This window comes from Gobius niger, assembly GCF_951799975.1.
Source record: "Gobius niger genome assembly, chromosome: 15".
NCBI classification, from domain to species: domain Eukaryota; kingdom Metazoa; phylum Chordata; class Actinopteri; order Gobiiformes; family Gobiidae; genus Gobius; species Gobius niger.
In genome coordinates, this window is record NC_136866.1 from 13,446,084 (window position 1) to 13,590,262 (window position 144,179).

At 42.6% G+C, this 144,179-nt stretch overlaps 2 protein-coding genes across 5 annotated transcripts; both read left to right on the forward strand.

Annotated features, from left to right (window-relative positions):
• Positions 1 to 50,029: 50,029 nt before the first annotated feature.
• tfap2d (transcription factor AP-2 delta (activating enhancer binding protein 2 delta)) lies at positions 50,030 to 117,322 on the forward strand (the record flags this gene model as incomplete). Of its 3 annotated transcripts, none has more annotated exons than XM_079571982.1 (9): positions 50,030 to 50,550; positions 52,169 to 52,684; positions 56,200 to 56,260; positions 61,070 to 61,235; positions 62,630 to 62,748; positions 62,840 to 62,981; positions 63,073 to 63,186; positions 65,504 to 66,612; positions 117,278 to 117,322. In XM_079571982.1, 7 exons carry the CDS (start codon positions 52,202 to 52,204, stop codon positions 65,724 to 65,726), a joined length of 1,308 nt encoding a protein of 435 aa, XP_079428108.1. In that variant the 3' UTR covers positions 65,727 to 66,612; positions 117,278 to 117,322. The 3 variants fall into 3 exon arrangements, with proteins under 3 accessions (XP_079428108.1, XP_079428110.1, XP_079428109.1); XM_079571984.1 differs by lacking the exon at positions 50,030 to 50,550 and adding an exon at positions 51,631 to 51,669; XM_079571983.1 differs by lacking the exon at positions 50,030 to 50,550 and adding an exon at positions 51,940 to 52,067.
• On the forward strand, positions 75,259 to 85,535 carry tfap2b (transcription factor AP-2 beta). 2 transcript variants are annotated; one of them, XM_079572027.1, is made up of 7 exons: positions 75,259 to 75,336; positions 76,923 to 77,372; positions 78,823 to 78,874; positions 79,816 to 80,035; positions 80,354 to 80,472; positions 80,970 to 81,111; positions 84,573 to 85,535. In XM_079572027.1, the coding sequence occupies exons 1-7, from the start codon at positions 75,289 to 75,291 to the stop codon at positions 84,853 to 84,855; spliced, it is 1,314 nt and encodes a 437-aa protein (XP_079428153.1). In that variant the 5' UTR covers positions 75,259 to 75,288; the 3' UTR covers positions 84,856 to 85,535. The 2 variants fall into 2 exon arrangements, with proteins under 2 accessions (XP_079428153.1, XP_079428154.1); XM_079572028.1 differs by lacking the exon at positions 75,259 to 75,336 and adding an exon at positions 76,575 to 76,787.
• Positions 117,323 to 144,179: the final 26,857 nt, after the last annotated feature.

The following is a 144,179-nucleotide window of genomic DNA, read 5'->3' on the forward strand; positions in this document are numbered from 1 at the left end:
GTACACCATCACAGATTTTATTCATTCTTTTTTTTTTTTCTTTACACATCTTGTTGACTTGTTGAGGATATGTAGATGAGGACTTTCCAGTATTGATATAATTTAACGGCCAAGTATCTGTTCAAGTATGACCTGGAGCGAAAGCATCGAACCAGAATCAGGCGGGGCATATATTGAGCACATAATGACTTACAATTCAAAGTTGATTTCATAAAAGCCATTAATCTGAATTTATGTAATCGCTATGCGCTACTTAAAAGTCCTCTCCGAGCGGATGGTTGCCAGCCTCTTTAAGTGGACACGCTTTATTGAGGCTTGAAAAAAAAATGTGTTTCTTAATGTTCAAAAACGTGGAATCATGTATATGTAAGGAAAAGTTCCGTAAGGGGGCTGGGCTGAAGAGACCTGGAGCGGCCTCTTCAAAATAATGAAAATGAGTCTTTATTTTTACCTAATGGCATGCCAGCAAATCAGCAGCACTGTGATGAACTCATTTTGAGCGCAGATCTGCTCAGAATGGGTCAGGTCATAGAATGATGTGCCAGTTTCCAGTTCCCTGTACAACAAAATTCAATCACAATAAACTTCTGCTGTTGTCTTTTCTCCTCCCTCTCTCATTCGGCCCTATATCTCGCAATGCTTTCCTAATAACTCCACCGAAACACTTAGCAGTCAGACCAAATTCTGCGCTTCCCAGCCGGGTTAGCAATCCTATGCGCCACTCCCCATAATTTCCTCGCATTATGCTCCTGTTTGATCAACCTCATGATAATGCATTTGCTGTGATTCTTTACCCATATGTCGTATAGCCTCGGGTCTGGTTTGAATAAAAATCTGTTGCGCCATCATTTTTATTTTATTTTTCCCTGTCTGATTCAAAGCCATAAACACCCACGTCGCTGAAACACCTCCGTGTGAGCTCGCATAGCCTTTAGTGCCGTAATTATACACTTACTCCACGGGTTATTGCTCCGGTTTGACCACGGGCAGGCGCATTGATTTCCCTTCTCTGCGTACAGTGAAAAAGCTTAAGGGGACATATCGAATGATCCGTGCATCCTTCTTTATCCCCAAATCGAGATACTTATTTATTCAATGTTTTTTTTTTCTTCTTCTTCTTCTCTCTCTTCCATCCTGCCACCACCTCGAAACTCTCGGAGAATTAGCAAAGTGTGCGAGTGTGTGTGTGTGTGTGCGTTTGCTCTCCCTGGTGGTCGGGATGGTGAATATCTCGCGATGCGGTGGGTAAGTGTCCATGAGAATATGAAGTTGATTAGTCCTGGTTTTAATGGTGTGGTCGGCATAGCCCCGAGCCATGCAACAGGCCTATTGTGGGAGGTGGAGAGCGCTGGAAGAGGGGAGTGTGTGTGTGTGTGTATGTTAATGTGTCTAATTAAAAGCGGAGGGGATCATGCTTTGGCACTATGAGCTGTAGCAGGAGCAGACCGGCGGAGTTATAACCCCAGGCCATGGTCTATCTCTCTCTCTCTGAACCACACAGGAGACAGGCGCGCTTATAGTCGGCTAATGCACGGGGTTGGAGCCCGAGAAAGTTGTGATCCGGAGAGGTGCAGTGCACGCTCGTCAGGTAAAATACTAAGAGTAAAAAAAAAAAATGTTATGCCATTTTTTGCAACAACGTTCGGTTCTCTATTTCTTCCAGCAACTCTTGGTCGACAATTCTTATACACTCATTTTCAAAATCATCAAGAGGCATAAAAATGCTTCCGATACAGAGGTGATCGTGAAAATCAATGGGGTAAGAAGACAGAAAATACAATGGGAAATACTCCTAACCCCCGCCTTGACTGAGCACATTGTCTCCAGCTCGACTTGACCCAAATCTAAAAGCTTCTGAAAAAAAAAAATCGAAATGGCGACAAAAATGAGACGTAAATGAGGATGAAAACACAGCAAAATAAGCATCAAAAGAGTGACAAAAGTGCAACGCATAAAGTGACAAAAACCCAACTAAACGGGTGACATAACAGTGATGAAAAAACAAGAAAAAAGGGACAAAAAAAAGCAGCAAAAATGCAACGCAAGGAAAAATCTTAGATCTGTTTTGTAGGTCTTAGCTTTCAAATGAGGCGTTACACTATAGACTAAGTCAAGAAGCTTTTAGACTTAGAACTGAACTGGAGAACATTTGCTTGGTTATGGTGGGGGTTAAGGGTTTCAAAGGCAGATAACTTCCATTTCCTTTCTATTTATTTATTTACTTGAGAGGGACAGAGCAAGATCATGAACAAACATGTAAAAAATAGGTACGTAAACATTGATTGTCATGACAACTGAGCAAAAGTTTAAAGCTGGACAACTCATTCATCTGGGCATGAAAAGTAAGCAGAGTTTCAAATCAGTATGGTGACAAGTGTAAAATGCATTGCTACTTTTGAACTATTTTATTTGCCGATACTTGTGTAGCTACATAAGAAAAACAACTCAATCAATATTTTAGGTTCAAAGAATTAATATAAAGCTGCAGGCATTTAATTCTTTTGATTATCATCCTTTCTTGTTTTGATGATTTAGATGCCTCATATTCCATGAGATGTATGTTTAAGGAGTTATTACACAGTATAAGTTTGGAGAAAAAAAAAGCAAAGCATGATTTTACTCAATAGTGACAAGTTACCCTAACCCGAGTCGAACCGAACATTACGACTTGCTCCAACTTAAGTGTAACGACACCGCAGCGCCGGGAAGTTCTCCGCTCTGTCCTCCCCGTCTGCGCGCTGATGAACGGGACTCGGCTCTCTGTAAAACACATGACTTTTAGTTGGAGTTATTGTGGGCGCGTTGGAGGCAGATCGGCTGTGACACGTCCCCGTGAACGCGTGTGGGTTTGGAGACTTCCACATACAGTGAAGACGGGACAGGCGGGTGGGCCGGCGAGGGGGCGCGGGGCGGGTGGTGTCAGGGTGCCTGTAGTATGTCGCCCAAGGCTGTGACATTAGCACACTTCTGCTCCTCTTCAAACGAGCCGAATCGAAGTGACGCCTGGTGTGAAGGCTCCCGGTGAGCGCGTGGAGATGTGGGTAAGCAGCGGCGCGTACGGCGGAGCGGCGCGCCCGGCTGTGATCCGCTATTGGGCCGATGCGCAGTGACACAGCACAGACAGGAGACTGCATTAGCCCCGTGAATCACTTTGAGTGTCGATTACTGACATAAATATGAGGGGAGAGACGGGGCAGCAAGTTTTCTGCCATCCTATTACAGTATTTCAAATTAGAATAAGGCATTTTACTCATAAAAAAGGCCACATTTTCAGCGACAAAATCTATATTTGGTACGGACATAACAATAGCATTGGACAAACCATACAGTGTTTTTTTAGTGTTTAGCATCATGTTTTCGTTGCTTTATTACCACATGTTCTCCAAATTTTCATCCCGCTTTCATTGCTTTTTTGTCATGTTTTGTCCACATTGCGTATTTTTAGTGTCATGTACTGTAACTGTGATCAAGCCACAAAAATGTGACCAAAACATGTCAAAAAAAGCAACAAAAAACACAACAAAAACACAACAATCATGATGAGGAAGTTTTGTTGTTCCTACACTGGCCTTTAAGCTCCAGTCGAGAAGCTTTTAGATTTGGGTAAAAGTGGACTGGAGAAAATGCACTCGATTAAGGCAGGGGTCAAGGGGTTAAAGTGAAAAAAATCTATCAAAATGTAATTGAATTTCACCTTGTTTGTTTGCGGTTCAAAGCTCAGGCAAGAATTAGATATTTAAAATAGTGTTAGGTCCAAAAGACTGGAACATTTGGAGTCTGTAGAAGCAACTAAAGCTGAGATATTGTTAAAGGAACAGGCCACCGTTTTTACATACAGAGATATGTTCTTACCTGAGCTTAGACAAGTTGATACGTACCTGTCTGGTCTTTATACGTGCCCTCAGTCACGCAAAAACACCAAAGTTGTTGTTGGCATTTGGCCTCTCCCAGCATATTCCTTTAAAGAGTGGAATGAAACTCTAATTTTGAGGAAAAATGTATATGTTTATCGCTGCCGTTTTGTTGCCGCTGCTGTCTCCTAGAAAGGAAATGACCATATTTGGAACAGCGTCATCTCGGATGCTTTTCCGGCTGTCTGTAAATACCAAACATGTCAATATTTGTGAATGATCACGCGTGGGGAAAACTCGGAAGCGTTGCTCAACAAAACGTCTTGAAAAAGGCATCGTAAAGGGTGAGTTTAGTCTATTGTTTTACACTGACACTAAAACGAAGATGTTAAGAGAGAAGCACCTTTTTGAGTTAAATAAAGAAAATAAAAAAGAAAGACTGAAGATGAACTCAATGTGCTCATTTATTTTGAAGCATTAAAAGTCAGTAAACTTACTTGTGCTTTCACTCATTAGCTGATGTTCTTATTGTTCCGGACATACTGTATTAATGTCCTTTGTGCTTCCTCACACTCAGTGAACAATGCTCCTCCTGATTAAATCTACAAACATGTTCATTTCATACACCGCTGTTCTGATTAAAGATTAACGCTAAGTACAAGGCATTGAAACTTTGATACTCCCAAGCACAAAGTAAACACGTCGCCGTCATGTGATCTGTCCAAGGGAGTGAAAGGTGAGTGAAGGTAAAGGTGATGTGCGGTTCAACTCTGGGATCCTCTAGCGGTAACTGACTAACTCCTGCTTTAATCGTCTCTTCTGTTATTCCGTGCCTTACTTTTGCTGTGTTTGCACCATCCCGGCTTTATTAACACATTTCTCTGTAACCGCAAATGAAGAGCTTTCCATAGTGCTGAGATCAACTGTTCTCGATAAAGCAGAGGGCCCTTATGTTACCTTAATTTAACTATAAAAGTGTGGATAGTGGGAAACATCTCTATAATGACCAACACTCCTACTTTATAAAGGGTCTTTGCGTATCCTGCAAGCCTTCGATATGTAATTGCTGTTTCTACCACTGCACTTTGTTTGTTCCAGGCCTAAAATGTCCTTGATGATGCTTCTGAATTACATCTAAATTTCAAAAAATAAAAAAAATAAAAGTGTGCATTGCTCAATTTCATTACCTCCAAAATATGAAAACTGTGCACCAAAACACATTTGATGACACGAAAAAAGGTTCCTACTGTGTCAAAGTACCTCATGAATATCAGAAACGTCCCCTCGTTCCTTTAGTTAGGCCAGGAAAGGTTCAAATCTTAAGAAATTGCTGACAACATACCCTGTACTACCACTGCTTCTTACAGCAGCTATTCACACTACAATTACTACTACTACAATTAGGTTTGGGTGCAGTGGTCAAAGTACTGTCAATTGAGTAAAAGTATAGATACTATTGGTCACTAATAGTTTACCTTCTCGAATCTTAGTGTAAGTCAAAATAATCCACAAATTTATTTCCACCACTCGTCAGAATATATCTCTTAATCTCAATCTCACAGAGCTTTTCATATTGGCTAATCCACACTGTACTGCGGCTCTGTGGTCCAATTCTGTCCGATGTGTGTGCGGCCCCTCTTCTAAAGCGCCTTGTAATTTCACGCGTGGTCAGACAGTTGCATCTCGGCTCTAGCCTGGAGTGTAGCAGGAACTCCTTAACTGCTCAATGACTTTAGCTGGAGGCAAGGTCCGCCTATACACGCACACACCTTCGAAATTACCCCACTACTTGTTCTGTCCACTCACAGACACACACGCGCGCGCGTGCATACAGATGCGCGGGCGTTTGTTGCTGTAAGCGCTATGTAGCCGCTTTGTGCCGGAAGGGAAGATCACTGTTTTGTCTGTTTGATAAAGCTACAGCATCCATCTCCTTCAAAAGAGCGGCGCACGCTGATCTGATGTGCGGATGGATCGGGCGATTAAGCCGAGAGACCCAGCGGGCCATGGAGAGGGGAACACCTGTGCTGTGGCACGCTCCAAACCTGACACAGGAGCAGGAGGAACAACTTGATTAGACAAGTTCAGAAGAAGTCTTAGTAACTTGAAGATCATAGGGGTATTTATGGATTTTACTTGGCCGTTTTTTTAATTGGATAAGTTCATCTGTAAGTCAATTGTCAGGTGTGGATAGTTTCTCTCTTAACATATAAACTACCTAAATTGCATAAGGTTACGGTATACTACTAGAAATTAACTCTCTGCATTTGACCCATCTTTTCATGTTGCTGGGGCAACCTGTAGGAGCAGTGAGCAGCCGGTGTAGGCTGGCGCTCGGGGAGCCATCTCCAGATGTGGAGCCAGGTTAACCGTTAGAAACACCTGGCTGGAGAATTAACCGATCGTTTTTAATGGTAGGGGAAACTGGAGTACCTGGAAGAAACCTACACAGACACAGGGAGAACATGCAAACTCCAAACAGAAAGGCCCCGTCCAGGTGGGAATCGAACCTGGGACCATCTAGCTGTGAGGCACTAACTGCTGCACCACCGTGCCACTCAGAATAAGTTTAAGGTAACTCATTCTCACACAATGGCCCTCATTTATCAACATTGCGTACAAAACGGTGTACGTGTAGGTGTATTTGCGATATACGCCAGAGTGCGCGTGGCATTTATGAACCCGTGCTTTCCGCTCAGATCTTTCCGTACGCAAAAGGAGCTGATGGTAAATGTCACGGAGAAATCCCAGCGTCATTTGAATGAAACGCCCAAAAATATTCATAATCAGGAGGCCTCACCCACGGGTTTTACGGCACGCACGCACGAAACACGGCAAAAAAGGAACATTTCTCCAACCAGGAAATGATAAAGAATTGTTTTTAACACAACAAATATGATATTTTTGCGCATGAGAAAAAATAGAATCTATTAGAAACCCACAATAACCTTAAAGCCAATCCAAGATCACAGTTACTGAAAAGAAATAGGTTAATAATAAAAATTAAAAAAAAAGTTTATTAACGCTGTAGGCCTAAATAGCATATATAAAAAAGGGTATAAAATAAACCACAAAAAAATAAAAATAAAAAATAATGTGTAGTAAAAAGAAGAAAGCGTGGATGTAACGCTGCAGTCCGAGCAGACTCTGGACCATGAACTGAACCAGCGAAAAGCAGCTGTCAGCTCCGCGGACTCAGCGCTGGAGCCGGGGCAGAACTGCACGTCTTTAGGCCTGATCAGAGCTTTTCTCCGGGAGGGAACAGGTGCGCAGAGAGCTCACAGCCAACCGGAACCTAACGAACCAGTCCTTCGATCATCCCCCTGAGGAGAGGAGAGCGCGCGGTCAGCAGACCCTGCGCGCGCCACTCCCGGACCTTACGAACCCGTCCGGACCAAAGAAAGCTGTGGTGCTGTCGAAGGATTTATTTGACACCCGGGTTGCTCACGCCACGGAATAGGCTACGGTCAACAGACTTGACGCTCAAACCAGCCAGAACACGGAGCAGGGCCTCGCGAAGACCCAGGTGAGTCCCGGTGTCCCGACGGCAGCGGCATGTGAGGCGGGGCAGCCATCCACACAAAGTTTGCGCAGCAGCAGCAGTGTTTTTTGTTAAAAAAGAAAATATCCCCGCAGTCCAGGTTCTAGTGTCTCTGGTCCGGGCTGAGCCTCTGAGCTCGATCCGTGGCGTGGCGGAGCATGTCGATGCAGCGCAACATTGAATCAAGTCTGCCCATAAACATTAACGCTGTAGCCTTGTTTCAGGATGAAATCATCAATGTGGATTATATGCGGTGTGGCAATGCAATTCATGCTGCTAAAAAACTGTTTTCCAGCGCTGTTTAGTGTTTAGTTAAAATTGGTGTATCATGTACACCACCTCCTGACTTGGTGTAGGATCTGAGCGCACCGTACGCCAGGTGTACGCCAAAACAGGCGGTAATTTTTCGTACACCCCACATACGCTCTGATTTCACCGTACGCAAGTTTGATAAATGAGGGCCATTGGAAGCAAGGATGCCGTTCTGCCTTCTCCACTAATCACACCATCAGTCATACAGCCAAGTGTCTGGCCCAATGACACAAAAACAGCGATCATTGATTCATTACTTTTTCATCTCAAAAACTGGTCCTAATCTAATAATAATGATTGTATCAGTTGTAACAAGTTAATGCTTTAGGCTCTGGTCATTGCTGTACATTTTTCAAACCATGCAGAGTTCAAGAAGTGAATTCTTCTGCTGCAGATAATCATTATCAAAATGTTATATCAAATATCATATGGCTATATTCTGCATAAATGAGGCTGAAAAAACATTATTTTGTGCACCTCAGCATTGATATTTTATAATTAAAATAGTGAAACACTGGTCAGGTTTCTGAATTGGCCTGGTGTGCACTCTGCAGGCAGTAGTCTGTAAGACGCGTTATAGAACAAAGCAAAGCCAGCTTTCACTATCGTCTAACAAAACGTATGACTAGGCTGTAAAATTTGCCAAAACTATTCAGATATAGTCTCCCCATCTGCTCAGTAACAGCCTGTAAATCCTCCTCTGCACTTGTCACTTATGTTGATGTCATTCTGATGAACTGGAGATGATCCAGCTCTGTCAGCACCTGCTGCTGGAAACACCTAGCTCAAAAACACTTACCTTACCTACATTTTATATTGCACCCAATATTGCACCGGTGAAACTATTCTACCTAACGTGAATCCTAAAGTAAGTTTTTCTAGACGGCAAAATTGCAAACGATTCAATTTTGTAAGTTGTTCAATGTGTCAATGCCCAGGAAGTTTAGTGAACCATGAAGATTTAAAGGAGACATTATAATGTTCCCTTGTGAAAAACTCTCGTAATAGTAATCATGTGTCGTTCATGCAATTCTGAGTAATCCTGTTTACTTAAGTCATTTACGCTTTTACAGCTGAAGTGCTTCGATCTGTAGCTATTTCCTGGATTTTGTTGTGTCATAGATTGAAACCGGCCTCCACATTTTTTACAGCCGATAATTTGTCGCTGGATTTTTCACTGGACTGAGCTCAAAGTGCAGTCAAGCCTCTGATCCCGACCCCAATCTTAATTCAAATCTTGATCCCTACTCGCTACAACAACAACAACGATGGGAGGATTGTTTTTTTTAGCGCTCGCTTTGGTCTGCATCACCTTAAAAACAACGGCAAAGAAGGCACAAGATAAACAATGTGCCCAAACAGAGATAGTTTTCAAAAGTTGTTCATCAGTGCCAGTGTCGAGAATGACTGGAAGCTAACACTGGCTAATGCTAACGGTCGGCAGTCGTTGAAAATCAAAGACAAATCCAAAGTTCTGCCAAGCTGCACAATTCTAAAAGACTTCCCCCAAACATCTTCCCTTTGATTCTCCCCATGACATCCTCTGCGCCCCATTCATTAAGAGCGCCTGAACCCTGTCTTCTCTGGACCTCCAACTCTTAAGCTCTAATGGACTCTTCTTTAGGATATTAGACCGGTCAAGTGCGCTACACCGTGTCCTATCGATTCTCCACAAATTGCCGTGGCGATTTAACACCGAAGTCCAGATGCCTTCTCTCTCGCTCCTTCCCGTCTTCCTCCGTCTTCCTTTAAAGTGCATATTAACTTAACTCCTGGGCCTATAAGCTACAGTTCCTGTGCTTGACAAGCCGCGGTACATTGCGCTGGATATGGGGGCCCGCCGATAGCTTTAGCGTAGAGGAAGAGTATGGGGTCTGCGGATCTCCCAGGGATTTACTCTGTGCGATGCATGTGTGCGCCGCTAGCTTAAGACGGACTGTATATTAGACTTGAATGCTAAAAGTCTTGGGAGTTTGCACACCTTCCTCTTCTCTAAAAAGCAGCGGGCTAATGAGAGGGACGGAGAGAGAGAGAGGAGTGAGCCTGTCTAACCCATGGCGGCTGTGTATATTATTGACATGCGGGCCACGTGTGCATTTGTGGAGTAGTAGGCTGCTGGGTTAGAGGATAATTGCCAAACCGCTGGGACCTGAGCTCTGCACCGGCCTGTCAAAGCAGCCGTGACAAAACCCCCAATCAAGCCTGCAGCACAACCAGAGAGAGAGAGGGAGAGAGAGGGAGAGGGAGAGGAGGAGATGGAGCGATGGAGAGGTATAGAGACCAGGCTCATTTGACCGGTTTTTGAAATTATATCATTCACTTTCCCCGCATATTTCAAACCCCAACAAACGCCATCTGTATTCAGCGCCACACGTTGGTTTTTCAGAGCTACAAGTTTCTCCACCTGTTTCACCTGTCCGTGTATTTTACTCCCAGGGATTTGTATGTGCATCGAGACACGTCCTACTTATTATAGCCAAAGAAAAGCTTGGTCCACTGAAGCTAAAAAGGCACTCCAGTCCAGGACGCTGTCTATACGCAGGTCAGCGCAACCTCCGAAATGAAAGGACTGGCTGAAAGGTCACATGCAGGAGACTCATTCTCCTGCAAGAACAACGGCCAGGGCAATATTTAGCATCGACACCTCCCAGCAAGAAGGTCCGATTCCAAGGGGAATGTAAGGGACAGTGTAGAGTTTGGACAGCGTAAAATTAATCTGAGTCCCAGAGATGAATAATGACTTAAAAGTGCTTGAATTAATCCAATTTGAGCAATTCTTTAGCATATTTGGACGTAATAAAATAAGAATGGAACAAGCACACTTTTTTTCCCCGTCTCAATTCAAGAGTTGTTTGTGTTTCAGAACTACGAGTTAATAATGCATCTTCCATTGGCAATTACCTACTCAAAATCAGCCTAAATTCTCTTAACGTCATTTTTCCCAGTGCATGGTCTGCATTGGTTTCCTCTACCACTAAAAACATGTGCAATAGGGTCCACTCTGGAAAAAATAAATGAATCTGAATCTACGGGCGACTTTCTTGGCGCTGACATCATTGAATTACAAAGGTAAAAAAGGTTGTTAGCCACAAGATTGAAATCCCAATCCTACTCTGTAACGCCGTCCACCGCCTCTATTCTCTCTGAAATGACAATTTCCTCCTCTCTCTGTGTCCCAGTTGAATAATATTATGGGATGCACCACGCACACAGTGCAGAGCAGGTCCGAGAATGTCACCGGTCTCCAGGGATACCGCGGTTTGGCCCTGACATTGGAATTGTTCCCGAAGTGCTTCAGGGGAAACCCACAGAGAGAGAGAAAGACCGCGAGACCGGCGGACCAAGGAATAGGGATTGTGCGGACACTCGTTTATTGGGGCTTTTTAAAAAGTATAATTAATATCAGCACAACTTCAAACTTATGGTGATGTAAAGCTGTGTTTTGGGGGACTTCTAAAGACCCACTGGAACATTGTCCTGATGAGACATTTTTTAGGACTTTTGACCATTCAAAGAAAACATACAGTATGAACTTGGACAACTTTTTTATCATTATACAATACTGACATTATATAAATTACAATTTTGCATTTGAATATTCTCTCCCAAGTAGAAGACAGGCCTAATATAACATAAAATAATTGACTTTCCACAATTTTTCAAGGGATATAATATATAAAGCTGGAAAAAATACTATCCTTAATCAGAAAAGTTACTTGAAATCAAGTAAGATCTTGTGATAACCAATGGGACAAGCTGTTTTTTTCTTACTTCAGATTTTGTGCTGTGAGGTTTTTATTTTAAAATCTTCTGAGACTCGTCCAAACCTACTAATTCCTCCAGTAATACCACTGTTCAACTTTCATAATATTTCATCCATAATAATGTTCTGCAAATGTCAGGATGTGTAGTTCCGACGTCTTGCATGGACCCTTAGCTTTACCAAACTTTTGACTGGCGGAGTTAAAGCCAAAGTCATAATTTACGGCTAAAACGGTGATAGACTTCTCTCCACTGTACGACGTCTTCCCCGCACAAAACCCGGCTCGCTCGCTCCGCTCTCACACCGCCGCAAATGTCACTGCACATCTCCCGACCTGACAGAGACGGCTCGTCGTCACCGCTGACACATAAAACATCTGACATATGAAACGGTATGCAAATCCAGATAGCATTGTGCGCTAGCTCCACCGCGCTGCGCCTCCCTGTAGTAAATGACAAAGTACTCCTATGGTAATGTGAAGGATTGGTACTGTGTACTTGTGTGTACTTTTTGCAGTACAGGGGTGACCTTCCCCCCTCCCGGCCCATGGGAGCAGGGGCAGGATCCACGGTGAATGCAGAGCAGTGCACGGGGGGAATAAGCTGTCAGATGAAACACGTGGAGAGGTACTGAGAGAGAGAGAGAGAGAGACGCAGTACCAGTGTGTATCTGTACTCCCCAGTGTGTACTTATACTGCGCACTGTGTCACTACAGTCAGAGTGATTTAAGGGTGCTCTAACTCATGTGTACTGTACGCTCTGTGGCAGGCAATGAACAACAAGGTGACAGTTAAGCTGACCATTGTCAATGTCGTACACAGACGGTAAAAAAGTATGAAGTATGGAAGTATGAAGTATGAAGAGAGAGAAAAAGTGGAGGTGTTCTGTGTTGAGCTTGTTTGTTCTCCACGCCCTCCACTTTCTCCTTCCACTAAAAACATGAACGATGGGGTCCCTCTGAAACCACGACTGCCATGCAAATGACATTACATATCTCATTGCTTGTTGGTTAAAGTAAGCAAAATAAGAATAAAAAGAAAATAAAACAATATGAATGGACAGATAGATCTCATATTTTGTGCACATTTGGATAAATAAGTGTTATGAATGAAAATTTAGAAAGTCAAAATATTGAGTGATAACAGTAGTAGTGGCCAGTAATAACGGGATTTTTAAGTTACTGTTTTAAGTTAGTTTTGCAGAGTTTGCAAAACTTCATCACAACACTGTCATTTTGTTTTTCTGAACTTGAGTTTGGCCAATTAGTTTTAGCCCCATAATATAGATCAGTGGTCTATCAAATGCACACATATATTATTTTAATGCAATAATTTAATTTCTTTCTATTTCTTTTCTTTTCATTTCTTTTCATTGTATTTTTATTGTGTTTGGTGTTACTGTCAGTCGCATTGGGTTGTCTTGTGCATCAAATGTGCCATACAAATAAACTTGCCATCATTATTGACTAAACATTAAAACACTAGAGTGTAAAGCTGAGACCATAATCTAAACAACTCATTTCAAAAGACTCAGGTATAGAGTCAGGTAGTTTGTCCCGACGCACAAGTTGAGAAATATGTTTCCTTTTTTTCATTTTGATTATAGCATCATAGTAACTTGATTCATGCCGTCTTCTCCTTTCTGATCGAGGAAATGTTTAAATCATTGAAAGTGAGCATGTGGCTTGTACATCGTGCATTTTCACAACCAGAACTGCCAAGTACTGCCATGGTAACAAACATGGTCCTAAATTAAAATGTCTCCTCTACAGAAGCATAAACCCCAAAGCCCAGAGTCCAGTGTCTCATGTGAGTTTCCGGACAGTCTTTTCTGAATCCAGAGGAGTTCCAGTTGAAAGAAAAGACCCCTCTCTCTCTCTTTTTCTCTCTCCCGCTCCCTGGAGCTTACCACATCTCCATCTGCACCCTGCACTCCTGAACCTCCACACTCCCCCCCCCCCCTCCATCTCTTTTAGACAAAATGCGCCGAAGTTCAGTTTGACAAAGCCGTTTTATATGCCTGGTACACTCGCCCTCACTCCACTTCTGAAAGTCTGGCACATTCAGGCGCAGAGAGGCGAGGGGAGAGAGAGCAGATTAATGCGGCCGGGCTGGACTTTGAGAGCTCTCTGGTACAACTTTGCTGCATTGGTGTTGGCGTGTTCACAAAAGGACACGGCATCTACTGGGGGTGGCACAGTGGTTAGAAGAAAGTTGGAAAATATAGGAAGAATCGAACATTGGGATGCGAGTTTGTTTATTTTTTGTTTTGAATTAAAGGTATGTGTAGAAAGTGTGTGTCACATCTGAACCCCATTGAGAATCTTGGGCGTGTACTGGAGAAGGCACCGAGGTCACACTCTCCCATCATCAATTCAAGATCTGGGTGAAAAATTAATGTAACACAAGATCTTTTGCTGAAACGTATTGTAATCAAAGCTATAGGTGATCCAACCGAATATTAGAGCGTTTTTTGGGGGGTCAGGCAGAGAAATTGAATGTATTCTTCTGTAATGCATTTAGGTTTGGTCTTTTTTAGGTTCACACTCAGTTTAAACAAACATATTTGGTCCAGTGTCGGTCCATTTTAGAGCTGGTTCAGAGCTGGTTTGATCTTAGGAACTCGGATGGTCAAGTATTTTGTGAGGCAGTACTTTTGAGAACTACTGATGTATCTAACAACATCCACATATAAATACACAAATAATCAAATAAACAATTTTTATTTTATATTTGACGTAGAGTTCTTATTCGATGGCTGGCTTAACCTTTGCAAATGTATTTATTATTTTTTGGGCATGGGCAAATACAGTTTTTGAAATGTGGAAAAGCACATTTAAAGTTGTTGTCTGTAAATTTGAGTTTAGTTTATTTGAGCGTTTCACATTCGTGTCAGTTACAGAAGTTACACAGTAATGGAAGCTCAAAAGGAGGAGGCTGAAGCAAGGAAGCTTATGTGCGCCGACCCCTATATTCAACACTCTCAGTACTCGAGCATTTCACGTTTGTATTCCCATTGGGAACTGAACAAATAACAACTGCATCCAACAATTTAAATTACATCGATAAGGTTATCTTATTTGCAAATTCACAACCACGAGCGTGTAACTGTTTAAGAATTACATTTTCAACCATACAATCAGTAATATAAACCTTACAATTCTCAGCATTTGACATGGTAAGAGCTTGTAGCTACATTCCACACCAAACGTATATTGTCACAATATAAAATAATAGATTTCATATAATTGCTGCTTGAACCTACAATTAGATTTTTAGACAATGTTACATAATTATATTTTTCTAAAGTCACTCCGTTTGCTGATCTCAGACACTAGTGAGAATCCTTGGTGCATCACTTTGACCAATGAAATGAGCTTTCCTGTGAACCGGTCTATACAGCGGACGAGGAGTGGCTTTCAGGTTCAATCAGGAGGGGAAAGGAAGGAGGCTTGACTGTTGAAACATTTTTAAATCTCTCTCTCCTAATTTTTTAATCATTTTTTTTCCCTTTAGTTTGTTTATTGATGAAAATCCTTTCCTTGGGAGATTTCACAGCTTATATAAACCTACACTTTTGAGGAAGAGTGTGGTAGATGTGTTCTTATTTGTTTTAATTGTAAATATATCAACATTAATTAGGGTGGGAGGGAGGCGAAGAGCGGGGAGAGACATGCAGCAAATTGTCAATGCTTGGACTTAAACCTACAATGCTGGTGATAGAACAATGTAGGTAGAGCATTCTTACTATCAGATGCTTGTGATTTTATTCACATCTGGAGCCACAGCTGGGTATTGCTTAGGAAATATTTACAAAAACAAATCTTACAAACCCTATCTTTCATTTTGAAAAAGAAAAAAGAAAAATCAAAGCAGTGAAACCCCACAAAGTTACCTGTAAAACTTCTCCTAAAAATGCATAGTTGCTTGTAGAGAACAGCAGATTCCAAGTCTAACAATGATGATTTAATACAATGGGCCTCAAACCATCCTCGCTCAGACAAACATTTAAAAACCTGTTTGTCTAAGCAAATTTTGTCAGACAGAGTGACAAGTGCCAGGAGGAAGAAGGCGGATTGCACCAGACAGTTGCGGCTCGTCGCATGTTGCAAGTGTGGCGGTGGGGGTAGACTTTTAGAAACAGCCCTTTGGGAGCACGAACAACTGTTACTGTCATCACAACACAAATCACACGGCAGCAAAAATAAAATAAAAAGTTCGGGAAATTATGTTTGACAATTTATACATTTTCTGTGCAATTCTGAAGTCTGTTTTCCCTCTTTTTTTTTTTTTTTTTTTCATTCAGCGGGCCTTTCCGGACGCTTCTTCCTGTAATACATGAAGACAATGGGTATGTATTATGCACTTGACCGGACGTGCCGCGGAGAGGGCTCGATTTTTAACTACTTTGAGAAAAAAAGACTTTGCTGTGAGTTTTAGTTGAAACTGGGAAACAATACTGACCAACGCGATGAATAAAATACCTAAGAGTATCACTTGTATTTTAGAGTAAAAAAAATATAGTCCTGTGTGTCCAACTGAATTCTTCAAAAAGTATTTCAATATTTTGAGCAATGTGTAGTGCAAAGTGTACTATTATGTAACTCAGGCTGTGCACACAGTCATCTTTAGTTTGGGTATTCTCATCAGCTGTTGGCTTTACGTGGGCACATCTTATAGTGAGTTAAACAGGGCCGAGCTGATCCAATAGGTTGCAGTTACATGATATAAGAACTTTCTATAAAGCAAAACAGCTTTGACCAGAATTGTATGATAGAATTGTCTTTTTACAGTCACATGTTTTGATACGGGGTACCTCTATTATTACCGGACATAATCCTCATTAAACAATAATGGACTTCTGTCAGCACGAATGAACTAAGGTGAACTTTTTTATTGTTATTTTTTTTTACCTATAGTATTAAAGAGTAGCGTTATCACACAGGCTCAATGTTGTCAGCAAGTAAAAAGTACAAGTTTTAGGTACTTACTTACTTAAAGAGACTAGATGCAAGTTGGTCATTTTATGCTCACTTCTGCCACCTCAGGTCTTACGTGTAACTGCAGTCTCTATATTAAGCTTGTGCATGACGGCACTTCAGACCCTAAGTAACAACTTTTTGAGTGACAGTGCAGGATTTTAGAGGCAGTTGTGGTGAACAGGTCTGGGCTCATTCTACACATCAGGACATTGCTGGAACTTGTAGGGGGTGGAAAATACTTAGTTTAAACATTTTTAAACTCCATATAGTCCCTTTAAAGTGATAGTCTGGAAGTCTAAATGTTTTACAAATTTTATAAAATGTGCAAAATCAACCTGGTCTTGCATTTTGTAATAATAAATGTATATATTTTTTTGTAAAGTCCCTCCTTCCCAATTCTCGGCAACTTTTCAGAGATGAGCTTTTTCTGTGAACCAGCCTGTCAGGTACGATCAAGAGGGGAGTGGGAGGAGCTTGATTGTTTACTTTTGTTTATTTTTTGTTCCTGTTCTCCTCACTAAGAAGGTATTTCTGGTTAAAGAGGGGAGGAATTTGATTGTTTTCTTTAAAATGTATCTCTCCTCACTTTGCAAACTTACAGACTATCACTTTAAGTACAATTCATGATCAAAATCTTTCACTTTCTACTCCACCACATTTTGGAACTAGATTAAACTGGATTTTGAACGTCCATGACTGAAAAAAATTTGGTTCAAAATATACAGATTTTTTATTTTTTCGTTTGTTACTTTCTGTGAAGTCATAGCTTTAGGTCTCTGCCCATCTCCGATCAATCTGGAACATCATGAATCCAACCTATACAGCGATTGTGTGATCCGAACCACAAAGTATTCTGGGATAGGATCATATTCCTTTATAAATCAATGGAGACATTAAAATAAAATTAAAAAAATATTGTGCTATGAAGACATTAAAATAGTTATTCCTATCCTGTCCATAAATCTATGGACGTCACTAGTTGCTCACATCATACGGAGGAGCTTGGCCCTTTAGTATATTTGATCTTGTATATTATTTGCGTTCACATGACTCGCATTTTAAACGGCTCAGGCATAGATTAAAATGCTGGAGAAAAAAAAAACTTTCTGTTGGTAATCTTTCTGAATGCAAATGTTTTGGCCTGGTTTGAACAATAGCTTGGTTGTAATTATGTGGGAAAAGCTTGAAAGTCTCATCTAAGTACAAAACAACTTTGGTAAATTTTCACCCCCCAACCCCGGGCATGATCTTCAGTCATCGGATCAATTTGTAAACCCATTCTGTATGCAACAACGACTTTCCAAGCATGTGCTGGAGCATGTCTCCTCCACGTTCCCCACACAAGGAACAAGCTGTTCTCTAATAGCTTGAACCTGAAGAGATTTTAGCGCTCGCCCCACTCTTCCAGCTTCATGAGTCTATGGAAATATCATGAGCCGTGCGCGCTTGTGTCCCTCAGGTAAAACAGGGGCGAACACGGAGTGGAATCTGCGCCTACATCCTGAGATTGTTCCTGTTGATAAATTGATATCATTAAATATAAATGCCGGTTCATTCTCTGGCGCCGGCGGGTCTGCAACGCGGCTCCACGGCAAACGCTTTGAATCGGCGGCAGGAAATTTCCCCCCAAATCATCAAATCTGACAACAAAGGAAGCCTCAAATGGACGAGCTTAATGAGTTACTCACACACACACTCACGCACGCACAATTGATGTCTTTAAACCGTCTTTCGTATCCGTCTCTCTTTTGGTTATGATCAATCCACATCAAACGCCAGCTCATTTAAATATTCATATAAGGTTTTAGAAGATTGGTCGTCTCTCCTCTCCTTTTCCAGGTGTATTAATAATTCCGCCTGTCTCCAGCACCGCCGCGCGGAGTTGGACGTTTTTTCCCCCCCCTCTCCCTTCAGACAAACTTTCTAGAAGTTTCTATAAATTAATAAGAGTGTGTTCTCTGTGAAGCCTGGGCAGCTTTGAACCGCGGCGTATTGATCTTGCAGGTGAGGCGGTCGTGCCGGATCACCACTTCAAACAGAATGGCCGTGTTCCTGTGGAGGGAGAAGCCGCAGCCGAGCCCCGCCAAGGCCCGGCCCGGACCAGAACAATGACCGCTGTGAAGGGATGGAGGAGAGGGAGGGGCTTACAGGGGAGGGGGAAACAGGGTGGAGTTGATGAGTTTGTTTGCAAATATTTTCAGAGGTGTGAAATGTTGCAAAAAAAGGTAGATTGACTTTGCCTGTTGTTATGTATTCATCCTATTGATTCATACCTACCTAAATAATTGCCTTGTTTTTACAACAGAAAGTATTTACAAATACAAGTTGTGTGCTCTGACCAAAGTACTGAATCCAAAAAAATAAATGTCAATGATGACAATCAATGAACTTTAAGCACAAAGTATTACCAACTCTTGTGTGATAATATTTTTGGTTTCTACACTATATTCACTATATTGGAGCAGTGTATTGTCTTAAGTAGTTACTTATTTCTATTGTTGATATAAAGCCATATAATTTGGTAACAGTGTAAAAACATGTTATTTTAGGTATTGTTTCTGCTCTATATTTGGTCTTTGTCTAAAAACTATGAGCCTCAGCTCTACTTGTTTCTTATGGCGTCAGACAGAAGTGTGTTAGCAGAGTGTTAGCGCTGATTAGCGATTAGCCATCTTGACGCTGGCGGCGCCTGATCAGTATTTCCTGTGTGTGGGAGCTTTAGGGAACAAATCCCAACATTAACCCTGCTCTCATCTGCCTGGCAGAGCGCTAGCAGCAGCCTGCCAGCCATAGGCCCTACATCCAGCTACAACCGCCAGCTAAAGACACCACTTCTCCTCTGACACTGTTGTCTCTCCCAAATCAAAAGTACATTTGATCACGCCTCTGTCTAATGTTGTGCTGCACATCAAGGCTGATGGGCTGTGACATGCCACAGTTAATAACAAGTCTAAAGTTTGCGTCGATGCCTGACAAACTGACATTTAGGTGGTACCCCTGGAGGAGGAGGGGGAGACTCTCGCACTATAAAAAGCCTGGTCCCTTGAAGAGCACTAAGTGGAGCAAAATGTTACTTTAAAGACAGAATGAGGCTCTCCACAGACTCGGCTCACAGAACGAGTTCCACTCAACTCTCACTAAATGTCAGCCAGTGTTCAGACAGCACTGACCTCAGCACTGAGGGCTAGCTCGTTAGCGCTCATGCTAATGATCTGATCTACAGAAGTGCAGAGATACCCTTCTCTGGAGGACTCCACAAGTTACTTCACAAAACACATACGGAAGGGCAGGAGATAATTAGCCCCTTACCTCAGTGTTCAGGAATTATCGCTGAAATAGAGTGAAAATGAATTCCTGTGCAAGCTATTTCTTCAACATGTGATACTTTATGGGCTTAAAATCAATTTGTGCATTATGAATAAGCAACAATGCGATGTTTCCAAATAAAAAAGTCATAGCCTCCTTTTCAGGCAATAATTCAGTTTCATCAGACTGCAGATTTTAAAATGTAAATAGGCACACAACAAACAATACGCAACAATAACTAGGCCGTAGTCGCAACCACCATGACCCATAACTAACCATCAAATTCATCAGTATCAAATGTCTCTAAATCAAAAAACTTCTCCACTCTCTTTTCCATTGATCCCCAAAACTGAAAGCCAGGTAAGCGTCGCCGAACATGTGACAGCTTGACGCCTTATTGGGAGTGACACGTGTCAATCAGCGGCTGAAGTCCCGCCCACTGCGATCCGCCCGAGCAGATCCAATCCAGCCAGGCGCGCGCTCCTGTCAGCCACTCATAACTCAGTCCTTTTCATGTCTTCTTTTTTCCCTGTTTGCGTGTGAACTAGAAAGGAGGGGTGTACTCCAGTAAGGCTCGGGACACACCAATGAGCCCTTATATATATATATTTCTTTCTCTATCTTCATCCAAGCAAGCCCCTGTGTTGTCTGCCAGGAGGGCAACTTCAAACAGACTCTAGCTGTGGGCATTGGGAACCCAGAGACCAGAAAGAGAGAAGGCAGGAGGGAGAGAGAGTCTGCGGAGCTCGGAGCAGTGGGTTTGAGGTGAGCCCGGGGAGCCGGGGTCTGCAGGTCCAAAGAGGCACAAACCAGAAGGTGGTCTCGGCCCGCCTGGTGCACCCGCGGATCCATGAAAACACAATGAGCCTGGTACATAGATACAGGCTCCACTTTTTAGACGGTTGAGCAGGTGAAGAAGTAGGAAGAAAAAGGTGGGTTTTGTAGATGCAGCTAAAACTAGCTAGTGAGTAAATGTGTAATTGAGTTTGGACATAAGGACTCTACCTCTATGGCATGACCTAAAGAAACTATGTAAGAATATTCAAATTCAATTCTTCTGTGTTTTGTATGATCTCATTGTGTATGTGCTTAAGTTCTCATGCATTGCTTTACTATATTATGTTATCATTTGGTATCAATTAGGGACCCTACCTAACATACCAGAATCAGCATCTCTGTTAGTTGGGCTCAACAACAAAGTACTTACTCTGAGCAGAATTAAAGGTGCATATGACTGGTCTTACTTTCAAGGTTCATTTGGTCAGACACAAGGATTAGAGATGTTGAAATCTTTACCTTTACATATTTCATCCGCCATCTGCAGGCCGTCATCAGAAGTATCACCGACCTGCAGATGTTTGCTGCAACATGTAAAGGTAAAGATTTCAACATCTCTAATCCTGGTGTCTGACCAAATGAACCTTGAAAGCTATATTAGTTAAACAAGTAGAGCTTTACTAAGCTTGCATATGACTGGCTTTCATATTTTATATTTAAACCTCAGTTTGATGGGATATTGCAAGTGGCAAGTATCATAGTTTCACAAACACGTGAAGGGACAATGTTATGATTTAGAAAGAGGGACAATTCCAAAGTCCAAGTGGACTTTGGAATTTGGAATTGGATAAGGGTTGCCAACTATTGGAAAATAAAATCAGGAACTGGCACGTAGCAGGCCGAGATGAAATGATTGAACAATAAATGTTACATTAAAATATATTTAAAAACAACAACAACAAAAAATTCTAAAGAAGTACAGCTATAGTTTCAAGAGTTTACTGGTGTGGCGTCAGGGCTCACCGTCACCCTGTGACCCAAATAGGAATATTTCTTTCAAACCATAAAACGCTTTTCAGTTTAAATATTGTACTTTTCCATACGCGTTTTTGCGGATAAATCGATGAAGCTGAAATCATGATAAAAAATATAAATTTTAATAGGGAAGGCAGCGTAGTGTATTATGGAGAATAAATATTGAAAAAGGGATCTCGACTTTTGGGTTGAGAACCAACTTTCAAAAGATTTCACGGCGCTTATAAATAGTATGGTATGGTACATTATAAGGGCCAACCCGCAATACAATTCTGGAATGTGTAGTTTACCAAGTTATTAGTGCGCCTCCTGCTATATATTGTATTATTTAGAGTCCTGTAGTGTTTACGGGGCAAGTATATATTAATCTGGTTGATGTAATCTTTTAGACCTTGTAAATGATCAGATTCAACATTTGTGAATCGTATTTAGGGATTTAGGGACACCTGCACGTTCAAGCACCTCAATATGTAAGGTTGAGATGTCACCTGCCAGCGGGCCCGGCGTGTTACCTGATTAGTGTATCTTCCTAACGGGCCCTTTTTGACGGCGGTAAACACTGGTTGTCTCCCCTTGCGGCTGTGATTGGACGCTCCTCGGCGGGTGGGCGGGCTCACAGCGGGGGCAGTGGAGGGGGCAGGGGCAGAACAAGGGGCTGCTGCTGTTTGCTGGGAGGCAGAGAGCGGTCCGTGTCTCTCATGTGTCCGTCAAAGCTCCTCCTCTGAGCTGTCAATCACGATGACGGACGGGTGCAGCTGGAGCAGGGCTGGAGCGCTTCATCTGGGAAAGAAGAAAAAGATCTTGATATTTATCGCGCTGCATCGATGAAGGGTTTTGAGCCAGATTGGATGACAACATAAACTGTGGATTTTAAGTCTAGTTTAAATTTACATGGTTGCCTTCAATCAACATAAAACAATAAGCCCACAATATAAATGTAATAAATAGCCCTGTACTCAATCTTTGCCATTTTCAAACCATGACAGTTGGGATTGTGATCAATAAAAATGTGACGCAAATAATAATAATAATAATAATCATCATCAACCTTTATTGCAGACTCGAGGTCGAGGTAATAATAATAAAAAAACAAAATGAGATACAGTACCGTTAAAGTCAACATTTTTGAGTGTACACTAGAAGTATAGTGTCAAAGAGGTTAACTCAAGTAAGAATACTGTCACATCAAAATAATACAAAAATAGTATGGGAAAAAACACTAATTTCACGCTGGAATTTTGGACTTAAGTATCTGACCTTTTTTTCGAATCTGTTTTTATTATTGTATTTTGATTTTGTGGATACTGACATCAATGGAAATGACATTGCCTGGTCAAACGATCATTTAGCCTAACAGTCTGGACCCTTGTGCACAAAAAACATTTGCCACAGGAAATGAAACAAGAAGAAAACCCTCTTATTATACAACCAATAAGTTCAAACTTCAATGCAGCTCATCTTAAAAAGCAGTTTCTAAGTCCCGCACGTGACGAAGCCTATTAATCGTAAAGTTTATCAAACTGCAGCTTGCCTGCCTGACTTACAAGTGAAAACATTTGTGGCCTCTATTATTTTAACTTTCCCGTTTGAGGCCTGTGCTGACAATGACACTCGTGTCTTTATCATGCTGGTGCTGAGATTCCTTTGTTTACCATCTGGCCTGCCACCGACTAATGATCCTGCAATTAGTGCGGAGCGAGTGTGGATGAGTATTCTAATGAGGACAGACAACAGAAGTCTGCAGCTCAGAGCCAGGAGAGAGGGAGTGAGGGGCACAGCTTCAGAGAGCGCGGAGAGAGGGGCGAGGCGAGGGGGGTCGGCCCGGTGCAGCCAACGCCTCAGGCGTTGTGCCGGGGTCAGGCCCCCCCAGACCCACACTGCGGTCCCCGGGCCCCGCGAGGCCCCGCACCAGCCCAGTGTGTGTGAGGGAGGGGCACACAATTAAAATAGTAAGGCTGCAGTGTTAGAAGTGAGGCCACCTGATACCTACACACCTCTGCCCCCCTTGGTACACCCAACACCCCTCAAAAATCACCATCACTGACGGGCTGCGGCTTTGAACACATCCACTCATATTCAGTTATGTAACGCTTCATTTCACTCAGCTATTGGCTGTTTTCGACTGATGTCACTCGTCCCGAAAAGGACAAGTGCCTGGTAATCATGGTCTCATAGTGAGGGTCGGCATACTGTACCAAAAGGCCCGGGACCGGATTGTTTTGTTTACAGACGATGACAGATCGAACGCATACATTTCAAATCTCTATCTGTGATCCAAGCATTTGCTCACATGTTTCTAACGTAACCAATTCTTCACATGGATCAGTTTATGAACATTCTTCAGATCACAATTAATAAAAAATACTTTAAAATGATAGTGCACTGAAATCACACAAAAAAAAACCTGACGTCTTTCGCTGGTTACATTATGAAATGTCACTGCACTGTCAGCACAATAGTCAACATGCTCGTCCCATTTCTGCACTGTATCAAGAGATGGGGAATCCATTTAGATGACATTACTCTACTCACTGGTTTACTTCTTCTTGAGTAACGTAACTTTGATGGGAAACACTGACACTTGAGTAAAAGCTTGTGGCACTTTTTTGTCATTGTAATTTAAAAACTGACAAAAGCGTCAAACGTAATGACATTTTAAGGATTTTCACATTCATGTACACAAATTGTATTTTCTCAACGCACTTTTTCTACTTTTCTACTTCACTCAAGTAACTATCTCAATCAATGCTTTCACTTGTACTTGAACAGGATAGTTTTATAGTAACTGTACTCTTTTTGGTTACCCATCTCTGAGCGTATTGACACACACCACCCAAGCATGAATCCCAAGAAATCAGTCCAAATCTTTGACTGGAGTAGTGGTTCTCATATTCATACCAAGTATCACTTAGATCATTTGGCTTTGCGAGTATCACCAGGTCTATGACAGGGCTTTACTTTAACTCGGAGGCATCACACATACGATTAGACAAACCAGCAATGATAATGATGTCTGCTGATTTTCCACTTGAGTGCTTGTTTAATAGGATTACAATTGAATTAGTGCCAGAGCAGTCAACAAGAAATAAATTGTACAAAGAGGTCAACTGGACAAACGGAAAAGACAAAACCCCAGACTTACATTAAAACCAATGTAGAAAAACTATGGCCCCATCATGGGCTATAATAATCTGGGGAAGGTTTAAAGGTGATGCGAACTGTTGAATTATAGCCCCATGTCTGTCAATGTCAAAATGAAATCTGTTGAGACTCATGAATGAAACACATTCAAAAGTCAACTAATTGAATTTACTTTGTTAGATCAAATGTATACTCATATCTGGACCAGAGGTGGTCAGTAACAGGTAGAAGTAAATTTACTTTAAAGTACAGTACTTAATAAGAGTTTTTGAGGATCTGTTCTTTACTTGAATAGTTTTTGTGTTGAAACCATTTTACTTTTCCTTCACAATATTTGAAAGATAAATATTATTTTGTAATAATTGTTTTGTCCATTTTAAAAGCCTAATAAATCCCACTCCAGAACAGTAGATGGCGCTGTGTACATGAACTGTCAAATGCCTTGTCAACAATGATGAAGGTTTGTATAACCCAGGTAATTGGGTAGAGCCAAAATGGCAGAGACAGACCAGGAGCAGAAAATTGTCTGGGTTACATTTGTCCCTATTGTGTCAAGCCACAAAGCCACTTTTCATAACACTGAGTGTAATGAACCGACTTGTACTTACTTCTATGAATATCATAAGTTTTGTCTACACAGCAAATATTTCAGTACTTTCATTTCAGTAATAATTTGACTGAACAATTATTACTTGTATTATAGTAATATTGGACCACTTAAAATGTAACAGTACTTTTTCTTACAGGACTTAAAATGTAAGTTAGATGAGCCAATTTCACTATTAGATTTTTTTTTGTATAACTCTCATTTGTCCAGAGGTTTTCCATCGTATTCATGTTTTTAAAAGATCAATCGCCGCTGGGCTGAACCTGAGATGAAGTGGCTTCTCAAATAAGAGGTTGGATGTCATCAATTTTCACTCCAGATTATATATTTTTGGCAACTAAGTTTTTATAATTATTACCTGTGAATCTAAGTATATAAATATATATTATGGCTTGAGTCAATGAATATTTTGTTTTTGATAATATTTCTATGCCCATGTTACAGTGACTGAATGTGCATCTGCTGTAGCTTGTAGGCTATCCCTGTCTCTGATGTGAATCACATATATGATTTTTTGGTTTGTGTTGAGGGAATTTTCATACTGTAGTCGCATAATTAGCAGTAGCATTAGCATCCCTTACATGTACACGCTGCTGTATTATACCTGAGGAGGCCGCCTGTTGAAAATGCTGCCCAGATCTGTCAATCTCTCTCGCTGCTCACCTCTCCCTTATGCACCGCTCCCTTCCGTAGAGCCTTTTCACCATTTGCCATCAAATGTAGCTAATTGTCAGAGAAGCAATTATCCCTTTCTGTAAATGTGAGCTGTTTTGTTTTTTTGCAGTTACGGAGCATTCAATCAAATCTCTTTTCTCAATTGGCTTTAAGATATTACACAGTATTGCACATTGATGTTCTGGAAGTTGATGATGACAAAAGTTAAGATGGAGGCTATTATTCTGTGGGTGAGGCTCGGGAAATATCACCAGCTCTTATCCGTGAAGATGTTGCTACTTTACAGTTTTTGCCAAAAATTTAACATTTCAATATTACACCAAATGCTATAAAACTATGAAGTGAAAAACTATCAGTTCATTTGTACTGACAGAGAAGACACTCAATGTTTTGGTTTCTTGTGGTTAAAGCAGTACTAAGTAACTTGTTAACCATAATAAATACTTTCCGTAGTCCCTCTGGGGGTAATACAAGTGTTAATGATATTAGGGGGGTCTTTCATCTCCCCCTGGTGTCTCTGGCCAGAAAACCACAATTGCAACTTTGCTGCCTACAGGTCGGAGGCCCCAATACACAGTAATAGAATCACGAAGAAGACGCTAACAGGCTAACGGGCTAAGCTAACGGCTGGATAGCGCCACTTAAACAGTATTTGTGTAATTGGATGTACTATATCCCTCTCTGCCTTTGTCTTTTCTGTCAGCGTAATATTTACTCTCACGGACAATTAATGAGTAAAAAAACGCAACATGCTGCAACAGTGGCGCTTATGGCCTCTAGGGTATAAGTAACTTAGTACTGCTTTAAGACCATAAACTAGGACAAATCTGCCTTTTGAATGGCCTAGAACAGCAGTATTGCAGATTAACTTTACCTGCCCTTGCCTTTGTTTTGAATTGTTAATTGTAAGTTGCTATATCAATGGTCCCAATGTCACATCACTTGAATCCGCCCTTTAGAATGGGGTGACCTGTAGATGCACTCGTCTCAAAGTCGTCGGTTTGCTGATTTGCTGTAATTAATTGCTTCTTGTGCGGGTCAAGTGGCTTGGTGGCGTTCCGGTCGTCTTGTACTTGGAGGCAGTCATTTGTGCACCTGTCTCCGAGCGGAGCATCTGCCAACTGCGCCCCCGGACCACTATTGATCCCATCAGATCACGCACAGACACACACGCTCAGCCGCCAAACGCGAAATCCGGATCTGCTAATTACATTTTACCAGAGCCACCGACCTTGAATGTGACACAAATTGGTATTTAGGTACAATATAGCCACGAAATGACATGTCCCACTCGGTTACACAGCTACGATTCTGTCTCTATGTGACGTTTCGAAGTGTGTTTTCATTGTAATGGTTGAAAGGTGAATTCCAGATACAGAAAGTTAAGAAGAAGCAGTAGGAACTTCCCATCTCCAAAAATGCCCACACTGTGACTACGCTCAAGCAAAAATCTAGTCAGTCTGTAAAAAACACAAATCGCAAAAGTGTCACAGTGAACATGGGTGGGAGGAGGTTCACTTACCCAAGAACTAAACGCTTTTGTTCAGCGCTCGACAATGGCTGTTGTTCAAGAGGTCAAAGGTGGAGAGAGGCCACTTCCAACCCGCCCTCTACTTCCTGTGTGGGATTCCCGAGCTCTCTCCAACATTCCTGCAGAAAAAAGAGAGGGAACTTACAATTAGTCAATGTTTTGCTTTTGAAAATGTTCTATAAATCACTCATGGTTTTCTTCCTTGAGTGATTTTACAAAAGCCATGAACAAGCAATGACATTCATTTATTCAGTCTTTTGGACCTATCCAACGAAGTTCGGGATCAAATCTAAATTCAACGATACCATAGAAATCCACCCCCTATATTTGCTTGGATTAGGGGGTACAACCAAATATTTACAGTGGGGTCCAAGAGTCTTTAAATTTTAATTTGAGGGATTTCAGTTTTTTCACAGATACCGTTGCATTATCCTCCAGAATTTATTTAAATCAATTCTTCATTCTACTCATGAAATGTTCCCTGTGCCACTGGCTACAATACAATCCCAAAGGACGATTAATCCATCCCCTGGCTTTACAGTTGGACAGAAGTTCTTTTCATGAAATTCTGCACCCCTTCTCTTAACAGACCTTTGCTTATTCCGTCCAAAAGTTCTGTTTCAATCCCTCTAATCTTAATTTTTGCTTGCCACCGTAGAACTTATTTGATCCTGGGTACCTAAATTTTCGCCCCAATTCAGAAAGTAGGGTGGAAAAAAGCCGTGGAACAAGAAGGTCCAAAATCATGTGCAATATAGAGTGAATGTTTTTGTTTGTATGTATGTGAGACTGTGGGACATTAATAACCAAATAAACAAACAAACAAGTAACTAAAATAATGCAATCTACAGCCCTGTTTCCATGTTATTAGAAAATACTGACCACATTTCCTAATCATTTGCAGTGCCTTTTTCCAGTGTTTGATCACCTCCCATCTGCTAGCATCTAATAAAAGAGGGCCAGTTCTACTCTGAAGTTCAGGCTTCCGAGATTCTCGCAAACTCGGAGGAAAAACTCTTAAATTAGAAATCATCAGTCCCAGACACTTCCCCTCTCTCAATCCCTCACCCACACATAAACACGCAGCGGCACAGCGAGAGGAAAACAGCGCAACGCCTTTTAAAGCTCATGTGCAAACTGGTTCTGTCGGCCAGACTTAGTGACGTGCCACTGGCTGCTACAGCGTTCCTCCATAACGCCGCCTGTCCACCGGGAAGACGCGCGCAGGACTAAATACGGCTCGGCACCGTTAAATATTTACGGTGAGCTCCTGCGATGCAGAGTGGACTCAGCCAGAACCGCCGCCGACAACATACACTCCCCAAAGAAGTTGGCTTTAAGACTCATGTTGTTTTCATAATAAAGGCAGCAGCTTCAATAACTTTTTTATGAATTAGTGTTTGCAGTCACAGTGGAAACAACCACGTTTAACAGCTCGAGAAATCTTTAAGTAAATTTGGTGGAGTTTGTTTTCTGCCTTTAGTAAGATTCTGAAGAGACCTTTGCAAAAGACTTGGGGAAAATGTGCTTGGTTAAAGGGACTATACAGAGTTGAAAAAAGTTAAAATTCAGTATTTTCCCCCCCCCTACATGTTTCAACAATGTCCCAAGGTGTAGAATGAGCCCAGACCTGTTCACCACAACTGTCACTAAAATCCTGCACTGTCACTCAAAAAGGTGTGAATTCGGGTCCGAAGTGCCGTCATGCACAAGCTTAATATAGAAGGTGCAGTTACACGTATGACCTGAGGTGGCAGTAGTGAGTATAAAATGGCTAACTTGCATCTAGCCCCTTTAAGGTTGGGGTTAAGAGGTTAATATCTCGTGAATTTCCGCAGGAAAACAAAGACTGGCCAAATCCTCAATGGCTTCTCTGTGAGCGAAAGTGAACTGACAATTTAGCAAACATCACAATGTAGCAATAATACCAAGGCCTGTTTACATTTCAAACCCGTCAAGACTTACGTAGCCGACTGAATCGACAAAACAATCACGTTCGGCGGCTGTCAACAATTTCAGAAACATCCCTGCCCTCCACTAACCCGAAGATCACGTGACGAACTTCTCCGTGACTGCTCTTTGGAAGCCTGCCCCCTGTATCGGGTATCGGCTAACCTCTGGCGTGCATCAACCTGAGAGCAGGCAGACCGAGGCCTTGAGGACGGGCGGAGAGTGACAGCAGTGACAGCCCCTAAGCCTCATTAGCACATACACAACAAAAAGCATGAAGCGTCAAACCGTCTGACATAATCTGACGTGTCAAGGTAAAGCCGTGTGTGCAATATTTCAACCGGGACACACTTTAAATAGTGTATTGAACGGGGAAACGTTAGTGCTCGAAGCCCGGCAGCGTCGATGCTGCGCTGAGCAAATGGATTTAATAGGGAATATAGCAATCAAGGTCATCTTTAAAGAGTTATTTATTTATGGAGACAAATGAATGACGTTTTAAAGCTCAGCAACACACCACAGTAAACAAATGCCAAAATAACTCCTTCGTCCTCATTCTACTGTAAACAACCTGTTAGACGAGACAAGCCCCTGTCTGCTCGCACAACCTGTTGGTCATAGCGCGGCGGCAGAGACATTAGGCCAAACTCTTCAAAAAAAACATCTATCAACACACACACATACAGTACATCTCGCAAGGTATGGATCCGGCGGAGCGATCACGACGACGGCATGTTTAATTCATCGCTGTTTTCCTCCTTTCTGATCGCAAACATGAAAGGGAGAGTTTTGCCCCGAGAAAAAACAAAATGGCTGAACTCATCAATACACTTGTCTGCCTATTCAGCAGGTACGAGCGCGCCAGGGAGACAGCCGCCGCCAAACTTCATAAGGACATTTTTCATTTTAATGGCCAATATCCCTCTTCATTTGTTTAGTTTTCATTCTTTTACGAGCGGCTTTATGATTATGTGTCTTTTTTTATGTTCTGCCCCCAGGAAGAAACAACAGCAGATGTGGGAGCCGGCTTTAACACGCAAAAAAAGAAAAAAGTGTTATCAGAACGTGAGGAGTACAATGATGATTGATAGGAGCAAGATTGTCTCTGAAAGGGATCTTTGCGATTCGGGAAAAACAAATGTCAGTCTTGTTTTATGGTGTAAATGTGTAAAATTGTCTGCAGCTTGTGTGTTTTGGGGAACGGTAAGATCCCACATTACCCTTTTGGATTGCACATAACAATTCAACTCAACAAAACGAGAGTTGATAAGACAATATTTTTGCCACTATATAAATTCACTGTCAATCATCCGCCTTTTGAAAAAGGAGTGAGTTTGAGAGGAACGTTTCGCAGCTCTTAATCTTTTTTGTTTGAGAGCAAAACATTAGGGGTCAGGCTTGATTCCCGATCAGTGCAGCGCTTTTTGGATTCCCCACGTTTGTGTGGGTTTTCTCCTGGCTCGAATCTGGAGGTGGGTCACTGCCCGGTTGCTGCACCAAAAATTTAGATCACGAGAAATTGAGTAAGAGTGTTATTTCTGGCATACTTTCAATTTCAACCGTGTTAAAAATAAAGCATTATAAAAAGAAAATGTCCCTTTTTCTTATCTTATGGTGCGTTCCAGGTGACTTGGAACGTTTATAGAAGTGGTTATTACAGCTTAAAACTCGGAGATGACCAGAATGCTCCAAGTTCGGAGGAGTGGAAGATTGCAATGGCGGCCCCTAGTGGAAGAGTGCAGCTAATGATAAAACTTTAACAAAACCGCTGCACAAGTGAACTGTACGTCATTTTTGGTCAAAGCCTTGTGTGGAGAAAAGCACCTATAACATTAGCGTCTTATTAGCTAACTGCTGTAGCATTAGCCGTTTTGTTTACATAAGAGTTTATTCAGCTGGAACGCTCTGATGTTGTAAGTCGAAAATTTTGAAGTGTGAAAAATACAAGTTACCAGTTACCTGGAACGCACCATTATATTGGTAACAACTGTTTAGGCTCAGGACCATAGACCGTGAAAAAAATAGCACGTGACATTGTCTCACTATTAGCTGCTGAAGGCTAATAGGAAATGGGTGCAGGTTCTGGAAGTTCCTAACTGTACTTTTCATTTAAACTTTTTTGCCCCACTATAAGTCATTATTGAACATAGGCATGTCATTTTTTACTTCCACGTTTTGCCCTATTCTAAATATAGGAGTAGGCAGCCAAATTGCTAGCATGAACGAGCTTCAGTTAGCCCGCACTGAATGATATGGAGGAAGCTAACCTTCCCTCGGTCCATCATTATTCCACTGTCTATGCTCATGACAAGTGTATGGAGGGCTTTGGCGCAGCTCATAATCAAGAAAATGCACCAAACACTTTTACGGATTGACCCACATGCATGTGTGTAAATCCGTGTCCAAATCCGGGCCAGTTGAGATTTGCATCTCTCTTAAATGCAACGAGCCTCAAACCCATTTACGTGTACGATTTGCGGCACTTATAATGTGCTAGGTTTCTAATGTTAAATCAGGAACAACACAGCCTTAAAATACCAGCAGACTAATTTTAAGTAGTACTTGCAATATAGCACCTGGCTAAGTAAAAGTTTATCTGCTTTCGGTCCTGATGTAGACGATTGAAATTTAGCTGAGGCAACTCCTTGAGCACTGTTGCTTTTGCGCCCTCCACTCCAGTCTAAAAAAAACAAAAACACAAAACACGGCCTATGTTTCACCCGTGATTGCTGCGATGGATCACTTCCATTACGGACTATTAGCCTGAGTCAAAGAGCAAACTTCTGGCTTGATCCATCTCGATTGGCGCCTTATATTCCAGCGCGTGTGTGTGTGTGCGGCTCTATTGAAGTCATTAAAAGTTAATCGGAGATGCACCATTGCGGCCGAGTGGGGAAGAATTGCTTCTGTCAGTGGCTTGGGGCATCGGAAATCATAGTGGAGGCGAGAGGAGGCAGTGATAGAGACAGAAAAAAAACACAAGACGAAAACCAAGAGAGGGGGAAGAGATAGAGAGAGAGACTTTCTAATGAACCATCACTTGCCATGTCTCCACTCTGAATCCCAACATCTGTCCCAGCAAACCTCATTACGAGACCATAAGCTAACCCCGCCCTGCTCTCGAACACCTCACCACCCTCCACTCCACACACGTACACACACACACACACACATACACACACACGCACACACACACACACACACACACCGCGGTCCATATCTCGCTGCCTGACGGTAGGGAGGAGGAGAAAAAAAAGAGCCTTAGCCCTTAGCTGCAGTTGTCACATCACATCTTTTGCAGGGGCATATATGCATGTTGGGAGGGGAAAGAAGTAGTAGCAGTAGTGGTGATGGTGGTGGGGAGTTGGGGGGGTGTTCTAGGTCTGGGGCTGTGCCTGAGGGCCTCGCCTGCGCTACAAAAGACTCCACTCAACTCCGGTTAGTCGCCCGCGCCGGCATATCAGCACTGACGGACTGCGGCGGGGCACACACACAAAAAAAGCCACAAATACACGCCGATGCACCGTTTAGGAACACGACGGTTGTCAATAGGTGACAAGCTGGCGACTCAATTCGGCGAGTGGCGTGTCGGGTGTTTGTAGAGGCAGCCATGTTCTTATATCGAGTCTATGGGGCATGTATATGAAAAGGATGGTCTATTTCATTTTTTCCTAAGTTGCAACGAGTCACTGAGGGTTTGGGGGGTTTCTCTCTTTTTTTCTTTAGCACTTTAAAACCTTTACAGTTTGGTCAAAGTGCCAAAAGGCCATTTTCTCAAATAAAATCTGTTGGGAAGAGCAACAACATCAGAACATGGATTCCTCCGTATGACGTGTTTTGGAGTGTGGGCCTGCGTTTTGAGCACTAGAGAGAGAGACGAACTAAATATATGGGATACTGAAGCATGCGACAATGAAACAATGCAACACTTAAGGTATGTTTTATATTAGTGGAACAAAAATATGTGTACTCCTTCTTCAGAGCATTGTAACCTTAGAAATGTATAGAAAAACATGTTGTGCATTTAAATGTTAAGTATTTGTATCAATTTAGTAAACTTTTAGGAGTTTGTTTGCATTTCTGTGATCCTAATCCTGAAAGGTGACCCTGCAACTTGTAATACGTGCTGATAAACTCATTCTTGGGAAGAACTTGGAAGTTAGTAATGAGTTTAGAAATTTAGGAATGAGTTTGGACACAACAACTGCGAACACGCCATCTTTCATTGTTTGTAAAAAAAAAAATCATGTATATGGCCTTTACGTTTACAGCTCATGTATGGACTAGCTGTTTGTGATCCAAGCTATACTATCTTCATCTCAGCTTATACTATCAAGTATGACATTACAGATTTGGCTGACAGTTCCAAAATATCTATTATATACATATTTACTCTCTGGCTAAAAGTAAATATTGTCACCTATTTAGTTCATGACACATGGGCTATGTTTACAAAGATTCTCCACACTTTTCACCGATAAGTAACCTCACCTCGGCCTATGTTGTCAGCAGCTTTGCGCATAAGAACACGGCGCGTTGGCAGTGTTTAAAGGCGTGCGCCCGCGATCAGTCTCTTGCTGGGGGTGACAGGTTGGTCGGGGACTAATGCGGCGCGACGCTCCAGTGGATGTGCCCTGGGCAAAGCATCTGCCTGCAGCCAGTCCTCATCTGAGCTGTCACATGTACAGTAACACACCAGCCATTCCAATGGAGAGGGAGAGAGAGAGAGGAAGAGATAGGGTGACAGGGTGAGAGAAAAAGGGAGGAAGGAAGGGAGAGATGGAGATGGGGGGGAGAGAGGGTTTAAGGCTTGCCACTAACATTACCGCCGCCGTCGTTCCGCCTTTTCTGCTTGTGTGCTCCTCAGATGATAATGCCCCTTTATCTAGACGGGGTGCAGGACATGGAAAGCAGCAGGGCAGGCTGGTTGGAGTCTATGGGAGTGAAAAACACACACATGCACACACACTCAGACGAGAAGCTAATGAAATGTTGTGGGGCGACAGACACACAATTGAGGGGGAAACATGTGGAATTGCGGGGCAATTGTGGTCTGCCCATGGGGCGCCAGTAGGTAAACAATGCAGCAACAGCCAGAAATGAAATCTTGAAATTGACCCCAAAATCAACAATGTCTCGCAAAAGCATGGCCACAGGTGGAAAATATGAGTCGTTATTTTTAAGTTTTAACTTTTAAGAAATGTTGACAGGTGATTTAGCTTTTTAATGCATGCCCATTCATAACAAGTGCAATGGCAAACTCTTCATTTTTGAATGTTTTTTTTTGCCCTGTCCACAAGTTTTATATGGTTGCAATTTTTTTTAACCATGCGATCCATCCAACGGTCACTAATCAAAAATTTTGAAATAATACAAAATTAAGAAATCCATCAATATCAGTCTCTTTTTGCGCAAATCCAACTTGACCTTTCGCTGAATTTTCTCCCCAACTTCCCCTGGCATTGTTTGTTATGATCATCTCCCATTGTCTCACTCATCAATCCTAAAGGCTATTGTAGTTACTGTGGTGGGGGCAATTGCTTTCACTTTTATTCTCCTACCCCCAAGTTTACATCAAGCTGGGGCGGTTTCCATGGAGACGGAGTGCCCCTCTTAACCGGTGCACTCAGGAATAATGCATTGTTGAAGAGTGCCCGAGGCTATGCTACACACACACACACACACACACGCACGCAAACACACACACACACACACAGCCATAGACACACACTAATCTGCAACATCTGCTGCGGCGTGTGTATCTTTGTGTACTTTGTGCATGCATGGTGTGTAGTTGTGGTAGTAGCAGCATAGTCCTCGAGTGTGTGCGTGAACTTCTGTTTATTGATAATCACAGGTAAGGTGGACTCCATTACGTTCATTGGCATTTGCCTAGAGCGCTATGCCTGGACATTCACTGCTGGTAAGAGACGGTCAAAGTCAAGGCAGGGGGGTGAGTAAGGACTGACATTTTAACACGTCTGCTGCTCCCTCTAGTGGCCGGTGAGACACACTGCCATATAAAAAAAAAGAAGGGAAGAAATGGGCCTGAGCATTGTAGGCGAGTTTTTTTCTTTAAAATTAGCCATATCACAAGTGGGAATTGGGAAAGCCACCGAGGATATGAACCGAGATGAGATGGAGGAGATGTAGCTGACTCGCAGTGTTCGGACTCAACATTCCGAGTCCGCGTGCCGAGGTCCTTTTGGGAATCGGTAGCTGGTCCTGAGGCGTTGTACCTGCCATAATTATCCTTCTCTGGAAATAAGTTCATATGGGACACACGGGCCGGGCTACAGAAGGCACCCAAAGCACCCACAGCATACGGTACGGGCGCTGCTCTCCCAGGATGCCACACGCCCCTATTAGCAAGTTTGGACTGAAGTTTCCATCGCCAGACTTATCCGCACATGCATGGCGGACCGAAATGAGCTGTGAAAAGTGCGTTTTTTAAAAAATAGTGAGATGCTTTACAAGTATAATTAGCCCCGAGTTAAAAGTGTGGCAAAGTAAATTAACAACCCGCGCCCAACTCCGCTCATAAAGTCAAAGACAAAAACAGATTCAGATTCCGGCACAACAAAGCCTGTTTAACAATTGTAATTGCACCTTGGAAATTTGCAAAAATCAGATGTTTTATGCATGCACGCTGCATTTAGGTGATCTACCCCTTGTTTGCAGCCTTCCCCCGAATCAACAGAACTATTTTCTTTTGTGTGTTGTTCTTGCTTTGTGAACATTAGGAAGGTTGCTCCTTTCATGGCAATGAGCCTTGTTTAAATTTGAATGTGAATTTGAATTTTAGAAGATAAATGAGAAGGAGGGGGGGCAGAGAAAGAGGGAGAGATAGAGAGAGAGACAGAGGTAGGCAGAGGTAGGAAAGAGAGAGAGCTTGTCAGTTGCCTGTCTGTGTTTAATGGAGGTCCCCGGTGTCGCCCTCAGGCTCCTTCACTTCACAATTAATGGAAGATGTCTCTGGGGAAAGCCCTGCTTCTCAATAACACCTACATACACACACACACACACACACCCATATACCGAGGCAGCAGTAAACCATCTGAACTCTGCTCCCGAGTTGCTCCTCGTGAGCCCCGAATACTCCAGCGTTGGCTTTGGGCCCATCCAGGGGCCTCCATAGTATACCCTCCCATACAACAATTACACTCAAATAAACGTGATGTGTTGCACAAATGGACTGGAAGGGGGTGTGGTTAATAAGATTTTAATCACATTGTGGCTAAATCTATGGCAAATTGCAATTATCTGGCTTTTTAAACGACGTGTCTATAGCCAATCCCTAAGCAATAATCATGCTACCTCTTTTCATCCATATATCAATCAATCGATCCAAAGCATTACTAGTATTTCTATATTACAGTTACACTCATTGACTTATGGTTCACCTCTCCATACAGCGGCGGTGAAAGTGCCTACTGTCCTGTTACATACTGTGTGGGGGATGATTGGCCGGTGTGACTGACAGCTGGCTGTCTACCCCGCGCTTTGAAGATTTTACGTTCAAAGCGTCTTTTTTACAACACGAGAATAAAGAAGTATACAGCTCTGCCCGGGCCGAGGTAAGGGTCTCCCCAAAAGCACGGACTACTGCGGGTATATACAGTAATGATGGCCAGTGCAGGGCGGCCAAACACGGGCAGCCAGTGTAGAAAGATTAATAGTCCTATTTGAGAACTGCGGGTGATGCGTTCAGACGCCAGATCAAAAGAGGTGCGCAGATGCCAAAAACGCTGTCTTGCAGGTAGCAAAGGTGGCATAGTGGTTAGAGCTTACCTCGTAGCAAGAAGGTGGCAAGTTTGATTCCCGAACATTGTGGGGTCTTTCTTTCTCTTCACCTTCTCCACATGGTCTTCGAGTACACGTGCTCCGGTTTCTTGCATCGGCCTAAAACATGCACAATAACAATTATTTTCTGAAAAAAGGGAAACTTTTACGGTTTTAAAGTAAAAGCTTCAGGTTGATTAGCCAAGGTTTTTCAGTAGCACACACTATTTTGAATAGTTTGGGCACAACATTATGACTAAGGCTGGGTACAGTCCATTGTTTTTCCTTTACCTGTACTTTAATGATACTTGGATTATACTTGAATACCTGAACAGTACCTTTTTCAATACTCAGTGTTCTTTTTGGCAGCCTTCTCAATTTCAGTCTTGGTGTTTCAGACAAAAAAGTTGTTTTCTTTTTTAGTCACATTTTAGTCATTGTGACCTGAAAACTCAGGTCATAGTTAGGTTTTAGTCAGTTTCACTATTAAAAAAAAAGTAATGAAGTATCAATTGCCTATTTCAGCAAATGAATTTAGGCGGATACTGAAAATAAGTATTGGAAATTGGGATGAAGGTTGCGCCTATACTAAACGTTTGACAGACAGGGTGGCACGTTAGTACAGCTAGAAGGTCCCAGGTCCTTTCTGTGTGGAGTTTGCATGTTCTGTTTGCGATTTCCTCCCGGTACTCCGGTTTCCCCTACCACTAAAAACATGTACAATAGGCTCAGATGAATGAGAGTGTGTTTGAGAGGGCGCATGGGGGACGACAGATGGAAATAAGCCCAGCGCTACAATCCGGTGTGACTTGTTCCCTACCAAAATTAACTAAACTAAACAAACTAAACAAAACTAAAGAGTACAGCCCAAAATGCAATAGTGTTTTCCCAAAAGTGGCCGCTCTCCTCATCCTTTGATCATCGCTTTGTGATTTTTTATTAAAGGAACAGGCCACCGTTTTTTCCATACTGAGATATGTTCTTACCTGAGCTTAGACGAGTTGATACGTACCTGTCTGGTCTTTGTGTGTGCCCGTGGAAGAGCGTGGTCGCTTCCACCTCCATAAGGTAACAGCGCCGTCTGCACATTCGTATATAAACAAGCTTTCTTCATTCATACGCTACTGTATTTAACTGGGGAAAAACTGTCCTGAGAAAAGATAAGTCTCGTCAACGTTATCTCATAAACGTCTCGTCATGCTTTAGTCACCAAAGAGCTATTTTTAGCTTGTCTTTGGAAAAAAAAGGTGAATCAACACAATGATTTTGTTAAAAAACAACACTGCCTATAGTCAAATATTTGTCATCTAGATCCAGAAAACAGAACAATAATGTTTTTTCTATAAATGTCTATTTGTATTATCAACCAGGCAACTTCCTTTAATGCTGTCCCTGGACCCAATGGGTGTCAAAATTTATCTCTCTTGACTCTAAAGATATAGGGCATCCACATGCACTGATCTTATAGGCCTTTCTGTTCGACAAAACATCAGACCAAGACTTTTATACAACGCTCATTCAACTTTGAAGTCAACCCCACAATAAGAACAACAAGACGGTCCCAGTTTCAATCCATGGGCTGTCCGGGGCTTTTTGATGTGGAGTTAGCATGTTCTCCAGGGCTATGGGCAGTACATTGTGTCAGTAAATGTATTAGTCTGTGGCCAATGAACACAATCAACAACAGTCCATGCACAAAAACACTGTTCTTGTTTTTGTTGATACTAGTGGTCAAGATAAAGTCAAATGTTCCCCTATCAATCCACAACACACACAAAAAAGCAATACTTGTTGGACTGTTGTATATGTGGTTTAGTTTTGTTGCTTTATAATGTGTGTCATAATAAGTTTTTTTTTGTCAGATGCGCTCCCAGATTTATCCACATCGAGCACATTGACTTTGATAGCGCTGCACTCATTTGAAATACTGGTTCAGTGCAAGTGGAAACTCTAACTTGAAAGCATTTTTTTTTCTTCTTCCTCTTCAAACATCACTGAATTAAGAGCACATCTTGGACTAATTGCTCATGCTGTGGTTGCACTTAATTTAGATCTCTGCCTACATTAAGACGGCGTGCCATGCTAAGTTAATGCTAATCATCCTCCCTTTGATGCCCCGAGATGCCACTTCCTGGTTTGTCAAGCCGACCGCCGGCTCCGATTGGTCCGCCGGCTCCTCTTCACCTGGACTTTGCCGTCTCATTTGCATATATTCATACTCTCCGTCTCCTGAATATTGATGACCCGGTTACGGGCCGCCATGGGTCGCCCCGTGGCTGCAGGGCATTGTGGGAAATTAGCTGCATCACTAATTGTGATCCGGGCTGCTTCCTGCCTCCCGAGCGCGTCAATCAAAATCAGGTAAGCGGACGGTGCTTACTATGGGCACCTGTAGCTCGCCAATATGTATGCAGGAGGAGAGACATCGGCAGCGGAAGGAAGTGTGCGCGCGCGTGTGTGTGTGCGCTTTTGGCAGCCATGAGACCGGGGGGGTTGCCATGGTAACCTCAGAGCACACAAGGCTACGGCCCGGGACGTCAGGCGGAGTGATGGGGCGAATGAAATGAGCTGGATGGACAAGATAATACCTACCTGCCCGCACAAACTGACACCAACAATGTGCAAGTGGAATCGCAATATACACATCACTCCAGCGGGCCTATTATTCAGCCTGGGTGAGGGAGCGGCCCGGACTGAAGGGGAAACATGCACTATCTAGAAGAGTGATGATTCGAGGTCACAATCTCAGGTGGAGAGCATGGGGCCAGGAAACACTAGAAGGGCATTATTTGTTAAGAATTAGGACTATTTAGGCTCAAAGTCCTTTCATTTGACAAGAGTAGTGCCTGTGTGATAATAATATGGCGTAGTAGAGCCACATTGTGAGAAAATAATCAGACAATTCTTTTGTGGTCATGGGCAAACATTTTTGTGCAAAAGGCCACATTGGGTTTTACCACTTGCCAGGGATGCGGAGCCATGATAATCTGTAATGAATGGTAATTACAAAAATAAATCAATAAATAATAAATAATATGAACTAAACCATCCTTGAGGGCCACTGGGGCAAGGAGCAGTGAGTGACCACAGTGCAGATTCCAAGGACCTGCCTTTGACCCATTTTTTTTTTACATATAAAAACATCTTGCAGAACTAGTTTTGCTAGCTGAATCCATAATCTTATTCATTTGTCTATATGGTTGGAAAAGCAATTCAGTCATAACATAAATTGTCAGGTTCCTTTGCAGGATGCCGCCCCGCCCCGTCAAAACTACTGTACAGTGTCATTACTATGACTGAAGTCTTGCTCGCGAACACAACGGTTATGTTCTTGGCCGAGGTTTGACACAGCTCCCTTCCAGCTGTGTAAAAATCCATCACGTCTTGCCGTGACGACTCCTGTTAAATACAAAGAGAACAGCCGAGAAAAGAAAAATAAATAAACTTGAAACAGTAGCAAGTTAGATATATAGGCTAAAGGGCCCACGCCAGCTGAAACTGCCATGCACTTTGAGGAGCCTTCAGAATAATGTGAGCGCAAACAACCAGCACAGCAACACAGAAGACCTCCACTTCCTGAATAAAAAATACTGCGCGAGTGTTTGGACTTCATCTTTAGTTAAGCACATCGACCCCTACTCGCCGTATGAGAAAACAGCTAGAGTGATGAGCGAGTGAGACAAAATAGTAAAAGATGTAACGCCCTATCCAACATGTTTTCTCAGCCAATGAAAATAAAATAAATTGAAGTGATTCCACACATCGTCCTAGTTAACATCGGATGCCATGACCTAAATAAATAAATATTGGGATAGTCGGCGCTAACACTAGTTTTCATGCAACTTTCTTATGGGCCAGAACCAGGAAATACAATCACATTAGTCCAGTGCTCAGGTCTCTGCTCTGGGCTACTGCTGCTCTACTTGTGTCTCTACACGGTTTAGCACCAAAGTACAGCTCATACATATGAACCATCTCGGCTCTGGTTCCCAGAGTCAGGACTAAACACGATGAGTCTGTGTTTCAGCATTAAGCAGCTAAAGTCTTTAAAGAAGAAGATGTGAGACAGGCCTCAGCTGTGACACTGTTCAAATCCAGGCTGAAATACGTTCTTTTTAGCTGCACATATGACTCTGAACACTTTTTCATCTGCAATCTCTACTTTTAATGTAATTAATTAATGATTATGTTGATGTTTTATGGATTCATTTGATCTGCCTTCTTATTGTTTGTAACTGTGAAGCACTTTGAATTACAAATAAACTTGCCACACCTGAGCTTAGCAGACTAATGTTCCTGCACTGTCTGAACACTGTTTGGCCAAGTTAAGCAAAAGTTCAGGGCTTTGTTGTTGCACACTTTCGTCCTAAAGAACTGACTCAGAAGCAAGCGATAGTGGTGTTAGCTTGTTTTTTCTGGAATTGCCCCAAGTGTAAGCCATTATTGTTATTGAAATGTCCATTACTTTATCTGCAAGCAGTTATTATATACAGTATTTACAGTGTGTCACCATGGTTACTGCCCTCCAAGTGGATTTAGTGAAAACTGTACATCTTTACTGCGCCCCTAATCCTCTGCCTTCTATGGCACGCTGTGACATGCATTCTGAGTCGGCATAGAGCTTCGCATCAGATGTCCTTCCTGACACAAAACTACGTATTTATCCAGGCCTGGGAGCGGCACAGAGTTTACACCGACTTGTGCCTCAACTTCTGTATAGCCGGTTTTATTATTGAAGCACTGAAATACTACTCTGCCCCATTCATATTCATTGACGTAGTGTCTTACGTGTTGCATTCCTTGATGTATTCCAAACCAAAGCAAAAGCATATGTTATTTCACCATGTTTTTTTTTTTCTTGTTTTTTTTTTTTTTCCTTGGGAAGTTTCCACTCGCCAAGTGTGCCTTGCTTGATGAATTGCATGGGCCCTGTGTGTGTTTTTTTTTTTTTTCTTTTTTTTTTTGGAAGTGCAAGCTCCGCGAGTGTATTGCAGGTGAGTGAAGTCATTAATATTTTCTCTGTATCAATATCACTGGTGGAACGGTGTGCGTATGAAAAAAAAGAGGGAAAAAAAAGAGGGGAAAAGAAAAAAATCTGATTGACAGGTGGATGATCTCAGTCAGGAGCGCACCCAGGGATCCAGCGCATAATCAGGCAGACAAAGGAGGAAGAGATGGGAGTGAGCGGGAAAAACGGAGAGGGAAAAAAAAAAAAAAAAAAGAGCCAGAATGGGAACGCAACGTGGAATACTGTGGAATAGTAAAATTCCCAGCGGCTTTGGTAGGGGCTCCTGTTTACTTCCCTGCATCTGTTTGAAAAGGTTTGCGCGCCGTACGTGTGTGTGTGTGTGTGTGTGTGTGTGTGTGTGTGTGTGTGTGTGTGTGTGTGCTGGCATGCTTTTGATGGCTTGCACTCTTTAAATGAGATCATTGTGCACACAGCAAAAGGAGCACTCCCCGGTAATTACACAGCAGTCAGATATATACGCAGCTTCCTTTTTCCCATACAGTTTCACCCCCCTCGTGCACCGTGTTGTTGCGGTGCATGCGGTTGTGTTATTTAAATTGCCTTCGCCATAAAGCTTCCCCCAGCCTATGATCTCGAGTGGTAGCGGTAGAAAGGTACGCTACATCCACGCTGATTGTAAACAGGATTTCCAGCGACTTAAGGCAACACGGTATGGTAGCTCAAAAAGGCTCAAAAGCCCAAGGAAGTCTCTTATAATTGACCATCTTTCAACTCCGGTTTGGGCCCGCTGTTTGTTGTTCTGTCGGCAGGTTTGTCTTGCCTTGCATAGCGCTCGCTGCCTCTCCGCTGCATCTGAAAGTAAACAAAAGCTTTGGAGACAGGGCTGTGAGTCAGACAGCAGGGGGAAATCAATGGGGCTAATGGTGGCCTGACAGGGAAGACTGGCAGAACATGTGAGGGTAAGTATGAGGGCATTAGAATACGGGAACATTTGACAACATATATGAGTGGGGGGAACAGGGGGATGTGGGGGCGCACCCCAGGGAAAATTTAAAGGACATGACAGTATTTTCATCATATTTAGAGAATTTAAACAGGTATTTGATCTTGGTTGTGAGGAATCGTTTTTTTCAAAATCATCTTGGGGAGGTTCTAGTACACCTTAGACCCAGAGGTGGGAAAACTAAGGCTCAAGGGCCAAATGCGGCACACCTAGCCCTTAAATACGGCCCTCATAAGATGGCCAAGCCTGATATGCACTGGCAATACAGGGTGAACAACATCAATAGTGTCACTGACACGGAGAAAGACAATGCATTTTGTTGAGTGTTTAGGCAAATTACTGCATTACTTTACATTCTATTTGAGATTGTTGTATTGTTTGACATGCCCTTAACTGCAACCGGTCCAGCCCCATCCTTGAAAGCAGCCTGTCAAAAGAATAACAGATAGAGTGACCTCCTGTCCCTCTTTTGGTTGCAGCCATTTCACCTGTCTCAAAGCAATCCCACTTTCTGGATTAATTACGTGAGTGTTTTGGCGTCATAGGAGCCTTTATCTATCGGAGATCACTTATACACAAATCTTTACTCCAAAGTCACACCTTGAAAGTGAACCTCCATGTCCCACCAACTTGAGCAACCGGTCCCACTTTTACAACCAACCGCTCGAGGCAGCGACGGGCAGCACTTCATGCAGGATTCGTTAACTGTCGGATTTTTGAAGGAAACCGTCCCGACGTGAGGAAGGCACAAGCAAACGCCAGAAAGACAGACAGCTTACGGTCCAGGGATCAAGCTCCAGACCTTCTTGTTGTGAAGCATTACTGTTCTGCCAACTTTTCATCAGTAAAACAGTGCTCACGGCGAACCTCGTCTGCTGATGGTGCCTTAAATGGTGCCACAATTTGTACGACTACTGCTACTACTACTTCACCAATTTGCTCTCACAATACTGCAAATAAACCTCTATTCAACTACCACATATAAGTGTTTCTATGGTGAAAAAACAAACAAACCAGCAACTACATGGATTACAAAACATCTTGTCGAGAAGTGTATATTCTTACTGCATATTTCAAACAAAACAGAGAAATAGAAGCTTAATGAGATACATCTTCTGTGAGTTGACAATACACAAATGTGCATTAGCCTAGTAAATTGCATTTGGACTGAGAGTCTTTAGGAAAGCGTGCTCCGTTTGATAGTTAAAGATTTCCCTGCAGCGGTGTCAGTGTCGGCCTCTTCATCTGGATAATCCCGTGTACATTACCGGCCCGTTGTCCCTCTCATATCCATACATTACATCAAGATTACTGCGATTACACTTGGATTACGCGATCAAAGCCATTGAACCTGCCTCGCCCTTTTCTCCTCCTCCATGAGTGAGAAAGAGAGACACAGAGAGAGAGAGGAGACTGCGGAGCTGGTACAAAGTGAGGGCGCCTGTTTATCGCCATGACCTGGTGTTAATACCCCCTCTGGCTGCACCTCCAGACAGGCGCACTCTGCTGGCCGGGACAGGAACAACACAGATTATTCAAACCCAGTGACGTTTGCTTATGTGTCTTACCTTACATTGTGTTGAATGTGTGGACAAAATTAAAAGAGGTGTTATATAACCACCTGTATGATAGAATAAAAAGCATTACAGATCCACCAAGGCACAGCGTTTAAACAGAATCCAGTTTATTAAAAAAAAAAACTGGCATCGTACAGAAGAACCAAAAGCAGTATCGATCAGTGATTTACTTTTCACAGTACAGAACATCACTATAATATTAGCACACAAAAAAAAGTTCAGTGAAGTTGCAGAGAAATGACAAAGCCATGTGAGGCATCTTTGGTTTTGTATTTAAATGTCTGAAAGTTCAAATGTCCTTGAAATAATCTTGTAGAGCATCCGAATACAAGATAACACCTTGTAACATAAGGATGGTTAGATAAAAAATGAAATACGGAGGATAAAAAAACAAAACTTGGGTTTACATGAAGCCTGTGGAAGACTGTGAAAAGTATATTTTTGCAAACATAAAAATCCCACTATGCAAGTTATGTTATAAATGTTTATGAGCAGTGATGAAACTATAAAAAAGACCACGGAAAAAAGCTATACAGATGATCAAGGTATTGCACATGAATCCACTTGGAGCCATGTAAGTACAGATTAATCTGATATAATTGACTTCTTAGCTGTATTAGGACAACATGGTTTACTTTGTTTACTACTACATAATTACATAGGTGACGTTAAATTGTTGTAAATATCCAGACCACAATGAACGAGTGGGCCACTGAGCACTGCAATTTGTCTTTCCAAAGTGTCACTGCGCTTCCATAAAGATCAAACCTGATCAAAACTGGACTCAATTATGTCTGAATTGGGTAAAAACCATTCATGTATATACCAGAAAAAGCATTTATCCAAAAAATAATCTAAAAACAACTTTCTTGAAATGATAATCATGGACCTTAATTTGAATAGGTAAGTAAAATTATCTGCTATCTTATTGCGCCTAAAATCAAATCGTGTATCCATTTGACTTTAAATGGGAAAACCGAAATCCTTATTTTCTTGGTTACTTGGTTACTTTCTTGGTTACTTGTCAACTCCGAAATAGTTCTCTTGAGGTCACATTCTGGATTTCTTCATTCCAGTCCTATACATTTATAAACAAATCACTAAAGCGTGAATGAAACGATATAGGTTTTAATAATTCTACACTATAAAAGCAAAACAACATTTCACTCATTTATTTATGTATTTGTTTATTTGGGGGGTGGGGTTACATTTATCACACACTATTAAGGTTGTCTGCAAAAACAATGCCACAGAGCTCAAAAATACCCACTTGACTCCTGGCAGTGAACTCACCACAATGACTATACAGTGGTTTAATATAGAGCCTGCAGCCATGTCCGGCCCAATCACAGCACATCGCCTATAAAGTCCATTCTGTAACACTTATATCAACATCTGACAGGAAAGTACAAAAACAAAACAAACACTGTGCTTTCCCATTTTATTTAGACGCAACAACAAACGGACACAACTACTTTAAATTTCTGAAACGCCTTTTGCAACTAGGAATAATAATAATAAAAATAACACATTGGAAAAGCTTGATGATGAAAATTTGGAAAGAACATTTTGCCCTTTCAGTCAAAAAACACGACCGGGGGAAGCGAGTCCATGAAGACTTTTTTTTTTTTTTATTCTGCTTGTGTGCGTGTGTGTGTGATCTCTATGTAAGAAAAGTTAATGAACATCGATCTGCTCTTGGACGCACACTCACGCACGCACAGGAGACAGCTGCAGAAGTTAGTAAGTTTTTTTTTCCTTTTTTTTTTTTTTTGACAGATCAATTTTTTCTACGCATGAGTTGAGCTTGTGTAACAGTAAAGCCTTAACTTTAATTGATCGGTTTGAAAAGTCGCTATGTTGTTTTTTTTGTTTTTTTAAGGACATGTTTTTAGCGACGCAGACGTGAAGCTGTGATCCCCCGTTACGCATAAGGCTTGTTTTGATTAATACCGCTGCCTGCCTGCGTAATGGCGTAAAAAAGGATTATACGTAACAATATGCTGCTGGTTGTCCCGTCCGTTGGCGGCAGATTGGCCTTTTCTTCCCCTTGGTTTGCGCAGCCATATGACACGTGTCTGCGCCATACTAGGGCCACCACTGCCCCCCGGTTTGACTTCGGCGAGTAATTAGTGCAACAAAAGAACAACAATTAAAAGCGCTAATTGGCAGCACAAACTGGCGATGATACCCGTTGTTGTTGCTGGTAGTGGCCTCGCTCTTTACATTGTCACAGGTATGAAGGGGGCTATATATATACACACACAGTGAGTGTGCATTTTTTTTTTTTTAAAGGGGGATGTTTTGGTTTGTGTTATTGTTTCCAGGAGAGCCGGTGGAAGGCCTTGAAGTAGCCACACTATGTCCTGCGGCTGTGGGTGAGATGGGGGTGTCACCCTGGGGCGGTAATAATTAATATGATGTGTGCACTTGCCAAGTATCGAGGTGCGTTTGGGGGGGAATACTTTTAGGCTTTAAAGGTATGGGGGAAAGCGTCAAAGTATGTCCATTACGCGCAAAAGGGGGGTGAACCAATGATGCGTAAAAGCCATAGGATTGGAATAAAACCATATAACTCTATGAAGAATTTGTTTGACCATGCCCCTTCGATTAAATCATTCCAGATTAGCTGACCAAAACCAAATGCTCACAGGAAATAAATCGGTGTTCGTCTAAATTCAAAATGCACTCTTTTTTCCATATCGTTTTGTGGAAATACTTCTTCTCAAAAGCCTATTAATAAACATGATTTTGAGGTTGAATTGGTGGAAATCATTCGTAATTACATGTTTGTATAGTCTATTGATGTACACATAAGTATAGGGTCATCTTGGGATACATGTTTCATTTCATTAAAAGAAATGTACATTCAAACACACAAACAGGCATTACACTTGTTTTCATATCTTGCATCCCAAAGAGCGACCACCTGTTTCCTGCTCACCTCACGCACCGCATCGGACACAAATTAATTTTCTGCAGATCTTGAAGGCTTAAACAAGCCACTGACGCCCCGGGGCCCCTCCCCTCTCCTCTATCCCCCCCACCCCCTCTTCCCCGTCAAACCGACAAGTAAATCCCTACAATTAGCAGATCCATATTAGCATATTAACCTGTGCTTTCTTTTCCGAGGCGCATCCATATCTAGGTCACAGTAGCCATTTTCTTAATTGCTTTTCGCTGTGTGTATGGTGCGTTTGCTGCTTAAGTCAAGCCGGCCTCTCCATTATGCCAGTCGTTATTATTTTGGCTGAAGAAGTTGCAGACTTGTCCATAAAGAAAAAAAAAAAAAAAGGGCCAAAGACGGAGCGACTTAACGGACACAACAGCCACAACAGACTCAGACTTAAACAAGGCCAACACATGCGCACTAGACGCGCACACGCAGCCTGGGTTAGCAGACAGCATTGTGCGCTGTTAGCTCCTAATAAAGTGTCTCGGTAAACAATATTATGCATGTCCATAGGCTCATTATAGCCCGGCACAGATACCCCCGGCTTGCACTAAACGCGTCATCACATGCGATCACCCCGCGCGCCGCAGTGTTGAAGCGCAACTGAAAGCCTATCACAGGCGCTCTGTTTACTGTGGTAGCAATAGGCCACATGACTGCAGGCTATGGACTGATCTATTATAAATAAAGTGTGGCCCACCATTAAACCAGTCGGCGCGCAGAGGAAGCTCACGAGGAGAGACTAAAAAGATCTGACATCCGCCTTGTGTCTCCCGCAAACCGGCATTTTAAGTCTGGATTAGATCTTGGATTGGGATTTTCGCATTAGTTCTGTTTAACACCAAGACACAAGAGTTTTTTTTTGGGGGGGGGGATCTTTGCACGAGCTCGCTCTAAATCTCGTTAAATTGGGTCAAAAGCAAACAGTGCTGTTATGTACAAAGCGCATTTAAGATATCATGAGTAAACCAAGGCTGAATTACCGGGATTATTATAATGTGCCAGAGATTATATTGATCCATTATGATCAGCCTACTTATCACTATAACTGACAAAGTTGTGTATTATTGAGTTATTAAACGTGAAATGTCAATATATAAGTTATTTTAGCTGTTTGCTGTATATTCAAGCCACGCGTTTTTACAGTCATTTGGTATGGATTTGGTTGTGTTTGAGGTTCCTCTTATTCAACCGTAAACAGTAGTTGTTATGTTTCCCTTCACGCTTATAAATCTCAAATTACGCATGGAAAGCCTGTCTCCTCTTTTTTTTTTTTTTTTTTTTTGGCCATAAAAAAAGTGTCTAACAGGCTTCATCTCTCAGAAACCTTTGGGGCTGCTCTAAATTCTCGCCTCTGGGCTGCGGGGCTTCCGGGGCCTTTCCCCTCGCTCCCTGCCTCGTCAGGCGGCAGATGGACTGGCTCCTGTCCGGGACATCAGTGCGCATCTGGTACCGCGCGCCCGTCTCTCCCCCGCGCAGCCCCCGGTAAAAGCTCCAGCCACTGTTGCCCTTCCTTGAGCCCGTGCGATATTAGACCGTCTATGGTGCAACTGGTGCTCGCAGTTGCAACATGTATAAAACTCAACCGCGTGAGAGATGCACAAGTTCATCCATAGAACCAAGACACTCCACTCAACTTTCACTCCAAAAGCTTTCATAAATGCCCTTTTTGATCAAGCGCCCATCAGAGGAAACGGGTTAAGCGGCTCATATTCCACTCCAGGCCCGCGTCAAGACCATTACCTGTCTTCCTGTGATCCAGCTCGCCCCCCCTCCCCACCTTTAAATCCATCCTCCTGGCTGGCATTCACTTCAGATTGGCGATGTAAACCCCCAGAATGAGACTGAACCCCACAATTACGCAAGGAATCACTCGGTTAATTGACACAAAAGCGCTCTTTCTCGATGCCCGGTGGCCTTCCTATTCATCCCTCCTCCTTTTTTTCCCAGGTCTCTCGCAGTTCCCCCCCCCCCCCCCCCCCCCCCCTCTCACCTGACGTGCGACAAGCGGCCTTCATCGGCCCCTCGGTCGCGCAGAGCATCCACGTCCTGAGCCCGAGGCAAAATAATCAGTAATTAAAATATAAAAGGCCTTGGGAAGTTTTTAGGCAGGACCCCCCTCCCCCCTCCCCGTTTCTAAGAGAACAGTTTTAAAGAGTATAATTCTTATTACCTTTTATCAAAACAGAGAGTGTTTACAGTGTTTTTTTACGCACAACAGAGAGGGCACCTAAGTTAAAATATTGTTGTTGTTATTAAGTGGATCTTGTGAGATGCGGGAACAGATGGGAAGGGAAATATTCCTTAATTAAAATCTAGAGTCAATCCGCGTCCTGGCGTCACACTGCAGCTTTACCAACACCAGCGGGTCGCTTTGGAAACAGTTAAAAACATCCACAACAGCAGTGATTATTGCTGCTCGGAATTAGCAGGCGATTGGTCTCTCTCTCCTCGTGTGAGCGCTAAGACGTGATAGGCAGCTCTCCTCCCATCTCCATCTACAGCGTCTCCCTCTTCAGGCTGTGACCACAAGCTTTTCCTGCTTTTGTTGCTTTCCCTTGTGGCCTTAGGGCACGCCAGCTCTAAGTGCATCACTCCACATTTGTGTCATTAGATGTGGGATTTAGATTGAACCGTGCAGCAGAGCTCTTCCCCTGTTATCATCTTTCTTAATGTGATTACTGTAAGTGAAAGGACGCGAAAACGTTTAAATAAAGCATTTAAAACAGTAGCGTATCTCACTCTTCAGCTCGCTCGTGCAGCGTGAGCAGGACCACCCTGAGGGCGCGTGTTCAGGTGAGTTACTGCTCGAGGAGGAAAGAGAGAGAAAAAGAAGAGAGGGGTCACGAGGATGACCGACTGACCGAAAAAACGAACTCATTCACAGACAAAAAATAAACACGCAGATAGACTTATTTTGGGGGCGAAAAAAAGGTATATTTGAACATTTTTACACAAATGTATTTTATATTAACCATAATATGCTAACAATGAACGAATAACCGTTAGAAATTCTAAAAAATATATAGATTTAAAAATATGAAATTGTGTTTTGCTTTAAGGAAAGTGTAAATTATATTAAATCATACAGAAATCTCGGCATGGACTCGACGTTTGTTGTGGAAAGCTATGCGTAAAAGCGCACACACGCGCGCGTAATGGTTGCTTTCAAAATCAGCAAAACAATAATAAATCCAACTAAAATTAAAATACTCTCACGTCATGCACCATTTTTTGCTTGAGAATAAAAAGCCGAAAACACCCTCATAATAAAGAAAAATATCAACATGAGACAAATGATGATAAAACCTATTTAATATTTGTGAGAAAAAGAACTTACATTTGTCGTTGAAAATCCAGACACAGACAATAATTCATTCGTTAAAAAAAATAAGCAAGTAACACAAATAAAAATAAGACATAAAAAAGGAGCAGTCGACCCGGCGAAAAGACAAACGGGTCAAAAAAGGCAAATGTCCAGAAAAAGCGTGGAAAATGTTGAAAGAAGCAGTCGGTTCCTTATTAAGGCGAAGATACAATATTTATTCCGTGTCTCCTGGGATGCTCCGCTCCGTCTATTGTCCTCCCATTCCTCAGTGCTGATGCTTAATTTTCAAAACTTCTATATTACCAAGGGACCTACGACATCAGCCGAGAAATACCCTGCAAGTACAAAATCCGTGCGCCAGCCCCGTCCGTGCAGAGGGGAGACGCTCCGCCAGCTTTCTGTGCCGTTTGCCTTTTACGCGCGCAGCAAAAGGGGGATTTTTCAATTTTCACTCGCTTTTTCAGAGGATTTTAACGCGATTTTTATTATTCGACCCCGGAGCCAGAAAGAGAGGGAAGACAAACACGGTTTACTTTGCAGAAAGCACAATGTCAGCGACCTTCCCTGGGCTTGTCCACGACGCTGAGGTAATTCATTCCTTTTAATTGAAAAATACTTTCAATAAGAGTAGGAGATTCTTGTCTTTCGACTGTTTTAAGAAAGCGTTTCAATGATTTGGAAAGGGGAAATGCGTGGCAAATGTCGGGGATAATGCAGGCAGTCTTAAAGCTCCAGATTATTTTTATTTGTGAAGTGGAAGCTACTGTTGTGATTAGTGCGTTTTTGAAGCGGAACAGTCCCTTCTCCGCACGGCTTACCTCCCTCTGTCTGAGCGGCACCACTTTGCACCAGCGGCGCTAATAATAATAATATCTAACAGCATGCCTTTAAAACGCTGCGAGCAGAGTGACAGGCATGCCAAAGGGAGGGGAAAAATACCGACGGCTCCTGTTGCCGCGTCGCGTGGATGTGACATCTCCTTCAGGTGGAATAGCGTGAAAAAACGCTTTGAGTGTGTTTTGGAGAGTGTTTTTGGCGCAGAGCAGAGCTGATGCTAAACGACACCATGTCTTTATTGTCTCCTAGATACGTCACGACGGATCAAACAGCTACCGGCTCATGCAGCTCGGTTGCCTGGAGTCCGTGGCCAACTCTTCGGTCGCCTACTCGTCTTCTTCACCGCTCACCTACCCTGCCCCGGCGGGCACGGAGTTCGCTTCGCCCTACTTCTCCGCCAACCACCAGTACACGCCCCTGCACCACCAGTCCTTCCACTACGAGTTCCAGCACTCACATCCCGTGGCCCCCGAGGCCTACGGGCTCAACTCGCTCCACTCGGGTCAGTACTACCAGCAGCTGCACCACGGCGAACCGGCGGACTTCATCAACCTCCACAGTGCACGGTCGGCTCTCAAGTCCTCGTGCCTGGACGAGCAGCAACGGCGCGAGCTCGGCTGTCTCGATGCCTACCGCCGCCATGACCTATCGTTGATGACGTCACATGGCTCCCAGGCCTACGGCGTCGGCATGCACCATCCGGACCAAAGGCTGCTGCCCGCAGCCGGTCTGGGTCTGCCTCCGGGTTCTGCCGACGACCTGCAGGTACCGGCCTCCCTTTAGCCCCGGCCCGTTACAGCCGCACAAAGCCCAGTCAAACCCCCCTTTTGTTCAGCAGCATTTCCAAAATATTGAACAGCGCCAGATGTCTAAGTCTGGTCAGAGTGCCAGTCTGGACGCTGACAGGCGACTCTTTGGGCTGTCCCGTCCTGCTGTGGACTAAATCTAAAACACATTCAGATAGATTTGTTGAGCACAAGCAAACGTGAGGCAACAAGGCGCAGGCTAAGCCCGTGTCAAGTGCACGGCTGCGCGTTTCTAAAGGTTAATTGACTAGAGTCTATTCAAGCCTTTTGTCCAATGCGCCCTTTATTTCTGCACAAACACACGTGACCCAGACTTTACATAAATCTTGTGGATGTAAAGAAATGGCGAGATGAAGCAGAGCGCGGCTTGCGTGCGGTGTGTGTCCGGCTGAGACTGCGGTAAAGGCCGGATTAACGGATCGGGCTGCGGGCACAATAGGCCGCTCGAGCGCCACAAAGCACCGTAGTTTATCCAATTACAGACTTAACGTCAATCAACTTTGGGGCTTACGCAGCGACATCTGAGCGCCTTAAGACGCGGCTCTGGTTAAACACACGTTAACACACTCACTAATCACTTCAGCCGTTTATTTGTTTACTAACAGGCGTTCAGGCTGCGACGTCATTACGCATTCAGACTCCAAATGATTTTTAACAGCAAGTACAATCTGTTCAATTTAGTCTTAGGCAAAAATGAAATGTTTGCTACTTTTTTCCCTTTTTTATCATGAAAATATATGAATCATAAATTGCAAAATGCACTGCTAGCCTGTTGGGCTATGTAGTAATATATTCAAATAATAATAATAATATTTCTCATTATTAATATTATTATTATTTATTTGTGTATATTATTATTATTATTATTATTATTATTATTATTATTATTATTATTATTATTATTATTATTATGTTGTTTGGTGTCGTTTTTGTTGTTTTTATATAGGCAGTAATTGCTACTAAACTAAATAAACTAAATAATATAAATCCTGATAATAATAACAATGTAGAATAATGCTAACTTCCTATTAGGATATGATTATGATTATTATGATTATTATTATTAATATTATTATTATTATTATTGTTTATTCTGTAAAAAGGGGTTAGCCTACTTTAATGTATTGGCAAAATTCTCAAATTAAATATTTTTGCCTTTTTTTTTTTTTTTTTTACAAAAAAACATTTGTCTTAAAAATATTCTATAGGCTTTACGCTCCACATTGCAGCCTTTACAAATGTGTGTGTTTCTATTGCCTCAGCCCAAAACAATCCCCCAGGTTTGGCTTCCTTTACTTGTTGGTGTCGCTATACTTCCTACGCTTTGCGGATGCAGATCTTGAAAAGCTCATTATTATTATTATTATTATTATTATTATTATTATTATTATTATTATTATTATTATTATTATTATTATTATTATTATTATTATTATTATTATTATTATTATTATTGTGAGTGAGAAGTGGTTTGTTTGGAGACATAGAGAGAGAGAGAGAACAGAGAGGGGCGCGTGAACCTGTCTGGACGTGGACATGGAACAGATGTGGCGCCGGCCTCGTGCAGCCCGGGCGCATCTTTGAGCGCGTTAAAGAGATTTTCATGGTGAACAAAGGCAGCTGCCACACCTTTCCTCGGCGCGGGGCTAATTCATGCAGGACCTCTGTGCGTTTTGTATATTGATTCTATAATCACTTTAGCTGCGGCCCCCGAAAGGAGCCGGGCCGGGGCTGCTTAAAAAGAGCTAAAACACGCTGCTTTTTACACCCCGTTTTAATCAGGGTGCGTGGGCCAGGCCCGCGGCGCGCACGAGGGATTAACTGTTTTCTGAATAAAAAGCGTGTGTTCTCTCTCTTGATGACATTGTTGATAAAGCACGGCCAGACGCGCGAGCAAGATGGCGACGGGGTTTTTACGCACACCTATAGCACCGTATATTTCCCACCATACGCTGTCTGGAGAGGGTCCCAACAGGTTGCCGCCTGTCCCTCTTGCTCTGGACACCGTTTTATTCTCGGAGTGGGTGAGGCCTGCTGCGCCATCGCCTCCAGCTTTTCAAATTAGACTCGTTTCTGCTCCAGCCGTGAGGCGCATCCTTTATTTTCACTGTGCCCTCAATATTCCTCAAAGCCCTTTAAGTGATCTGCACTTTCGAACAAAAAGGCAATACTAGAAACAGTTCTGAGGACGAGGGGCACAGCTAGTGATGGAGGGGAGCTATGTCAACACACTTGACAATGAGAAGGTAGCACAGTATGACAAATGGCACAGGAGCACTTTGAGGAAGAGGTTAACCTGGAAATAGTTTTATTTTAATTTTCCCCTCCATTGTTGCTGTTATTTTGGCCCCATTATGTAAATGCTCAATACTCAAAAAGAACAAATAATAGTTTGCTTGCATATCAGACAAGTGCATTTTGACATTTATCATATTGTACCACTTACAGGATATGGAATAAAAATTTGGCAAAAATGTGGAATTAAAATGTAAATGTTTAAATGCACAACATACTAATAGCATAATATTATTGTTACCAAATTCAGTATAGCAATTTGTGCTCAACACATTTTTAAATCTATACTTTTGTAGATATCTAATCATTTAATCATTCAGTCATAAGCTGGAAATTCATTTTGTCTCAAAAAATGGCAGAATGAAACATGACAGAGTACTGAAGATTAGTGAGTGAGTTTGCATGGCCCAATGATGATTACAGTGGCCACCATGTTAACAAAAAGGTCTGATAAATAGTTGTATTTCAAGCTGCAACAATATCACTTTAAATCAAATGCGTTTCATGCAAACAAACAAAAAATAGCTTTCGTTTCGTCTGTATAGGGAAATAGTTCATTTTATGATTTTATATGATTTTACTTTTAAGACACACTTTCTTCCAATTATTTCCTTATGGACAGAAATATTGGCATCTAAAAACTATAAGGCAAAAAAAAAAAAGCTGTTCTGGTTTTTATATTCAAGAGCTTGAATAAGTCCTACCTCTGCTGAAAGAACCAAACACAATAAGTATGGTGATTACAGAACCCACCAATGACATCATGGTAAACCTAACACTTAGTACTTACACTGTAGGAAACATGCATTTTATTTTACACAACCCTTGATACATTACACCTTCCAAATTGAGATAAAAACGTGCTATGTAACAATCAGTATTAACTTGTGCCTATATTTTGTTATTATGCATAAACAATGGATAAATGTGTGTCAGTAGCTTGTCAGTATAATGTAATAAGACATAAGGTCCTAATCCTAATGTTTTATGTCGTATTATTTTTACATTATGTACCTATACAAGCTAAATTTGTTAGGTACAATGCAACAAGGGGAGTATTTTCTTAACAATAACAGAAACAGGGCTGCATTATCCCAGTGTGTTGTTACTGCTCGGTAAAGTCAAGCCAAACCACCTGTATTCCACCTGTGACTAACAACTCCACGTTTGTCTCCACAGGGCTCAGTGGAGGCGCAGTGTGGTCTCGTGCTCAACGGCCAGGGAGGGGTCATCCGCAGAGGTAAGCCCCGCCCCCCCTCCCTCTCTCCCAGCCCGTAAACCCCTCACGACCCCTTGTCCTCCCCCGTCCCACACCCACCTGCACCTTCTCTCACCTTTACTCTCCACAAAAAAAAAAAAAAAAAAAACTGAGCACAGTGGCCCCCTCAACAACGCGCCGCCGCTGTCGTCTCTGTCAACATGTTACGACAGCAGCACCCGGCCCTCCGCTTCTCCTCGTCCTCCCGGAAACACTGTCACTCATTTAGGCGCTCCGCTCGGCGCCATGTCACCGGTGTCAGCAGTTTTGCGACAGCCGTGTTAGCAGCCTGTATGTACGAGTTTACATTAGCGCCCAACATTTCCTCCTTTTGAAGTGAGGAGGGGGGGGAGGAAAAAAAAAAAACACAAACCTGTAGGCGACGTCTCTCCGCCGCAGCAGGCAACGCAAGCGCGCGCACACGTCTGATGGAATATTTATGCTGTTTAGAAGGGCACACAATTGATCGGGTAGACAAACATTGTTCTTGATTATCGCGCGGCATTAAAATTACAATAGGAGCATGTACTATTAAAGGGGAAGGTGTATGACTAATGCAAGACTTTTCAAACTGACTGAGGATGTGCAAGTGTGGCGGCTGGAGACGACATGAGAGGTTCAGACATGTAAAAGTATGTAGGACATGGAACCTAAAGAGACTACTTTACATAAAGGGGAAACAAAAATGTGTACATGGAACCCAAAGAGACTATTTTGACATAAAGGGGAAACAACAAATAAATAGGCCTACATGGAACCTGAAGAGAACTCAAATAAATATGTTTGTTTTGGTTACTTCACATTACAGCAAAGAAATGACATGTAGAAAAAGCAACTCTGCAACTCAACAACTATGAGGACAAGCTGTAACCATAGTAACAAGAAGTCATATATTGGATTATATGCTCCGTTTCATGGCAGAAATGCGAAAGATATAATTGTTATTTGGCTTGGGAGATTGATCGCAATGGAATGGAAATGGCTGTCTGAATCGTCACAAATAGCAAATCAAAAACGCCGCACTGGGGTCATATCCACTGCAAACATCAATATATCCTGCACCATAGGCCTTATGTGTTTAAAATGCTGAGTATACAGTTAAGACTTTTACACAATGTTCCAAAATGCATGTGACTTCTTCATGTTTATTTCACTTTCACTTCATGTTGTCACTCAAATATGAATTCTTCCAAATGGGTCTAAAATGTGCTTTGTGAAGTAAATGGAAAAAAAAAGAGGAAATAGAATAGAAATAACAATCTGGTATTTTTCCAGCTCTGCTCAGGCCTGATGAATCCTGTAATGTTGTTGATGATGGTGAACGGTGGAACTAGGAAACATGACTCAGATCCATAAGACACAGATTAATTGATTGTGTTTTTCAGCGGCTCAAAGAAATCAAAGAAAGAGAGAGAAGTAAATCATTTTTACAGTGAGCTAAGCTGTGGCAGCCCTGCGTTCATGCACAGTGTTACTGAAGGAGAGAAAGGCAGGCATTTGTGGGGGCTGTATGGTAGAGCTGTGTGTCCTTGGTCAATGTTTTCTGTTCTGATGCATGTGAGAGTGCTCTGGTGTAGTAGTGTGGACAGCCTGCCAGCAGCAGTGTTCTGAAGCCTGTGTCTCTGTGCAAAAGGAAGACTGTCTCTGTGTAGAGGGCTGTGTCTCATGTGCTGAGTGGTAGTCTGTGTCAGTGTATAGGGTTGTTTCTTTGGGCAGAGGGCTGTGTCTCTGCAAAATATTGTTCACAAGACTCTGCAGAGGGCAAGGCTGTGTCTGTGTATGGGGTATTTTCTCTGTGCAGAAGACTCAGTGCAGAAGACTGTGAAGAAGGGAAGTCTGCTTCAGTGTATAGGGTTATTTTTCTGTGCAGAACACTGAGCTTAGGGCTCATGTGCAGAGGGGAAGTCTGTGTCAGTGAATAGGGCTGTGTCTCTGCAGAACACTGAGCTTAGGGCTCATGTGCAGAGGGGAAGTCTGTGTCAGTGTATAGGGCTGTGTCTCTGCAGAACACTGAGCTTAGGGCTCATGTGCAGAGGGGAAGTCTGTGTCAGTGTAAAGGGCTGTGTCTCTGCAGAACACTGAGCTTAGGGCTCATGTGCAGAGGGGAAGTCTGTGTCAGTGTATAGGGTTATTTTTCTGTGCAGAACACTGAGCTTAGGGCTCATGTGCAGAGGGGAAGTCTATGTCAGTGTATAGGGCTGTGTCTCTGCAGAACACTGAGCTTAGGGCTCATGTGCAGAGGGGAAGTCTGTGTCAGTGTATAGGGCTGTGTCTCTGTGCAGAAGACTCTGTGCAGAGGGCTCATGTGCAAAGGGGAAGGCTGTGTCTCAGGTTTAATTTTTCATCAGCTCTGGTTGGTGTTGGGGCTTTCTCTCAGATTGACGCGGGAATCCCTGTGCTATCACTTTCGGTTAATGGTGCGCCGTATTTGGCCCTGAGCTCAGCCGCTGCAACCATCACAACCAATAATCTTTGCTTTACCTCCCGCTCGCGTATCGATAGCTTCTCTCGCCTCAGGCGCACGCTTTGATATGCTAATGCTGCGCGGGGCCGGATTCAGCCGAGATCATATTAATGTTGTTCTTTCTGACTGCGGCTTTGGCGCCATGAATATTCACACAACCTTTTTCAAAAGAAAATCACTCAAGAAACGCGGATCCTACTTAGGAGGAGTCGTCTGTGTTTTAATCACCCTGCTATCCCTCTTCCACTTCAGCTCAGTGATCTGTCAGGCGCGCTCCCGCCCCAAGCTCCCGTGCACACGCCTCTGTCTTCTCTGTCAAGACATTGCAGCTTTTTAGGAGCTCTAAACATTGTTGTTAAAATATGAGGAGGATGACATTTGGCCCGTGTCTCTTTTTCTTTAATTTTCATGGCAAACTGGTAAAAGGCGCTTGATTCGGCGTGTGATCCGCCCGCCGCTCGCGCCGCAGCCCCAGGCTACTCTCCGTTGCTTAAATACCGTTATCGCCTCTGGGCCCGCGTGCTCCACTGACTGCACTACCGGCAATAGCTCTTTTCGATTGCCCTTGGCAACATAAAATACAAACTACTTTGAATCAAAACATTTTTAGGGGAATTAATGTGATGTGAACCCACAGCTTTCAGAGGCGCGCGCCCTGTCAGTGTGCGTGAGGCTGACAGACAGACTGGGCCTGTTTCGTCACTAACGGACTGAGCACGTGGAGCACACGCTGCACATTACCCAGACTGGGTGAGGATAGTGGAGGGCATTAGTTCATCAGGTCTGTGTCGACTGGGTCTGATCAGACCAATACTGGCTATTCAGGGCTCTCACAGCGACCAACAGCAGACTGGAGTTATGCTCTGAGGCTCATAGTCAACCTGCTGTACAAATATAAGTGTACCTGTGTGTGTGCATCATAAGTATAAGAGTATAGGGCATATGTAACACATAAGTCTACTGTTCTGTCCTCACAGAGTGCATCATAAGAGTATAGGGCACCTGTAACACATAGGCCTACTGTTCTGTCCTCACAGAGTGCATTATAAGAGTATAGGGCACCTGTAACACATAGGCCTATCGTTCTGTCCTCACAGAGTGCATCACAAGAGTATAAGGCACTTTTAACACATAGGCCTACTGTTCTGTCCTCACAGAGTGCATCATAAGAGTATAGGGCAAATGTAACACATAGGCCTACTGTTCTGTCCTCACAGAGTGCATCATAAGAGTATAGGGCACATGTAACACATAGGCCTATCGTTCTGTCCTCACAGAGTGCATCACAAGAGTATAAGGCACTTTTAACACATAGGCCTACTGTTCTGTCCTCACAGAGTGCATCATAAGAGTATAGGGCACATGTAACACATAGGCCTACTGTTCTGTCCTCACAGAGTGCATTATAAGAGTATAGGCCTATCGTTCTGTCCTCACAGAGTGCATCATGGTGAAGCTACAGGTCTGACATTGAGCTCAAGCTCATTTGGAGAACAGAAGGAAAATGGAGCTCTTCTGCGGGTGCTGAATTATAGATATGTGGCAGACAGAGCTGCACTTGGCCATGGCTGAGAGCGGCCATGTTGTCCCATAGGACGTCCTCATGCTGCAGCCTCAGCTCAAAACCATTCAACATAAAGCTGCTCCTCATTCCATCAGTGCCACGCCAGCTATCGGCGAGGAATGGGTTAAACAGGCTATAGTCGAGAGCTAATTAGAGCTAATTTTGATCAATAACATGTTTAAACAAAATACGCCGACATGACAAACTACATTATCATTTAGGAACTTCAATATGGACCGGCAGGGTCTATATAGGTCTCTATAAGTATGAACCACCTTGGACCTTGAGGACCTCAGGAAGGGGCCTTTTCTGTCTCTGTGACGACGTGAGACAGGCCTCTCCTCTGACAATCTTTAAGTCTAGGCTGAAAGAATGCCTATTTACTGCTGCGTATGGCATTTGAACGGATTTGTTTTATTGTATTTTCATTGCATTTTTGTGTTTGTGTGAGGCACATTGAGTTGTCTCTGACATGAAATGTGCAGTATAAATAAACTTGCCTTGCCTTAAGTACACAAAGTCAATATTGTGCAATAATACATTTTGTTTGTCCAATTATCTCCAATTATCCACAATTACAGGACTGCTCTGCATTGTACCACCAAGTGGTACAATGACCAAATTGTATTGCATTTTGGCGGGTGCACAAATACAAGGAGCTTCTCAACACACAAGATTGAACTAATACCGTATTGAATACATCTTGGCTTCAATCTCATAACCTACCTCTTCAATGACAGCTTTCTCAAATGCATTTGTGCAGGGGGAACGTGTGTGGTGAATCCTACAGACCTGTTCTGCTCGGTCCCGGGACGGTTGTCTCTCCTCAGCTCCACCTCCAAATACAAAGTGACCATCGCTGAAGTGAAGCGACGCCTGTCCCCTCCGGAGTGCCTCAACGCCTCACTGCTGGGGGGCATCCTCCGCAGGTCAGTCCCACACGTCTGGATTCATATGGGGAAGCCTGTTTAGTTTATATAATATAATGTGTTTTAATAATTAGAATGGCAAGTTCGCACCACTGTGTGTGAGCAAGAATGACAAAGGGAATATTCAGCAAATTGTAAGAAGTTATATCGAGAAGCGTCGGACCAGCGCACTTCCTGGTTCACTTCCCTGTAATTTAGTAGTATATTCCTAACCACAAATATTAGTCTCTGTCGTCCATATCTCTGCATGGCCTTGAGATGAAACATTTCGGTCCAATCAGATCTATAAAAGAGAATTGTAGGCGAAAGGAGGCCACCATCACCCAGAGGGCCGGAGGGAGGAGAGGGCCAAGCCAAGGCGCACCAGATCAGACAGAAAAGGCAGGAACGCACGGGTTGCCAGATCTGTATTATTGATGAGGTTGGAGGGAGAAGGGGTGGGGGGAAGCGGGACGAAGGGGAACAGAGAATATGGCGGCGTGTAAGATGAATCAACAATGCCACATAAATAGTGAATTGCAATGGGTTTGGTCAAAGTCTAGAGATGTAGGAAAAGTGCGTGCGTGCAATGTTAAAATAAAATATACACTATCAGGGTGAAACGTGGCACTGGAGGTGGTGTATAGGCTTCTGAGCAGATGGTTGGTGTGTGGATTCTCTTGTCTGATCATTGTGCCTAATGTCCTCGGGCCAAGAGAGCACATTGCCTACTTCAGTCACGGGTTATCCAAATGACCCTATCTTGATTGGTTGTTGTTGTGGAGAAGATTAACTAGAAAAATACATTGAACATTGCTCCTTTAGCCAAGCATTGTCGACTTTATAATTTTTTATTTAAGCAATTAAATTTGGACCTACTGCACATTAAAGATTGCGGTTTTATCTTCAAGTACAGTACATGGAATTTGGAATGTGTGCAACCTATCGTGTGCCCATTGCACGGAAGGATGGAAAAAAAAAAATGCAATACAGATACATTTCAATTATCAAAAATGTCAGAAATAACTTTTTGTGTCTGTTTTCCAAAATAGCACATGCCACTTTGGGCATATGGAGATAAATAGAGTGAGTGGCACTAAAGAAGGAAACTCAGGGGGAAGTGGCTTCAAAACTATAAGATGTTTTAATATGTTTGATTTTAGCGGCTTTGAAAATAAATCTATATTAGTTTTAATTAGACACAGCAGCGTTTAGGTTCACAATGCTGACAATGAACGCGCTATTGTTTCAGATGGCTTTGATTCGATGATAAAGTGATGTTTTAATTGGGGCGGCTTAGTAGTAGCTTGGTACTATCAATGTGTTCTTGGTCTTGGTGTTCTTTGCCTTAAGTGCCATTGTAACTGTATGATCATTTATTTCATTTAATTTAATATATATATTTTTTTTCATAGAGCAAAGTCAAAAAATGGCGGCCGGTGTCTTCGAGAGAAATTAGACCGTTTAGGCCTGAATTTACCGGCAGGACGGAGGAAAGCAGCCAACGTCACGCTACTCACATCTTTAGTCGAAGGTAAACGTCGTACATTTATTTTGACGATTGAAAACAACACTCTTCACACAATGATTCAATGGATTTCTTTCATTTTTTTGTGTGGAAACAGGAGAGGCGCTCCACCTGGCGAGGGACTTCGGCTACACGTGCGAGACAGAATTCCCCAGCAAAGCAGTGGGCGAACATTTGGCGCGGCAGCACAACGAGCCGAAAGAAACGAGCGCACGCAAGAAAATGGTCCTAGCCACGAAGTGAGACCTAAACCCTTAACGTGCAGTTGGGTTTGTCGTGGACAGATGCTAAACCCGCTCTCTCTCTTCCTTTCTCGCTTGTGTCTCTCAGGCAGATCTGTAAGGAGTTCCAGGACTTGTTGAGCCAAGACCGGTCACCCCTGGGCTCCTCCAGACCTACCCCCATCCTGGACCTGGACATACAGAGACACCTCACACACTTTAGGTAACCACATGACGCCGGTGCCATTTACAAAACTTTAGATTCCGTCGCTGAAAATTTAGGCTAATTCTATATGTAAAATGCCTCATGGAAACATAAAACTTGATATTGATATTTTACATGTATAGCATTTTTTGATGCAAAACACTCTTGATTCTTTTTATTAATCAGACTTTGTGCAAACGTTTTGGAGTTAGTGAAGGGCAAGAAAACTACATTAGTGAAAAATCATATCAAATCACATAATTCTGTGGAGAGAATCTATTTCTTTAAATTAGCCTCTTTCTCCCCACCTTAACCGAGCGCGATTTCTCCAGTTCGGCTTTGCCTAAATCTAAAAGCTTCTCATCTGGAGAGCAACTCATTTGAAAGCTAAGGCCTACAAAACTGATTCTAACTTTTTTGTTGCGCTGTTGCAGCATTTTTTGGTCACATTTTTTTGTTGTTGCCTTTTACATTTCCTTTTTTTTCTTTGCTTTGTGGTTTCAACTCTCGCTCTTTTGTCACTTTTTTTTATTTTGTTTCTTTCATCACGTGTTTGTCACTTTTCTGGCATGTTTTCGTTTCTCCATTATTGCTTCTTTGTCGCTTTTTGTGTCACTTACTTATTGCGTTTCCATCCTCGTTCTCGTTGCTTTAATTGACACGTTTTGCCTTGAAGCTTTTAGATTTGGGTAAAGCCAACCTGGAGAAACTGCGCTGGGTTCAGGTGGGGGTTAAGAGGTTAAAACCATCCGCAGCGTGTCCACAGGGCTGATATTGGGCCCTCCTTGCTGTGTCGCGCTCTCCTGTTGTCTCCCCATCTTGCGGCAGTTTGTTATTCGCCTCTAATCTGGGATGAGGAGGTGGAAGGAGAGGCTTGTTAACAGGAATGTCACATCTATGGCATCATCTACTGCAGCATATACGATTTCTTTATTTATTTGTTTTCAACAGAGGAAACGATACGTGTAAGTGGGCGCATAAACAGTAATGGCAGGCGAGACAGCACTTTCTCCCGGCGGTGCAAATCTACAGGCTCAGGTCGGACAACGGTGTCACGGCGAGAGTCCTCTGCGCGGGCAGGCAGGGCGGCGCATTCACTAATAGACAGGCAGAACCAAATGCATGATGGCGAGTGGTTGGATTTGCTGGAGTTTGTGCGCCTTTTGTTGAGTAATTGATGAGCGGAGAGTGGAGACGAAAAAGATAACGGAATTACTGCACTCATGTTTACCTTTTGCAACAAGCTACGGGCAATTAAGAAAGAGAAAGTAAACGGCCTTGTGTCCAACTTCATTTTGGCATACTGCTGCGAGTAAGGAGTTCATTAAGGATGGAAAAAAAAATATTTGTAGTGTTTTGGTGGTTTTTATTTTGCTCCATTTGGTTTGTTTGAAGACAGGGCTACGTGATACAGCAATAGAATTATAATTATGCTTTAGTGTGTTCCGTAGTTTTGGTCTCACGCACCCCTTGGATGTTTCTTTTATGCTTTAAGTGCCTCATATGTGTCGAGACTGTGGCCAATTCATCAGAAGATAAGCAACTAAGCTCAGATTTTTAGTAAAAAGACAATGCGTTCCTTTCGAAATAAGGCTAAAAGACTGATGAATATGTACATTTTATTTCAAACTATCATTTAATCTCTAAACCGCAGTCCGACCTTTACCCAAATCTAAAAGCTTCTTGAAAAAAAGTTTTTTTAAAAAGTGGCAAAAGAGGCGACAAAAACGTGACAAAACAGACAACAAACACGCAGCAAAACAGGTGACAAAAAAGTGATGAAAAAGCACCAAAAATACAACAAAAAAGTGGCGACAACGCATTGAAAAATCTCGTTTTGTAGGTCTTAGCTTTCAAATGAGCCATTACTCTAGCCTAGGCTCCAGTCGAGAAGCTTTTACATTTGGGCAAAGCTGAACTGGAGATAATGTGCTTGGTTAAGGCGGAGATTAAGAGGTTAAACTGCTTTGTTTTAGATCTGAAATAATTCCGAGTACCCTCTGTTAAGCGCTTGCTTATCCTCAGGGGGTCCGTCACCTCTGGTTGGGAAACACTGTGTTAGACGACCTTTTGCACGAGTACATAGTGAAGTTGTCAAATTCAGCTTAAAAATAGTGTCTGGAGTGACATTTTTGTGATGTTTGTTACTTCACTTAAACATGCCGTGAGCAGTGAAATAACTTAAGAAGAGGTTAACTAACCATACTGTACACAAGGGCCATAAGTGAGTCCCTTTTCTATCCTTAAAATAGGGAACACTCCATCGACTGTGTGTTTTCATATGCACTTAAACTACAGTACTAATGACACTGTTTCCCCCTCTGCTCCTCCACAGTCTAATCACCCACGGTTTCGGCACCCCGGCCGTGTGCGCGGCCCTCAGCACCTTCCAGACAGTCCTGAGTGAGATGCTCAACTACCTGGACAAAAACTCAGGCAGCGGCAAAACCAGCCAGTCCGCCGGCGACCAGATCAGCACCGGCAACTCGGAAAAATCACAGCTCCGGAAAACAGCCGACAACCCCAGCAAAGACGGCAAAACGGAAAAGACTGAGTAGCACCCCCCACCTCCCCGCCCCGTGCCTTGGAGCGCTGCATTTAACTGGACTGTCAGGTTGTGCGTGTGTGTGAGAGCGAGAGAGAGAGAGTGGTTGTGTTATTTCAATGCATTTAACTGACTTTATTTATTATTTGTATTTATTGTTTTATATATTGTTTAGGCTTAATGTACACTGACTTTCCTATTGCACCCGGGGACTATATAGGTGCTCATCATTTCAGATCATTTCAGTTGTTCAATTTGAAGTACAGCATCATATTACTAAGTTTTAATACATTCAATTCAAAAATATATAATTTAAAGCCACACTGCGGAACATTTCACCCCAGAAACAGAGGAAAATAAAGTGTTTATTTAATTATGGGGGAAAATATCTTTATCTGCTTTGCTTTGCCTGCAGTTAGCAACGTTAGCTCCACGACCGTGATGTAGCCCGAGAAATAAAAAAGAGAAGCAGTGTTCGATCCCAACATATACGGACAGCTAGCCGGCTTGCTAGCTGTCCGTTAGCCTGTTTAGTGTATTTGTTCTGTAGCCATTAGCCTTTAGCCATCAAACATCGCAAATTAGGAACGATCCAGATGTATCTATCTATTTACTTGAGGACAAAGCCTAGTGAGAAATTATTTATACTTTCAATAAGGGCTAGCGTATAAAATTAGGCACTATGCTAAATGCTAAATCATATTCAGTTGAGTTTCTGCTTTCTGTGGGGTCAGATATACATCCAGTTGCTGCTAAACATTATCTTATAACATGTTAATAATGGAGAAACTACAGAAATTATATAAATGCTATGAAACGGACATGTCATACCTCGTCATACTTTAATGTAGGGCTTGCTTTCACTGTTTGTATGGGGATAGAAAGCTCATTTCTAACAGGCGTTTCTATGATTTCTATGGATGTAGCAACAATGTTCCGCATTGTGGCTTTAAATGTGGCAAACAGTTACATTCAGATGAAATTCTAATGAGGGAAACGACTTTTGACTGTCAGTGCTTTGAACTGAACAACTAAATATTATTTTTCACATTTTTTTAGACTTGTGCCTATGAGAGAAGTTGAGAAGTCTGTTTCATTCGATTTTTTGTTTATTTATTGATTTTAGTGACACAAATACGAACCTACTGCCATGCCATTTTGTACGCACATTATCTGTCAACTTTTTATTTTCCTGCCAGTTTTCACATCTGGAAATGTCTCAAAATTCTGAACTTTTGTGGGAAAAGTGATCACACGAAGTAAATGATCAAGGTTAAAGCGTCCACTGACAACTTTGAACAGGATTTCAAAACATACACTGTATTACATGCCCAAAGTTCACTTTTTTATGTTGTACAATCAGTGCCATCATTATTTTTGTAGCAACATTCTGAGTCCTATCATGGGGCGTCTCTGTCTGTGGGGAGTGCGTTATTTGTATGGGACGTGGAGGATCAAGGGTCCAAACTCAGCCATTTTGTAAAAGGCAGCGACATCCCCGTGCATGCCTCTCTTTGTACACTCTCCAGATACCGCCAGTTTTAGCCGGCCACAAAGCTCTCCGACATGAACATTTGTAAAGATATATATAAATATTTAAATTACTTTTCTTGTAGGCTTTCAACTATATATATGTGGAAAAACCCTACCTTCTAAAATGCTGGTGTTGAATAAAGACGGTTGTGTTCTGCTACTTTTGGCTTTGTCGTACATTTGTGCAACATTTTTAATAATTATTGTAATTAATCTCACTCGCACAATTTGTCTAGATAGAGATGAAACAGAAAACCTATTGGTGGTTTTCTAGCCAGTGACTGAAGACTTTTTTTTTAGATCATTCGAACCATCCTATCTTGAACAAACTGATTCAGAACAATCCAGTTATTCCTTTAATCTTTCCTCTTACCCCCCCACCTTAACCAAGTGCACTTTCTCTAGTCCGGAAGTGCCCAAATCTACAAAGCTTCTGGACAGGAGAGCAACAGTGTGATGCCTCATTTCAAAGCTAAGGCCTACGAAACTGATCAGCGTTTTTGTCTCTTTTTTGTCTCTTTCAGGTCTTGAAAGTAGTTTTGTAGTCGTGTTTTCGTTGCTTTTTTACTGTTTTTTTCCCCCCCTTGCTTTTTGTCATGGTTCCGTCACAGTTTTTGTCACTCTTTCACTTTTCTGTTGTAGTATTGTTGCTTTTCTGGCACATGTTGGTTTTTTGGTTACTTTGGCCACAGTTCAGGTGAGGGGTTAAGAGTCTAATAACCTTACACATTTGAAAAAAAAAAAAAACGCAGTCGCACCTGGGTCTGTGTGTTGCTGCAGTGGGTCAGTTCTTGGTTCAGCAACATGACATGGCCAAAGAATGGATTTTATTGTTCCCTGAGTATACATATTCTAAGAAGACGATGCCCGGGTTCGTCCGGCTCAGATTGTTAAATCCTGTTTCAGAGTTGGCCATGACAGAGTCCAGACCTTAACCCCTGCGAGTCTTTGGGATGCGCCGCAAGAGACGGCTTTTCGCTGTGATCCGACTCTCCCATCATCAGTACAATTATTTATGCAACACTGAACCATATCATTCTTATGACGAATGGTAAGAATGCTGTAACCAAAGGCAAAGCGGATCCAACAGCCAGTGTATTCTTTTCTCATATTATATGACATGATATAGTAGCAGTAGCCCTGGATTTCATGTTTCACTTTGAATTGCAACACGCCGTCTTTTCCATAACAGCCTCATTTCTACACACCTGGATATGAACACGACGCAACACATATGCAGCTTTGCCACCTCCATTACAAAAGCCGGAGTTGAAAAGACGCCCTTTGTGCAGGTTTTCTTCTTCCCTTTCCTTAGTTTAAGTGACTTCTATCAGCTCCTCTGCTTATTTATATTTCAAAAAAAGACCTCCAAGAAGAAAATGTTGCATCTGCCTGCTGGCGCCTCCATTGAGCTCCGTAGGCTGTTTACGCTTTAATACGGCAGCGATTTAAAAAGAGGTCACGTTCCCCGCGCACGCACACAGACGCACATAATGAGTGAGGGGAATGGCGTTTACAGTGAGAGGTTTTTGTCACACTCAGGCGGGAGAGAGGAGCGGAGCGGCGGCGCTGACAGCCAAGTGACAAAACAACTCCGATCGGTGGGAATATTTGGTGATTCCAGGCGCATGATGCCGATCGTACATCCACACAGGCAGTAGAAGGATTGCGTCGTGTCCATAAATGTGTGGATGGATTCAGTGATTATGTATTTAGTTATCGATGGAGGGGCAGATCAGATGTTCAGTGGGTAAAGCATTTGCTCCCCAACATCTGCTCGGCATTTGACTCCCTTTTTTTCCCCCCACCGAGATGTACTGTAAACAAAAGTTGAAAGCCTCACAGCAAGAGGGTCCTGTGTTCACCTCGAGGTCAGCGGTTCTCAACTGGTAGGTCAAGACCCAAAGTGAGGCACGGGGCCATTTCTAGGGGGTCGCAACTTGCGACCCCCTAGAAATGGCCCCGTGCCTCACTTACTCGCAACCCTTTTCCCAGAGAAGATTTCCACTTTCTTATCAACCCAAAAAAGCACCTGAATCTGTTAGAATGACTTTGAAGATGATTTTAGTCTCAAAGGTTTAGTATTTCAACAGATTCCAACAGCAAAGTTTGATCTCGGTCAGGGGTCCCCAACTATCAGCTCGAGGTCCGCAAACTTTTCTTCCATAACGTTCGCCATATGTCCAGGGTCCGGACATGCAGTCATTGCTCTTCAAAAAGTTAAAACATGAGCACAGGTTGTTTAGCTACATAGCAGAGCGGATCAGTGAATCAATAATTTTGCCATTTTCAAACTGTTCAGATATTTTTTAATTCAGCCTTAGAAATTAAGTATCGGGCTGTGGACTAAAGCCTCTGGAGGTCTGGATCTGGACCCAGATCCGGAATTTGGGGACCCCTGATCTAGGTGATACAGCGGGACACAACCATCCATTCTGTTTGATATCCATCGACCAAAATGTATAATGTAAAAACGGCTATTGCTCAGGCTTGATTATAGCCCTAGCTCTAATTTATTGTAGACTTTGGCAATTATGCAAAGAAGGCTGTATCAAATGTGTTTTGGCTCAAAAAAACATTCAGAAAAATTGCTTCAAAAAAGTAAACCAATACCAGTAGATATAATACAAAGGTATATGAGTTAATATATTGAACCACTGCAGGAGAACGGCCGAAGTTACTTGGATTTAAATAAATGAAGGATTTCAACAAAGTGCACATGCTTTTTCTACGCAAAGTACCGTCTCCTAACCTGAACCAAACCTGAATTAAAAAGTGACACATGAAATACTGAATCAACCCATGTGCTACCAATGGTGCACGAACCACAGCATGGAGTGTTTCCACCGGCAGCCGACCTGAAGAAAACGCTCCCATTCCACTACATCACCGGTGTCAATAACGGGGCATTTTGACGTGCTGCTGACACTGACTGACTGTGGCAGATAGCAGCTGTATTCAAAGACCTATCAAACCCTTGACAATGAAAAACATCACGTGATATTTACTTCCACTTGACGCCTGATTTCCAAACAGCTTTGACAGATCCGAGCGCGCGCCGGGCCATTTTAAGAAGCTAATGGGGTTTATGTCGGAGTAATATCGGCTTTGGACACTTTGTTGATTAATGCTGATGAAGAGAGATGGTTGGAAAAAGTTGGCATTTAATTTAAAATATACATGTTCTAATCAGTGTCAGGCGCTGGCAGGGACTTCAATCATATCAAGCGTGGATGCGGGAGGTATAAATTTCAAAAAATATGAGAAGATGCGCCTTCTGCTAAATTGGCTCTTTGATGGAACTGGCATCTCACTAGAGGTATGTGTTCTCGCCTCGTATACCGCCACCCACGCGCGCGCATAGACGCCAACTTAATCACGTTTTTGTTTACGATTATTACTGGCGTGATAAACATGAAAACCCCCCATGAAAGACGTCCCGGCCGACCCCGGCGCCGGGATAAGAAGGAGCGCCGATCAAATTGCGCTGAAGTTGCGATCGATACATCGCCTCTGTGGGAGAAAAAAAAAAAAAGAAAACAAAATTGACAAACAGACAAGAATGAATCACAGGTTTGACATTGTATATATGTATATATGCATAATGTAGAGGGGCTGCCTGTTCATTATGAAGGATATTGATCTATTACAGTGTGCACAGGCCTCATATACAGCAGGCATCACAGTATGGCTACTCCCTTTGGTGATTTCAAATACTTCATCGTCTTTGAATATGTAAATACTTAGAAATATCACATAAAAGAATCTAAATCAGAAAGTACACGCAGTTAAAAGTTGTTATTGTGTATTGAGTATATGTACTGAGCAAAACGTAAATATAGAACGGTACAATCACTGAAGATGAAATACTTCATGGATAGAAAAAGTATTTCATTGTACTATATTAAGCATCATTTTCACCAAAACTATTACTAGCTCTTACACATGATCACAAACTGCCCTCACTGTACTCTCGTTTAGCTAATGCACAAGTGGTTTCATACACACCGAACTACCACTTTTTCTGTTTTCATCCACCGCATTACGACTACGATTACTACTACTACTTTGTTCCGAGAGGCTAAACCCGTCTCGGCGCTGAATACCAAGCTCTGGGTTCCCGTGTCTCTCTCTGGTGTATCTTTTTAGCGAAGTTGTGATCCTGCGTTTCCCCAGTTAGTCTGCCCAAATCTCTCTCTTTCTCTCCAGCCCTGATCCATCCAGGAACAGTGCAGTCCTCAGCTCCTGTCTGTCCCCTGCCACTGCCATCCATCTGCACACACCGAGCTTTAAGACGTCCCAGCAAAGAGGTCATGGAACCAAATCTGTGTTTGTTTTAGTACGAGAATCAGAGTCAAGGTAAATGCAACAAGCAGTAGATTAACAGCATCTAAGGCTGTTTGAAAGAGATATGCCTAGTCTTTGCTCATTGTGCAGCTCCAATAGCATCCTTCCTTCTTACATCTTTCATAGTAATGTAAAAATAATCTTAATAATGTCATCTTTGTCTTCCCCTCCCCCTGTAACGCTTCTCATAAACAGTCTGTGCACGTCTGTCTCCAGCTCTGGGTTCAAAGTGTAATAGCTTCCCTTTTTATGGATTGAAAGCAAGACTTGATGACTATCCTTTGGCAAGACTTCTTGAGATTAAAAGGCATAGACCAATATTAAAAGTTTGGATACATTGCATGTGTGTTTTTGTATGTCTATGCTTACTAATGAATGGATAAAAAAACTGAATGAGTCACTGATGTGAGCGGTTCAGTCAAAATGATACATTTCAAACATATTCTATGCAATTTAGTGAACCGAGATTATGGAGAAGTTCTAATACGTTGGTGCCATGCTTAAAATGATTGAAAAAAAAAAAAAAAGTTGATTTAGACATGTTGGAGAAACTGAATGAAAGCAGGCTTATAAAACCTCTGTGGCAGGGTTAGCGTGAGTCCAATATGGTACAACTGTGGAGCTCTACTGGCGCCTAGCGGTCAACCTCTGTACTGCAGCAGTGGAATCTGCGAGGCCACTCAGCAGTGTACACCATTTAATCTCTTATCCCCCAAGGGACATTTTCTCTCGGTCGGCTTTACCCAAACCTGTAAGCTTCTTGAAAAAGTGTCAAAATAGCAACAAAAACGGGAAGAACACGAGGAAGACGTCAAAAAGCGTCACACAAAAAAGCAATAAAAGTGCAGCAAAAAAATAAACCAAAAGGCAACAAAGGAGCAACAAAAAAGTAATAAAAATGCGATAAATAAGCAATGAGAGCGCAAAAAAGCAACACAAAGGCAACAGAACAGCCACAAAAAATGAGATGAAAAAGATGACAGTAACAATACGGCAAAAGCACGAGGAAAAAGTGTTGTGGGTCTTAGCTTTCAAATGAGGTGTGTTGCACTGGCTTGTATAAACTCTAGTCCAGAAGCTTTTAGATTTGGGTAAAGCTGAACTGGGGACAATGTGTTTGGTTAAGGCGGGGATTAAGTTAAAAGCAGTCAAATTTGTAAAGTTACATTATTATTTTTCTGCTCTTCTCAAAAATAAATAAAACAAAAATAAAAAAACTGCCCACAAAAGCTTTACTCTATAGAATTTTGCATAAATATCAAACAAAAGAGCAGTCAGTTTGAGCAGAAGAGCATCGTGGGTAATGTATGCTGATACATGGCGTGTCAAAAGCCCTGCAGGAAGCGCAAGCACAGTCCTCACTCAGTCCAGCCCCGGGACGTACAGGCTGTGGGACATCTGTCATGGCTGACGGTCATGTGTTCTATGTGTGGGTGGTTGTGTTATGGGGAAGGGGGAGGTGTTAGGGGTGAGAGAGGGCTCCAAACAGAGGGGCGAGGAGAAGATCTGGCACACGGACGTCCCACTGAACGCATGGCAGCAGAAGTCACCTTAAACATTCATGCCTTATGTGTCCCACACTGGGCTTTTGCTGACAACATCAAAGACAATATGGGAACAGCGACAACAAACAAGACGTGGAGCATTTCTCAAACCAAAACGTGCACGATAGGTCTGGAGATGAGTTCCCGGACACTGCTCCAGACAGAAGGGTGCTGTGGCATTGACAATAAAGACAATCAAACACACTTGATCCAGAGTTATAACTATTAGCTTTAGGCACACATAAATCAAAAGTATTGCAAATGTGTACTATATGGAGCCTTTGGAAGTGTATGTGAGGCCAACTTGGAAAAACTTGAGTATGAGTGCTGCTACTACTACTACTACTACTACTACTGTATCTGATATCTGTCTATTCATTGTCTTGTATTAAAGTATGAGCAATTGGTCACTTAATTCATGGAGCAAAGGTGATTTTTTTTTTAACCAGCACAAAATTAAATGTAAAATGCAAAATGAAATAAATGGGTGATACTGACAGTAAATTATATTGTTTTCTACTTCTCCTTGCTCTCATTCAAAAAAGGACGTAGGCGTACACCAATAATGGCTGTGCTGATCACGTTTGGACACTAGAGGGAGCAGTTTCCAAGCACTTGAGCCCTTCGCTGTTGGTAAAGTGGGGCTGTTTCTGTGGCTTATTTGTACAGTCTGTGGTGGCTACACAGATTGATCAGTGAACATTTGTTGGAAGACACTGATAAAGGAAAGTTTGGTATGAGATGTGAGATAAAGACGGAAGTAAATATAAGAAAGAAGTGCATTCAGTGTTGATGGAATGATTAGGAAAACTGGCAACATAAGCTAAATATTTGTATCATGTCTGGGATTCAAACACAATAATGATGTTATTATATCTGTAGTTATTGTTGTAGTACAGTACGCACAATGCTATAGGCCCACCATCTGAAGAGGCCCAGCTAAGTGAGACGGGATTCTTTGGCAGATTTTTTCCCTCTCACTCTGGAATATACTCTGAGCTATATCACATCACAGAATTTACAACACATATCTCAAACGTCATTTCATTGAGACTTGTTATGTTGAATGGGGTATAGGGCCTGACTGTGCTTTGCAAGCCTGACAAGATTCTCAAAGCCCTATAGGCCATGATTCCCTCACTCCCGACACTTACTGCTGGTGTAAAACGACTTGGAGCCGCAGCGTGTCGTCTCATGACCGGGAGGTTCCTGAGCTGCAGGCTGATGCTGTGTCCTTGGGCCAAACACTTCACCCATCTTGCCTGTGTGAATGTTGGTGAGCAAGTGGTTGGTGGTGGTCAAAGGAGGCGATTGGGAACCTCGCTTTAGTCAGTCTACAACCAGGGCAGATGTGGCTACAATAGAAATTCATCTTAGTCTTGCTTCTAGTATTTTAAAGCAATGCTACTCTCAGTTGAGTAAAACATTTATTACTCTTCCCACTGTGAGTACATCTGTTGCCAAAAGCTGCACATTGCCATAGGAAATTATATTCTTTCTCATTTCATGGTGTATTCTTTTATATGAGAATGTGCCTGTTTTTTTTGTTTTTGTTTTGTTTAAAATAAGTATTTGGGTCATGATTTTTTACCTCTACCTGAAAAAGATTATAACTACTGATGTGATGGTAAAAAATGAATTAAATCAAAAGGGTGTGCCTGCAAATGATCACGTCTTAGATAATGAGCATTCTTAAAAATTGTAATCAATTTGAACGGCTCTTTGAAAAGAACAATTCCCAAAGACTCCCAGTAAAGAACCATTTAGCTACTACCCACTTTTGACTTGACAAGAATCCCATGCGTTTGTTTGCGGAGGTCTATAGATTTCTGCAGATTTTATACGTGAGAAATCCCCAAATAAAAGTCCAATTTGCACCGATCCCATATGCTTAAAATCTATCGTCGAGGTTATACTTCGTTACATGGCTCTTTTATTAATGATAAGTATGTGTTATACCAAATATTTCTCCAGAGGGGATCCCCAATTGGCACCTCCAAAAAGTCCCGATCCTTGCAGAGTGCAGGGGAGTGCAAGGGAGTGCAGGGGGCGGGGAGACGGAGCGAGGGAGGGGGGAGGAGGGACGTGCACTTGAGCCATCCATTCGTCCTCACTCGGCTGCATTCGCTTTACAACACTGGAGACGCGACCATGCTGTGGAAACTAGTGGAGAATGTCAAGTACGAGGATATTTATGAGGTAAGGCAAATTCCTGATGCTCTGATAATATTGGACATTTGCACTTTAAATTCTGTGTGGTGCATTTATAGCTGTTGTTTTAAAGACCTGGGTAGAATTGTATTGGCCTGGAATGGACTGTGAGAATTTTTGGTGCTTTTGCAGTAAAAGTGAGCATTATAATAGAAATAGAAATCCCGTTGGTTTCATGTATGTTTTTTTTTATCATGTTCTGCGTACACTTATATTTGTGTTATAGTGTAAATTATTGTCATTAGACTCAAAAATATCACAAACATCTATATTACTATGATTACTGTGATTATTATTATTATTATTATTTTTACGTTAATAATAACAATAATAATAATGTTATTGTAATTAAAGGCATTGATTACACACAAAATGGATAAACAGAACTTGTGTTGTGCGTAAAAAATGAAAGTCGTTTGACCTGGGTCAAAGCCAGTTGAAAGGAGACTGGAGCAGGCAGTGTGAGCGTGCAGATGCAGACACATAATCGAGCTGCAGGAGCTGGGGTGAGAAGGCGAGCTCCGAGGCCGTTGCCCGGTGGGAAGTCGTTGTCTTGTGGCGCAGCACATGGCTTTTCTCCCACGGTGCGGGGAGAGGATGTTAAACAACTCATCCAAAGGGGTGATGGTCCCAAAGCCAACGCTGCGCTTTTACGCGCGCTTCAGTGAAGTCCCGAGAGTTACGATTCCGTGTAGGCCTGGTGTGTTTCAGTGGTGACCATAAATCAAGAAGAAAAAATGCATAAAGAAGTGAAGAAGGGGGATTTTAAGGTTTCTTAAATAAATCCAACCACAAAGTCATGGCATTATGCTTTAATGTTATTTTGCAGAGTGTTTGCGCACTGGAATTTAAACCTCCCCCGAGTTTATTCATAGGCAAGGTTTCCAAAAACCCATAGTATTTTAGTAGCCTAAAGTGACAATGTATCCTCCTTATGTTTCGAAAGCCTAATATTGGACTGCCATTGGTCTGAAACTCTAAAAACGTTTGCGTAATAAAAACCTCGAATGTGCCGCATTTTGTGCGCCAAATGGCCTTGAGGTGAAGGGCTTTGCGCAGGGGAAACCTCTGGGTTCTGGATTCTGTTTGAGACTCGTCTGTCTCCTGCAGCTTGAGCTCGTTGCTGCTCTCAACGGAATTTAACGTCACTGACGGTGGCGCGAGAGAGAGGCTTCACGCTCCGCGTGTCGCCAGTCCCCTGCCTCGCGCGCATTAATATTCCTGTAAGTCTCAGTCATGAATAACAATTACAGCATATACCGGGGCTAGGGGCGCGCACACACTCAGTGCGGCGGCAGCTCCGGGGCAGGACGCGCAGAAGCGGAGCTAAGAGCGGGACGAGCGGCACAATCTGCAGCTTTAGACCTTTGTAGACCCTGATAGACAGTAGCGTGATCTGCGCTACAGTCCACCGGATGTTAGTCCACTCCTATTCCACGGTGAGTCTCTGCAGGAGAAGTGAGTCTAAAGATCTGGGGTTTAGGCATGTGGCAGCGGAGTTTGGGTTTATTTCACTGTCTTTACCTCTTTTCTCATTTCAATGTTCTCTTTCTCTGTGCCTTTCTTAACACAAGGACCGGCATGACGGCGTCTCGAGCCACGGCTCGCGCCTGTCACAGCTGGGTTCGGTGTCTCATGCAACACCCTATTCCAGCGCACCGCCCCTGTCCCACGCGCCCTCATCGGACTTCCAGCCTCCGTACTTTCCCCCTCCGTACCAGCCGCTCGCTCACTATCAGAGCCAGGATCCATATTCGCACGTGAGCGACCCGTATTCGCTCAACTCACTTCACCAGAGCCAGCAAGGCGCGTGGGGGACGCGGCAGCGGCAGGACGCAGGAGAGCGCGTGGATAGCTCGTCACTACTTGCCCAGCCCCGGGCATCGCTGCCACAGATTGGGCTGGACCCGCGCCGGGACTATGGACACATGAGACGACCCGATGTCCTCCTGCACGCGCACCCGGGACTGGAGCCCGGGATGGGAGACATGCTCCACGGACTGCACGGCCTTGAGGACGTCCAGGTGAGACGCACGGGATCTACCACAGCTTACAGACATGTAATAGCCTATTTTCATTTACAAATATGTTTTCATAGAGACTTTGTATTGCCTTTTAAACATTTATATAAGTCATGTTTCTTAAAGTCGTCAACATAGTCTATAGTCTATATGTTTGTTTGTTTTGTTGCATACTTTCACGCTTGTGACAACAAATAGAGCTAATAATAATAATAATAATAATAATAATAATAATAATAATAATAATAATAATAATAATAATAATAAAGGTTTTACTTTCATAGGGTATAGGTGCAAATCACAAAAGCTGTTTTTAGGCTAAATTTGCCTTTAAAAAATTTTTTTTATTTTAAAGCTGCCTGCCTGCCCGGCTAAACGAGATTAGACCTATTGATATTGGCACATGTACGCACATTTTGTTTTTCGTTATGTTTATTTTTATTCTATTCATATTTCTTTACTTTTGTCATGGTCTTCTTTTCTACGAGAATGTAAAATATGCAAATTCACCCGGTTTTCAAACCGGGCTGAGGCCCGTGGGTCGGTGAAGCCCTTATCCCTCTGGGCTACCCCTCCAGTAAAGACGAGTGACCCACAGCCGAAGGGACAAGGGCCTCGAGACAGAGGCGCACAACCAGATGCGACGAAGACACTCCAAACATTACTCCATTTCTATTATAAGACTAGTTTCCCTTTCAAACCAAGCAGTAACAATAGACGGATTTTAAACTTACTGGGCTACCTCTATATGACAGATATGCTACACAAATATAAACATTCATTTTATGATCATATTATGCACGCATGGAAACAAACACCCGCCTTTACGCAGCGCTGCTCAGCTCACACGGATAAATGTTCCCGAGGAGCCAGTGCAGATTATAGAGAGGAATAGGGTGACCACTCAAATGGACTTTATGGATTCCATCTTCTCAGCGTCCGCCCCGGGGCACAGCCATCCCGAATTGTTTGCCATTTAACCTCGCCTCATTCTAGCTTTGCGCATTTGTGTCACGCTTTTATTAACCCCTGTATAAAGCGTTCTTCTCCTTTTATTCTCTCTTGTGTGAAGAAATGAAGATCAATTTAACAAGCCGTTTATTTGGAGAGATGATGGATAGGGATTTGAAGTTGCTTTCGATGGGGATGTTTTACACAGAAAGGTTGCGCAGGTGGTTTAAAATGGGCTATATGTCAAATACTTATCTATCAAAATGTATTAGTTTTATTGTGCCAAAATTTGATTTATGGAACCTTTTGGCCTTTCGGGAGACAGGAAAGCACAAAGCCATAATCCAAGCACTAAAGGCGTAGGTCGAGCCATTCTGCCATTATGAAACATTGCAGTACATTACATTACATTAGTCTAATTGACATATGGCATGTTCATCTTTAATGGTGTGTATTTGTAAACGCAGTTGTAAAGCATGGATTGTGTCTGTTTGTGATTCAGACCATTGACGACACCAATGGAAACATGCTGGACCAGTCAGTCATCAAGAAAGGTATGGGAAATAAAAGCACACGCGCCCCCCTTTTACTTTGGTTATCTTTTTAGCTTCAGATCCTGCGTATGCTTGACATTTGCCGCATACAATAGAATATTCCAAAATAAGCAGCATTTCTATTTCGACTGTTTTTTATTATTATTTGAGACTTGAAAAACAGCACATTCAGTAAAATGAATAATGTTATGCATCAAGACACTTGACATTTATGTGAAGATAAAAAATAAGCTCCTATTACGCGATATTTAGTAAGAAATCAGTCACTAAAGCTGTTTGCGGCTGTGCGTAAAAGAGGCGTTCAGCGCGCACAGAGACTGTTAAATACGCAGAAGCAGGGCTTCTCTCTCTGAAGGCTGAAGCCAGTTAGCTGGGTTTAGAGGCGGCGGTGGCAGGCGCGCTTGACAGGCCTCGCTCTCGTGAAGCGCGTTGATTTAGTTCCGGGACGTTGAGTGACTGCGCTCCCCGCGGGGCATTTAGCCGCTGATGTAATAAATGGCACCGCTCACAGGGAATCTCGTGAGCTCGTTTAGAGCTAATCTGGAGTATTATCCCCCGTGGAGCCATCAGGAGCCACGCGCACAGTCCTGGCCCGGCTGCCAACGCCACACAGGGCCCGGGATGGAGAAGCAAACCGGCCGTGGAGAAATGACAGGAGGGGGTTAATGCGATTTAGGAGCACGAGCCAATCAACAATCAATGACGTGGTAATCAGGATGTCGCGCGACATTAAATAACAGTAAATGCCCGGCGCGTGGGCGCTCCATTAGGCCACGGGGGCCGCCCACGGGATGCGCCACGGGCTGAGAAAACGACATAAAACCAGGGGAGGGCATTCACCTACAGTAGCGTACAGCTAGGGTTTCTCAATATTCAAAGAAAACACATCGACTACTCCACATATTCATGGCACCCTTTAACCACTGCCCTGTGCCCCGCAGTGCCCATGCCGCCCAAGAACATGGGCTCTCTGATGCTGGGGAAGGACGGCCTGATCGGCGGAATCACTGTCAACATCAACGAGGTGTTCTGTTCGGTCCCGGGCCGCCTGTCTCTGCTCAGCTCCACCTCCAAATACAAAGTGACCGTGGGGGAGGTCCAGAGGAGACTGTCCCCTCCAGAGTGCCTCAATGCCTCGCTGCTGGGGGGCGTACTGAGAAGGTAAATATTGGTAGGCCTATAATAATTCACTTCAACTAGGACTTCGGTTTTGTTCTCTCTAAACAAGACATCTGCTTGGCTTTGAGCTGTGACCAAATATCCATGACAAACAACCCCCAGAAATAAGTAATAAGGAGATTCTAACTCATGATTTCTAATTTAGCCATAAGAAAATCTCAGCATTCAAATACTATGTGTGAACATTTAGCAAGACAAAACATCTTTAGAAGAAATACATTGAATATTGCAATGAAACAATATCATCTAACATACAACACTACACATTATTTCCTGTGCTTTTTTTTCCTTCTTCTTTAGAGCAAAGTCTAAAAATGGCGGCAAATGCCTGAGAGAGAAGCTGGAGAAGATCGGACTCAATTTACCTGCCGGGAGACGCAAGGCCGCTAACGTCACACTACTCACCTCTCTAGTCGAAGGTAATTCATTTGGTTTAATTCATTCATCAGTGCTCCCGATACAGCTCCATATGGCTTTTAATATTACAGGTACTTTAGGACAATCACTCTCACAACGGAAGAGGACAGATAATTAACTCAATAGTTCAATTAACAATTGCGGCCCTTCCACGGCACAATTGCTTTCTGTAAAACAAGGTCATTATTTTTTTTAACCCAGCAGGCAACAGCACATTTAAAGCCTTCATGCGATATTGTCTCACGCAGCAAAAACAAAAATGTAAATGGTATTGGTTATCTCAGTTTATAGTTAACTCAATTATGTTTCAGATTTTCTTCCTATGTCCCAAAAATCACATTATAAGCACACGTTTTTCAACTTTGCTGGTGTAAAGGTTCAGCTACGTACCCCCAGCATTACCCCATCGGATCAATTAATTGTTAGGAAAGCAGGAGTGTTGTCATGTGCCGTCGTAAGTCTGAATGATGTCGATATGGCGTCCCTCTTTTTTCCGCAGGCGAGGCGGTGCACTTGGCGCGGGACTTTGGCTACATCTGCGAGACGGAGTTCCCCACCAAAGCGGTGAGCGAGTACTTGAACCGACAGCACACCGACCCCAACGAGCTGCACACCCGCAAGAACATGCTGCTCGCCACAAAGTGAGTGCTGCCGCCCCTGTCAGCCACGATGGAAGTGTTCATGAGACGCCGGGATTTCTGTATCGAATTGTCCAGAAGGAAAAGAAAAAAAAAATTATTGGCAATTACAATATCCAAATCACAAACTATACGGTATCTATCTAAAGCTCAACAACAGGCATCACTGTAAGAACCATAAGAAGTATAGGAAGGCAATAAAGAGGATGGCATTAAAGTCTATGGAAATGCTGAAATGGGGCAATCATCTGCGAAGACCCCAGGACAGGCTCAGGGCTACAGGGATGTCCCGATGTGAAATGACCATGCAATTATTGTGTGAAAGAAAAAGAATTCTAGACACCATTAATAAAAGAAAATACCTTGCAATTTTATATCTTTTCATACGTGAAATGTAAACCTAAAAAACAAATATAGCTCTTAGTCAACCATTATAGTGAATCGAATTTTGCAATAAAAATACAGTTTAACACAAAAAGTTCCATTAAATCTAAACAAAAAATCATAAGAATTGCTGTATTCATCAAACTGAGTAAAACCAAGACCAAATCAGAGCCACATAAAGCTTAAAAGGAACTGAATTAGAACATTTTGCAGTTTTCTTTTTGCGACATGGTTATCGCTTCACCCAATATTGTGATAACACAATCAATCTATGCCGACATTAGCAAGTGCTGCCTGATAGCCTAGAGGTTCAGGCTATACGGCACATATGCTGGTCACTCTGATGGCCTCGACATCGTGTCTCAGGCGATTTGCTTCACCATCAATGCTTTGCCAATGAGTTTGTCACAAATGTATGCTTTACTGCTGTTATGGCCCAGAGATAGTGGGATCCAAACCACCGACCTTCCAGTTGCTCCATGCTTTCCAACCATTCATTTTCACCATCTAAAACATATCCTTTAGGCTTGACTGTAGTTCAAATGAATGGGCCTCTGCTCCACTATAGGTCACAGCGTTCGGTGTGATTCCAATCGCTCTGACAGAGGGATAAAAAATGTATCCCCATAATAATAATGAAAGAGGAGGGTTGATTAAGGGCTCAATTGCACTTCTGTTGAAAAATAATGGCGTTCCCTCCGATCCATTCGTCTCTGCCCCACATTTTCAATAAAGACAATGACATTTGAATATGAATTGCATAATGGCTACACTTATGGGGTGAAACGTGGCCCATTTATATTCCCCAAACGGGAACCAAATTAAATCATATGAAATTAAACACTGTTGCTTTTTTTTCTTGCTTTTTTTTTGAGGGCCCCGAGGGACAACGCTATACTAATATGTTTGGCCAATATCGCACACATCGAAAACAATCTAAGAATCCTCCGCTCAAAAATGCCAGCGAATTAATATTTGACACAACGGCTGATTAGGAAATAATGTATAAGGAATTCAAGTCATGTCATATAAGGCACAAATCTTGACTATCCCTCAAATGCCGATAATGACAATACAATCTGACAGTAAATTCCAGCTTCACATTTCGGTCAAAGCTCTTGTAGTTTTTATAATTACATGAGGGTTAATTGTGTTTTTTTCCCACGGTTCGCTGTGCCTTATCCATGTTCAGCCACTGTAAAATGTTTTGTTTGTGCCGTTTGCCTTGTTTTTCAGGACTATCTTTCTCAGCCCAATTATTTTTGTTTGGTAGTAATGAAGCCTGCGTGCTAGCCGTGCACCTGGCGAATGCACCTTGAGCGAGCTTGTATTTTTAGCGTGCATAAACAGTGCAGTCTGCCGGCCTTCGCTGCATAATCAGTCCGTGTGTGTGTGTGTGTCTGTGTGTTTGCGCGCGGCGTTCGCTCGATATGCACGGCGCGTTTCGCTTGGCGCTCGTTTGAAGCTCACATCCCCAAAACCTGTTCCAATACCGCGCCTGTTGGAAATTCATTATTTAGCACTGGAGTGTTTCAAGTCAGGGGCGAAACAACAGCCACGAGGCCCTGGGTGTAGCCCGCGGTGGCCCTCTACACACACCCCTCTCACCCCCACCCCCCCACCCCAGCTGGGCCTGTCCCGCGCAGACTGTCACTCATGCGCTGCAGCTCTAGCCTAAGGCCGCGAGCAGAGAGGGGAGGGGGGTGCGTATGAATATAAAGTACACGGGCCTAAGACCGCGAGCGTTCTGGGGAAATCTAACCAGGAAAAGGCACATTTGAATAAAACAGGGCTGAAAAATGTGGACTGTATTAGTTTTCTGTGCTTATCAACCGGGCACACAGAATCAGGCTGTTAGTAAAATAAGTGTCCGCTGCATGTGTCGCAACAATGTCATTTTAGTCATCACCTCTAAGATAAAATAATAATTTACTACAATATTTAGTTTTTTGTGATATTCTCTAAAGCCTTTTTGCATGGTTCAATGTAAAACAAACACATTTATATTATTGAACTTTTTAAAAAATATATATTTTGCTAATTAAATCCAGCAATTGATCAAGTGGCAGTCACTTTTTACAGTGGAGGAGGTGATTCTGAGGGTCGCAGCCTGGAAAGTTTGGGAACTGCATGTAAAGTGACTAATCTGATCTGCTAGTGCAAAAAGTGTTATAGAAACCTGCTGTTCATGAAATAGAGACTGTTGAAGAAGAGCTTATGAGCTATTTGCTTCTGCCTACTCCTTTAGGGCGTCATACCTTTGTTTTTGTCATGTCATCTGCTGAATACTGCTACATCTGCACATACTGAACATCTGCTGAAAAAAAAATATGAATGAATGAATTGCAAAATATTCTTTTCCAAATTAGCTTTAAGTCAACAAACCACTCCTGGTTGTGCACACAGAAACAAAGGCACGCAAATGGTGAAGGGAACAAAACATTTAAAGTCACATTGAATTTCATTTTTCTAAAAAAAATGTATAGCAGGCACTGTCTCACTTTTAAAACATTATACAATAGCTTTATACTGTATGTCCCATTTAGTTTTTTCGTTACCATTCAGCAGACTTTAAAAAAAAAACAACTTTAATATATAATACTCTTTTTCCTCGTCATCTGACCCTATGATGCAATATAAAAACAAGTTTTCCAACAAGCGTTAGATGTACTAGAGCCGTTGTAGTTGAGGGTATGGTAAGGGAAATCACCTCACACAAACTTATAACAGTTCAAGTGAGTGACTGCAGTGCAAGATCTTGAGGGTCTTGGTCAGTAGTAGAAGAAGTACTACTTTTATACATGTAACAAAAAGGAAAGGAGCTGCTTGTGCTTCGAAGACACTTGTGAAACGAGATGAGTTTGGTGGAGTTCACTCTGAAGAGCTAGTAGTCAAGATGACATGCAAACACAAGTAAGGGTGATTCATGAAGTGTCTGTAGAAATGTAGAATTCCTTTTTGGAGCTGCTTGGAGAAGTTTGGAGCGTGACTAGTTGGAGATCCCAGGCCTATGTGTTCTTTTACGTAGACTTGTGCATATAGATCATCTCCCTGACTGACCTGTATCTTGTCCCCTGCAGACAGCTGTGCAAGGAGTTCACCGACCTGCTAGCCCAGGACAGGACTCCCCTGGGCAACTCGCGGCCCTCCCCCATCCTGGAGCCGGGCATCCAGAGCTGCCTGTCCCACTTCTCCTTCATCACGCACGGCTTCGGCTCCCCCGCCATCTGTGCCGCCCTGACCGCCCTGCAGAACTACCTCACCGAGGCGCTCAAAGGACTCGACAAGATGTTCCTCAACAACCCGCCCAACAGTCGCCACGACAGCAAGGGCGCGGACAAGGACGACAAACAGCGGAAATGAGAGAGAGCTCCAAGATGGCAGCGAAGGCGGGATACTTCTAGCTTTACACCACAAAACTGACCACAAAAAGGGGGCGAAAGAGGTGGGAAGGATGGCTGGAGACAGCCCCGGGCAAGTGTCAGCGCGCACAGAGGGATTTTTCATCTGCGTTACGTTCTTTCGGTTTCCCCCCGAGGACATGGTGCTTACTGTGGTCCATCATTTTTTTGACCCCCCCTCCCAACCTTCCCAACCCCCCCTACTGCCCCGTCCTCCCTCTGCCTGCATCCTGAGAGACTGAGGCTTGATCGGCCGATAACAGCTTTCTATGTGTGTGCATGAGGAGTGAGAGAGAGAGAGTGTGTGTGCGTTTCTTGACATTTGTGTGTGCGTGTCTAAGCCGGAGAGACAGTAGAAAGTAAATGGACAAAAGGACCAGGGGCTTATGGGTAATGTCATGTGGAAGAAAGAGTGAGGGCCTTAAAGCATATTGTAGACTGCAGAAATTATAAGTACACTGAAGTACGTCCAAGAGGTAGAGAGACAAAACAGCTGGGCTCTATTTCAATAGGGCCAGAACTTTGGAAGTGTTTTGTCAGACAGGGCAGTGGGGGCGCAAAAAAACAGTCAAAAGTTTCAGTAACCATATTCCATAGGTTAAAATGTCTTCTATTATCATGTACATTTTGTTGTGTGGTTTCTTAAAACAGAGAGGCAATAGATTTTGAAATAATCTGGTTCAATATGGGTACATTTCCATTTGGACATTTGGAAACGATCAAATCTATGTCTATTGAGATATGACAGAAAATTAGGGCTGGGATGATATATATTTTTGAAAGCCCATAGTGCAACACTTCAATTGTATTATCAAGAGTAATGAGTCTACAGTGCTCCACCTTCCCAGCCATGGTCTAAACTCGTCAAGAATTCTGCCCGGACAGGCAAAGGCAGCACTGTAGACCTACATCTGAGCCCTACTCAACTATGTCGCCCAATGTCAGATTGGTTCAGATTGATATTTGGTCAAGAACTTTAGGAAACATAACTACATCATGGTATACTTTTGCCTTACCTATTGTATTGCAATATGTTTGAATTACAATTCGAATAGTGTCAGCCCCTATATATGTGTTTTGTATCATGTCCAAAGGGCATTGTTCCAAGCCCATGGAAAATGTTGATTGAAATGCCATATCAGTGAAAATGGCTGACCAAGGATGTCCATTATTACCCAATCTTTACTCTTTCACTGTTTTGATGACTAATGGTCCATTCCTTTCTACTGTGTCTGCCTCTTCTCACACAGAAATGCATTGTGGGTAGGAAGGGTGATGTGGAACCGGTTCTCCAAATGGAACAAGGAACCGCAATGTTAATTTATGTCTGTAAATATTATTTATATTAATTTAAATGGGTGGTTGTGTAAATAGGTGCGCCAGCTATTTTTGGAGTAGACCTATTTATCTGTGATTTGACCTTTGTGACCTTTGGGGGACAGGATCGTGGTGTCTTTCTGTTCTTCTAGAGCTGTTGTCATGGTGATGATGATGATGGGTAGACATGCTTCTAATTGTCCAGTGATTTCATTTCTATCACATTGATAATAAACCATGTGTTTTATAACGACAGGAGTGCCCACAGCGCCTTTTCTATCGGGGTATAACAAATATAGAGGTTCAGGGTTCCCACGCTTTGAGATCGCTTTCCAGGTTGTTTCCGGGATTTTCCATGTCATTTGTAAGCGCGAAAAAAGAAAAAACAAACTCAACATCTCTGCAAATACCCGTCCACTACAGCCCACCCTCTAATGCAGTGCCTCTAAAACTTCAGAGATATTGTGTTTATAGAAATTTGGAGCTTAAACTTGTATATGAGCATATGTCTAATAGAAATAATTTGACCAAATGGGGGGTCCGGGGTTCCTCCCCCAGGGAAACTTTTCAATAACACATTTCTTGTGTTCTGGAGCATTCTCGGGCAGCCGATTGAAATGTGATTAAGTTTTATTTTTGATCATGTGTTTTGATAACTGGAACACATGATCTTGTATTTAATAATATTTATATTTCTCAATTTAATCCAATCAGCTTTATTGTCAATTCTACATGTACTATGTGTAAAGCAGAAACAGAAAATCCAAATTGTGTTGAACTTTTAAAATTAGAGAGCACCATGGTGGCCTATATAGCTATTTTATAATCACTATATCTGTACAGGCAATGTTTATTGGGCCCATGAGGCTGAGAACAATCCATCTAAATCATGATAGTAAAGCTATAAAACCCAGATTGTCACTATCCCATGGAGACAGTCTCATGTGTGTTCATTAACACGCACTGTCCCAGCAAAATAAACTAATTAAATAAATACAAATATGCAAAATCTAAAGATATTGACTTATCTCTTATGACTCAGCTCCTGAAGTGAAATGCACCACACTAATCCCAGCTTTAGCCTGGTTTGGTGCATTTATTATTGCATTATAAAATTAAACAGATTGTCCTGTGAATGTGAAAAAGTGGGCGTTCCCTCAAACGCCGAATGGATCTATTCCAAGGAGAGATCTAGGACTAAACCCCCACCACCACCCAGTAGAAAATCCCGCACTACAAATTGCAGGTAAAACATTTTCAAACTCGTTATCATGCACACAGTCATCTCCAGTCTCATTGCTGCAGATAATTGCCTGTACATCTAGCCTGGTTTAAGAGAGGAGACCTTTCTTTCTCCCCCTCACACACACACACACACACACACACACAGATACAGAAGGGAACAGAGTGTTGCCTCGCGGGCCGCTCGTGTGCTGGGATCCACTGCGGGTACACGCTAATGACCAGGGAGCTACACCAGGGGAGAGCGGCTCCATGGAAAGATAATAAGCAGGAGAAGGCGGGATGGGAGAGGAGAAAGAGAGGCTCCCAGAGGCTGAGGGCGACCCGTGGAGTGGAACGCGGTGTGACGCAGGTGCAGAGTTCAGCACCGGTATGTCCCGGAGCTATCCCCGCAAAGTCCATCCTGCCCCCACCCCGCAATCAGAGTTATGATGAGGGGTGCTCGGAGATAAAAGAAGGATCCAATGTTGGGCCATATCGGCAAAAAATGAGCTCAATATTTTGGTACCTACCTGACAAAATATACATCAGGGAATATTTTTGGTCAACTATCAGAAATGTGCCAGAACTATGCATGTAAATGTGCTAGTTTACGTTAATGTAAAAAGACTAAGATAATTGACTTTTCAAAACCAACAAAAGTGCAGATATATTCTAAGTCCTCATTTTTTTCTAATTATTTTTCACTGGACTAGCAGTTTGTTTGTTTTTGTCACATATACTCATTATTTGGCCCAGATTCCAAGCAGCAATTTCACGACTATCTTGTATTATCTTATCTTGTGCTTCTGAGGTCTGGGAGAGTATTGCCCACCCCTACATGATAGGGAAGGATCTCTCAATCTAATTTGGCATGTAGGAGAGGAGAAGACGTGATGTGAATCTCACAAGAACGTCCTGGCTTTGGATATCAAACCTTCCTGTGTGAAATCGTTTTTCTTATAGCAGACATAGTCACAAGTCACCCTCACGTTGTCGTTGTTTGAGTTGAAGTCCAAGTTGAGGTCATCAATTTGCAGCTCCAATTCCAGATGCAAGTCAGAGTGCAAGTCCTTTACTGACTTAAGAGCTATATCTGTCCAATTCTACACCCCTGCCTCGCAGTGTTTTGGTTTCCCTTACCATCCCAAAACATGCACATCGGGCTAACCCTCCAGATTGGCATATTGCTCCTGATGAAGATCTGAAGTCAGATCTGGAGATGGACCGGCGGTTTGCTCTAGTGGCTTTGTTCAAACGATTTGATGATGACAAAATCCTTCATTGGGATGGTTTATATCAGGTTGACATACAGTATTTACTACCGGGGGAACTAGGAGACCTCCCCTAGGAACATTTTAAAGAATTATTTAAGGATTTATAACTAATATGAAGCATTTTAACATGGTCACATTTCTCAAAACCATTGGAGGGGCCGGAGATACAAAGTGGAGGGCCGGATTTGACCCCGAGCCTGACGTTGTGGTTTATATGAATGAAATTAAACAGACAACATAAAGCCAAAAGCAATTGCTGCCAGCTGCTAGCAAGGAAGGATTGGTAGGGGAGGTAAATGATCAAATGATTAAAACACGTCCAATGAAGCCGTGTGAGAACCACAACATGATGACATCAGCAGGTGAAAAACAAATAATATACAAATAAGGCAAGTTAACGGCAATGCATTGTATACGGTGCATGGGAGCAAAAGACGGGTCACATGGTCCAGCAACAGGAAGTACAATAGTTCAGACCAATCCATTCCGAAACTGTTTTCAAAGTTTCAAAGTAAAACATAAACTCAAATCCTTATCGAGCATGATTTCTGCTGTTTTCGTCATATTGGATTTGCAACAAAAATATTGCTATACACACAATTTCAGCAGTAAATTTGTCCATCTAAAAGCTGACCTTGAACTTTTCAACCAACTGTAAGTTGTTGCATACTGCAAACCACTAACCACTGTAAACCATCCCTTTAGCCCAGGGCCTCTTTAAATGTTTGTCAGCAAATAAGCTTGTTACACACACACACAATGAGGTGTTGACAATACGCTAATTGAAACCGTTGCCTGTACTGTAAAGTTTGTTGAATAATACAATAATGTGTAATACGGAATAAAAACGTTCATAGGGTACATATTCTGAATGCACACTGCTGTATATTTATTGGGGATACTTTTCATTGTTCCATTTTGAGCAGAAATGTCACACTCCGTACACTGCAAAAAACGAATCTAGAACTAAGTAACATTTACTTGAAACTGGTAAATTTGTCCTCGATTTGAGAAACTAATTTCAAGTTTTGCTCTTAAATCGTACAAAATTCCTAATTTACCTGAAATAAGATTGTGCTATTGTTTTTTGTTGTTGTTTTTTATTGTAAAAATCTTGTACAAGTACAAATTGAGATTTTTAGTTTGCAGGTTTAATTTTCTTTCTTTTTCAGCTGGTTATGGGTAAAGGGTAAAAAAAAAAAATCCAATATTTTTCATATTTATGGTCAATGTATCGGAATAAAAAAATGACAAACATTTGAATCATATAATTATTGATGCAACTTGTTATTTTTTATTACGCAGCAATAACAATAAATTGACAACAGAGTAGAACCAGTATCTTATTTTCTCACCCCTCAGTCTCTCCGTCCTGGCCTGTGTAAACTCTTATCCCACACTCAGGACGTCCCGCTGCAGACGCCAGGCCTGTGGTGGTTAATTCCTGCTTGGGGGCACCACGGCGCTCCAGGCCACTCCAGGCAAAGGCACGGGATATTTCATTATTCATTAATTTACTGTTTAACAAATCCTGTCATTACTGAGCCTGAGCCAAGTTCACACACACACACACACACACACACACACACACTGAGGGCAAGCGCACGGCAGCGGCGGGAGGGCGAGGCGTGGCGAATGGGCCCCCGTTTGATTTCTCCGCAAAAAAAAAAAAAAAGGCGCACAGGAGCATGAATAATAAGAAGCGCAGAAGGAGCAGAACGAGGGGAGCGTGACAGCGTCTGACAAAAAGCCCCTTAGCGAGAGACCTCACCCCGGGCCGCGCGGCGCGTTATATCAAAAAAAGACAAAACAAACAGTTGGCACAGGCGCGATCGATACCGGGGCGAAGCTCCTCCGACACAAAGGCCCCGCGCTGAATTAAGGGCACGTTTTTTTGTTTTGTTTTATTTTTGACAAAAGATGCTCACTCTCCTTTCAGCGGCAGGAGACTGAGGCAGAGCACTGTTTGGGCTGCTCTGCTAATGGGGTGAGGAAGGATTATCAAGGCAACCACTAACTGCAGTTAAAATCGCAATATGAGCGGTCACAATTAGCTGTTGTTATTTAGGTAGCACAGTATTACACTCTTGGTTGGTGGGTCTCATGAGTTAAAGATTATCAGAAACGCTTAAGTCCGACTACTGTAATTGTTTTTGCTTGGCTTCCCAAATCAATTAAGAAACGATGCCTGCCAAGTTGGGCGGAGTAGCCAAAATTCACACTTCTTTAATTGTAATAGTATAAAGATGGTTATGTGAAATGATTTTTGGTTAATAATGTATGCATGAGTCTTAAATAACTCAATTGTGTTCTAGCGTAGTTGTTTTTTAGACTATTCTATTCAAACTTCACTTCAGACTCTTTCAAACTTGTTGCCCCGATGTTGGAAAAGTCCCAGCAAAAAAAGAATTACTTAACATATATTACTAATCTTTTGAATACATTATAAAACATATTCATATCATATTATATGTACATCAGGGAAGTAGATTTGTGTCTTTACTGAATCAAAGAAGCACATTTTAAAACAATCCGTTTATTATCACCTCTACAACCTTATTTATCACCAGTGCCAACATCCGCGGAGGGCACTTGGTCTGTGTGTCCATTCCCTTGCAGCGGTGGCGAAAAATAGCGTTTGTGTGCGCGTGTGTGTGTGTGTGTGTGTGTGTGTGTGTGTGTGTGTGTGTGTGCGTATTTACCCTGAAGTGCGCTGCGGTCTGTGGGTGGCCTTGGACTTGATGTCATTAACATGTGACATATGCAGAGCTGACTGGGAGTGTCTGCGGGCCAGTGCTGTCTCCGCTGCTGTTCTTCTGACTGGAGGGGCCGAAACGGAGCAAGCGAAAACATCCCACCAGTCAACCAGCCACAGCCATCCAAGCCAGGGCAGCCAAACCCACCGTCTGCTACCCACCCCCCCGCCCCGATACGGAACCTGTTTATCAGTGATGGGCAGAGCGGAGGGAGCGTGTTGCTGGAGGTCTGCTTGGTTCTTGTAGGGACAGGGGTTGGGGGGGGGGGGGGGGGGGGGGGGGGGGGGGGGGGGGGCGAGGGTCCCTTAAGGTTGGAGTGGAAGACGCTGAGCTGGAGTGACACAGGGCCGGCGCTGAGGCGAGTCTGCCGTGTGTCTGTGAAAAGGGTCAAGGGCGCAGAGGAGAAGTGCTCAACTCACACATGGTTGTATTATTCGAGGGTTTAACAAAAGTTTATCCATGTCAAGATTTGATAGGGCTACACGAAGTATCCCGTTGCAATTTTCAGTTTCAAAATCAAGATTTGGATCATGGCTATCATCATCATGTACTATGTGCGTTTCATAATAAGTTTGTAGAGGCCTTCAGTGTGAGCAGGTTGAAGCTCAAGCTCAATGCCGAATGGAAGTAGGACATTTTGTTGTTTGCAGAAGTGCTGACCTAAATAATTACAGCCTTTGACATATTTTAATTGTGACAATTCAAATTGGGATCTTGCCTTAGCCGACGGTCCTAAACATGGGGTGATGTGGCCCTGAATGAGCATTTCAACAATACCGTACGACGAGACTTAGATACTGCTTCATCCCACAAAAAAAGTTTGGATGTCATGGGGAGGGGAGAAAAGACCCAAACAGGCAAGATTGACAGTCCAAAAGGTCCAAGCTCCAAAGGTCATGCAAAACTGAACTTTGCAAAACAAATCTATCTACAACCCAATGTAAACACAGTCTTTGGGTTTCACAGCAATCCAGAACAGAAGACAAATCCCTTGCCCTCCTTATTTGTGTGTGTGGCTAAAATTGTGTGCCATTGGGGAACTCCATCCAAAACAACTGAAATTGCATGGTGCAAAAGTAAAGGTGTTTTTCACATCTATCACAGTGGAGTGTATAGTAGGATATTGGTGGGCCGTTGTGGGGGTTCCGAGCGTAACATTTAGTGCATCTGTATTGAACTCCTTTATTAACTCTCCATTTACTGCGGTCTCGGGAGAGGAGCTTGTTATTAGCTGTGTTTTATTGTTGCAGGGCTGCTGGGTCAGACCGCTTAGACAGATAAACAGTGGACCTCATGCACTGTATGCCACACAGGGTCAGGCGTGAGGAGAAAGAGATGGAGTACACAAATCAGTGGCATAATAATAGAAGGCACAAGACAGTTAATCAAAGGCTTTAAACTTACTAAATTAAATCCATGGGCGAAAGAAAGAAAAGTCCATGGGGTTTGGGCTGAGAGAAGAAATTATTTTTTTTAATCGTGCAATCACAAGAATGTTTATCTATTTTAACTTTTTTGGGAGGTATTGAATGGTATAAGAAGCACAAATACTATGGGGTACACTGTAGAAATAAATAGTTGACTTAACTTAAAAAGGTAAAACTGGCTGTGCAGCAATTTGGAGTTGTCTCAACTTCTTAGGTTTTTTTGTTCACAGCTCCTTTTCGCCTATTGTATTGTAATTATACATTAGCAACTTAAACAACAAAAACAAAAATCTCCAAGTTCAGGCAACTCAAAAATACTGGGCAGAGGGTTAACATGTGTGATTCATTTATTATTATTATTTTTTTTTACAGAATACCAAGCTCGATTTTGAGAACAATAGGTTGTTATATCTTATTCAATCTGAAAAGCCAGAGCACCACACGTTGCACGTTCATCTGTTTGGTTTAAATCAGATGCCCTTCCCGTCAGATGAACATTGTGACAGGATATACATCAGTGTGACAGTAGTTATTAACATGGAATGAGCAGCTAGAAAATAAAAACATATTTTTCTTTCCACCAATTGTTTTGTAACAGTAATTATGAATGCTCAACACCGCCTCGGCTCTAAAATCTGCCTACAAGTGAAGATAGACTGCTGTTGGCGTGCTGTTTGTGCAGATATAATAGAAATTGGGTGTATGTCCACAGAGAGGCAGAGACAGACAGAGAGGAGAGGCGCCTGGGGGTGATGGAGGTCTGTGCGCAGCGTCTGAACAAAATGCCCGGTCTGATGGAGTGAGCGAGGCCGTGAACCAGGATCCAGCCCCGTGGCAACCCGCCTAATGCTGCGTGTGTGGGAGAGGAGAAGATACACGCTGTACTGTACATCTGACTATGGAAGTGAGACAGATCGGAATGTCTGATCAGCTTATGATGCTGACCAATTCTGTAATGCTTCTTTAGTGCACTGTTGTTAAGTGCTTTCACATTAACAACTACCTTTGTCATGCCATTGAGGTCTTTGGAAATTAGTATCTCACGTTTTATAATGATTTAATGCACTGTATATCTGTTATTTTGAAGCAAGACTCATTCTCTTTCCATTTCAACATTCTGAGTAGTTAACCAACTCCTTCTACGAGCAGCAGCGTGAAAAGTAAAGTGACAAGTGACAAATAAATCAGGCTCAGGTTTACCAGGTTTGGCCGCTTTTTAAGCTATTCCACAGGTGAAAAAAAAAGCTCAAATCCAGGGCCATCAGAGCTGCTACTTAAAGGTATATGCTATTTTTGCAGTGGGTAATCAAAGAATGGATTTGGATGAGGACCTAACCTCATATTTGGCTGCCTTTAGTCAACATCTCCAAGGAGACACTCCTGCATCATCGAGTGTTGTGACTCTGTAAACTAGTAAAATACAATGGATGATGGACGGATGATTTCAGATACTTTTCGGTGAGACTCTATCCAAGAATCCAAAGCGACAGAGTTTGACAAAGTTGCCATAGCTTTTAAGAGTCAAAAACAAAATACACTATCTTCTGAAAGGCGAAAAGCCCTAAAAATGACCCCCACAGGAGGCAAAATGTCATGTTACGCTCAACCATGTGGCTAATTATGTTTCCGAAGCCTATACCAGCACCACTAATCTATAAGCTGGTTCATGAAACAGACCCAAGCGGACAACGGGGACAGTAGAGTGGCCCATGGGTGCTGTTGGTGTGGATTTTTAGCCTTGACACTAAGACAACCGGACATGAGGACACCCTGGCGTGACGCTTATCCCTTCTGAAGCGCCCATCTGTACGGGTGTCCCCCACCAGTAAGCTCGCCCGTACACAAACATACACAACGCCACACGTATCGCACACAATGCTAACGCGAGCTGACAGTGCTCACATTCGCTTAGCCCCGGCAGTCCTTGTGCGCGTCGCCCGCCATGAAGCAAACCGATATTCTACAACGGGATACGCACCATGGGACGGAAGGCGTAGGGTCCCGGGCCAACAGAGAAAGACCACGAGACAGGGGTGTGATTGGGGGGGAGAGTGAGGGCTTCCAAAGAGGGACAAAGTAGATGCCATCAGGGCATAGCACTGCAGGCAATAGAGCAGAGACTACGACAGCACGGAAAAAACTGTGTCATCTTATTTATTAGATGTTTTTTTTTACAGTATTGGGGTAATTAAACAGGAACTCTCAGTCATCCAGGGTAGTTTAATTAAGCATAGTCAGTTTCTTTCAAACACCCAGCATTTACCTGAAACACTTCTTCAAGATGTCGAAGAAAAGAAAGTTGATTATAACGCACTTTAAGTTTCTTTAAGACGTCCCCAACACCATCAGATATGCAAGAATATTTATCCAATAGAATGAACTGAAAGCTTTCCATTTGGTACATGCACTGTCAATTTTCTCTTTCAACATACCTGTAATCGTGTGGGTCATGATTTTTCCAACAGTAAAAAGGGAGATGACACTAGTCACCCAAAGCACTTTATAACAAACGATTGTTTCATTCACTCCAGACTCGGAGGTGTGTAGCCACAAATGTAGCCACAGCTGATCTTGGGGTAGACTGACAGAAGCTGGACCAAGCTGACTGGTTTCCCCAGTGAGCTACTTTTACGTAAAAATAATGTCAAGGAGCTACTTATGTTTTGAAGATACTTGTGTAACTACTATATGATACTATGCAACTTAGGAGGAGTACCCCCTGTTGAGGTTGTAGCCAAGATGATATTTAAACATGAATTGAATTTTGTCCTTATACTTGTAACTTCACTTTATTTACCTAAATGTTTGCAGATTCTCTTGAACTTTACAAAAATTCATCTAAATTTTCAAATGTATCAAGTGTGTGTAGAAATATAGAAAGCCTTTGGCGAGCTATAAAGACAGGCCTTAAAGAGGGGGTATTATGCTTTTTTCAGCCACATAGCACCAGTCTATAGCACACTACAATGATGACGAAACCTTCTGTTGGTCTGTCAATGCAGTAAATTAGAATAACTGCCTTGTATAAAATTGCTCTTTCAAAATGGCGGTAGCAAATGACTTGAAATAGGCCCCTGTCTCTTTAAGAACCTCTGACCCTTTCCGACACGCCCCCTCCACACGCTGTCTGTGGCATCACAACAACACTGCGCTCGTTGTCTCAACAGTATTGAAACTACGATCGGTGCATTTTAATTTTTATTGTTGGAAAGGAGCTACTGTTTATCACTTTGTGAACAATGGCCACACAGGATATTATTTGGAGACGAAACCTTCCACACCGGACGCTTGGAAGGGGCTCTTGCCTGAAAAATAACTGCTGTTTGGAGGCTCTCTCTTTGCATCTGCCATGCCCTATGGATCTCTAACTATACCCCCATAGACGACACCAGGATCTGCAGGAGCCCATACGATTCAAAGACGGACATTATCTGTGCAGGTGGACAATGGTTTTTCGAGGTTACCCGTTAGCTTGTTATAATCGACTACAGCTCATTGTTGATGAAAAGTCTGTAATAAACCACAAATGTGTAAAGCCAGGCTCATTGTGTGATCATCGTAAAGGCTGCTTCGAGTAGTTGCCTGCTTTATTGACGTTATTTGTGCATAATATGCTGCCTGTTTTCAATGAATGTTGTGAAGGTGAAGGTTGTTAGCTTGTCGCGGCTAATAGTGCCTTAGCTCCGGGAGAAAACCACTCGGCTACGACTCACTGTAGATGAAATGTGAGCAATAAACTACACAATCAACAAGCCAGGCTCCGTGTGTGATCATCATAAAGGCTGCTTCAAGCAGTTGCCTGTTTTAGTGACGTTTTCAATGCATAATAAGCTGCTTGTATTCAGTGAATTTTCCCGTTAGCTTATCGCGGCTAGCTTGTTAGCTCCGGGAGAAAACCACTCGGCTACGACTCACTGTAGATGAAATGTGAGCAATAAACTACGAAATCAACAAGCCCGGCTCAGTGTGTGATCATCATAAAGGCTGCTTCAAACAGTTGCCTGTTTTAGTGACGTTTTCAATGCATAATATGCTGCTTGTATTCAGTGAATTTTCCCGTTAGCTTGTCGCGGCTAGCTTGTTAGCTCCGGGAGAAAACCACTCGGCTACGACTCACTGTAGATGAAATGTGAGCAATAAACTTCCAAATCAACAAGCCTGGCTCCGTGTGTGATCATTGTTAAACGGTTCTTTATGTGTGTGGTGGTTTTATTGACTTTATGTGTGCATATTTCTCGTTTTCACGTGATGACTCGAGGTTTAGCTTAGCATTAGCTTTCTCCGGAGGCTCTGTGCATCATCAAGGCCCAGCGCAGAACCAGACACTGAAATAAGTGTTCTTGTCACCGGTTTTAATCCTGGGTGTTTAGGTAACAGAAACACTGATGTGTGTCTTTGTAAAAGTCTGCTGTGGCTCCGGTTCACAACACATGAAGCTAATCCTCCATGATGACTCTGTTTACATCTTAGGGCTAGACACTGCGGGGAGGGGGTTCTGCTGAGGAGCAGTGGTTGGTTACTCGGCTGGTGACGAAAGGTCGGAGGCGTATCCTGGAGGTCGAGGGCGTTTCCTGAAGGAATCAGGCGTTTTATCCCTAAAATGGCCGCCATCAGAGTTTCTACAGATTACTCGAAAATACGTGAATGTGCCAAGGCAACACTTCAGGCATGGTTTTAATGGGGGAATGACTTAATAACATGATGTAAAGCTTGAAAAAGTCGATTTTGCATAATACCCCCCCTTTAAGAGCCGAAGTTACTGGTTGGAGATCTCTGTCCTACACAGGCCATCCAGTACTAACCAAGCCCAGCCCTGCTTAGTTCCCAACATCTGACAAGAGTGGGCATTCACAAGGCAGTGAACAGACAAAAAAAACAGATATGTGCTTCTTAGGCTTAGGCCACAAGCAACGGCTGATTTTCGAAGTGCAGTTTATTCTTTAGATATTTTTGGCACAAGGTTGCCACTACTTGTAAAAACATGGCAAACATTTCAGCAGGTGAGTCTCTTAAGAGCTTTTCTCTCTCCCGTCCCATGGTTATTTTAGTAATTTTTAATCTTTGTTTATTGCACGCAGCCCTGAAACTTTCCGATCCTGTCTCCGCCCCCTGTCTAAAAGTTACAACAAATTAGACTTTACAGAACAGAAGACAAAATAAATCATTGGGCTCTGAAGAAAATATTGACACACATATGCTTCCCTTGGGTTGTTTCCCATATTTTTAGCTGCTGTCAGAGTGATGACTTTTTATTTGGGTGTTGTGTTTTTGGTAGATGATGAGCTCCTAGTCAGTCCCTGGAGACACAGTTAGGATCCCACTGCGCCTGAGCTGTAGCTGCTGGCTGCTTAGCGAATGGAAAACGCAGCGAGACGTTGGCGCCGCAGAAAGAAGATGTTTAGAGACACGGTGGTAGGACTCCAGTAAGTTGTGGCAAGTGTGGGTTTGAGAGAGAGGGGAAACAAACACAGATGCAAGTGGGATTTGAGCTACGAGTGCAATAGACAGCGTTGCCAAATGATTATTTTAGGTTCCCTTAAATGAGCGTTTCATGTTGTCAAAGCAAAGAAGGTTAAAGATGGCATGTCTACTAACTTTCAATAACATAACGAAACATAATGATCTACTGGGAATTCTCAAGAGAACATAGCACCCTCCAATGAAATTTCAATTGTTAATAAATCTATGGTCAATTTCAAATAACGGCATAGGACTTTTTTTCTTTTCAGAATCTCAATCAAACTGCACAGACAAATTAGCACAATAGTGTCATTGCAGCCATATTTGCAGTAGCTCTAGTTGTAATTGAGGCGTAATTAAAGATGAATACGCCTCAATTTTCATCACTTTTTAGAGAACAAACTTTCGTAAAACCTGCTAGGTCAATGTTGAGTTGAAGTCTGGAAGTTGTGACATGAACATCATGTAGATAGGCCAGAACTGTAGAAATACTGTATTTGTAGGACAATCACAGTTAAAAAGCAGTAGAATTAAAAAACCTATAGTCAAAACAGAGGAAAGGAGAAAAGTTGAACTCGAGCTGAGGAACACAGAAGAAAGAGTAAAGCAAGGCCTGTTTGTTGGTTAGCACGAAAGTCCCTGTGACTGTCCGTATCGCTCACTCACCTGGTCACAAATTTAAATTAGTTTAACTTATTTATCATGTTGTGTTACTAATCGCAGCATGCTTGTTAAAACATAATTATTGCAAGGAAAGAATGACCATGTACTCTAGTAGAACTGATATGGCATCGGGACCCACAATCACTCTGGGATAACCAAATACAACTTTACCTATTATTGTCCTCAAAACATTTTGTTTGAAACTATGGGATAACCAACCCAGTCATTTTAACAGAATCAAGTTGCCTAGTGATTCTATTCATAAATATACTTTTTTCAACCCACCAGTTGAGAACCACTGCGTTAAAGTGCATCATTTTACTGATCAATATTAAGTAGCCATGTGCTCAGAGTGTGAGTCAAACCTTCAAAGTAATATACAATAGAACTGGGATGGCCTTTAGACGCCAAAAGGACTAAAACAGCATGAGTCTGTCACAGTGAGAGTTATAATTCTGCATCTGTTGCCGCTGCTATGGTGTTGAAAGGGGCTTGTGTGTTTATGTCCCATCGCAACGTATCGCACGAATTTCGGAAGTAAGGAAAAGGTAGTATTTCTTGGTCTCTTGATCAATAAAATCTAACTCTCTCAATCAACTTTTTTATATTATTTTGCTTCTTAGATTAGTTGTTTATATGTTTTAAACTGACATTTCAATCTGTTTTTGTCACTGAAATCATCCATTATTACATATATAAATTGATGAAGCCTGCCACCCTCAGTTATAGCTGCAATAACGATTTGTCGAGACACCCAGAGATAAAAATGCCATCGCATGTTCCCCCCCGTATTTTCTGAGCCACTGCATCCCCACACCTCGCCCCACTCTGACTGACAGCTCTGACCTGAATGTGCACATATTCCCTGCAGCCACCAGCCACCCTTCACACACACAACACTGCGCACACGTGTCTGTGTGTGCATGATGTAGACACAGCAGCGGAGCGCGGCGATCCCCTATGTGCATATGTAAACTGCACTAGGAGATGTTTATGTGTTTGTGTGCAATCACCTGCTAATGCGTGTTTGTCTCCAACTGCGGCTCTCCCCCCGGCAAAACCCCGTGATAAGTTTATACAGACCAAAATTAGATTCGCTTTAAGAATTTATCAACTATTTTTTTTATGACAATCACACAACATCAAGCAGATACTGTTGTAACAATTGCAAGTAAAAAATGTCAATTCGAAATGACAGTTTTGTCTATTGCATTGTTCAGCAAATCACTAACGGTGGGAGGTATACTGTAATATAAGCACTTTCCAAAATGATTAAAATAAACTGCTAAATGCAATTTTATGTATAAAATTCATCACTGTCTATTTGAAGGTTTGGGTCTGAGGAAGATCCTCATCATGGACGTGCTAGACCTTTTCCTTTCTGTCAGAGATTTCTTCTACAACTTTAGCACCTAATTTCCATCTTCTTACAAGTGTGGACACTAGAACAACAAAATGTTAGTTTTAACCTCTTAACCCCCCATGAACCGAGCACATTTTCTCCAGTTTGGCTTTACCCAAATCAATGGATTTCTTCTTCCCTGATGACACGGCCATGACGATACCAGAATTCATGGGTCTCACATTGCGAAAGAGTTGTTCAAAGAGCATAGTCCAGAGTCCAGATCTTAACCCCATTGAGAATCTTTGGGATGCGCTGGAGAGGGCTTTGCACAGTGGTCGTACTCTCCCATAATCAATACAAGATGTTGGTGAAAAAGTAATGCTGGACCTCTAGACATCGCAGAAGCTTGTTGAAACAATGCCACAGCGAAGCTAAAGGCGGTCAAACCAAATATTAGAGTGTGAATATATTATGCAAACAGATTTATTCGTTTACTTGGAAAACACAAAGTTGATATTCTAGTTAAGTTCATCATTTTAATCTTTCCTGGTGTAGCCATGTCCTGTTTAGTCCTGCAACAGTTATGGCTGATAATGTGGGTCTTCTTTAAGCACTAACATCCATCCATCCTGATTTTAGGACTAATGTTTATGCTCCTGTTCAAATGCAGCATGAGAGCGAGGCTTCTGGGCTCTATCCAACAACGGCACTTCTCACACATATTCAGATTTTGTAATAATCCTGAATCGTTGCCCCTCCGCAGCTCCTTTGTACGCACACGCTGGCCCCGTATAGGTCTTGACAGAGTGTGCACTGGGGGCTGTGGAGCATTGTTTTCAGATCTCCTTTAAAAGAGCCACGGGCCAGTCAAAGTGAGTGTGAACGAGACGGAGAGCCGCCGTCGGGTCAGTCTTCAGCCCGGCCATCTAATCGCTCTGACTGCAGTGTGGAGGCTCCCAGGGGCCCGGCTACTCTGACCTGCAGGTCCACAGAGGCGCTACAGAGGCCTGTGAGGGTCACTCTAGCAGCCAATAACAATATCCTAGCATCGGAGGAATTTAGAGTCTGGTGGTAATGTTGTCATTTTATTAAATCAGAAAAATTGGTTTAGATACAGTAAATGAAGAATGTTGCTACTATTTATGGAACATAGAACTTTGAATAGTGTCTACAAATACCCTTTCTATATGGTCACAACAGTACTGCAAAGGTTTATACATGTATTTTTCTATACTGCATCACAAAATGATCATCACAATCAGCTAAAAGGCGCAAAAACGTATGACCGCTGCAAGTTAGGTTATTGCTGTTGTTTTTAAGTATTTATTGAAGATTAGTGCAAGTTAGTAGACCATCGGGAGGAACAATGTCGGTGAAAGCTTGAGATTTCATGACAACAAATTATAGGGTTAGGGACAGGGATGTGGTTTAGGTCCCCCTTTATTTATCGTTATTATTGATGCTGACAAGTCCTGGTTTAGTTTGGGATAACTAGTACTGATTCAGTCTTGGTTTAGATGGGATTTCTTTGTGTTTAACCGCTTAACCCCCACCTGAACCGAGCAGTTTGGCGATCCAGTTTGGCTTTACCCAAATCTAAAAGCTTCTTGGAAAAAAGAGTCAAAATAGTGACAAAAACAAGAAGAAAATGCAGATGAAAATGCAACACAAAAGCATAAACCCCCTATACCCCTCCATAAATCTGCCCTGCCACCAAACTGCTTTCATCCTTGTTTTATATCTAGATTTAATTCCTGGTTACGTCCATACTGAGCCACACTTAATCAAATGAGCATGTTAGAGGAGCAGATGCAAGTTTCCTCCGATGTGTCAATGTTTCAGGCCAAAACACAGCCACATTATCCTCACATCACTTTTTTTTTTAAATTGAACAAATTACTTACACACCCAAAAACGTATATGCTACGCAAGTGATAAGTGCAAAGTGTGCCCCATTTCCAACTCGCAGTGTTTTAAATGCAGGGCCTGATAGCAAAGGCGGAGCGGAGAGGAGCTCACCATCTCCTCCGTTAAGCCTGGCTGACTAATTCTTGCTGCTAATTTGCGTTTGGTTAATTAACTAATTACTGTGGATGTCTGAGGGCGAGCCTGTCTGTCAGCTTGTATCAGTAATTATTTTCATCGTTTTAATTAGACTCACACATTTCCGCACTCCCACCGCACACATGCAAAGAAAGATGGGGAAAAGTCTCTGCACTGGCAATAGCTAAGAAGTAACGCGAAATTAGACATTAGTGGTTATAAAACTGTAGGGCGTAGGCGTGTACTGTAGTCTCTAAGCCTGTAGACTGTAGCCTGCGTAGGTTTCCTACAGGGGAATCCGGTTTCTCCTACCATTAAAAACATGTACAATAGGGATCGCCTCTCTCTCAAGGCGCCCCCTCAAAAAAAGATTCTGAAATCTCAGAACAAAGAGCTCTCGTCAGGTCAACGTAATATAGGCCTAAATCCACCTGAACCGAGACACTTTCTCCAGTTTGGCTTTACCCAAATCTAAAAGGTTCTTGGTCAAACGTCAAAATGGCAATGAACACATGGAGGAAAAATACAACAAAAAGTGACAAAAAAGAGCAACAAAAACACGATTAAAAAGTGACAAAAGCGTGACTAAAAAGCAACAAAAACGACGAGATCAAGACAAAAAAGAGATGAAAACATGACAAAAATGTGGCAGCAACACAACGTAAAAGTTACAATCAGTTTTGGAGGTCAAATCAGGTCACAATTTTCTGAGGTGAAAGAAAAAAAAAAAAGCTTGATAGTGGTATATGGGAGTTACACTGAAACTGAACGGTCTCTGCTTCAAACTCAATAACAAACCAAAAGTGTTTCTCCAATCCAAACATAATGTAAGGCTTTGTGGAAAAGTCATTAGAAAATACATAAAGTCCAATAAACAACTGACTCGCCAATAAAAAACTAGACTTTATGCTCTGTGGCTGAAATGTGGTGTGAAAATAGCATCCTTTGAAATCCAACCAGCCTTTACAGTTCATTTAACCCTTGTGCATGTCAAACTTGTTCTACTGCTAATGAAGAGATGCTCTTGGGCATGTAAATAGGAAACCTAAGATCTTTATTTGGCAGAAGGGCTACTATAAAGACCATGCAGCTGACACCCAGAGCTCGTATCGACTGATCTGCTGGTAAATATGAACTACATTTATAATAACATATACTTGATTGTTTTTTTGTGTTTGATGGTCGCTGGCACGTTCTTGGCTATCACTCTAAGAGACTTACCGACGCCGAGGTGAAACTGATGTAGACAAAAGATACATTATTTGAAACCTTTAAGTTTCCAGAAGGAATTCATAGCAATTCATGGTAATTTCTATACAAATCTGTCTGAATGACCAGGTTCATGGATTTCTTCTCCCCTGATGGCACTGGCATATTCCAGGATGTGCTGGAGAGGCTCCATCTTTCGACATCGCAGAAGCTTATTGAAACAATGCCACAGCGAATGCGTGCTATAATCAAAGCGAAAGGCGGTCCAACAAAATAATAGAGCGTGTGACCTTTTTTTGTGTACTAATCAAGGTATCTTTATCTAATCGCTAACAACTGTACCTGCCATGATCTATGCGTCAAAGGCATCTCTTTAACTTCTTAACTCGCACCTAAACCGGGCGCGTTTTCTCCAGCAAAAACGTGACGAAGATGTGGCAAAAAATTGACGAAAACGTGACGAAAACGTGGCAAAAATGTGACGAAAATTAGATGAAAATGTGACAAATATGACAAAAGGAAGAAGTTTAGATCAGTTTTGCAGGTCTTAGCTTTCAAAGGAGGCAAATTATTATGCAAATGATATTTCAGTGTTATAAAGGTGAAAAAAAAGGTTTTCAGTGAAGCTCATGGCTGGTATTGTGTCAGAGGGGGGACGCCTGGGATGAGTAATTGTCAGGTAAGCCCAGTTAAGGGAAAAACCAAGTTCCACACAGTTCAATGTTCCACATTATTAAGCAGACCACCATTTTCAAGCAATATGGGTAAGAAAAAGGATCTCCCTGCTGATGAAAAGCGTGAAATAGTAATCATCATACTAAATATAGCCTGGCTATCACCAGACAAAATATCACAAGCTATATTTATCAGATGACGTACGACGTACCCACTTTTTCAAGCTTTCGGGCGGCACGGTAGCGCAGCGGTTAGTGCTCTCGCTTCACAGCTAGAAGGTCTGGGTTCGACTCCCACCAGGGACGGGGTCTTTCTGTGTGGAGTTTGTATGTTCTCCCCGTGTCTGCGTAGGTTTCCTCCGGGCACTTCGGTTTCCCCTACCGCTAAAAACATGCATAAGGATGAATGATGTGTGTATGGTGGTATGGTAGTGGTCAGAGGGTCCGTTGGCGCAGACGTGTGTAGTCGCGAAAGCGCCTCTGACAGTCTCCCCTAGGGGAAACTGAAGCTACAAACGTAGCTTTCCACCACCGAGTATGGAGTGAATGTACAATTGTCTCATGTAAAGCGCTTTGTGACCACGTCTGTGAAAGGCGCTATATAAATAAAGATCTTCTTCTTCTTCTTCTTCTTCTAAACTATTTAGAACACGGTCTAAAGCTTGGTCAAAATATGGATGTCATGTTGGATCTGTAAATGAACTTAAAAAAAAAAAAAGTTTTATCCGTAAACAAGCTACAGCTTCCACATGTCGAATAGCTCGTCATCGTCTTGCTGTCCCTCCTCGTTCTGTGATTGGACCTCAAATCCTTGCAAAAATTTCGGCCATGGTCCCCAGGCTGTTTTGCAGTTCAAAATGATTCGAGCACACACAGCAGCATGGGTACTCCCAGACTACTGTTAAGAGATTTGTGGCTGATTCAGAGCACACACAGGTTTGTGCAGATAAAGGCACAATGAAGATGGTTTCTGCCAGACAAATACATCAGATTAAGAGAACAGCTGCGACAAAGCAGCAAACAGGTATTTGAAGCTGCTGGTGCCTCTGGAGTTTCCCGAACATCAAGGTGTAGGACCCTCCAGAGGCTGCAGTTGTGCATGAACCTTCTATCCGGCCTCCCCTAAACTGTTAATTGAAAGTTCCCGAGCAGAAATGGCTGCAGTGCTGCCGTGTAACCCTGGATGGTCAGATGGAGTAGTGGATGGTTGGTGAATGACCACCATGTCCCAACAAGGCTGTGACGTCAGAAAAGAGGCGGAAAAGTCATGTTTTGGCCTGGAATCATTGGGAGAGAGCTGGTCAGCCCCTTTTGGCTCCCTGTAGGTGTCACCACAGGTCGTACACGTAACTGCAGCTTCTATATTAAGCTCGTGCATGACGGCACTTCGGACCCGAATTAACACCTTTTTGAGTGACAGTAGAGGCAGTTGTGGTGAATACGTCTGGGCTCATTCTACACCTTAGGACATTGCTGGAACAGGTAGGGGGAGGAAAATACTTAATTTTAACATTTTTAAACTCTGTATAGTCCCTTTAAAGACTTGAAAATTATGCTGACTGTCATTAGAGTTGACAATTTAGAAAATCGGAGAAAATAACACAATAATTTGGAATTTATGCATGTTACTCATTGTCCTGTCTTTTAAGCCACTGTGTGTGGGTTCGCCTCTCCTCAAACCTGTGGTGATGTTGCTGCTTTTCTTTGAGGTAAGATTTATACTGTATGCATTACATCCTCTTCTAGATCTTTTACTTTGATAACTCACTTCAACAGTAGCATTATTAGCCGTTTATTCAGAGCACTTTAGTATCCCTGACATATCTGTTTATCTATCTGTGTTTTACAAGAGCTTAGCAGTAGAATTAGCTTGGAATGATCCGCTGTGTAGCGTAAAATGTCCTTTTTAAATAGGTTGGGCTAGCGAGGTCGAAAAGTGCCGTCATTCCCTCATTCCCAGAGTAACACTCCTGAAAATGGCACTCCTTCAAAACGCATCCATATCTTGTATCTTTACATTTCCTCACCGGTTCCCTGTCGACCTGCTCCTTCCTGTTGACTGGCTGTTGTTGCTGAGGTGTTTGAAGCTCAGAATAAGATGCCTCCTCATCAGTTTAGTGCAGGGTCAGGCCCTGGCGCACAGCAGAAAAAAGAGAGAGAGGGAAAGAGTGAGTGAGGCAGACAGAGAGAGAGAGAGAGCAGGGCTTGTAAACAGTGAGCACATCTCTGGCAGCACATTTCATCCCGAGAAGCCAACTTTAGTAAACAGGCAGAACTAATGAGGACACTGAACACATACACACACACCCGTGCGCACAACAGTAGCCCAGGGGCCTGGGGCCAGAGCAAGCCCAGATACCTGATGGGGAGCAGGGACATCAAAGCTGCGGGATTAGAGAGAAGAGAGAGGAGAGAGTGCCGCAGGGAGGAAATGCTAACTTATTATCCGCTTCCCAGCTAATCCTGTTATCTACAGAATATAGCTGTGTTTAACCCCCCCACATGCACACACCTCCCTGCTACACACACATAGGGCAGAGAGTCGGGGTGAGGTGTGGGGGGGGGGGGGCGTTGGGCCGTCCAGTATGGCCCCCGGACCCAAAACCGAACCGCCCTGAACCAGATGGTCGAGTGCCCCCATAGTTCGCAATATTAAGTGACAATATCCATATCGCAACAAAGCCAGATACTATACATCGCAAAATCAAAGAGATCTGACTTAGATGTACACATATTTGCAAAGTATACAAAAAAGTATGGCAGCTTTAAAACAACAAGGAAACAAAAACGGGATAAAGGAAATAAAGAAACAAAAATGCAACAAAAATTACTACAAAAAAGTTACAAAAATGTGAAAAGAAAGCGTCAGAAAAAGTGAAGAAAGAGCAACAAAAACATGCCAGAAAGGCAACAATAGCTAAATTAAAAAGCAACAAAAGTGACAAAAACATAACGAGTGACAGAAATGCCACAAAAAACACATTAAAAAAACACATGACAAAAATGCCTTAAATATGTAACAATGTGAACAAAAAGTTAGGATCAGTTTTGTAGGCCTTAGCTTTCAAATGAGACATTACACAAGTATTAATAAGCATTAATCATTTTAGGGTTAGGGTAAGGGTTAAGGTTAGGTTTAGGGTTGGCTAATGGCCTATTAGTATGTTAACAGATAAAAGTATAGTAAGCAGTGTGTTAATACTTTACAAGCATATTATTAATGCTTATTAGTACCTTATTAATACTTAACGAGCACACCTTAATATAAATCGCTACCAAAACTCGACAAGTTTTTAGATTTGGATAAAGTCGCACTGGAGAAAATGTGCTCCCTTAAGAGGTTTATGGCTTGATTAAAAAAATATATATTGTTATTCTTGTTATGCATTTCTTTTCCCATGTAGCCCTGTTTAATGCTAATCTATGCTACGCAGGACAGTCAAGCACCGTTCTGAAGCATAAGTGGCAGCTTTCCATAGACTTATGGGCAGACACTGGTAAATATGGAAGAAAATAGCTTGCTTTAAGTCCAAAATGACAAGGCTAATCCAAATGACCCTTTTGGTTAGCATTACGAATACACAGTCAAGGTTTCAGATTATTACACGCAATTCATCATTTACTTAAACCTGTTGCAGAGTTGTTAACTAGATGCTTGATTTCTTATGAGACTGACGTCCCATTATTTGCTAAGTTAGAGTCAATTATGTAATGGCTAAAATGCATAAGGACAAAGTTATTAAAATCACTTTTATGGTTGTAGCTTTTGCATCACAGCTCTGCATCACATCTGCCACCTCTAAATAAAAACGCGCCACAAATGAGTATCTTGGGGCCTTCCAAACAAACCATGAAGTTGTAATAGCACGAATTACCTCTGCTAAGTGTGGCTGCGGCATAAAGGCTGTGCACACATTAATTTAGCGCCAGCGCCAGAGTTTACTCCTAGCCATAATTAGCCGATTGTCCTTTCTGACCGTAACACCTGTAAAATAAAGCTAAAGCACAGGCAAAGGCCACAGGAGAGAAGTTGAAAGCAAACGTCCCTCGCAGACACCGTGTTTTTTTGAAGGGAAGCGGTGAATATATGTGTGCTAATGCATGGAGATGAAGAGAAATTGTCATTAGGCTAATCGGCACTAAACTAATTGGGAGTCATGGACCCTCCCTATCTGCTAATTCTAACCCTAAACCCTGGCTCGTATCTGGAAGGAGAAGTTGTGGGGAAAGAAGTGAAGAACGGGTGAGAGGTACAGAGGGAGGGAGGGAGAGAGAGAGATGCAGCCTAATTAAGAGTGCTGGGATTTATGCAAATGCGCTGCGCTGCTGATATGGTAATGGCAGCCTGCAGGCCGGAGCAGAGAGAGAGAGAGAGAGGGAGAGAGAGAGGGTCTGACAGCTGAGAGGAAGGTCACAGCCAATCACCATCTGACTCCATGCGCACCACACTACCCTCTGGCCACTTCACTACCTCTCTCTCTCTCTCTACGCTATCTCTAAGTCTATATGCCGTCCCTCCACGTCTGTCTGTCTTTCTCTCTTCCCCGTCTCTCTCCCTATACCATCGCTCTCTCTCTCTCTCTGTCTTCTTCTCTCCATCCTATCTCCCTCTCTCTCTCTACATCTCCCTTTTCTCTCTTCATCTTCATCTCTGTGTGTGTCTCTCTCTCACTCCTTAGTCCAGGTCTCACTCTTACTCCCTGACCCTTCCCTCGCAGGCTCTTTCTGCTTACCATCAGGGTTCCTCTCTTCCTAAGTCAACTCTCAGTCACATTGAATTTCTTTCCTTCATAATTAATCATAGAGATCAGCTAAAAGGAGCTTTACCTGCATAAACAAAGCACAGACCAGTGAATTTAAATATAAATAAATAACTGTCGCTGGAAGTTCACATGTCACATGTCCCTTCTTTCCATTCTTATTTTGTTTTTATTTGCCGACCAAACTATCAAGAGATTTTAGAGGTAGTTTTACTCACATGAACTTTGACAGCAATTATGACGATATATTTTAGTTAATGCTGAAACGCTCAAAGATGACATAAACATGTCTCTCTCTCTTTCTTGGTTTTTTGTTGATATATCTTCTATATTTCTACAAAGGGCTGCACAATTAATCGATAACTAACTAATTAAAGTTAGGGCAATATAAAGTGACACAAGATCCATATCGCAAAAAGCCAGGATGTATCTGACAGAGATTTCCAAATTATTTTTCCTCAATCTACGACATAAAGCATAAAAGCTTTGAAAACTCAAAACCCTTATCGAACATCGCAATTTTCTTCTTATATCATGCTGTCCTAGTGATTAGGTTGATATTACAGATGCTTTGTGTGACAAGCGAGTTTATGAGCACACTGAACACAATCTGCAAACATTTAGCACATTTAGAGGGTCATTTATCAAGGCGGGTGAAAAATATGCTATTTTGTTGGCATTTTGCACTTGATTTAACATTTGATGTTGCCTGTATTACAGTATTGGGGCCCCAAATCTGATATGTAAATGAGACAATGATGCGTGAGTAAAAAATGCATACATGGCTCTGCTGCTGATCCACATTTGCACGTGCTACTTACTTTGCACATGAGCAAACGCTTGGTAAATGAACCCCTTAGTGAAGATCTTGGCTCCTAACTATCCAGGATGTACTCTGTGCCATAGTTACTTTAGCATCCTCCAAGTGTATAGTCTGCCATTTATTTTTATTTTACACTTGAGCCATTTCGTGTCCAAACACACATCTTCAGAAGCCGTTAGACCTCACATGGAGATGAAAAAAGAGCCATCTTGGATAAGTGTTTGCTCTTCGTGATTCAACACAGTCACAGCTCCCTGGGCCATGTGGTCATATCAACGCATCGCAGTGTAATCCAGTTAACACAGTATCCCAAATGACTAAATTAATCAGAGAAACGCTATCTGCTCATCTCACAGAGAGGCTTTGATGTGCGCACACACAAACAGAGGACGCATTAGTGTTGGTCCGACTGAGAAATGACTTTACCTGCAACGATAATGCACCCTAAAAGCCATGAAGGGTCTAAGAGATTGGATCATTATGGAGAGACACCCCCAAAGGCTCACGAGCACCCCCCTCCATCGCAAAAAAGATTTATACAAAAGGCAATAGTACACAACAAACCCAGCGCGTGTCTGTCTGAGTAATGAGAGTGCTTTGTAGATACAGTAGACTCCGCTCTGTCATAACACAGTACAGTGTGTGACAGCTGACATGTGCAGCACAGAGCACAGGATCTTCACATTCATCAGACTCCATCAGCTGACAGAACACAGCAACACGTGCTGCACGTTTCAATGTGTCTCTCATTTGTGTTGTTAGATGTTTTTAAGTCCACACCTGACATGCTTCAGTGTGTGGATGGACCCGCGCTCAGGCTGTTAGCATGGAGCTCTGACTTTAAAACCTCTTAGTGCATTGATTAAAGAGGAGCAGCAGAACAGCAGAGGCAGGTGGCTTTGAGCTGAGCAGCACAAACCTCCATTCAAATAATGAAAGCAATAAAGGCAACCACAACAACAACAATAATAAAAGCTTTGGAAAACATTTCATAAACCATCAGCAGCCAATTAGAGGCGGCGCGGCCCGCATGTGTGGGTGTGTGTGCACGTGTGTGTACGTGTGCACGTGTGTGTTGGGCATTAGAGCGGCAGGCCCAGCCCGGCTCTGCCCTGCAGGCCCGACCTTCTAATCATTATCTGTCTGTCTTATTACGCTCCAAACCGGGCCACTCTTAAATAAAATATGCAAAGGTTTCTTAAATGATGACCCGAGGCTGCGCGCGCCGCCGCTGCTCTACATGCTGTTAATCTGAGAAATGCAAATTCCCTTCATCTCGCACTCGCCTTTATTAACTTTTTTGAATTTAAAATTCCACGAACAATGAGTTCTGTCAGCTTCTGAAATGATATTTTCTCTGCTCTTTTTATGTGCGCACGGAAGCGAGTTTAGAGCATGAAATTACCAGGGGAAATATGAGCGGTTTCATCTCTCCCGCACAATTTAATTGGCTGCTTTGCAATTATTAGTTTTGCTGCTAAAGTTTTTTTCATACTTTACTGTTACTGTTTCCTTAAAGTGGCAGCTCACAACAAGGTTTTATTTGGCTGTTTCTGCACCTGCAGTCCCAGCTCTCTCCACGCCGGCTCTGATTGGACGACGTGCCCCATGTGATATGAGATTCCGATTCACTCTGCTCTGGCGGCTGAGGAAACTTGTGTCTCCGTGTTACACAGGACTTTTGTGAGTCTGTGGGAGATTTCACACATTGGAGGATGTCCAATGCTGCTCTTTCTCTTCCTCTCCTCTCTTCCCCTTCTACTGTGTGGCTGTATTATTCCTATTCTGTCTGATTCACTGTGCTTCACCGGCCTCATTCTGCTTCACATTCTCCCTCCCTGCTTTAGGATCAAACACCGGCTCAGTCACTGTGAACTTGTGACTTCTCCACTTCTGACAACTACAAAAATGACTTAACTATTGTTCAGATATTACACATCATCTGCACCTGTAGCAATATATACATACTAAAGGTAACAGACAAAATAACACTTTTGTGTATAATTCAAACTCTTACAAAAATACCTAGAAACTGCCTTTTCAACTTGAATGTCCAGGATTGGACATATGATGTAAATATGTTTGTACTTCTCACAAAATTGCCCCAAAAATAAAAGTTTCAAATCTATGGATTCCCTCTCAGCACAGTGTAATGGACAAGAATATGAAGAGAATAATGAGTCTGAACTAATGATTACAAACACAAGACACGAGCAGCAAGGCCTGGCCCTATTCTCCATTATACTCTCCTTATTCACCTCTAGAGCAGGGGGTTCCCAAACTTTTTTGTGCCGCAACAGCCAAAATTGCCACCCAAATGACCTGGGACCCCTATGCAAAAAGTTATTGTTTTTTATACTCTTATATATGCTGTTTTACACAAAAAAACAAATAAAAACAGAGGCATTTTTCTTTTTATTTCCTCTTAAAATCATCTGGGGACACCCACCCAGAAGCTTGCGACCCCCCACTTCAAATATTCAACAAAGGCTTAGTTTTCATGCTTACTTTCATACTATTCATCATCCTGCTAAAAGAAATGTTACAAATTGTTGATATAGTGATACTTTACTTTACTCGCTGATTAAATTTCATTACGTCAAAATGTGTGTATTGCAAGACTAAAACTTGGCAGCACTATAATTTTGCTGCTTATTTGAAAGGTTTGATGATGATACAGTAATATGTTTTTTTGTATTGTATTGTATTCACCTCAGCCCATTTCACTAAAGCCCTTCAGGCCCATCATGTTGATTTTATTGTTGGTTTTACAGCAAGCAGTAGTTGTAGAAAATGTGCACTGGCGTGACTCATGTGGCTCAGTTTGATTGTTTCAAAACATACGTGTGACGTCCAACACATCATTTCAGAACTAACAACAACATGAACAGCATGTGACACGTGATTCTGACCTTGTATATTTGCATCACCTGCATCTCCAAACCAGAACAGTGCTGACGACTATGGCTACAGTTGGGAATACAGTAGATATCCGAAAGCACCGAGGCAATTCATAATTAAAATGCAAACTTTCTGAGTCAAACTCTGCCTAAGGTTAGTGACTCCGTGAGAACGTGAAACTTTGGCTGCAATCTCAATCACCTATGGCTATGTCCTTGGTTACTGTCTTGTGCTTGTATTGAGAAGCGATTCACAATGGAAGGGAAAAAAGGAGACTATTTTCAGAGATGGGAATTAGAATGATTGTTTTCACTCAAGGACTCTGGTAAAACTTTGGTGAATGTGTATTTATGCAATGTTGAGAATTGTTTGGGCGTCTTTATCACAATGCTACACGATTTCCCGACATTTTCAAACAGCAACAGAGGGAGAAAGTTGATTTTAAACTTTTGGCTGCAGCCCCAACTCGTTTCTAGCTCTCACAAACCGTTACACATATGCTGATTCTTTTTAGTTTTGCTACTTCTGGGTTGACAGTAAAAAAATGGTTCATAAAACAAACCAGACAGCATGAAGAGGTACATTTTTTCACAAAATACTGCTTTTATAATATACTCCAAGAGACAAAAAGGATTTTACTCCACGACAAGAACAACAAAAAATAGACTCTAATCAGTTTGATCCTATGAATAGAGACAGACATTCACATAAAGGGACAGACACGTCAATGTGCAAAGCGTTCCTTTTAAAAAGTGGATTTTCATTCCCACTGTGGCAACAAGTAGAGGTCGACCAATACGGACCACTAGCATTAGCAGGCTGCTGTTAGCATTAGCATACTGTTGCTAGCCGTGGCATTTTGTGCGGCGATCAAAAATACAATTGCAGAGGTAAAACTAGCTCAACGATTGAATTCTCCAGGTGGTTCCGTGCTTCAAAATGACATGCTGCATATCCATATTGACAGGTTTAGTGAAACTAACTAACTTAAATCAAACTTGTAGCCAACCAATTTTCATTGCAATGTTTCTCTGTTCCCCTGAGGCCTAGGGGGTTGTTGGAGGACTTGTTTTAAAGCCCTGACTTAGCAAAAGGAAAGTCTATAGCACTTTCGGTCCCGGAGATATCGCCGCGAGATCGGCCGATAGCCAAATCCGATATCGTAAAATCCCCACATATTGGCCTGATATATTGACTGGCTGATATATCGGTCGACGTCTAGTGACAAGTTTGACATTTTAGTCTCATGACACGAAAAGAGTCCTTCAGCTTCTTTAGGGACATCCATATTTGGGGAGTTTAGAACTGGCACAACCAGAATGCTGCTTAATGAATGTTTTTTTCCCCATAAAACTTCATGCTATGGCGCCCAAAATATGTTGTTAGACACAATGTTATACTGTAATAAAAACATCAAGGTTACAGCCGCCTACACTTCGTCAAACCACAAATCTTTGAGAGTCGGAATTCATCTCGCAACAACAGCGTTAAAATACAGTAATCTCATCTGTGAAAGAGGAAGATGATGAAACGCTAACACGCGCGACCAAAACACTGTATCTCATTATTCCGTGTGTACCGAGCTCCCACACCTCGCTTTATAATTCCGCAGCATTGTTTCATTTCTTCCACCGCCACAATTACGCCATTTCCCCTCTGTCATCAAGCTTTTCTATTGTCCTGGGTGCGCTACACTTCAAAGCATCCCCAACCCCACCTCCCCTCCCCGCTTTACCCACAATCCCGCTGTTTAGCTGCGTGTCGGTGCTCACTAAAAAGAAGTTGCGCGAGATGCTGACGCTAATTTAGGGCGAGCTTTGTTTTTTCTGTGCAGGCAAAAAAACATGATAACAAACAAAGGGGTAAGCGAGTTAATTCCATGTTTTGGATCTTGAAGGAAAATCTGCAGGGAGAAAATGTATCAAAGAAATAAAAAAAAGTACAAGTGAAGTAACTATATGTACTAATAATGATAGCAGCAACGATTTGCACTTTACAAGCTTAGTGGTCGTGATCTGTCCACATCTGCTCTGGGGTTGACATCCTCCACCAGACATATGTTGATTCTAATTATTAGTAGAATTGTTTTCAGTGATTAGTCCATATACTATGAACCAGGATTCTGTGTCAAATTTACTTTAAAGCTACACTGCGTAATCTTTCACCCCATGAATAGAATAGAACACACAAGCAAAGTATATCTCCCATTCTCAAACAGAGAAGAGGAACAAATTAATTTCAACACAACTCTCACAAGGTGAAACGATCATATACTGGTAACCGTCTTCTGCCTGCTAAGTTTTAAGGTTTTCCAATGTATATTATTCAGAGTCTCATGTTGTGCATTGTGAACCCTTTACAGTAGTGGTTCCCCAAAGATGTGGGGCCCCTTGGGCGGCCTCAGAGGCATTACAGTGGAACCCCAAATCTTGTCAAGTACATTGGAGAAAAAAAAAATATTTGAGAGGAAAAATACATTTCTTTGCTACATTATACAACTTTAAACCAGTATTTAGTACTAGTGTGAACATGAACAGGAAAATACTATTGGGAAAACATTTTTCAATAAATTAATAATAATGAGCTGTGATTATAAAGCTGTGCTGTTCTGGTCAAAAGCCTAATAAATAATAATAATGGTTTACACTTGTATTGCACTTTATAATCCTGTGTCACAAGTTTCTCAAAGTGTAACACTGTAGTCATTATTCATGTGGGGCAGACTGACCTTTAACCACATGGCTATAATGTGTTGTCTATATCCTGATCTCTTATTTTGTCAGCGCCCTCTGCTAGACAGGTGTGGGTTACTTCTTTAAAAATTCATAACACCGCACAAGAATGGGCTATAGAGACTTACTTTTTTGACATACTCAGGAATTTATGCTCTACAAAACAAGAATGTCGGCTCTTGCCTGGTTATCAGAAGCATGTTAAGTATTGCTTGTGTGTTTCTGGATCAGCGTTTTGCAACACTTTTCTCACAGAGTTTATTGTTTATTGAAACAAGGACAATGTACAAAACCATTCGTCTTTACAAAAGAGGAGAGAACCAGATTTAGCTAAGCAGCTATTTTCCATCTGCAGTCCCTGGACAGAGAAACTTATATCCTGGAAAGTTCCGCAGTGTGGCTTTAAGCACTTTCATTTTCTGTTCACAAACCACTATGCAGACCAGACAATAAGCCTTGGGTGGATTGCTCGCTGTGGTCACCCTCAGAGAAGAGGGTGGAAAAAAACACACAAATTGACTTTGAATGTGGCAGGTGACACAGTGGTGATGTCAGATAAAGAATTGTCATTGATTAGCCATGGCTGACTGTCACCAGAAGAGCACTGCATTGTGGGTAGGCGGAGTGGTTACACACCTGTGCACACTACACAACAGCAAACATTTACCCACACGTTTATCCATCCTGTGATGATGTTGCCAGTGAATAATTCAATGATTTTATCGGGTTCAACCACAACAAATGACTTAATTATGCAAATCCGGCGAGGAAACCTAGCGGTGTGTGTGCGTATGTGTGTCAGTGGGATTGACAGGAGCCTACGGGCCTTAGCTCCGAAACGCTGATCTGGAATTTCACATCCTTATCCCGAGCGCTCCGGGACAAAAACATGCAAGACTCACCAAACGCGCGCCCACCCCACTGCCCATTAGCCACGGGGCGATTAGCACTAGCTTACCTACAGCCTTTTCATTTGCATAGCAGTCAAACGGAATTCATATCAGCAGCAAGTGTGACAGGCTAAAGAGGAAGAGAAAGAAAGTGCACCAGTAAAGCCGCGGAGGGCTGCGTCACCGTGTCCCGCGCGGAGGTCGTAACTCAGGGTGATGGAGGGTGTGTGTCGGAGAAGCACCCAAAGGCCCGCGCGCGCACCTGGGGTCACAACGACGACGAACGAGAGGAGGGAGACATCGGCCTGGGGAACACACGCAGACAGAAAGCCTGGGTTTAGTGGATTGTTTTTAGCACTGGAGGTAATATTCTTGCAATTCATGTGGATACAAAAGCATGAATGAACAACATATCTGGTGAACGAGGGCTGTACTATCGATCGCAACTGGCAAAATGAAAAGACTACTTTGCAAATAAAATATCCTGTCTCCATGAGGTCTCATTAATTTCTAGAACACACAAAGTTTGGAACATAGAAATGAAAAAGAATGTAACGTAGGTGAACAGTTAGCCAGTCAGCTAGTCTGTTAGCATGTTCACAAGTGATGAAAAATACAGATGTTTTCAGCTGTTAACAAACCCATCAACCACATTTAAGTGAGAAATCAGTAATGAATGTACAGATCCTTTGAGATTGTACCTTTTTAGCTAAGAGTAAGTGTATAAAATGTCTTCTGAGCTAAATGCTAAATCATATTCAGTCAAGTTTTTGTGGGGTCGGATATGTTAACAATGGAGAAACTACAGAAATCACATAAATGCCATGAAACGGACAGTCATACCTTGCCATACTTTTTTTCGCGCCTGGCTTCTCAGTTCAAACAGGTCCGGGAAGCCGTAGGCTAAAAGAAGCACGCATTTGTCAGAACAGGCTCAGAGCGCTACAGGGATTTCTCTGATTTCTACGGTTTGGACCTCTATAAATATGTTCTGAAACACATCTGCTTGACAAGTTTATAATGACCACTGTGAACTGAATATTCATTTCATAACAGAAAGTGCAGTTCAAATGGCAATTGTTATACACTTGTCCGAAAAAGCACAAGAAGCACATTTCCATAATTGTGTAGCCCTATGCTTAACCAATTGTAAAGTGGTTTGACAGTTGTTTTTTAATGCTGGATGTGATTATTTTTTATTCACAATATGTTGCATGATGCTATATTTTTATTCATTTCTCCAAGTTCTGGTCCAACATGACTGACAAATGAGAAAAATTAACATCTACAACTGAGCCTCGAGCTACAGCAATTCTAATTACTGTATATTCAATAAAACATTTTAATCCAGTGCCATGTACTAATTTCTCTGTAGAAAATGTACGAGTGGTGAGTGTATGGATAATTACAAGATGTCCATAATTATGTAGTTCATTTGGCGATACACATGACAAGTTATTTCATTGTCTGCCGGAGTTAACATTATTCGACTCTTGGAAAACTCTTATTAACATGATGCCTACATATCGTTTTCATTATCGCCGTATTAGGTGACAGAATATCTCAATATCTTAAAATTGTGCTGCCTTATATTGCACATAATCCATTATTTCATTACACACTGCTTTCTGTATCACCAATATTCTCTCACTTGTTACACTAACTTGCGGCCTGACTCCTTATTTACACTGCCCACCATGTTGTGCCTTCAGTCCCCTACACGGTTCACAAAAACACCGCGGCAGACACACACAGAAGCCCTATATTTGACGGGGCTATGAGCTCTTTTATGGAAAACAGCTGTATTGAATCTGTTCCAGCCCCTCCATCTCATGAATGAAATTTCCCACTGCTCGGGGCTCCTCTGGCGCATGAGGTAGACTCTCTCTCTCTCTCTTTTTGTCTCTTTGGCTTTAATGCCTTCACACACCTTCCCTCCGTCAATTATTTTTTGGCAACAGACGCGCTATTAATTGAAACATTTAATCAGCATTCAAACCAGCGGTAATTAACAAGACTTTTTTCTTTTTTTCCTGCGAATTCTACACGGCTTCGGGAGCTCTTCCACCTGGAGAAATCTTTGCATGTGTGTTCTTATATGCGTGCGCGTGTGTGTGTGTGTTTATATTATGCGCTGAGGGCCGCGGGTGAAAGAGGATCTGGAGGACTATAGGAGCACCAAGGCCGGACCCGCTGGGCGCCCAGGGGAGCAGTAGAAGAAGAAGAAAGGCTGAGGGGTGGTGAGGGAGGTGCAGAGGCAGGAGTAGAAGAAGAGAAATGCGCACACTGGGGAGGAGAAAGTGGAAGGGAGGGGGGGGGCATACAAGAGTGAAATACATCGGAGATCCTTATACAAAGAGAAGAGATGAGATAAAGTGTTGAAATGTATGCATTCGTTAAAAGTGGTTATTATCCCATGGTTGGATGTGGCTTTATAGTTTATAAGAGGCTAGACAGCAGTGATTTTGTCTTACCAAGAGCACCTCAAGAGTGTTATTTGGAAAGTGATCAATTAAATCTACTTTTCATCAATAAAAAGGAAGTGTTTTGTATCCGAGTAATGCTCAAATTTCCTTCATATAACCCAAATCAATTATATCATTATCCAATCATATCAAGATATCATTTAACCTCTTAACCCCCACCTGAACCGAGCACTTTTTCTCCGGTTTGGCTCTACCCAGATTTAGAAGCTTCTTGAAAAAAAAACAACAACGTCAAAACAGCGACGACAACGAGGATGAAAAAAAGCAACAAAAGAGCAAGATGAATCGTAACTCTGGCCAAGAGGCTGTGAGCACCAGTCGTGAAGCTTTTAAGATTTGGGTAAAGCCGAACTTGAGACAATGTGGTTAAGGCGGGGGTTAAGAGGTTAAATAGGTTTCCCATTCAAAAGCATCTTCAAATAGTATTTATTTCCACCTTTTCCGCTCGTACCCCTGGTTGGGAAACTGCCCAAAAGAACAATTAAAAAAAAGCATAAACAAACAACTTTTATGTAACAGGTGAAATGTTTTGTAACTTTGAACAAATCAACGAACACAAGTGGAAATCATATTTGGCATGCACATGTTTGCTTTCAAAGAGGACACAGATAAGTAATGTTCATGAAAAAAACTTACTGTTGGAGTCAACTGGTGGACTAACAATTACCTTTGTCTAATTATCTAATATATAACGTTCATCTTGCCCAATAAAAAGCTGTTTGACACGTACGTTTTGGATCCAGCGCGTTCAAGTGAAGTACAAAAAAAAAAGAAGAAAAATCCTAATTTCACTGGTGTGGTTTTTGCTGCCGTCCCTTTCCATATGGAAGCGTATTGGTAGCTTTATTCAATTTGTAATGCAATTGTCAAATGGCTTTACATTATGTTATTTTGGCATGCATTTTAGATTTGTATTTGACATTTGGCCATGCAATCTTTAATTTCACCGTGCAATTTGTCTTTGCAATATGTATTATCAACATGCATTTTACATTTTAAAAATGTATTTTACATTACAAGGATGTATTTTGCATTATGTTTATGCATTTTGCCAATACATATTTCATTTATTTTTTAAATGTAAATGTTTTGATTGCATTACATATTTGCCATGGGATTTTGGTCTCTTTATTCATTTTACAATGCAATTGAGAATTATGCATTTGACATTCTACATTGTGTAATGCATTTTACTTTTTGATAATGCATTATGCATTTTTAGGTGACTTTTGAGAATCATGCATTTGACATTCTACATTGTGTAATGCAATTTGCTTTTTGATAATGTATTATGTATTTGTATTTGACTTTTGAGAGTTATACATTTTACTTTTTGATAATGTATTATGTATTTGTATTTGACTTTTGAGAGTTATACATTTTACTTTTTGATAATGTATTATGTATTTGTATTTGACTTTTGAGAGTTATACATTTTACTTTTTGATAATGTATTATGTATTTGTATTTGACTTTTGAGAGTTATGCATTTTGTTATACATTTTACTTTTTGATAATGTATTATGTATTTGTATTTGACTTTTGAGAATCATGCATTTGACAAAAAAGAATACATGGTGAAACAGCACCATCTTGTGGTTACAGCATTGCGGAATACAAAACGTCTCACGCGTCGAAGGTTGCTAAATTCAATGTGAAAATGCAATCCGCTCCTGGCCAATCAGAGAAGAGTTCGCCTCAGCAGCGCAGGCAGCGCAGGCAGCCGTGAACCAGAGCCAGGCACTGGGCAGGCTCTGGCGACGGTGACTTCTTGCTGGTGGAAAAAAATGCAGTCCTGGCATATTTGATGCAACTGATCAGACTTCATGAAGATTCAAAGCTAATCCTACATTTTGGTAAGTATCTATCTTGTGGGTAACAAAAAACAAAACAAAGCAAAAGGTGCTAATGCTAAGCTATCCTGTAGCCTCGATTCAGTGTTTATGACCAACCTGGCGTCTCTCATCGATGTCTATTGAACCACGGTGGTATAGCGAGCTTTGTGTACTTTGTTAGTAACCTTAAATAAAACGTACCGTTGTGGTAAGGCAGGATTAGGCTCGATGCGCACTAGGCTAGCCGGAGGTACAACATTGCAACTACAGTCCGTCCAAAGCTATGCTATTAGAAGTGAGAAAATGGTATGTTCAGGAGTATATTACATTGGCGTTATGTGTGGAAAATAGGCGTTGTAACTAAAACAGTGATTGCTCCTTTGCCAATGGTTAACAGTGTATGCGCGTTGTGCCATCACAAGCACTCTATGGTAGCAACAGCGGCCATTGATGCGCACTGCGTCGGCCTGCGCTCACGACCAATGGTCCTTATGCCCTGATTCAGTATGCTAGATATAACTATGTCCTTTGGTTTTGTTTTGCACAACACCTAGGTGCACAAGTTATCAAAATAGCCAAGGGGCAATGACAACAAGTCTAGAGGTTTTAGAGTTAAGCTATGTTATTAAAAGTAATAAATCCGAAGGGTCAAACATGAGACACTGATTCAATTAATATAGGGAAAACATTACATAAATATCCATAGACACTTTGCCACGTTTTGACGGGTGTTATGTCAGGCAGCAAATTAAAGAGTCCTTAATTTGGTGTAATTGCTGATTATGTGCCTAAAAAGTTACTAAAAATTCATGAATATGGTGGAATGAGATGTTTTGGATTTGACTGTTTATTTTTGCACAGGTTGGTCCTTCACCCTACGTGGCAGACGAGTCGCAAAGGGATGATGCCCTCCTTCCAGAACAGATGCCCTCCTTCCAGTGCAGCAGTTTCCAGTGTTAAAAAAAGACAGTGGATATTGTGTTTTTATATACTGTATTGCGCCTACTATACATATTATGTAACTAGTTTCCAGATGCTCATTGTAAGCCATAAATAACAAAAATACATTCTAATTGAAGACTATTATAGTGCAAAAAGGTGTCTTTCGATTACAATCATGATAGAAAACTACGGAATCTAGTTACAAAATCCATGTAAGAGTACATTTCTTTGAATGTCTTTTTTTTTAACAAATATTTTCCAATTTTTCTGCCTATTAGTTTCTTGGCCATCATTTAGTGTTGTAGATGTTACCTGAAAATTAAAAATATGACTCACAAATTACATGTTTGCAATCAGTTAATAGATTTATCATTTAAAAAAAATATTTTTTCATCCAGTATGATTGTCAAAACATTCTACAATAAACTGTTGCGACCTGTTACTGCGTGTTACGATTAATGGCACGAATTATTACGCACGGTCACGAATATGCGTCCCGCACTGTTGCGAGCTGTTGCGGGCTGCTGCGAGTTATTGGGAATTGTCGCGTTCTGTCAAAAATCTGTCAAGAATTGGGCGAATGTGGACAAGATCGCTGCCGCGCACACCGGGGTGGAGGCGGAGCAGGGACGTCTCGCTCCGCCGTTCGCCCCTGACTCGTTGAGCTCTCGCCAAATCGGGTTAAACAAAAAGCAAATACACAGCTCAGGCCTGTCCATATACTGGAGAATAACAATAGTTTTTCAGCTGGAAAAACTTTATAATCCACAAACACAGGCCTGTCTTCACCTGCCCCGCGCCCATCGCCGCTTGTAGGCTACATGTCACATTTACATGTCTACGGTTGTAAATAAGCCTTAACTTCTCCATGGTGTAGCTGCTGTAACCACGCGCTGTTGTTTGGGTCAGTGGAGGCAGCGTGGAAGATGCATTCAGGGACAGCGGGAAAGGCGCACTTCTTACTGTCCCTTTTTCCCCACAAACGCGGGGGGAAAAATCGAGACAAATATACAACAGTGGGGTTCTCCAGCGGGGGGCAATAGGGGTGGCAGGGACTGGCTCCCAAACATCAGGAGGAACGACCGCAGGAGGAGGAAAAGCCGGCGGAACAACTTCAGCACCTGAGGAGCGGCGGCGGCAGGTGCTGTCCCGGGCCTGGAGCGCGGACTGGCCGAGTCTGTGTGACTTTTCTTTTGCTACTGCAGGTACGAAAATGTACTTTTCGGCGTAGCTTGTGTTTCCATCAATTGTGTGCGTGAAAACAGTGATTCTGCTCAACGAATGCTGCACGAATGCTGTACGAATGCTGTACGAATGCCCTCACGTTGAATTACGAAGCGCCACTACGCATCACGACAAGGACACGCTCCGTTGCGAACTCCACGAACAGAGGGTGATTCGTTTCTCCACGAACATCACGAATGTCACGAACTGATGCGCTCTGTTAAGAATCCCATTAAGACGCGTTAAGTCATGTTACGTCGCGAATGACGAAAAAATGCCATTCGTAACGCATCGTGCCTATGTGGAAACCCAGCATCGAGGCAGTGGAGTCAGTCCACATGATGTTCTTCAGGTGCCATCTTCACCATTCAGCGCAGATGTTATATACTGGAGGCAGTAACAGCTGCAGTTCAGGCTAGTAGCTGTGTGTGTGTTGCTCGCCCATTTTCGACAAAGTATTTAAGCGCTTTCTTATTGTTGGTAAATGGTTCACTGTAAATAACAGTATTTATTAATCTTTTCGCTAAATTAAACACTGCCTTTTTATAATTGAAACCGGAAGCGCGTCCATCACGTGACTTGTTTATGCTAGTTTAAAAGAGCTAGGCCCACAGCCTCAGGGCAGAAGCTGTGGCGCAGTAGTCGGGCCGTGGCCTAAGCCTTGTCACATCTGGGACGTGTAAGTGTCGTTTTATCTGTGTATCCATGTTAACTTAATCCATAGTACGCTAAACTATTTTATTCTTTATTCACAGGGGACCTATGTTTACCCTTTTCTTTTCTGTAATACTTGAGCTCAAAATAAACTTTGAAAAGCTAACTGATTCTCCCTGGTGATTTCGAGGGGGCAACAAAATCTTGGTGTTTCTGCCCGGTTGGATTAAGTTTGTGGATGACCTGGATCGCTACCGTGGATTGTGGCTACCGGAGCGCGTGTGTGGACTATATTCGTGAGTGGAATACGCTACGAGAGACGCCAACACGAAGCTATCACGGAGCTAATGCTAACGGAAGCGAGGTCAAGGAAGACGACACAACCCACCGCAAGTCACGATCAAAGCCAAGGTAAAAGACTTTCCAATCATGCCAGACTTTAACGAACAAGTGTCTGAATGGGAAAATATGCTGGAAGAAATCGAGGAAAAGCTAATTGCCTTACCTGCTTCGGAACTTCTTAAAATATGCACTACACTTGAAATCGATGTTGAAGATGAAGAAAAAAACTCACCTCGCAAAGTGAGAAGGCTAATTCTGCAGCATTTGGAGTGTGAGGATGTCACGTCGCTTGAAGATGGAGGAATGTCATTGTTATTGAAAATAAATGACAGAATTGATGAACTGAGAAAAACGCTGTCTACGTTTGGTCCCACGTCGCCACGCCGCCCTCTGGCGGACACAGCCGGTACTGCGCCCAGCAACACGGAACCTGTGGTAAGACCACGCACCTCTGCCACCACGCTTACTGCCGCTAATAATTTGTCTGAAAGAACTCAAACTGTTATTCACCCAATGTATAGAAAAGACTTGAAAATTAATGGACAAATTGGTGAACATAATCAAACGGATAAGCTGGGATATGCAAGTTTAGAAAGACAAATTACAAAAGCATTAAAGAAGGGATATGATGAATGCGAAATTATTGATGCAGTCCTTCAAGCTATGATTCCAGGAACAAAACTGCGAAGTTATCTGGAAAGTAGAGATGATTTGTCATTGAAAGCTCTGAAACAAATATTGCGGACTCATTTTGTTGAAAAAGATGCTAATGAGCTGTACCACTCCTTAACTTGTGCTGCACAAGATCACGGAGAGACTCCAGTCCAGTTTTTAGTTCGAGCTATGGACTTGAGGCAACAGATACTCTTTGCTTCAGAGAGAGCAGACACTGGCTTGAAGTACAGCCCAGAGCTCATCCAAAATCAGTTTTTGCAAACCATACTTACCGGACTCCAAGATAACACCATCCGTATTGACTTAAAGCCATATTTGCAAAATCCAAGAATAACTGATGAAGTTCTGCTGGAGAAAATGACCGCCGCCTACAACCTGGAGATGGAGAGGAAGGGCAAGCTGTCAAGCAAATCCAGAGCCAAGGTGTTAGCGGTGAGTAAAGATCCACATTTCACTGATTCAGAGAGCAGCAGTTATGACAGTAACTCTACCAGTTATAAAAAGCAAAAGTTTGAAAAACGTGACACATTGATGGAGAAAGTAGACCAGGGGAACAAAGCAATCTGTGAAGCCATTCAGAATCTCACCACTCAGCTGTCAAGCCTACACCAGCCACCCGGACAACCACCACCATGGGGACAAGCCAGCCACAGCTACAACAGACCACCACCAAGGACACGCCCCACCCGGCAGTGTCACCAGTGCCAGCGGACCAATCCAGGGGGGAAATGCGACCACTGCTACAAGTGTGGGAGCATAGACCACTGGGCCGTTGGTTGCCGCAGAGCGCCTAGGAACACCACAGCCTCCACCAACAAGATCGAAACCAGCGTACATCTTGGTAAGAACACAGACATATTCTGCACCACAGCGCCCCTCACTGGTAAACAACATCAAACTGCTAAGCTGGTGGGGAGGAGGTGCCTTGTTCGAGCCACAATGAACAATGTTGACACCAAAGTGCTGTGGGACACTGGCTCACAAGTGTCCATTATTGGAGATGAGTGGAAGCAGAGACACTTACCCCATGTTACTGTGAGGCCTGTGGAAGAGTTACTGGAAGAAGGAGGGCTGGATCTGTCCGCAGCAAATGGGACAAAGATTCCATATCAGGGCTGGATTGAAGTGAAGTTTGCACTGTCACAAGCTGCTGTTGCTGGGATGAGTGATGAACCAGTAGTTGTTCCTATCTTAGTCGCCTCTACAGATCTGGAACGTCCTATTATTGGATTTAATGTAATTGAGGAGCTGGCTTTGGCAAATGAGGGTCTTGGAAGCTGTTTTCCTTCTGGTCACATGGTAAGGAGATTTTGTTCAGCACTTGATGTGGGTCAGGAAACTGCGAGGGCTGTTCTAACTGTTTTACAGAAGCCGTCACCTGAAAACAACCCCCACATTGCTCGTCTGGGAAGAATGCCAGTTACTGTCCCAAAGAGGAACGCCATCCAAGTGCAATGCAACTATCTACAGCAAGGTTTGCTCTGTGGAACTCACGTCGTGTTGGAGCCTAACCCGGAGACACCGTGGCCCACAGGACTCAAAGTAAGAGAACAGCTCATTCAACATCAAGAGAATACAAGGATTAAGGTAACTGTTGAAAATACAACAGACAGTGATATTAAACTTTGTGGCCGCACAACGCTTGGCTGGTTACACAGTGTTGATGCTGTTTATCCACTAGAGCCCAAGTCACCAGAGGGCAGTGCCACATCCTCACCGGAGCAGCCCAGTCAAGCACCACAGAGGGAGCCCTGGGTCCCGCCTGTAGATCTGAGTCACCTCTCGGCAGAGCAGCAGCACAGAGTTCGTCAGATGCTGATGGAGGAGGGTGACGTGTTTGCCAGAGATGAGTGGGATGCTGGTTGTGTCACTGGTTTGCAAATGGACATTAATTTGAAAGACTCTGTTCCTGTCCAGAGAACATACAATGCCATACCCCGACACCTGTATCAGGAAGTCAAGGCTCACATTCAGGATTTGTTGAGTAGAGGTTGGGTTCAAAAGTCCTATTCCTCTTACTCTTCACCGGTAGTCTGCGTCAGGAAAAAGGACGGCACTCTCCGGTTATGCATTGATTACAGGCTGCTGAATGAGAAGACCTGGCCAGACCGTCATCCCATCCCCAGGATCCAAGAAATCCTGGAAAACTTGGGTGGAAACTCCTGGTTCACCGTCCTGGACCAGGGCAAAGCATACCACCAAGGCTTCATGAGCGAGAAGAGCAGACCATACACAGCCTTTATTACACCATGGGGACTCTATGAGTGGACCAGGATCCCATTTGGCCTCTCAAATGCCCCGGCTGCTTTTCAACGCCACATGGAGGGATGCCTGGGAGATCTGAGGGATGAAGTCTGTGTGCCCTATCTGGATGATGTCCTTGTTTTCAGCCGCACATTTGACCAACATGTGGAAAACGTCAGACAAGTCCTGCGGCGACAGAGAGCCTGTGGGATGAAGCTGAGAGCCGAAAAATGTGAGTTGTTTAAGCCACAAGTAACGTATGTTGGTCGTGTGATCTCTGCAGAAGGATACAGGATGAACCCAAGAGAGGTGGAGGCAGTAAAGGCGCTCACGTACCAGACCCCAGCTACAGTGAGAGAGGTGAGGAAGCTCCTGGGATTCTTGAGCTACTACAGAGCTTACATCCAGGACTTCTCCAGGACTGCAAAGCCACTGTATGAGCTGCTGGCAAAGCCCAAAGGTGAGCCAAAACACTGCCACAAAAAGGGGACAAAACATTCAGGTGCTCAGCTCCCACCCTCCTCTCCGGTTCAGTGGACAGAAATACACAGAGCAGTTTTAGAGACGCTTGTGAACCAACTTACAAATCCACCTGTTATGGCTTATCCAGACCTCGAGCAGCCTTTCATTCTCCATGTTGACGCCTCAGAGCAAGGGCTCGGTGCTGTGCTGTACCAGCGACAAGATGGCGCACTGAGAGTCATTGGCTACGGATCCAGAACCCTGACGCCTGCAGAGAAGAACTACAAGCTGCACTCAGGAAAACTGGAATTCCTCGCACTGAAATGGGCCATCACAGAGCGTTTCCGTGACTACCTGTTCCACGCGCCACACTTCACAGTCTACAGTGACAATAACCCACTCACTTACGTTACCAAGTCGGCAAAACTCAACGCCACGGGTCACCGCTGGGTTGCAGAGCTGGCAGACTATAGATTTACACTCAAGTACAGACCTGGAACAGCTAACACAGATGCTGACTTTCTCTCTCGCAGACCTAAGCCCATCAAAAACATCATGCAGGAGTGCACGGAAGAGTGTGAGCCGGAGGTCATGGACAGCATCTGTAAAGCAGTCAAAAGCAGCCAAACAGGTGAGATCAACTGGATTTCTGCTGTCACCTGTAATGTGGATGTCCTACCACCAGATGGCAGTGCTGTACCACCCCTTCAGCCCTTCTCCATCCAAGACATCCAGGCCCAGCAGAATGCAGATCCAGCCATCCAGAGGGTCTCCAACCTGAAAAGAGAAAACACTTACCTGAAGTACAGAGACAAAGCTGCAGAGAGTGAGCAAGTCCGGGTTCTCCTGAGAGAATGGCCAAAGCTGCAGCTGGGTGAAGATGGACTCCTGTGGAGGAAGACCAACAACAGGCTGCAACTGGTGGTGCCAGAGCCCTTGAAGCCCCTGGTGTACAAGTACCTCCATGAGGAGATGGGACACTTGGGTGCTGACCGGATGGTGGCCCTGGCCCGAGAGCGCTTCTTTTGGCCAAAAATGAGGCAGGAGATGGAGCACTACGTTACACGTGTCTGCAGCTGCATCAAAAACAAAAGGCCCAACAGAGTCACAAGGACACCACTTCAAAGCATTGAAACTTCTGCACCATTCGAGATGGTCTCAATAGACTTTTTACATCTGGAGAAAAGCAACGGAGGGGAAGAGTATATCCTGGTTTTAGTGGACCATTTCACTAAATATGCTCAGGCCTACGCAACCAAAGACAAGGCCGGGAAAACTGCTGCCAGAAAGCTGTTTGACGAATTTATCCCACGCTTTGGGTTTCCATCCAGGATCCACCACGACCAAGGGAGAGAGTTTGAGAACCAGCTGTTTCGGAAGCTCCAGGAATATGGTGGTATTCAACACTCTCGCACTACACCTTACCACCCCCAAGCTAACCCTGCCGAACGTTTTAACAGGACTCTGTTGAGTATGCTGCGGACACTGGAGGAGACACAAAAGGCCAGATGGAAGGAGCACCTCAACAAAGTAGTTCATGCCTACAACTCCACCATCCACGAGGCGACAGGGTACTCCCCTTTCTTCTTGCTTTTTGGACGTGAACCAACCCTCCCAGTTGACCTCTTGTTTCCCAAGAAGCTCGGTGACGCAGAGAAACAGACCCCTGCTGGCTATGCGGAGAAGTGGAGAGAGGCAATGCAGGAAGCCTATGCCATTGCCCTGACGAACATGAGGAAGTCTGCAAAAAAGGGCCAAGATTATTACAATCAACGTGCCTGGAGCTCCACGCTGAACCCGGGTGACCATGTATTGGTGAGAAATCTCACGCCTCGAGGTGGTCCGGGGAAGCTCCGCAGTCACTGGGAGGACACTGTCCATGTGGTGAGGGAGAGCAAAGGCCCTGGAAGCCCTGTCTATGTGGTTGAGCCTCTGAATGCTGTAGGGAGAAGACGGGTGCTGCACAGAAACTTGCTCTTACCTTGTCCTTACCTGGTTGAACCAGCGCCTGTCGTCCCCAACCCTAAAAGGAGAAGCAGGAGAACCAGAACGTCGCCAGGAAGAGGGACAAGTGTTAAGTGCAACATCCAGCCTGCAGGTACAGAGAGCTCTAGTGAGGAAGACTACCATCTCGTCCTGCCACCCCAACCCGCTCTTCAGCCGCTCAACCCAACTGCCAGAGAGTTCCAACCGAGAGTCCCCACTCCAAGACAGCCGGAACAGGGAGCTGCACCTGCTGAGGAGAGAGCTGAAGTGGTGATCCTGATCCCAGAGGTTGACCCGGAGCCGGAGCCAGAGCCAGTACAGGAAGCGGATTCATCTGAGCGAGAGGCACCCTCCTCAGACTCCTCGGAGGGATCTGCAAGACCTGTCAGAACCAGACGGCCCAGGCGCTTGTACACCTACGACCAGCTTGGTGAGCCCACGGTCCGGGAAGTGCAGACCTGTCCTGTCGGTGTGTCCAAACCAGCAAGGGTCCGAGACGGCTTCTTCAGCACCTCGGTCAACCTATATCCTTTTTAATTCCCAGTCGTAATGCAGTAGTAACATGCACTTTATGTACCTGCTAATTGAGTTGCACTTTGCACTTTGCACTTTAAAGTATGGGGCTTGTGTGCAATAGAGATGTGTGCAATAGTAGTAAATGTACTTTAATTATTGTTTAAGTAACATGCTATTTGTTTAGTTGGTTTGCTATGCTGCTACAAAATCTTGGGTAGAAGGTATTTTCCTTGAGTCAATTCTGAAGATTCTGGGGCCCACCAATGCTTCAACGGACTATCTACCCAAATACGGAAATGGACCTTTAAACCTGCGCGTACCGCCGTGCCAAAGGACTCTTGGATAACGGACACTATTCATTTAGCCTGGACTCTTTTGTGAAGTATTGCTGTTGTTCAAGGTGTTTATTTGCTACAATTTATGGTTTAAGTCAAGTAAGACCCCCCCAGTAGGATTAAGGGAATGTTGGGTTAACATTATTTTTAGTGGGGGAGGGTGTTGCTCGCCCATTTTCGACAAAGTATTTAAGCGCTTTCTTATTGTTGGTAAATGGTTCACTGTAAATAACAGTATTTATTAATCTTTTCGCTAAATTAAACACTGCCTTTTTATAATTGAAACCGGAAGCGCGTCCATCACGTGACTTGTTTATGCTAGTTTAAAAGAGCTAGGCCCACAGCCTCAGGGCAGAAGCTGTGGCGCAGTAGTCGGGCCGTGGCCTAAGCCTTGTCACATCTGGGACGTGTAAGTGTCGTTTTATCTGTGTATCCATGTTAACTTAATCCATAGTACGCTAAACTATTTTATTCTTTATTCACAGGGGACCTATGTTTACCCTTTTCTTTTCTGTAATACTTGAGCTCAAAATAAACTTTGAAAAGCTAACTGATTCTCCCTGGTGATTTCGAGGGGGCAACATGTGCCAGCATAATGCTGGGTTTACACAACGGAGCGTGTCCTTGTCGTGATGCGTAGTGGCGCTTCGTAATTCAACGTGAGGGCATTCGTACAGCATTCGTACAGCATTCGTGCAGCATTCGTTGAGCAGAATCACTGTTTTCACGCACACAATTGATGGAAACACAAGCTACGCCGAAAAGTACATTTTCGTACCTGCAGTAGCAAAAGAAAAGTCACACAGACCCGGCCAGTCCGCGCTCCAGGCCCGGGACAGCACCTGCCGCCGCCGCTCCTCAGGTGCTGAAGTTGTTCCGCCGGCTTTTCCTCCTCCTGCGGTCGTTCCTCCTGATGTTTGGGAGCCAGTCCCTGCCACCCCTATTGCCCCCCGCTGGAGAACCCCACTGTTGTATATTTGTCTCGATTTTTCCCCCCGCGTTTGTGGGGAAAAAGGGACAGTAAGAAGTGCGCCTTTCCCGCTGTCCCTGAATGCATCTTCCACGCTGCCTCCACTGACCCAAACAACAGCGCGTGGTTACAGCAGCTACACCATGGAGAAGTTAAGGCTTATTTACAACCGTAGACATGTAAAACAAGCGGCGATGGGCGCGGGGCAGGTGAAGACAGGCCTGTGTTTGTGGATTATAAAGTTTTTCCAGCTGAAAAACTATTGTTATTCTCCAGTATATGGACAGGCCTGAGCTGTGTATTTGCTTTTTGTTTAACCCGATTTGGCAAGAGCTCAACGAGTCAGGGGCGAACGGCGGAGCGAGACGTCCCTGCTCCGCCTCCACCCCGGTGTGCGCGGCAGCGATCTTGTCCACATTCGCCCAATTCTTGACAGATTTTTGACAGAACGCGACAATTCCCAATAACTCGCAGCAGCCCGCAACAGCTCGCAACAGTGCGGGACGCATATTCGTGACCGTGCGTAATAATTCGTGCCATTAATCGTAACACGCAGTAACAGGTCGCAACAGTTTATTGTAGAATGTTTTGACAATCATACTGGATGAAAAAATATTTTTTTTAAATGATAAATCTATTAACTGATTGCAAACATGTAATTTGTGAGTCATATTTTTAATTTTCAGGTAACATCTACAACACTAAATGATGGCCAAGAAACTAATAGGCAGAAAAATTGGAAAATATTTGTTAAAAAAAAAAGACATTCAAAGAAATGTACTCTTACATGGATTTTGTAACTAGATTCCGTAGTTTTCTATCATGATTGTAATCGAAAGACACCTTTTTGCACTATACTAGTCTTCAATTAGAATGTATTTTTGTTATTTATGGCTTACAATGGGCATCTGGAAACTAGTTACATAATATGTATAGTAGGCGCAATACAGTATATAAAAACACAATATCCACTGTCTTTTTTTAACACTGGAAACTGCTGCACTGGAAGGAGGGCATCTGTTCTGGAAGGAGGGCATCATCCCTTTGCGACTCGTCTGCCACGTAGGGTGAAGGACCAACCTGTGCAAAAATAAACAGTCAAATCCAAAACATCTCATTCCACCATATTCATGAATTTTTAGTAACTTTTTAGGCACATAATCAGCAATTACACCAAATTAAGGACTCTTTAATTTGCTGCCTGACATAACACCCGTCAAAACGTGGCAAAGTGTCTATGGATATTTATGTAATGTTTTCCCTATATTAATTGAATCAGTGTCTCATGTCTGACCCTTCGGATTTATTACTTTTAATAACATAGCTTAACTCTAAAACCTCTAGACTTGTTGTCATTGCCCCTTGGCTATTTTGATAACTTGTGCACCTAGGTGTTGTGCAAAACAAAACCAAAGGACATAGTTATATCTAGCATACTGAATCAGGGCATAAGGACCATTGGTCGTGAGCGCAGGCCGACGCAGTGCGCATCAATGGCCGCTGTTGCTACCATAGAGTGCTTGTGATGGCACAACGCGCATACACTGTTAACCATTGGCAAAGGAGCAATCACTGTTTTAGTTACAACGCCTATTTTCCACACATAACGCCAATGTAATATACTCCTGAACATACCATTTTCTCACTTCTAATAGCATAGCTTTGGACGGACTGTAGTTGCAATGTTGTACCTCCGGCTAGCCTAGTGCGCATCGAGCCTAATCCTGCCTTACCACAACGGTACGTTTTATTTAAGGTTACTAACAAAGTACACAAAGCTCGCTATACCACCGTGGTTCAATAGACATCGATGAGAGACGCCAGGTTGGTCATAAACACTGAATCGAGGCTACAGGATAGCTTAGCATTAGCACCTTTTGCTTTGTTTTGTTTTTTGTTACCCACAAGACAGATACTTACCAAAATGTAGGATTAGCTTTGAATCTTCATGAAGTCTGATCAGTTGCATCAAATATGCCAGGACTGCATTTTTTTCCACCAGCAAGAAGTCACCGTCGCCAGAGCCTGCCCAGTGCCTGGCTCTGGTTCACGGCTGCCTGCGCTGCCTGCGCTGCTGAGGCGAACTCTTCTCTGATTGGCCAGGAGCGGATTGCATTTTCACATTGAATTTAGCAACCTTCGACGCGTGAGACGTTTTGTATTCCGCAATGCTGTAACCACAAGATGGTGCTGTTTCACCATGTATTCTTTTTTGTCAAATGCATGATTCTCAAAAGTCAAATACAAATACATAATACATTATCAAAAAGTAAAATGTATAACAAAATGCATAACTCTCAAAAGTCAAATACAAATACATAATACATTATCAAAAAGTAAAATGTATAACTCTCAAAAGTCAAATACAAATACATAATACATTATCAAAAAGTAAAATGTATAACTCTCAAAAGTCAAATACAAATACATAATACATTATCAAAAAGTAAAATGTATAACTCTCAAAAGTCAAATACAAATACATAATACATTATCAAAAAGCAAATTGCATTACACAATGTAGAATGTCAAATGCATGATTCTCAAAAGTCACCTAAAAATGCATAATGCATTATCAAAAAGTAAAATGCATTACACAATGTAGAATGTCAAATGCATAATTCTCAATTGCATTGTAAAATGAATAAAGAGACCAAAATCCCATGGCAAATATGTAATGCAATCAAAACATTTACATTTAAAAAATAAATGAAATATGTATTGGCAAAATGCATAAACATAATGCAAAATACATCCTTGTAATGTAAAATACATTTTTAAAATGTAAAATGCATGTTGATAATACATATTGCAAAGACAAATTGCACGGTGAAATTAAAGATTGCATGGCCAAATGTCAAATACAAATCTAAAATGCATGCCAAAATAACATAATGTAAAGCCATTTGACAATTGCATTACAAATTGAATAAAGCTACCAATACGCTTCCATATTTCCACTAATTGAATTCTTATGACACTCTTCTGCTCTCTTTCATCCTCTTACATCATCTTCGCCTGGGCTCTTATGTCATGTTGGACCGCAATATGAACAAGGTATGCCTTCGAAAATAGCAAATAAAGAGGTTGGATGAGTGTCCTGAGCAAAAGCGGTTGTAAAAGCGGTATTAGTAGTATCGGACATTTAAACTGAAGACTGATTAGGCTCTACTTAGTGAGGAAGTTTGAGATTATGAGATTTAGTGAGGCTCCACACCTAAAAACCTGCTATAGATCCACAAACACAATTCTCCATTCATTTTTATAAACCTAAAATAAGAGATTCAACTCCATTACTGTATGGAATTTAAAAAGTATGGCAAGCAAAATGAAGGTTTAAGTATTTCATATTGTGACCAATGTTGGTTAATTTAAGAATATGTCAAATAATTAATCCAGCCAACCAAATTATCAATTATTTTCCTTCTCAAAAAACATACAAATTCCATTAACCTCCACTGCATCATCAAAATGCAAACAAAACAGCGCATAAAAACATAATTACCATGAGGAGGCGATAGAGAATGTTTGAACACATCATGAGGATTAACCAGTGGCCTTGTCTGTACTTTTACACACAGTATATTTTGTGTACTTGTGTGTACATGTGTATGAGGCCTACTTGGAAGCAGGGGCCTGGATTAGTTGCGTTTGCCAGGGCTGGGGGGCAGGATTAGGAAGGCCGGGCTGCTGTCTGACGCCGCTCTGCCACCACTAATGGCATTATTAATAGGCAGCTAAAAAATTCATTAAAAAACCTATTAAAAATAAATGTGTTTTACATAAGACTTTGCCCCAGGTAGAAGGGATAGAGGGAGGCATAGGGCGAGTCTGGTTCTGCAGCTGGAGCGAGGCAGGAGTGAAATGAAAATGAGGGGTTTGTTAGTTGAAATACATGAGAGGAGATAGAGGAGAGTAAATATCCAAACAGTTGCGTGACATGTGCTGTAATAATAGGGCTGAAAACCAACTCGGCCGATCACTTCGGGGAAATGTCCACAGATGACGTCAAAAGCCTCCAGCCATAAGACAATGGTATACAAATATTAGGAAGAGTGTCTTTACGAGCTGTCAGCGGCTTGTCAGGGCTTACATCACAATGAGGGAAAAAGGATGAGACCGACTTACCTTAATGGCAAAAGAAGAATTAGGGCTAGACATTTACATTCTATATTATTATTGAAATAAGAGAGGGTGATATGCCCTTAGCATGTTCACTTAGTATCTCTATATTTCCGTTCATTAAAGTTCACACTTCATTATGATTGGTTACATTCATCTGTCACTCACTCAGAGCATGACAATGACCAATAGGTGGAGTGGCTGGTATAAAGTGTCTACATTTGCGCATTGAGTAGCATTAAACAAAGAAGCACTGAATGGAAGCTTATTTGTAAAGCGCAGGGGTGCCCAAAGTGCAGCCCGGGGGCCAAATGTGGCCCTCAGGCTAATTTTTTTTGGCCCTCAGGGTAAACAGGACCATCACCAGAGATGGTCCAGTTTATTTCAACTTTCATCATGATTCTACATAATTCCAACCACAGCGACTAACATTTAATTGTGAGACAGAGCAAGCATTGAGGTTTTAAGCATAAATAAACCTTTAAACATTTTTAAACCCCCGCTAAATAAGCCCAGTCCAAGGTTTCAGGGCACTGACAACCGATCAGTGGCTCTTCACCCCGTGTATGCTTCAATATGCTCTCCATAAAAAATAAAAAAAAGTTTGGACACCCCTGGTACAGCACTTTTCAGATGACACAAGTCACCCAAAATTTTGAATGGCAAGTTCAGCCTGTCAGAAACACATTTTTGTTGTGTTTTGTTGCCTAAACTTTTTTTTGTAAATCAAAATATCTATGTTGCTGTAGTCTGGCGCACTATATCTAGGTCTGAGTTTAAGTCTGAGTCTCTGTACATGGTCCCTTAAAAAAGTAAAGAAACAAAATAATGTACCACTCCCGTTCTTCACTGCAAATCGATTATCTCGACGAGGAACGCAGCCTTAGCCAAAAGACGGGCAGAAAGGAAAATTGTTGGCACACAGTATATTTTTTGCGGCGTGAAAGCATAATGCATGTGCCACAGTGATTAGCCTCTTCAAATGAGTCAAACGGTCTGGGATTATGATCTCTGAAAGAGGAGAAAGGAGGATGAAGACACGGGGGCCAAAGTTCACGAGGCTGGGTTTTTGTGTTTTGCCCGGGGGACGTTTAACCAAATCAGATTAGCAACAATAGCCGCAGCTCGCGCTCTTCTGCACACACGCTGAAAGGATATACATACAAACGGAGTGGGCGTATGGGGGCCCCTCAAGTGTGAAAGGGGGGGCCCTGTGTAGCCTGAGGGCCTCATAAGGAGCAGAGTCAGAGGGGAGCGCAGTCGTTGTTTGCATATAGCTCATAAAACAGAACCAGGAAGTAAACACGTCGCCGGGGCATTAAGGGGATAGATGGTTATAAAAGACCAGTTTTATGGAGATTTACTTTAGTCGGCCTCAGATAACTGCACTTTCATCCACTCCAGCTTCTCTGGGCATAATGCGGATGCTTGCAGTTACAATCGAATTCAGATAACTGCTGTTTGAGCTATACAGACGTTCAGCTAGGTATGATATGAACAATCAGCCTGGATGTAGTAAGGAATAGATACTTAATTTGAACCTGTTTTTTATTGTTTTAAGAGCATACTGCGTAACATTTTGGACTATACTGTTGCCATTTGTACAAAACATGCTCCCAATGACCAGCTCGACACAAAAAATGCTATTACTGATCAAAGAATGGATTTGGATTAGGATCTAGCCTGCTTAAATCTCAAAATCTATTCAATCAATCAATTTAGTCACATCTAAAAGAAGATGAGATGGAGGCGTACCCACTCCCAGTAAAGTTACAGTCATGTCTTAGGAGAGGTGAGCGCTCAGAGCAAAGGCACATGTTTTACATTTATGAGGTATTTTTCAATGATTAAAATATCTGCCATAAAATACATGCTTGTATTTCTATTGTATTTATTGGGTAAAATTCTACGCAGTGTGGCTTTAATGCAGTAGTCTGACCACATTTATGCCGTGGCTTTAAAACAACTGCAACTCAAGATCAGTCCAGTTCATTTGAACCAAAGTGTGGGACCTGGCATTTCTTCTCAAGTTACGAGGGGTGAGATTGGCATGAACACTAACAAATAAAATCAGAATGAAAATCAACAGGCGAACTTCGGCATTAGAGTGACGTGTCCTGTTTTTTAACAGAGCATTCGACCCAACACCTGGCTGTCCGTTAACATCACACTTTTATTTTTATTTTCGTTTTTTATCTCTGGCTAACCTCGCTAAAGCTTGAACCAACAGGGCAAACTAAACTAAAAAAGTATGTCAAATGTGCAGAAGCCAGGAACATGCGCCCCAGCTAGTATTTATATTCGATAAATTGCGACTCATTCATTTGCCTTTTAGTTAGTACGTTGCAGGTGGGGGATTAGGGGGTTAAATCTACTTAAGATTACTCCTGAAGTACAAGCAGCTGAAACTTGATTTTCACTGATCCAAAGATGTTCAGCACTTTGAACTAGAAATGAACTGACCCTCATCCTGCATCCTCCATCAGATGTTTGCTGGGCAGGGGTGATTAGGAACGCGTCAGCAAAGGGAATCAGGAATAAGACGGGGGTGGGGGGTAAAAAGTAAAAGCCAACTTACCAAATTTCTTGCGAGGAAGGGGCCAAAATGCAGACGGCAGGCAGGAAGTCGCACCCCCCACCGCGCTGGGGAGAAAGACAGCGAAAAGTCAGCAACATTCACACTCAGAGCAAACATCAAACATCATCAAACACACAGAAGCAGACACTTTGATCTGCGCGGCCTCCACAGGAAGCCCGCATCTTTAGAAAATCCTCCAAATGTAAATTAATTTACTGCAGAAAATGTTCCCCAGGCGGTGGCGGCGGTGGTGGTGTGCAGCCCGACAGCAGACATCAAGGGGTTAAATCCAAACTAAATCTGGTAACATGGACGGCGGAGGTCCCCAGTCAACAAGCAACACAACACGCGTGACCAAATTTGTCTTTATTCTAAATATGCAAGGGCTTTTTCAAATGCCACCAATCATTACTGAAGATGTCTAGAAGGGATCTGAAGCCTTGAATTAGGAGTGAGCTTTTCGCAGGTGTAAGCAGACATTTTTGCTTTAGAGGTTTATAGCTGACAGGACGTTTAGTGCTGAACTTGGGTTGATGTATTTCATGGTACATATGGATAATCCCCCCTGGACGCCAACTAAAAAAAAAATCATAGCTGCAGCCACAAACTTTAAGAATGAGCAAGCACCTGACTTCACATTTGAATCCAGCAGTGTACCTGTAGATTTGGCCTTGGTTTTATCGCTGGGTGTCTCATCTGATGCAACCCTGTACAAAAGGGTACATCGGCTCATGGCCCGGGGGCGGCGTGGCGGAATAGAGGCAGTCCTGCAGTGCCTAAGGTTTATCGGACAACAACAAAGCACAACACCGGCAGTCATGGAGCGCCACAGATTCTGCTGATTGTTGTAGTGTCTTGCTCAAGCTTGAGTGAGGTTTTCAAAGTCATCCAACTGGACTGTGCTGTTTGAGTTGAGATGATGTTACGCGTCTCTTCCCGACAGCGACAGCCCCAGAACAAAATGACTTAAAGTGATAGTCTGTAAGTTTGCAAAGTAAGGAGAGATAGAGTGAAATTTGACAGTAAACAATCAACTTTCTTCCCTCGTTAATCAGAAAGCTCTTCTTAGATTGAAAAATGTGGAGAGCAGGGACAGAATTATCGAAAGTAAACGAACAAGCTCCTCCCCCTCCCTCTTTATTGGACCTGACAGGCTGGTTCACAGGAAAAGCTCATCTCATTGGTCAACGTGATAGGATACTAGACTCTGATCACTGGCTGAGATCCGGGAAGGATAGACTTTACCAAAAATGATATTATATTATATATATGGACGGCACGGTAGCGCAGCGGTTAGCACCTCCGCTTCACAGCCAGGATGGGGCCTTTCTGTGTGAAGTTTGCATGTTCTCCCCGTGTCTGAATAGGTTTCCTCCGGGTACTCCGGTTTCCCCTACCACTAAAAACATGTGCAATAGGTGCATCCTCCAGCCAGGTGAATCTGACCATCAGCCTGGCTCCACATCATGGAGATGCGTTCCCGGGCGCAGCACTGCCGTTGACCACTGCTCCTTACGGGTTGCCCCAGCGGCATCGAAGGATGGGTTAAATGCATACTTTATATCAAATTTTCTAAAGCTTGTAATAGATTTAGACTTTCAGACTATCACTTTAATGTGCATCAGAGTTTTAAAGGGGTGTAAATGAATAGGTTACAATGCATGCTTTTCACCCCTATAGATCCACTCTTCCTCCCTGAGGCTTTTCACGCCCATTTGTCCAATCTTGATCATCAGGCTGGTTCTACGCTCCTCCTAAGGGCAGGACTCAGAGTTTCAATGGCCATAGACCGGCCCTGTATCAGGGCTAGATTCACTTATTAACCTTATCATTGCTTTGAACTGGAGTGAAATAAGCTGCATTTGTATTCGTTGTTTCTGTGATCTAGAATAGATCTGTGGAGAACATTTTGTAAGAATGATTCTGACTCGATCCACAATTTATGTTCAATGACATATTACACTTATTATGATCAATGGAAAAGTAACTGACTGAGTGTAAATTGATGTAATCTCTTTAACCTCTTACCCCCCGCCTGAACCGAGTGCATTGTTTCTAGTTTAGTATTACCCAAATCTAAAAGCTTCTCAACTAGAGAGCAACAGTGTAATACATCATTTGAAAGCTAAGACCTACAAAAGTGATCGTAACCTTGTTGTTTGTCAATGCGTTTTTGTCACATATTTGGAGTGTTTTTGTTACTTTTTTCATCGCTTTTTTTTCATGTTTTCGCCTTGTTTTTGTCACTTTTTTGCAGCGTTTCCATCCTCGTTTTCATCGCTATTTTGATGGGACTTTTTTTAAGCTTCTAGGTTTTGGGTAAAGCAAACTGGAGAAAATGTGTTCGGTTCAGGCGGGAGTGAAGACGTTAAAACCTTAGCACAACACATAGATTTACATTATCGATCAAAATAAGTGGTGCAATTAAAAATACATTAATACAGCACTTTAAAGGCACACTGAGTAACATTTTGGACAACACTGTTGCCATCAGTACAAAACATGCTCGCAGATCGACACAGAAAATTATATTTCTGCAGTGTTGTAATCAAAGAATGGATTTAAATGAGGACCTAACCTGTAATAATCTCAAATTCTGCTGACTTTAGATCACATCTCCATGGAGACGAGCAGGGGAAGTCCCCAATCCCGGTAAAGTTACAGTCATGTCTTAGGAGAGCACATGTTTGTTGTTCATGATGAGGTATTTTTGAATAATGAAAATATCTGTCATTAAATAAATGCTTGTATTTCAATATTATTTATTGGATCAAAAAGTTGGGTAAATTATAAAGGCAAAGGAACTCATTTGGATACTACATTGGTCACCACTGTTTGCTAATGTTTCCTGCCCCCACAGATGCCCTGAATGTCCTGAAGCTTTACAGTCCTCTGACATGGGTGTCTTAGCCCCGTCAGTGTAAAACAGCAGCAGACGTCTCGCATCCCCTATACCTCTCCTTCACACCGCACACCCCATTGTCGCCCCCCGGTCCCTCTAACCCGCCTGGAGGTCCTATAATCTTTTTACAATGTGTTGAAACAGAGCAATAAATCTGTTAGCTTACAATCTAATTTCCCTGGCCTTTTGCAGAAATCCTCATAAACTTTTGGCGCCCCCATTAACGGCCATATTGAATCAGAGCGCTTAATCTGCTTCCAGGTGAAGGGTCACAAAATGAATGCGCGGCAGATCCATCACGCCGACGGGAGCAGAGAAAACCCGGGCGAGGTGCGGCGGCGCGGTAAAGGGCACCCGTCTTCTCCCTCATAGGTCAATAGCTGCCAAAAGAGTCAGTCATCCAGTCTCCCCTCAGCGCGAAGCTCGTTCTGCATTTAATATGGACATCCAATTAATGTGAGCCTGTCTGTCCCCGTGAGTTACAGCCCATCAGCCGCACAGTTATGGCTGCAGCGAGGTGAGGCGAGGGAGCGCGAGACGGGAGACGGGAAACCCAAAAGTGCGGAATTTAAAACTGTTTTTTAGTAAGATCGGCTGGGACTTTTTGGGATGTGTGAGATTTAGCAAGACTATGTGCAAAAGTGTTTGAATGGAACACCGTTATAACTGTGGCACATAAGCAGGAGTTTGAGATTGGCCCAGACAGTGTGCCAAATGTCTCTCCTTGAATGAAAATGTATTTATTGAATAATATTGTTTTAACTGGACATATTTGGGCATATTTGAAGTGGCCAAGTTGGGCTGAAAAGTTTTAACAGTGAGTTTCTATTGACAACACTGGTGAAAGCTGATGTTGATAATGATGTTAACTTTAGGGATGGGTACCATTAAACGATACCAGGATGATATCTATTAAAAAAAAGAAAAAAGTTTAGGTACTACTATTAGAAAAGTAGTTTCTTTAGATCCCATATTTTGATGCCTGTTGAGTCCAGGGACAGCTCTAAAGAAAGTCAAACCTTAAGTTTAAAGGAATATATTAACATTATTGTTCTGTTTATAATAACTACACCTCATTTAGCCTTAATAAATGATGAGTTAAGAGTGACTAACACTTAATAACTACATAACAATGAATAAGTGAAGTACGTGAAGAACTATTCATCATTGTTCATGATGAATTAAGTGTCATTTATTACAGCAAAATAAGGTGTAGTTATTATAAAGTAAATATTTTAGTATAGGTATCAAAAAAAGGCATCATTCTGATATCAGTATCACAAACCAAGTATCTCTTAAGTACTGATGCAACAATTCCCGGCCCGATTTAACTTGAAGCAGAGGCTGCCTTATCTTCTTTTTATTTTTCTTGGAGAGTTAGAGCATAAGCAACTTGGTATCATACTACATTTTAACACAATATTTTGGCCTAAAGGTGATTGAAATGGTTTATAACAATGGCCGCTACATAAACAAGTTACAAAGCCATAACAAAAAAGCCAAAAGTGTGTTAAGTAAAACAGACAAGGTAAGGATTAGGAAATCCAATGTGTCCACAGTTTTTGAGTGAGTAAATAGCTCTCTCTGATGAATAATAAATGAAATAAATAGATAAATAGCATGTGGCTAATGGGAAAATAATATTTCTAAAACAGCCAATAAGATAGAAAAAGAAATATAAAGGAAAAAGTCAGGGGCAATGCCGAAGAGTAAAGTAGTAATGCAAGAATTAGAGATAATTGATTGGTTGCTGGGGCAAGGGGCGACGGCGTGTGATTGGCTGCTGGGAGGGAGTCAGATTAGATTGGGACCGGCCACCTGAACTGTGCGTGTGTGTCCAAACAGCATTACAGCGGGGGCCGGCGATATTAAACCTGGCTGGATACACCTTATTGTAGCGGCAACGGGGATTTGTCATTGTACCTCATTATCCAATTAACAGCGAACGGGCCAGCGGGCAAAGAGAAACGCACACGCCGGACCCCCACGCCTGGCTCTGCACTTTAATACATGGGCTACAACTAATAGAAAATCTTACAGGGAAACTTTTAACCTAGCTGCCAGCTGCTAATACCGGAAACTTGCTTATTTGAAATTCATAACGGACCTGGGCACATTAGAAGAGACTGTAATTATTTGGAATGTGGTTCGATGATGCAAATGTCGCACCGTGCACTTTTTTTTAACTTATATTCTTAGTAGATTTAGGGTAGATTGATTTAGAGTAGAGTCATTTTAGCCACTACTCTTTTCAATCAAATAAAAAATATTACGTAGTGACAAAGAAGGTGGGATGTATAATTAGGGTAAAGTTGTCCAGCTCTCAGTGGAAGCCGTATGCACACATGGAGAAAATTTCACACCCCAAAAAAAGCCCCTCCCGGTTCAGGAATCTACCCAGAGACCAGTGTAATGTGGTTACTTAATCCAAGATCTTCTTCCTGACACGAGCGGGAGTCATTCTTCCACCGTGTCAGTATAAATTTGAAGCTAGGAGTGAAGATAATGTGAAAAAGTGAAATGCACTTATTAGTGGGTAGATTTTAAAGGTGCATTTTTGTCTTAGATCAGGAGGAAAACATTTATGCCTCGATACTGACATCTCCAAAACTGCAGCTCTAAGAAGCGGTCCAAGGAGACCCATTAATTCGACAGTTTTACGCGTTAACCTCTTAACTCCCACCCCAAGTACATTTTCTACAGTTTCTACTTCTGGAAAATAAGCGCCAAAATAGCGATAAAAACGAGACGAAGATGAAAATGCAACAAAAACGCGACAAAAAGGTTACAAAAACAAATTAGAACAGTTACAAAAAAAACGCAGAAAACGCATGGTAAAAAAAGCAACAAAAATATGACAAAAACAATGAAAAAAGGGGCAAAAATGCAACAGCAACGTGACAAAAATAATGACAAAACATGACCAAAACATGACAAAAACATGATAAAAACATGACAAAAACGTGACAAAAAAAGCAACAAAAATGTGGCAAAAAACATGACAAAAATATGGCAAAAAAGGGGCAAAAACATGACAAAAACATGATAAAAACATGACAAAAACATGACAAAAACATGATAAAAACATGACAAAAACATGATAAAAACATGACAAAAACGTGACAAAAAAGCAACAAAAATGTGGCAAAAAACATGACAAAAAAGGGCCAAAATTGTGACAAAAAACATGACAAAAACATGAAAAAAACATGACAAAAACATGATAAAAACGTGACAAAAACGTGACAAGAACGCAACAAATAAGATGAGGTACTAACGCAGTCTTAGCTTTCAAATGAGGCGCATAGACCTATTCACCTTATTCCACCCCGCCCACTTTTGCCTCTTTTTGCCTTGTCTTGGCACTTCCGTTGTCCTGACTCTTCTGGTCAAGCACGAAGCCCGTTCATATAAACGGAGACGAGGGAAAATATTCGCCGCTAAAATCTGATGTTTAGTCGATTGATTGGTGTAAAACGTCCAATGTTCATTTGCACCAACATGTCCACACTGCA

What these genes read in the sequence shown, in the direction of transcription:
- tfap2b (XM_079572027.1), top strand. Translation starts at nt 75,289, where the DNA reads ATGCTGTGGAAACTAGTGGAGAATGTCAAGTACGAGGATATTTATGAG. An exon ending in CCAGTCAGTCATCAAGAAAG is followed by an intron (nt 78,875 to 79,815) that starts GTATGGGAAATA and finishes TGTGCCCCGCAG; the next exon opens with TGCCCATGCCGCCCAAGAAC. An exon ending in ACTCACCTCTCTAGTCGAAG is followed by an intron (nt 80,473 to 80,969) that starts GTAATTCATTTG and finishes TTTTTTCCGCAG; the next exon opens with GCGAGGCGGTGCACTTGGCG.